Here is a 131,445-nt window from a genome sequence, read left to right on the forward strand (position 1 = left end):
TAACCCAGTGTGGATCAAAAGGGACAAACTCAACCCAGTTGGGTTGTAATTTAACCTATGCCGAGTTTTAACCCATTGTTGTGTCAAATATAAGCATTTTCTGGGTTATTTTAACCCAACGGCTGGGTTTCTCTTTCTTTGGCGGTTTTGGTTAAAAAGAATACATCGATGACCACATCTCGCAAGATGTTGGGTTTAGGGTTAGGATTAGTATAAACAGCGGTTCTGGCTAGATAGGATACATCTACTGCCTAAATCTTGTGAAATTTTGAGTGTAGGGTTAGATTTGGGGGTGGGATTGGGAGAAAAACAGCGAGATTTCAGGGGATTTTGGGCGTAGCTGTATCCCTTCTAGCTATAACCCTCTTTGACCCAACGCTGGTATAAAAATAATTGAGCCTTTTTGTGGAGTTTACCCAAACGTGGGTAGAAGCAACCTAACTTTTTTAATGTTGATGTATAATTTGAATGTTTGGAAGAATTGTTGTTTTGCATATAGATTTGGAGGAATCCACCTCAACTGGTGGTACGGTCACTAGACAACCATCAGCCCAGCGTGAGCCCTCACCTTGATGAGGCTGCCAGTCAGAGTTGTCAGGTTCTCACCTGCCCTTGACCACGAGTCGAGACACCACAGAGAGATAGAGATGAAGAGAGAGTTAAAGCGAGAACAGCAGCGAGGGTGACAAGGTGAAGAGCAAATGATGCCATTAAAGGCAGCAGCTGTTTGCTGAAGCAGAGGCTAGACTGGTCAACCCTGCCGCCCATAATGATAACAAGGTCAGCAGGGTCACGCTGCTCAGCATCGTGCCACCTCGTGCCCCCCATTCATCAGCTTCCCCGCCTCTAATTATGCAGCAGGCTTCTAACCAAGCATGAGATATTATTACACAGAGACGAAGCCCCCCTTCACTCGATGCATAATGAACACTGAGCCGACAGCCAAACCCAGGATAGTTGCAATACCTCTGCATTACAACGTCCCATTTCTATGCTTGGAAATCCACCATGAGCACGTGAAGACGTATAGGTTCCCATGGTAGGATGAATCGATGTCTCAGTGTTTGTGTTTGAGAGGTTTAATTTGTTGTCATGAAACCCGAAAGATATTTTGCATTTTTGAGCTATGGGTTCACATTTCTAATAGCCTTTTAATGAAGATGATATGTTTAGATGTTCAAACCAGCCGTTACTTAGCCAGAACAGCAAAAATTTCTACACCCTTGTGAGGAGTGAGACATCTGAATTTGTATGAGGAATACCAGACTGTATTAAACATTAAATCATGCTCATATTCCTCCCCTGGTTCCTGAGGGGCTTTAGAAAATAAAATCATAATTGCCACAATCAACTGGTGAACCTGGGTTACCTCCGTGCCCACAGCCCTGCCTGTTCACTGGTAGAGACCCATGTTTAATCTTAATGAGCGTGAGATGCAGGCAGACACACTGTAGGGTGCAGAGTCCTGCTGAGCACCGGGTATTAGCAGAAAGCGAGAGCAAAAAATGCATGTAGAAATATGAAAATATGACAGCGGATGGTAAGAGTGCAGCATGATGCAAGATTTTAAATGTTCAAGGGCTTAGTACAAAAAGCGATTTAGTCGATTTAGAAATTTGACCCACTATTTAGGGCACAAATTCAACTGAAAGCAGATAAAATGGAGAGAATTCAAATATATATATTTTTTAATTTGGGTATTCAAACTGCAATCTTCACATGTATATTCATTATAGTGGAGAAAGATACAAAAAGTTATGTAGTGCATGCATACCAAAGAAAACACCTGAATGGGGGAAAAAACTATTAATAATGGGTCATGATTGCTTGATTTTTTTAGTACAAACATTAGGGCTTTCAGTGTTGTAAGACATTTTAAAGGGTGCTGGCCCAGTTATAGCTTGGGACCATTTTTTCTGACAGTGTATTACACTCTAAAAGTGCTTGGTTATTTTAAACCCAGTGTTGGGTCAAAATGGGACAAACCCTGGCTTTGGGTTAAAATAACACAGAATATGTTTATATTTGACCCAACAATATGTTAAAACTTTAAGATTGTGTGCATTTTGTGTTAAATCAACCTAGAATATGTTAAATTACAATGTAATGGGTTGGGTTCATTCCTTTTTGACTCAACATTGGGTTGTAAATAACCCAGCATTTTTGGCAAATCATCCATTCCGCCAGGAGCACGTTTTCAAAGATCGCGCCGATGATGCTGGTTATGCGGCTGTCCAAGGAAAGTTCTGTCATTGTCTGTCCTCTTACAGATTTCACATCGGTGTGCCGTGACGCGTTTTGTTTTTGGCTGATAATTTAATGTCAAACCACTTAATTATTTCTAGAAGTGTTCTCATACGGGTCATTCTACAGAAAAGGTGGATTTCGGGTGATGGAAATCTGCTTAACTAAACTTCTTTCAACATACCCAAAACTTCTTTAATAGCATTAATTACTTGTCAAATCTATAAATCCGCAAAACAGGGAGCTTAATCTAGGTAAATAGATTTTAATAAAGAATCCATGACATTGTATCTTCAAAACCTGACAAAATGAGAATATAATAAAAGATAATGAATATGATAAAACTTATAAACTTAAACATTTTTCCATCTTGTTTTGTTTTTAATTCTTTTGTGTTGGTCAGTTAAAGGAATAGTGGTTAGGAAGTACTCATTAAAGAAGTAACACCAATGACGGTAACACCAATGACGATAGCACCAATGACAATTTACAGAAAAAAACTAACATTTTAACAAAATGGCTGCCATTAGCCATGTGCTTTTTTATCAGAGATGTAACAATCACATACTTATTCGGTATAATGTATTTTTATGTAAAGATCTTAACACTCCCAGCTATAAAAAAAGAGTAACACTAATGACATCCAAAAAATCTTATCTCAAAATTCTTGGATATATCATGATATTTTGGAGAAATAAGGGAAAAAGACATCTCAAAAACCTTTTGCCTTCATTCACTGCACTTCTTTCACTGACCTCTTGACCCAGGAAAAACTTCAAAGAGTTGATGCATTGTTTCAAAATTAAAGTGCTTCGGGTAGTGTAACACCAATTACATAAATTTGGGGGGCAAATATTTATTTGATAATATTCATAGTAATAGTGTATTTTTACCATTTCAGTGTTGTAGTAAATTCATACAGGGTTAAAGGTAAATGTAAATTAGATTTGTTTAAAAAAAAACATGGTTTTAAATAATAGGTACACAGTTCAACTTCCATGTGATCAAAGGGACAGGGCAATTTTCAGGACCAGACATTTAAAAAAAGTTTTAAAAAAAGGAAAAAAATAAAATTACATAAATAAACTCTCTCATGATTTTAAGGACAGTCTATGTTTATTAAATATATATCATTATGGGGTTATTGGGTCAAATTAAATGATTAAGGGGTCTTGAAAAGCAAGGGACAAGCATTTCCACCTTTTTTATAGAATGACCCATACCCAGCGGAATTAAACTGGTAACATGTTCCCATGCAGATTTGTTTTCTTTTGTTAGTCATTCCTTCCTCACTAAGTGAACCAAAAATGATGTGTTATTATGATTTAACCTCATCCACCAGTAACTCAATTTCTGTGTCTGTAAAATAAAGCAATAAGCCCCAAGAAGCAGTGGGTTACCAGTGCATTTTATAACGGCTAAGGGGCGTTGTTAGGCACGACGCGAAGCGGAGTGCCTAAAACCCCCTTAGCCGCTACAAAATGCACTGGTAACCCACTGCTTCGCGGGGCTTATTGCGTTTATAAAACGGTTGCTTCAAATTATGTATAGCAGGATTTCATATAATAAAACACAGCAAATAAGTTGTAATTATATTAGTACAGATATTAGTCTTCCGCCAAACAAAGTAGTTCCTCAGACTCAAGTGTGTCTGCAACAGAGCGGTTCCCAAGCAAAACAGACGGAGCAAAGACACAATGAAAATATGATTCATTAAGACTGTGGTGTTTATTTTCATAAATTAACATTCATCTAATTTATACATTAACATTTATACCGTGCAACTGTTGACGTGTGGATATGCTTGGAAGCATGTGCTTGTGTTAAGCATGCTTAACACTTCCCTGCCAGCGTTTTTTAAAAGAGTTGCCACCCAGCTTTAGTTAAACATTAATGCCTTCCAGAAAAATGTTCTTCTTTAGATATATAAACATACAATATATCAAATGAAAGAACAGACCCTCTGCTTTCAAACAACAAAATAAAAACGTTTCACCCTACCTTCAATTGTTCTTTTATCCTCTCAAATTTTGAGCAAAATGTTGGGATAATTCCATTTCTGTGAATGACTTTTGTTAGAAATCCGATTCAGATCGCTGATCAAAAAATACACTTGAGTTTTAAAGTGTTGAGTGAAAGCATCAGTGTTTGTGTAAGATCGCCACCCAGTGGATAATATACGGTACAACTACTCCTCACGGAAGCATTAATGATTAATCAACAAGAAAACTCAACAATATTTATTGACACTTATCTGGATATCGCCATTAATTGTTCAATTGTTGAGGATTATAATTAATACAATATAATATAATTAGCCCACCCAATAAATCAAAATTGACAACAAAATCCGACATTTTGACAGTTATTTTCTACAGTACACAACAACAGTGGCGCAGTGATACAAGCTATGTAATACGGTTTGAGCCGTGGGTTTACCGGTGAGTTTTATCACAGCTGAGAACGCGTTTCAACCAATCAGAATGAAGAACCAGAACTGGCCGTTTTATAATTCCTCTTTTACGCTCTCCTTGCCATTATTGCGATGAGGGAAAAAGCACAACCACGTGACTTATAACAGGAGGTGTTGTCACCATATATGGTTCATTGGAGGCGTTTCGGAATGCAAATGACCATGAACGTGTACGATGCTTAAGAACACATGGGATTTATCATTAAGGATTACTTACTGATGTGCGTACGAACCACGTGCGCACGTTTGATAAATCCCATTTTTTTGTACTTACACACATAATAAATTTTATTCGTAGGTAAAAATATAGAAAATTTTCTATGCAATGTTGATAAATGAGGCCCCTGGTTTTTATGTTATCTAACATTTGATACATTTCATAATATTGTCATCTAGATCTGTTTATTTTAGGCTTCATTATTCCTCTGATTCTTGTAAAAATCAAGGTGCTGGACAGGGGTCTTCACAGCAAAGAACCATTTTTGGTTACCCAAAAGAACCTTTCAGTGTAAAGGTTTATTTCTTTATTATTTTTAATAGTCTATATTCTTTTATCACTACGAAGAACCTTTAGGCAACAGAAAGGTTCTGTGGATGTTTCTAGTTCTTTGTGGAACCATACAGCCGAACCTTTAAGAAGCCTTTATTTTTAGTAGTGTAGGTGTCAAGATTTTGATATTCAAATTGTTAGGCTATTGAATGAGTGATACAACTGAATTGCTGTATTATTTAATGTTAAATCAATTGATTCTTTATTGTGGTTTGATTACTTATCCGATTAATAAAATGCAATATCTTTACGTCCAAATCATTATATATTAAGCAATGTTATTAATTAGTCAATTAATCTGCAGACCACCTGGAATCTTTCACCAGCAGTCCACACTGATATAGATGAATAAAAAAGAAAAATCCAGCAGCTGGCAGGAGTAAACGGCAAGCAGGATTCAGGTGATTAAACAGGGATTTTTGGACTGAAATTTTAAAAAGCCAGCAATTTGAGATCACATGATCAGTGACGCCTTTTAAATGTTTAAAATTTGCCTGATTGACAGCGCTTTTGAAAACAACAGGCAGTCTGGGTGCCGCTGAGAACAGCTTGATATGAAGGGAAAATGAGATGAGGTAGAGTGCTCTAGCCTAGCATACACAAGCTTTTCCGCTCTATCATCATCATTTTTCACATTTCCTCTTCTCTAGTATGGAAGTGAAAAGGACAAGAACTTTTTCTCTTGTATTGCTAAAATTACAGTATAATACATTTTTAAAACTAGAATCCAACTTGTTGACCTCTTTCAATTGAACGGATCTTTAAAATAAAATCAGGTGATTGTTCAGGTTCTGAAGACCTTTGTGTAACACCTCATGGCAATAAGTACCTTTTAATTTTACAAGGTGGCTAATTAATATGAAGTAGTGCAATCTTATTTAAACTTAGTGGCAGCCGGTAACGCAAGCAACACACATGACACCCCGAACACTTATTTTGAATTTGCGCCCCGCGGATGAGCAGTCACGAGCCGCCACTGTTTATACTGTAAGTTTAAGTGATATAAGTTTTGCCCCATGACATTGGGGTTAGGGGTGGGGTTTTATTTGTCATTTTTTTTCCTGATAATTGTATGTTTTGTACTTTTTACATTGTACAAATTCATATTTGTTTTCCCATGATATCACGTTGGCATGTGCACCATCCGATGTGTCAGGGTTTGGCTGGTTAGCATATTATCCAGTTAGCTGCTACATATATCGTAACGTGGTTGCAAAAACATCTGTCTATTGACAGCCATTACAACATATCAGCTATGCATTTCTGAAGGACAGATGATATCTTATTATAGATCAGTATGCTGAATGGGTCTGGTCAGAAAGCATCATAGACTACTCAATGGCGCCCCCTGTCCACCATTAGACCAGCTCTACGACTAATTCATCCATCTCACTCTCTCGCTTTCTGCTCCCTCTCCTCCTAATCTTCCTCTACTAGCCAGTTATGCATAAACGACAGGCGGTAATCTACTGACAGGCAGAACTAAACTATATGAAGACAGTGCTGTAGATAATACAGGCAGGTTATGAGAACTCAGACGCTGGCTAGTTTGAGTCTCTGCAGCTCATCGGCAGACAGCAGGGCCTGCCTTCAACTTAATTAGCTTCCCCTGAGATCTTCCTCCGACGGCATCAGGCTGAATGAACAAACGTGTGCATTCGTGTGCATGTGGGTGTGTGGGAGAGAGAGAGAGAGAGTGAGAGAGAAAGAGATGGAGCGTGCCGACCATGTCTGGTCAAGTGAACGGAAGGAGGGACACCATTATCAGTCCATCAGATGTGAAGGAATGTCTTTCCCTGCTGTGGACGGGGTCTCCGAGCGGTCCGGACACGGAGGGAGGGCGAGAGAGGCGGATCTTGGACCGCATCTAGAAGTGCAGCAGGAGGGAGGGATGGAAGATTTTCTCTGTTTCTTCTGTGAGATGAGTCAGAGAGTTTGTTGTCTTGCTGAAGCATAGGCTTCTGCAGATAAGGTGCACAGGCATGAAGGCAAACAGAGACACACGGTACACAGTAGCACCATAAAACAAAGTGCCAAAGCACCACCACGTATGTGAGCTGTTGTTTTCAAAAACTTCATTGTGCAAAACATGCTTGTGGATCACACACACGTTGTGTACAAACACAAACTTTTACTGTTTGCATTTCTGTGTTTAGGTACAAACCTGAATAATCATACTGGAATTGTTGAAAAATGGACTAAACTATGTGATTCACTATTATAATTTATTTAATTTATTTTAAAATGTAAAAAAAGATTTTTGTCATTTGTAGTTGTGGAAACATTCAGAGAAGTCATGCAATACTACAACATGAAGGATACAAAGGCACTGTTCCACCTCCCAATGCCCTTTTATAATGTTTACTGATAAACGGCACAGAGAGAGAGAGAGAAAGAGAGAGAGAGAGTAATGCAAAGTTGCACTGAGTCGTGCCATCTGCTCTACTTGGCAGCTTAACATTATATATGGGTGGCTTGCCCCTCTCTCTTTCTCTAATGATCAATCAGTGTCTGCGGTCACCACAAAGTTATCCATGGGGTCACAGCAGGCACAGCAGGTACAACAGACTCTGTGGGCACTGGCAGACCAGCGGGGCAGAGCATTCAATAGAGAGTGAGAGTGCAGGACTGCGCAGAACTGTTTATTAAAGGGATAGTTCACCCTAAAATGAAAATTCTGTTCACATCCTCATGTTGTTCTAGACCTGTATGTAGCTGGTGACCATACAACCTCTTTTTCCCATACATGTCTACTTTTTGGATCTTTTTTCTAAATCGCCTAAAAAGTCTGGGATTTGGCTTTTGCTTTCTACAGTCGCCATTCGTTGTGTGCGTTTTGCATTGATTTGACCTTTCTCTTTAGCTCCCGCCTTCTCACAGGCCATGCTCTGTAATGTACGCAAACATCGGTCAAACTGCATCTCTCAGTCATTACCCTCAGCAGCACGACATATGAAAACAGTGACGGGTTTGGGCACGCCCCGCCTTTTAGTCTGCGTTATAGCGCCTTTTTTCAAGCTCTTTCAGATTCCCCAGACGTGGCGCAGAGCAACATCAAAGTACAAGGTGTGTCAACTGATAGATGACATCAGTGTAGTACTTTAAAGGGATGTTTTTTGAAAACATGCTTATTTTACAGCTCCCCTAGAGTTACACATTTGATTTTTTGGGTCTGGCAGTCCCACTTTTAGCATAGCTTAGCATAATCCATTGAATCTGATTGGACCATTAGCATTGCGCTAAAAAATAACCAAAGAGTTTCGATATTTTTCCTATTTAAACTTGACTCTTCTGTAGTGACATTGTGTACTAAGACAGACAGAAAATTTAAAGTTGTGATTTTCTAGGCAGACATGGCTAGGAACTATACTCTCATTCTGGCGTAATAATCAAGGACTTTGCTGCCATAACATGGCTGCAGGAGGCGCAATGATATTATGCAGTACCCGAAAATAGTCCCCTGCTATTGAAAGTTACCAAGGGGACTATTTTCAGGCAGTGTGCGTACTATCATTGCTCCTCCTGCAGCCATGTTACGGCAGCAAAGTCCTGATAGATTACAATTTGAATATCAAAAACCGTTTACATGTGATGCAGGAGCAATCCCATCCACTTCTTTAAAGGAACAGTATGTAAGAAATGTATATCAATTAATCATAAAATGGCCCTGATATGTCACTAGACATTAAGAAATAATTTTCATTTCAAATACTTTTATCACTGACAACAGTGGTCTGGCCAGGATATTGTCATTTAAAAAGTGGAGTTGCAGCCCTCAACTGATGTTTATGTTGTCATTTTGTGTATTGGCCACCAGTTGTGTGATTGCAGTACCAGTTTTAGCCACAAGTTTTGTGATTGCAATATCAGTTTTGGCCACAATCCTACATACTGTTCCTTTAACACCCATTAAGGCTTTAAAAACCACATCATGTTTGGTCATATTTTTTAAATGTTTTTATTTATTGAAAACGTTGTGGATGCACATTGATGTAAATGTAGTCATGCACAAAATATATTTTCATTTCGTTTTATTTTAAATATGGTGACTTTTTATTTGAAATATATGACATGTTTTGTTATATGACACCACTTAAAGGAAAACACCACTGTTTTTTAAAATATTTTACTGTGTTTTTACCTCAACTTAGACAAATTACATATCTATCCTATTTCAATGTGTGCACTTTTAATCTTTGTACAGCGCCTCGTGAATGTGTTGGCATTTAGCCTAGCCCCATTCATTCCTATGGCTCCAAACAGGGATTCATTTTGAAGCCACCAAACACTTCCATGTTTTCCCTATTTAAAGACTGTTACATGAGTAGTTACACAAGTAAGTATGGTGGCACAAAATACTTTAATACACAAAATAACTTTTGTTTGGAGTCATAGGAATAAATGGAGCTAGGCTAAATGCTAACACATTCAAGAAGCGCTGTACAAAGATTAAAAGTGCACGCATTAAAAAAGATAGGTATGTATTAATTCTTCAAAGTTGAGGTAAGAACATAGTAAAACATTGAAAAACCTTTAAGTATGTGGAAACGTTTGGTGGAGAAGTAGTGTTAACCAGTTTTTAAAATCAAGGTTTCACATACATTTCCACTCTGCACTGTGAACATTTACACCATGTGTTGTGATCACTGAAGACATGAAAATTTGACATTGTTTGTGTGTTATTTGCTTGGTCGGGCTGTGTTTGTTGTGGATGTTTAATTAAACAGCTAGACCTAACACAGTCTGATTAGGCAAGCAGTGCACAATGTTTCGGTTTTGCCGCTGCTAGAAAAGCAAGTTTAAAGGAACGTCCCAGTTGTACATGACTTTGTTTTTTATCTAAACAGAGATGTCGAATTGCCTTGGTTTGTGTGTGTGTCTCGTAACTAGTTATCAAATGTGTGTTTGTCACAAGAACCAATGAGATTCAACGTTATCGGTGTCGCCATAGTTGAACTATACCACACTGATCTGGATGTTTCCATGGATACACAATCTATCGATTGCCAAAAAAGCTCTCACAAATGCATTGTTTTACTTCAGAAGGCACGTATTTACCCATTGGAGTAATTTGGATTTGTTTAAAGATGGATGTATTTGCTTTTTGGAGCTTTGCCATATTGGTTAAAAAATAATAATGACGAAATTTTAACAGAAAATTATTCGCTTGTCATACATTGTACATCTGGGATGCCAAGAGGGTGGATAAATGCTGAGAGAATTTTTCATATTTGAGTAAACTATTCCTTTAAATTAGTGCTACTTTATTTTACATTTTTAGTTTCTGCATATGCAGCTATTTACAGTTTTTGATTAACCAGGCACCATAATGCTGCTGGAACTGCCATATTCCTATGCTGATCAGAATTACGTGTTGATGACTGCCGACGCCGCCAGGCTTGTGTAAGCATCTGTGCTCACTTCTAGCCCTGGCATGCAGAAAAGTGGCTGGCAGAAATGAAGCGTAGTAGAAGGTGAGCGCTGCAGGTTGGGTCGGACTGGAGAGGAGCTGAGCGGTATGGGTAGCATGAGGTCACTCAACCGCTGCACATTCATCAGCCTGTGCCACCAAGCCCCATAGCTGCTCTGTCACCTTGACAACACAGCCCACAGCAACCTGCCCTGCATGAAACCAAGCTATTGATTTCTTTTGCTCGTTCTAGCTCTATGTTCAGTCATTCATTATTTCTCTCTCTCTTTCTCCTCTCCTTATCACAATGTCGCTTTTTGTGTTTCTCGCTCTTTATACCACCAGCACAAAGGTTTTCGTTGTTGATTTGGGATCAGTTTAAATTAACAACAGGCAGTGGAGGCGATATACAGATTTGGACAAACTCACTCTTTTTCTCATTCCCCTCCTTTGGTTTGACTCCAGGTCTGAACTCAGTTTGACATGACAGACAGGAGAGCACTAAGAAGTGGCAGTACCATCTGAGGGCACTGCGGCATTTCAGATGGAAAGCCACTAAGGGAGGAAAAGGGGGAGGCCAATATTGGAAAGAGTCTACTAATGGAATGGGATACACTCTCATTACTCGCAGCAGTACACACACACACACACACACACTTTGACTGCTATTTGTAAGAATATTATGTAAACCATAAATATATTTTGACGCTAAACCACCCGCTGGTCGTACCTGGAACTCACATATACGTTCAGGCAAATAAATAAATAGGCGTTGTCTTTATTAAAGGAATAGTCTACTCATTTTCAATATTAAAATATGTTATTACCTTAACTAAGAATTGTTGATACATCCCTCTATCATCTGTGTGCGTGCACGTAAGCACTGGAGCGCGCTGCGATGCTTCGATAGCATTAAGCTACCAAACACATCAACGTTTTTCCTATTTAAGACGAGTAGTTATACGAGCAAGCTTGGTGGTAAAAAATAAAACGTAGCGCTTTTCTAAGCGGATTTAAAAGAGGAACTATATTTTATGGCGTAATAGCACTTTTGGGAGTACTTCGACTCGGCGCAGTAACACCCTCCCTCTCCCATTATGAGAGGGAGAAGGGGGGCGGACTTTTCAAGCGCGCTCCAGCGTTTACGTGCACGCACACAGATGATAGAGGGATGTATCAACAATTCTTAATTAAGGTAATAACATATTTTAATATTGAAAATGAGTAGACTATTCCTTTAATCGATTGCAGATTTAACATTATACACATATATTAAGAGTTTCGTTGCAAAACAAGATAAATCCGTTTTTAACATTTTTGGCAAAACATGTTTATTATTATGTTATCATGTTATTATTTTGTTTTTTGGTGCTACTTAGCTCTATTTGTTAAGTTACAGTATGAAGGTTTAGATCAAAACAAACCAACTGGCTGCCGTAACATGGCTGCAAGAGGCGCAATGATATTACGCAGTGCCCAAAAATAGTCCCCTGCTATTGAAAGTTTCCAAGGGGACTATTTTCAGGCGCTGCATAATATCATTGCGCCATGTTACGGCAGCAAAGTCCTTATTACGCTGGAATGAGAGTATAGTTCCTAGCCATATCTGACTAGACAATCGCAACTTTTAATTTTCTGTCGGTCTTAGTACACAATTTAACTACAGAAGAGTCAAGTTTTAATTAGGCAAAATACTGGAACTCTTTGGTTATTTTTGAGCCTGATGCTAATGGTCTAATCAGATTCAATGGATTATGCTAAGCCATGCCAAAAGTGGTACCGCCAGACCCGTAGATCAGCTGAATGGACTCCAAAACGGTAAAAATCCAATGTCTACCTCCAGGGGAGCTGGAAAATGAGTATAATTTCAAAAAAGTGGAGTGTCCATTTAAAAAAAAATTTTGTGACTCAGAAACAGGAATATTTAGAAACTGCTATTATGTCCATTGAGTTGGCTGACGCGATTTCAATTGGAGAGCTTCAGAAAAGGTCACATGATTTCCGATAAGGGAACATAAGCATCGATGCTCCTTGAATTTTGCATTGCATTATAGGAATTTTTAGGGATGAACATTCCAGTGCACTGGAAAGATATCCCTTAAAATGGCTGACTTCCTGATCAGTGCCCTGACTATTGAACAAGGGAGCAGATTGATACGCAACCAGGGTCATACAGTATACTGTGAATATTATGTAAATTATGTACATTTATTATCATGAGACACCTACTCATACTCTGTATACCTTTTACTATAGCAGGAACACTAACTGCTATCTGTGTCTTGCTTTATTTCAGATTAAAATCGATACATTTGTCAAGGTCCTTAAAACAATAAATATGTATTGTAAAAGGACAAGTGTTGCAGTCTTTTCAACTTTATTCCTTGATTTTACAGGCGCTAACACCTGATGTATTCATCTGCATGGAGCTGAAGGTTACGGCTGGTCACATGACTGTATCGGCATTGTGGGTGTACAAATCAATATTCGACATGTCGGCAGCCGGCGTCCTTGGCGTAGCGTGTCGAGCTCGAAGTGCTATAGGTTAATGTACATTTGCTTTTCTCGCAGCGGCATTGATTCACATCAGTGTAACATGAGAAATGTACTGTAACTGTTGCTGAAATGCAACAGCAGACGGTTGTCCTGCTCCAGGGACGGACAGAGCCTGTGTAGGCGAGACTGTCAAAGGCGAGGGTGTGAGGCCGTGCCCTTGCATTACGACCTTTTACTTTTTTGTTTGTATCGAGTGCCCATCTTACCTTCACCTCAGCACCAGTCGTCTGGGCTGCCCACTGCTCCACTGTCATACAGTCTGGATCATGGATCTTTATTAAATGTTAATCAGGCATATCAACCTACAAGGTTTTTGTTCTCTGCTTCTGTCTTCTGGTTGTTTTCTATATAGTGCTCAATCTTCTACAGTCTATTTGAGAGCGTTGAAAGTATTATGTGTTGTTTTTTCGCTTGTTATATAAATAAACTACATTTAAAGAACTTTATTGTTATTTATTCTTAGCGGAGTTTACCGGAAGTTCATGCGGACCGCGATAGCCGCTTGTTTATGTTGTTACTGCTGAAACGGTCTATAGGTTAAAATGAGTAACACATGTGAAATGAAATGTAATGTAATGTAAATGAATGAAAATGGTTGTTTAATGTGCTTCTATTAATGAATTTTAGTAGAACTAGACGGAGACCATTTTGGGAACCTTTATTTGTACGAGAGCATCTTTCTCGATCAACCTCTATTAAAAAGTTGCTGTGTATTTTGTAAACATTTATTTAGCAAATACTGAATTATATTACAGATGTTATGGCAGTGACTGTTTTTGATGGGCTTTTTTAAAGGAGCATGAACTTAATTTCCCTGTCTGCTGCCTCTTACATCACAGCTCAGGAGCGTCACCACTGAATGGCTGTGTGTGCTCTCCAGCACATCAGCAACCAAAACACATGCTGGTGAGTGCAGCTATGCTGATATTTTCATCAGGAAAGTTACAGCTTTTACTAACGCTCTACCACCAACCACCTTCGAATAAAAATACCATTTACGTCACCATCAGTCTTTTGTGGCTTTGTGCTCTACAGCCCCCTCTCAGTAACTTTAATTCCTGGTGTATTTCGAAACACCTCCAAGCGCGGCGTTGTTTCGTTCGACCAGATGACCGAGTGAGTTATTTCAGGATATGCGTACACCCACTCACCATCAGCGCTATCCTCTGCTAATGATTCTTTGCTAATGGTTTTGATTACACTGGCTAAGATCTTGATTATTCAACAAGTGATTTTGTCATTTACGTCGTGTGATAATTTTGCAAGGCTAGTTTTTCATATCGCTTCCATTGTATTAATATACTGTATAGCAGTTGTGTTATCCTAAAGATGTCTGTGTCTTTAAATGTTACAGAGAGAAAGAGAGAACATGAGGGTGAGAGAAAGGGATCAGGGATGGTGTCGCCGCAGGGCTCCAGGGATTGATTGATGGCAGCCGTATTTACGCCATCAGGTTCCCTGTGTGGAGCCAAAATGGCTGCCTGTTCCCACCGTGAGTACAGGCACCCCCCGCTGCCACAGCGGGCTAAAAAGCACACTGACGTAGAAATATAATGAAAAAGAAGTATAAGAAAAACGCACATTTCACAGATTAAGATGAGAAGATTTTGTGCAGTTTGTGGTGGGTACCTGGAAATGCTGGAATAATGAAAGTCTTGACTTTGGAGACTGCAGGTTTACACTGAAGTCTGCCGGGGTTCAGTAATGTATTTATTCTGGCTCTTGAGTTCCATCACATGCACTGATATATTTAAAATGAAGACATAAAGTGTAGCTCCAGTGCCCATAAAGCGGTTCTTCAGTGCCCAGATGTGAATGTTATTGCTTAGAGGTATGTTTTCATTGCGCAGTAGAATAAATGGTCTAAAGGTCTGATGTATGTTTAATTAATGTGTCAGAGTAATTCTCATATGTTTTAAACTTTCTTTAAAAAAAACAAATGCGTCAATTGTTGACCTACCAAAGACGTGTAGAGGTGTAAACTTAATGTGAATGGCATAGCTGTTGTAATTTGGTCTTTGGGGAATTTGTTATTATCTGATTTTAGTGGCAGTTTGGGACGTTGCTGAGATATATTCTAAAACTCAACAGGAGACACATGAAATATTACTTAAGTGTTATTTTCTGACAACCAAAAGAATTTAACAAAAGTCTCCATTTAATTGAATTTCAGAGTAGGAGGAAGAACATGTGAGATATAACCAGACCACATCTGTGATTTTTCTGTGGGGTATACAGTTTCATTTTTTTCATTTTTAAAAGTTCATCCAATCCTAAAATGCTCCAACAACACTTATAGAAATAACTCAATAGTTATCCTATGAAAAAAATGTCTTCTCATCCATTATTGCGAGCAACCCTTACATAAAGCGTTCTTCGTAACGATGACATAAATAATCTTTTTGGTTCCTCAAAGAACCTTTTTTTTTAAAACCTTTTTTTTTTAAACAACCACTTCTTAATTACCTTTTAACATTCTAAAACATTCTTTAGACCAGATGTCTTCAATTTCTTTCTAGCCAAGGACCCCTTAAATGAGGGGTGGGGAACCCTGGGTCCTGGAGGGGCACTGTCCTGCAAAGTTTAGTTCCAACCCTAATCAAACACACCTGCATTTCATTTCCAAGTAATCCTGAAGACTGGCTGCACCCGAAAGCTCTAAAATGCTGCCTTCGGAGCCCTTCGGAAGGTATCAAGGCAAGTCTGAATCCAGTGTTAGGTTTAATTCCTGTCTCCTGAAATATCTTCATTGTCCTGTCACACAATTCTATGCGTGGGCATGCACAGGGAATGTGATTGGTCGAGCCTACTCAAGTAAAAAAAATGGCGAACGAAAAGCAGCTGGGGCACAAATTTTGTGTAAATAAAGTTATATTTTCACTTTTTACACCTTTTATTGCATTTCTAGCAAGAAATTAGTATTGTAGTTTTCAAATATGGGATTGGTTATCACAAAGGTGTTTATATTTCAGAAACAGAATTCCATTAGGTAGCCTATTAAGTCTGTCCGAATGCATATCTCAGTGCTGCCTTCAAGCCTCTAAAGTAATTGCCTCATGAGATAGCAATGCAACAAGTCAGCTGCCTAAGCTTTCGGATGCAGCCTTTGATTTGATTTTTCAGGTGTTTAATTAAAGGGACAATAAGTAGGATTTACCCCCATCTAGTGGTGAAATTGTATTTTGCATTTAAACGAACAGTGCTCTCTAGCGCCTCGTCTTTCCAAATGCGTGTTGCAACTACGGTAGCCGTTATGTACTCACTGATCTCCTTGTCCGTTTCAGCTGGTTTAAGTGTTCTGAACAAAAACGCGTTGTGGAACTACATTGCTAGGCTAGTGCTTTTTGTCCCTCTTTATTATAGTTTATCAGTATGGCGGAATGACATGGAAGCCTCCTTGGACTTACCCGTTCAATGTAAGTAAAGAGAAGAAATTCTAAGCTTACAAAGAAAAGTCAGATTACTGGCAGAGCTCATTTGACACCAGCAAGGACATATTTATTAATTAAGACATTGATTTTGATTGACACTTAAAATCCTACTCACAGTCTCTTTAAGGTTGGAACTAAACTCTGCAGGACAGTGGCCCTCTAGGACCAGGATTCCCCACCCCTGCCTTAAATGGATAGAGACGAGAAGCCGGAACCACCAGTACATGTAACAAATTAGGACTGGATTTACATAATTTTATGATGGTTAAGTTACAAAGGTATTAACTCTTTCCCTGCCAGCGTTTTTTTTTTAGTTGCCAGCCAGCACCAGCTTTTTTATGATTTGCACAAAAATGTAATGCCTCCCAGAAAATGTTCTTCTGTAAATATATAAACATACAATATATCAAATGAAATAACAGACCCTCTGCTTTCAAACAAAAAAAATTTCATCCCATTCCCTTTGCAGGCCTATCACCTCTCAAATATGAGTAGGTTTCTTTAAAAACACCAAATTTGGAGCAAAAAGCTGAGATCAGATTCAGAGCGATCCTCAAAACATACACGAACATACAGCTATTTGCCATAGGGCAATACTTCTGGGTTTTATAAGTTGCAGGAGAGCGCCACCTGGTGGATAATAGCGGTATTATGGATTGCCGGAAATACTTGTCATTGGTAGGGAAGTGTTTTGTCATGATCCTTCCAGCCTGTCATAGTAATTCATAGTTCATGTGGCAGGATTGTGGCAGTACCCATGTTTTGTGTTGTAGCACATGGCCTTTGTTTGGTCTGTGTGCTGCTGTGTCTCGTTTATGTCCGCACCCTCTTGTCATCTTGTTAATTATTTATTATTGGTTAACTCCCCTCACCGGACCTTCCCTCGTTATCTTGTTTAGTTTTCCCTATTTAAGGCCCCAGTGTGTTCTGTCCTGTGCTGGATCATTTTGGTTTGTTTGCTATTTTTGAGTGTTTTGATTGTAGCAATACTAATAGTAATAGTCACAGTAATAGTCCTAGTCGAGTCTAGTCTAGTCCTGTATTGTTTGGTCTAGTGTCTGGTCTTAGTCTTCTTAGTCACTGTAAATGTTTTGTCTTTTGCCCCCACCGTGGGCTTTTCTTTTGTTAATAAACCCTGTTTGAGTTTACCGTTACCTTGCACTTGGGTCCCATTCCTCAGAAATCATGAAACGTTTTCTCTTAATTGACGAGTTAACTCGTCAATGGCGGGGAAAGAGTTAAAAGAATCATTTTTGGCATATAGACCCCTTCAAAGTTTGTAAACATTGAATGACTATCGGGTGCGCGCGCAGCATGGGGTCAAACTGTTCATACCATCCAGGCTTTATAATTTAATCTAATAGTGCTGAAAAATGATGACTTACCTCAAATGAAGTGAGCACTACAAACACAAGCCTCTTGATCTTTGCATTGTCCCAGTCTGCACGTTAATTGCTTGCAGACGCAGATGTTGTATTTTTTTTGTTTTTGAGATCAATGCTTAGACTATTAAAAGCTAAGAAAGAAATAATAATTTTCAAACCTTTGACTGAAAGGCTCTTTGGAAAACCAAAATGTTTCTTCTCTGGCATTGCTGAAGAACTGTTTTTAGCACCTTTATTTTTTAAAAGTGAATCTTTTTCACTATAAACGACCTTTTGTGCAACCGAAAGGTTCTGTGGATGTTAAAGGTGGTTAATGTACCCATTAAGCCCAAAGACGTTTTAAGCATCTTGACCCACTCGACACAGCAACATTGGACCAACCAATCTTATCTTTCGCATTGCGTTTGGTAACTTTGGCAACACTGGTGGTGCAGAAATAACAATTCAGCTTTAACAGTTAAGCTAAAGCTGTGTTCCACCATTCCAAACTGAAGGAAACTGAAAGTGCAGCAGTCTCGAGGAGAGTTTCCTGTCATCAGTATTCCTCCTGTGGGGCTTCCTAGCTGCAGTTCTATGGTTATGCTGCAGTCTCTCTATCTCTCTCTCTTTCTCTCTCCGTGACTGTCGGTTTGGGGGTGGGAGAGAAGGAAGTGACCTACATAGCACCATTCCCTCGCCTCGGCTGTCTTTTGCATTTCAAGGGATAATGAATAATTTACAGCTCCTCTCCCTCCCGTGAAAACGTGACAGCCTTCAATACAATTAACGAATTTAACAAGCCCCTGTGACAATCAGTGCACTGCCACTCAAAAGACCCGGATACAGGCTTTGGATCCATGAGCCTGAGGCGCAGCACTGAAAAAATTGAAAATACGAGTGCCACAGGTGAGACTTTATTGGGAGCAGCTCAGAGGAAGCTCAGCGGGGCTGTGCGGCACACAAACATCTGAGAGGTTTTTACAATTCAACACAACACCAGCTATAGAGCAGTGAACTCTTTATAGCGCAGCTGCCGTAGAATGTGTAGTCTGGTTTTCCGAGCAAGCCCTGTTTCTATGCACGCATTTCATTGGGGCCCGTGAGAACTCTTGGTTCCAGCCACGAGGAACGAAGGATATAAATTTAAACATGCTTTAGACCCAGCGTTCATGCAAAGTCAAGGATCTGTGCTGGTGTCACTACGGCCCACTGCCTCTCTGGGCTCCAATTATGCCGTGGAGGTTGAAGTACAGTTTCGGATTCTGAAACAAACACACGCTCATATTGTGAGGCATGTGCACACACCGGATCGCTGAGGGAGTGTGTAATAGTTTTATCAGGGTGAGCGCAGGCACACGAGTGCACTCCAGCCTGCAGCTATGGCTGGGATCTATGGGAGAAAGTCAATTACGGCAGGATGAGCCAGCCCGGGGTGAACATATGGGAGAAAGATAACGCAGGCAAGATGGCTGCCACACACTACCAGTAGTCCCCGGTGCCCAAGTGTCGCGTGCCGCTCTATGTCCTCTTTCTTATTTACACCAAACAAAAAATTATCAGCAAAGTGTTGAACACATGCACGTTCATACCAAATATTGTATTTTATTTACCCTTACAGATTAATTTATGCATCTTGGCATGTGCTTTTATCTAAAGCGAATCACAGTGCATTCAATACATACATTTATTTAGCAGAATGTGTGTTTCTTGGGGTTCAAACCCATGACCTTTGCGCTGGTAATCCAATGCTTAAGCTTTCAGTGAGATACAGGAGCACTGTTTGTTTTAATAAAACAAAAATTAAAAGATGAAGGTGATATGCAAATCCGATTTGTTTGTTATCCCATAGAAAACCGAAATCCCATATGAAATTACTTTAACATCTCTATCCTCTTGTTAAGTTTGACGTCATGCACCGCTTCTGGGTCCAACCGATCTCAAATGCCAATGGGAAATAACAAAAAAATCATGCTTATATACACTCATATCATAATGCAAAACTACCAAAACACCCAATCTTCCTTTTTTATCTCCATAACTAAATCGGAGATGACCAGACATGGACTCATGGACATAGATTTTTATTAATTAATATATTGCTGTCACAGTGTACACTGCTGTTTATACATTTTTCACATAAATGTGTAATATGAATAAATAGTGATAACATTCTCTATTGAAATGAGTGGAGGCTTGGATCCAGAAACAGTATTCCTTATCTCATGACTTAACAAGTTGATTAAGCAGTGGCGGCCGGTGACTTCTTTTTTTCGAGGGCGCTCGATGCGAAGTTCATCACAACATGTATGTAGCCCGTCATGTGTGTTGTTTGTAATTATGTGCATCACGTGTCTTGTCAAGGTAGGTGCCTGCTGCAGACGCGTCTAAAGGGTTTATGATAAAAGAGACGCTCGCGTTTGCCAGATACTCGCATAATCTCATGCGTAATCAGAGTTTACTGTTAAGGAAGTGTCTTGCGTGTATTTTGTGAACGTGAGCGTCTCTTTTATCATAAACGGGTTTGACGTTTGTGCAGTAGGCACTTATTTTGACAATACACATGATGCACATGGTTCACACGATGCAACAAACACATATTTTGAAAGTACAAGGAACACACATGACACTCCAAACACTTATTTTGAATTTGCACCCCTTGGATGAGCAGTCACGAGCCGCCACTGAGATTAAGATCTATTAAAAGTGAGATTGCTGTAAGTACACTTTCAGATAAAAGGGTACAAAAGCTGTTACCCTTTCAAAAAGTACACTTTTGTACCTAAAGAATGCATAGTACCTCAGAGGTACATACACTCACCTAAAGGATTATTAGGAACACCTGTTCAATTTCTCATTAATGCAATAATCTAATCAACCAATCACATGGCAGTTGCTTCAATGCATTTAAGGGTGTGGTCCTGGTCAAGACAATCTCCTGAACTCCAAACTGAATGTCAGAATGGGAAAGAAATGTGATTTAAGCAATTTTGAGCGCGGCATGGTTGTTGGTGCCTGACGGGCCGGTCTGAGTATTTCACAATCATGCACAACCATTTATAGGGTTTACAAAGAATGGGTGAAAAGGGAATGCAGCAGTCCTGTGGGCGAAAATGCTTTGTTGATGCTAGAGGTCAGAGGAGAATGGGCCGACTGATTCAAGCTGATAGAAGAGCAAATTTGACTGAAATATGAATGACTCGTTACAACCGAGGTATGCACCAAAGCATTTGTGAAGCCACAACACGCACAACCTTGAGGCGGATGGGCTACAACACCAGAAGACCACACCGGGTACCACTCATCTCCACTATAAATAGGAAAAAGAGGCTAACCAAAATTGGACAGTTCAAGACTGAAAAAATGTTGCCTGGTCTGATGAGTCTTGATTTCTGTTGAGACATTCAGAAGGTAGAGTCAGAATTTGTCGTAAACAGAATGAGAACATGGATCCATCATGCCTTGTTACCACTGTGCAGGCAGCTGGTGGTGGTGTAATAGTTTGGGGGATGTTTTTTTGGTACACTTTAGGTCCCTTAGTGCCAATTGGGCATCATTTAAATGCCACGGCCTACCTGAGCATTGTTTCTGACCATGTCGATCCCTTTATGACGACCATGTACCCATCCTCTGATGGCTACTTCCAGCAGGATAATACACCATGTCACAAAGCTCAAATCATTTCAAATTAGTTTCTTGAACATGACAATGAGTTCACTGTACTAAAATGGCCCCCACAGTTACCAGATCTCAACACAATAGAGCATCTTTGGGATGTGGTGGAACGGGAGCTTTGTTACAGTGTACCTACTAAATGGTACATATAATGACCTTTATAAAGGATACCGTCCCAGTGACAGCTTTTGTACCTTTTATTAAGAGTGTAGAGTACGTAATGTCTCTTGCTTGTCGTTTCCATGCTCAGATTTTCCAAAATCTGAGATTTTCTAATTTCTTCATATTATCTGAGCTAAGCAATCCACAATGATCTCACATGTGTCGATTTTGTTTTACTTGAGCACTTTTAGCAAAAACTGTGACAAAGTTGCATGAATATACATTATGTCTTGTGAGCTATGAAACAACAACCTTTGAAAAAAACATCCATTGAAAAAATCTGTGCCTAAATGCTGGGATGCTCAGCAGATTCTTAACAGTTTCCCTCTATAATGGGTTTTGAAACAATAAATCTGTATTGTCTAGAGGAGAACCCCTTTGTTCTTTTCTCTTTCTTGTTTGTTTGTGGGTGATAGACTTGCGAGTTGCGATGCACTGCAGGTCTCATCATAGCCAGAGAGAGAGAGAGAGAGAGAGAGAGAGAGAGAGAGAGAGAGAGAGAGAGAGAGAAAGGTAGAGTAAGATTCTCTCTTTCTGTCTCTCATGCACACTAAATCATTTCAATCCACACTTATTCATGTTAAATGGACACAGAGAGCTGCTTGTTGGCACGGTGAACAAAGTGGCGACCGGCTAGACAGAAATACCCTCTTCTGCAAAACCGTAAGTTCTTCGCTGCTCAGATTAGACATCCTCCGTTTCATACTGTGCCTGATGTAGATTGTTCCTAAAACAGAAAGCAGGACGAGAGGGGGAGAGAGAGGAAAGCAAAGCGGCGCGTCTGAGCCGGAGTCTGTCAAAAAGCAATCAGCAGTTGAGTGCTTCGCCTCCTGCAGACCACTGATTATGGCATTAGACTGAGCCCAATTCTTCCCCTTATGAGGCAAATCATTCCGCCTGCAATAAAGAACTCTGAGACAAAGGAGAAGTAAATTTAGATTAATTAACTTTTTTTAATGTCGCCGGCGCACTAAAATCTAAAAGCGCGCGTGGCCAGAGGCGTTTGCGAGTATATTGCCTTACCTTTATGTTGTTCTCACTCTCTGCGCCTTTGTTTTTTCCCAGTTATCTGCATTTGGTTTATTAGGCGATAAAAAATACTCTCAAGGACATGTAAATAGTTAAAATATACCTGGCTACAAATCTGTTTTGCCCTATTCGTTCGGATATCTGTTTCTTCGTATTCATAATGTAGAAATGTTCCTCCACGGGGTGTAATGTGTGAGCATCCTCAATGCTTTAAATGAAGCCCACAGCACTCTAAAAGCAGTTAAGGAAAGGCAAATGAGACCCTCCAGTGTTTCGACCGTCTCGTGCTCTCTTTTCCCGTGGTCAGCTGAGAGCTGTTTTAGTATTTAATCTGGAATACTGTCGGATTTCTAAAGTTGTTTTCAAGCTCAAGATGTGTAGCAAACAATTTTTGACCTACACTGTAAAAAATTTGCTGTAGTTATGCAGCTGTTTGCCAGTAACTTACTGTAGATTTGAATGTATGTTATTTACTGGCAACAGTTTGTTTAAAGTTAAATGTACATTAAACATGAACAGAATAAACAGAATAAAAAAAAACAACCCCATACAAAGCATTCGGAGAACCAAAAATTCTTAGCAAACTTTTTCATTTTTTTTTCTTCAGTTTTTGTTCCCAGAATGCTTTGCATAATGCTGTTACTTTAATTTTATAAGATAAAGACTTGTTAATGTTTAATTTTCATTTAACTTGTTGTCAGTAAATAACATAAATTTAAATCTACAGTAAGTTACCGGCAAACAGCTGCCAGTAATACTGTAATTCTACAGTAATTTTTAACAGTGTAGTCTGAGGTGCATGTACAGTGTGTGTGTGTGTGTGTGTGTGTGTGTGTGTGTGTGTGTGTGTGTGCGTGTGTGTGAGTGAGTGAGTGAGTTACCGTAGGCTACTCAACTGCTAATGCATTGTGTTATTGTACTCAATTGGTAGAGCAATGAGTTAGCAGTCCAAAGTTTGTGGGTTTGATTCCTAGGGAAAACAAATACTGATCAAATGTACATTAAATGCAATGTAAATTGCTTTGTATAAAATTGTCTGCAATGTCTAAATTGTATGTAATGTGTCTGTGTGCGTGCACTGTAAATAGTTTTTCAGTATTTTTCAGTATCAGTATTTATTAAGTTGTTTTCGAAAAATATATGAAAAGTTTGGTTCCAAAACGAGATAACTTTGTTTTAATTTTTTTGGTCAAAACATGTTTATTATCATGTTATCATTTTTTTATTGTGTTTTATTGTGCTACTTATCTGTATTTTTTTAGTTATGAAGGCTAAAAAAGCACCAATGGTCCGATTCACGGATTCATGCAGAAGGTACAAACCCCAAAGTGAACAATGACGTGAGTTATCGTCTCCAACGTAAATCTCTTTTCTTGGACTACAACAAACACACGGATTGTAGGCATCAGTTTACTTCCTGGACTTGGTGATGTAGACAATACCGACATTTTCATAATTCCTCCCGCTTCAGCCTGTAAGTTAACTCCTGTCAGCATTGCATGATGTGCGCGAATCTTTCAAACATGGTAAGGAGGGTCACATTTCCGGCTGATGTCAGAGGTATTCAGGCCAATCACAACGTACAGATTAGCTGCTTCGGACTCAGAGCGTGTAAATTTAATCCTATTAGCATTACATTGTGCGCGAATCTTTCAAACATGGTAAGGAGCGTCACATTTCCGGTTGACGTCAGAGGTAATCAGGCCAATCACAACGTACAGATTAGCTGGCTTCAGGCCAATCACAAAGTACAGATTAGCTGGCTTCAGGCCAATCACAGCGTACAGATTAGCCACTTCGGACTCACAGCCTGTAAATTAAATCCTATTAGCATTGCATTGTGCGCGAATCTTTTAAACATGGTAAGGAGCGTCACATTTCCGGCTGACGCCAGAGGTAATCAGGCCAATTACAACGTACAGAGTAGCTGGCTTCAGGCCAATCACAACGTACAGATTAGCCGTTTCAGACTCATGGCCTGTAAGATAACTCCTTTTAGCATTGCGCAGGAATTTTTCAAACATGGTAAAGAGCGTTACATTTCCAGTTTACGTCAAAGGTAATCAGGCCAATCACAACATACAGATTAGCTGGCTTCAGGCCAATCACAACGTACAGATTAGCTGGCTTCCAGCCAATCACAACGTACAGATTAGCCGCTTCGAACTCATGGCCCGTAAAATAACTCCTATTAGCATTGCACTGTGTGTGAATCTTTCAAACATGGTAAGGAGGGTCACATTTCCGGTTGACGTCAGAGGTAATCAGGCCAATCACAATGGACAGATTAGCTGGCTTCAGGCCAATCACAACGTACAGATTAGCCACTTCAGACTCACAGCTGTAAGTTAACTCCTATTAGCATTGCATTGTGTGCGAATCTTTCAAACAAATGGGAAGAAGCGTCACATTTCCGGCTGACGTCAGAGGTAATCAGGCCAATCACAATGTACAGATTAGCTGGCTTCAGGCCAATCACAACGCACAGATTAGCTGGCTTCAGGCCAATCACAACGTACAGATTAGCTGGCTTCAGGCCAATCACAACGTACAGATTAGCCACTTCGGACTCACAGCTTGTAAGTTAACTCCTATTAGCATTGCATTGTATTATAAACGGTTTCAGAAGTAACAACATAAACAACTTTCGTGGTCAACATTGTTTTTAGCAATGAAATAGGTGCTCTTTAAAACAAAACAAACCAAATGCAGCTTCAGTGATATTAAATGGAATGCACAAAAAACAAGATTTTTGAAAAATTTTAAAACTGAGTTATCTCGTTTTGGAACCAAACTCTTCATATATAGCTATCTACTTAGCTAAATAGTTTAAAGTAGAATTTATCAATTTTGTTTCAAGCATAAATGTCCACATTTGTTACACTCTAAAAATGCTCTATTACTTTTAACCCAGCGTTGGGACAAAAACGGATGAACCCAGCCGTTGGGTAAAATTAACCCATAAAATGTTTATATTTCACCCAACAATGGGTTAAAACAAGCCAGTATAGGTTAAATTGTTTGGATATGCAATCCAATTCTCTAATACCCTTAATATCATTTAATTATGGCACAGTTATTTGCCTGTTTATTTTGTCAGCCACAGTTATTCGACAATCCGGTAAACATGAAAACAGAGAAAGCTGAGCTCTGTGATGTTATACTTGTTTCATCTATTACCATCCACACATTAGGACCCCTGATAACAGTTTCCCAATGTTTACTTGCCGCCGTGCTCATCTAGCAGTTCTCAGCCCAACTGACTGTCCAAGATGTGAACAGTCTGCTGAGAAAAGAGAGAAGGCTTGCGAGTTATCTGGCGTTTCAGAAATCTCTCCTTAATGGCTTCCCATCATTCAGTGTCAGCCAACAGGAATAGGAAAATTCTATGGATGGTGTATTATTTTCCCACAGCGATTTTGCTTGCGCTATTGTTTGATAATTTCCCTGTTCCAGTACAGTGCCAATGAGCGGAAGAGAGAAAAGAGAGAAAGTAAGGGAGCGTGATGTGTGTGTGTGTTCATGCCTGTAGGGGGCTGGGACAGCCGCTGCACCCCGTGTGCCTGCTCCTGCTTTACATTCTGCCCGTGTAGGCTGAGTCTCACACAGCAGTAGCAGCAGCCAGCCAGCCATCCACATCCCTCATTCAGCCTGGCTTCTCATTTATCAGCTCAGTCAACCAGTTCTGCATCTCTCCCTCTTTTTCCCCAAATATCCCTTTCGCATTGTTCGAACCCTCCACATGCATTGCAGTGTGTGCCTGTGCATATTTTCATGCATGAATATGCAAGCCTCTTAGTCGATGTCTATCTTACAGAAGGAATTTTAACATTACTGCCCCCTTGAGGACAGACAAAGCAATTACCGTCTTTCTTTTTCATTAAACATTCTTCCATTCTTTCTCAGCAGAGCACAGTCTTATCCAGCCCTTTGCTGCAGGCGGCTCTGTCCCAAACCTCAGCCCTATCTTGAACGAACATCACACAGCCGAGATGAAAAAGAGGGAAATCGATGCAGGGGAGAGCGCGCCGTGTAGAGAGCCTGGCTTTGCTTTGATCGAAGGTTGACTGACAAGACCTCAGCCCTCTGATCTGCTACATGATGAAGGACTGGAGCCATGGTGGCATGACAACATTTATTTATTTTACTGTGCTTATGTATTTGTTCAAAAACATTGTGAGCTACCTACGGTGGCAGCATTTTTTGGCAGTATATGGAGGCATGTATCTTTAATGAGGCAATCCCAGAATGCATTGCACCGAGCTCAGTAAAAAAATCAAGATGGTGAACATGAGAAATAATAATACTGAAAAGTGTCTAAAATAGCCTACTGTTATATTTTTCCCATGGTATTTGGAGTAATATTTTCCTATGCAGAGCACTACGTGTGTGGTGCGCATTCCTAAATGATCCTGCACGAGGTTAGGATGCTGTCTTAGAAATAAAGATGAAGGCAGCAGATAGCAAGGCAGCTTACTAGGTTTTAAAACACAGCTATTGTGTAAACATTATACAGTAATACACACACATACGCACAACTGACACAGTACGGCCAGGCTGGTTAGGGCAAGCCTCTCGCCCCTTCCTCTTTCCTTCTCAGATAAATACAGAGGGGGTGTGAGACAGAGGGCTCTGTCTATATCTAAAGCCTGCTGGGAAGGGCTGCACTCTCGTCTCCCACGCAGCAGAATGCATATGCACCAAAATCCTCTTCACTTTAAAACAACCTTCCCTTTCAGCTTCCTCCCGTACTCTCCACGGGGGAGGTAGTCAAGTTTACGGTCGGATGAAGCGTGTCCTCTGGTCTACCTTTGTTGGGGACGGTGACCTCCGCTGATGTTTCGAGAGATCCAGAGCTTTGTGGGTACTTTAAGACTGAGTGACACACGGCATCCGAGCACCGGCAAGGAGCTTTACGGAAGCATGTGATCCATGACACAGCCTTATATCAAGCTACACAAATATATATTTACATTCAATTTATGAATGTGGCAGAAACCTTTTACCAAAGTGACTTACGGTGCATTTAAGATATACATTTTATTAATATTAGTGTTCCATAACCCTGCAATGCTCTAACATTACCATGCACTGCAGTTTATCGTACTAAAGTTAAACTAAAGGCTCTAAAATAACACTGAAAGAGTATTAGGGATGCATTTTAAACAAGATTTACATCTGCAGCTATCTATCGCTAACTACTATGAGCAATAGCATGAAAAACAGAAAGCAACATGAAAAAATGTCACTGGCACAAAATGTGTACAGTCAATAGCCAGTAATAGAGAAAGATGCTTTTTGGGTCTATGGTGTAGTAACAGTATTTACCAGCAGGGGCTTACTGGACCGTACTAACCAGCCTTTCCTCAAACCAACAAAAATACTTCCACATTTATGTATGTAGTCAACATACAACCTATTTATTTTTGTCTCTGCACATTATAATGAAATGTGAGAAGCATAATATAACACAGAAAAACTAATTATTCATGTACTCTGAGACATTTTTCTGAATTTCCGCCTGGATGTGGCATGCCCAAATTTAAAAGCCCCTCATAACCACATACAGTGGAGTAAACGTTACATTTTTATGTCATTTTTCAGGAAACCCCTCCAAATTTTATAAAACACTGTTGAAAATGCTGAACATGGTTGTATGTGTTGTCAGTCCTCTAAAAAACACAAAAATAAATAGGTGCTTTTTGATTTTTTTGAAAGTGTGTAACTCTGGCCCTGAGTGGTCCCGAAACCTGCAGAGAGTTTTGTTTGATTCCAGCTAATGTCAGTTTGTAGAAAAAAAAAGTATTTTATCTCTATCATAAAACTATTCCAACTCAAGTGAGGAATAATAAAATTTTTGTATTCACTTTCCGCCTAAAACATTTGAAGTTTACAAAAGACGATTTTTTTTTTACCTCATTTTTCAGTCGACGATTGTTGGATATGTGATGACAATAGAACAAAAATAACAATGCAACCTTATACCTGGAAGTGAGAGCTTTCATTTGATATAAGACTTGCCCATGTTAGTCATATTTGAAAAATATGAAATATGTGAATATTAAATAATATTAAAAAAAATTGGGGCGGGGGTGATAGTGTAAATTAAGTGTAAATTACTTTCTTACAGTAAAACATATGTCAAAGTGATGCATATCTTTCAAACAGTATCTCATATGGGGTACTGGGTCCATGACAGACCATTATAAATTAAAGGAATATTTTATATTAAAGGGGAGATATTATGAAAATCTGACTTTTTTCATGTTTAAGTGCTATAATTGGGTCCCCAGTGCTTCTATCAACCTAGAAAATGTCAAAAAGATCCAAGTAACTTAGTTTTGGTAAACTATTCTCTGCAAGCATGTGAAAAAATAGTTAATTAAAATTTGGCTCCCCCTGTGATGTCAGAAGGGGATAAAACACCCCTTAATTTGCACTATCCAACCACACCCATTTAGTGCAGAGATCAGCTCATTTGCAATTTAAAGGACACACCCAAAACAGCACATTTTGCTCACCTCTACAAAGTGGCAATTTTAACATGTTATAATAAATTATCTATATGGTATTTTGAGCTAAAACTTCACATATGTACTCTGGGGACACCAAAGATTTATTTGACATCTTAAAAAAGTCTTGTGATATGTCTCCTTTAAGTCATTTTGGACCCTGCACAGGGTCCGCAGAGTTAAAGATGTATTTATATATACTATGAATTACTGCTTTTAGTCTGTCTACTGTATGTGTGTCATGATCATCATCTTCATCATCAGCAGCGCCATCATTTACAAAACACAAGCCCTTAGCACTCTGGTCTCTGGCGGATGATGTGGGTCATTTAAAACTCATTAGCCTTGTATAGACGTCTCTCAACACCACAACACCGTGGTCCAGCATCTTACAGTCTCACACACAATCAACAGACTGACTCAGTGGCATTACTGCAATTATCCAATTAGCAACCGTATGTATTAGTCACTGTGCACCTACATCTCTTGCGCACATATGGCTGCTGATTGAATCTCCATGGTGCTCCGTAATCCTTTCTCACACATAGCAGATAGACACAGGAAGGGGGCATGAGAGATTAGGGTTAAATTAAATATACGCTCCAGGTTTTATGCAAAACAGGCTCCTTTTCGAAAAATCAAATAGCTTGTCCCATGCAAAAAATTAAGCATTGTTTAATTTTTTTGAAGAAAAACGGAATTACAACAAATCTACCATGGTCTCACTATATGATTTTTGTAGTTAAAGTCACCATGAAATGGAAGTAGCGATTATTGTCGTCTTTTCTGTATTGTGACGTATATCTGTGTAAAACGGCTTTTGAAGTGAAAGAAAAATATGGGGCGGGAATTTATTTTGTCTATTGAGATCTGATTGGATCGTTGGAAGTTGGGCCATGTTCCGAATTGGTAATCGCCAAGATCTTTTACTGGGCACAAGTCTAAGATAGTCCAGTCCTCGTGACAGGAAGTGAGGAGAAGTCGTTTTGATTAAAGATTATGCACATGAATAAAAAAAATAATAATGATGAAGCACACAGATAAGTCATTTATAAACACTAAACTGTAAAAATAAAAAGTTGGTTCAAACTAGGAGTAGGTTACCTGGTTTCCATGAGATTTTTAGTTAATTCAACTTAACACAACTCTTTTTAGTTACCTAATATTTAAAGTTGAATTAACTCAAAGATTCAGGGCAACCATGTAACTTACGTTTTTTAAGTTGAACTAACAAATCTTTTTTACAGACCCCCCCCCCCCAAAAAAAAGGTAACGTTTTTAATTTCAATTTCATGGTGACTTTATAATTCAAATTTTACTAAGGGATGTACAATACTAAGTAAATTTCAAATTAAGTGCTATAAAAACAAATTAGAAAATGTAACATTTTAAAATATTTTAAGTCTGAATGTAATTAACATAAAATGAAATAAAATCTAGTGAGGCTTATAATCTTTTTAATGTGTTTTAAATATAGGCTACGTGTATTTCATGACAAAAATACTAAAAAAGTTACATCTTTGCAATTTTGCATCTTTTATTTTCAATCTGTAACTTATGACTAAATATTGCCATCTCTGTTTGAAACATAAAATTGCAGGTTACTTTACTTGTGACATAGCTAATAAAAGCTGTTGAAGTCCACCTCAAATAACCTTTTGTGAAACAGAGATGTTCTTCAGATGTTAAAGGTCCTGTTTTTCCTGTGTTTTCAAAGGTTTGATTGTATTTACGTTGCGCAATATAACATGTGTTCATGTTTCATGTGTAAAAAAAACACAGTATTTTTCACACAATTTACTTATCTCTATACCACGCTTTTTTCACGGTCCTAAAAACGGGCTGATGTCTACCTTGTTCTATAAAGTCCCTTATTCAGAAATACGTAACAGGTTCTGTTTGTGTAGCTGGTTTAAGGGCCGTTCACATTATAACCCTAACTTTAAAAAATATAGTTTATAATAATATAGTTATAATAATATCTAAAACGTTTTATATTAAAGACAATAGCGGAGTTCACACCAGAACTATTTTGGGATCACTTTCTAGACGATTTTTTCACACCTAATGAACAATAAACCATTGCTGTGAAATTCACAACTTAATCCTTACCTACCACATTGACTACACCAAAAGGTAAGATATTAGATTACACAAACTACTACATTCACTGTTTAGAGTTATGCGAAACGCAGGGTGTTAAGGACATCTGCTGGTTACCCGCTGTGTAAATGCAACAAGAACAGCATATTTACATTTTCAGTGACATGTGAACAATTGCAAAAGTTTTTATTACAAGAAATATGCAATATCAGTTAATGCCATTAAAGACAAGTGATATGCGGGAGTGCCGCGCACACGAGCGAATTAACATAACGAAACATTAACACGGGGCGTTAACACTTCTCATTTACTTGACGTCATGCGTTGCCCAACTGAATTGTGGATCCGTCAACGTTGCTTGTTGTGGGTGTTGCTTGAGACAGATGTTGAACATTTCTTAACTTTTTAAGTCCCAATGCGTGCATCAGCCAATCAGAACGCCTTATGCAAATAACCTAGTGCAAGCCAGCCAATTACGTTTACGCAAGACCAGAGCATGTGTTGCGGCCACTGTGATTGGCTGTTGGCCACGCTTCAGATAAGCCTTCCGTGGAGCGTTAACGCTTTTGTCCCATGTGAATGTACTGTAAAGTTATCATTATCGTCCTGTGATGTGGACGCTAATGCTGCGTTCACACCATCCGTGGTAGAGGCGTCAAGCTCGAGTGATTTCATTGTTAAGTCAACGTGAAGACGTATTGATGCGCGTCTGGAGGTCTCGTGGCGCGAATGAGGCATTTAGCTCGGGCGGTAAATGCGATTCCGCCCATTCGCGCGTCGTTCGCGCAAATGGCGCGGTACGCGCAAATAGTGTTTTTTGTGCATTTTGCGTTTGACGCGAATTTTCGGCTGACGCCCGAGTTGAAAAATTTGAACTTTGCCGGATTTTCTGCACGTCTACTTCGCTCTAGACGCGCAAATGCATTCAAAATGTTCAAGCGGCAAACTAGACATGGTAGACGTGATTTTGATGCCTTAAACGCGGCTGATGTGAACCCACGGTAATAGTTATCGTTATAGTTACTGTTGTGTGAACAGCCCTTTAGTGTGTTGTGATTCGACAGCAGCTTAGCTTTGCTGGCAACTGGCATATTCCTGTGGGTGGAGATTAGTCAAAAACTCTGTAGTCCTTGAAAAGCAAATTCTGGTAAAGAAAATATATTGCTTGGCATTGAACTTTGAACTTTATAATTATGCAGGGATTATTTATGCTATAACAGCAACCTAAAGTTTGAAAAAAGGATCACGAAAAACGGCTGCTTTAAAGGTTCTTTATGGAACTACACAGCCAAAAAACATTCCCTATATGGTATCTTTTAGCCAATTTATTTTTAAATGTCTGGCATCCCTGTCGGTTCTGAAAACAGATTTTGCCATGCACTTTCTCAATAACTGATTTTTGTTTATTATAAACCAAAAAAATGACAGATGCAATTTTAAGTAAATTTGTTGCAGTAAACCAGAACAGGAGGTGACTGGAGGATGGTTTGGTTTCACACTCATGTCTGTCTGAGCTCCACCTCTGACAAGGGTATCGAGTTCTCAAAGGTGAGGAGGTGTTGGATAAAGCGGCATCTGTGTGGAGGCTCACGAGCCGTCTGCTTCTCCTCCCTCCTTTCGAGCTAAGCGGCTGCAGACTGTTAAAGACCTCGGCTTTCTTCTTAAATCCGAACCCTTTCTATACTCCTAAATACTCTCTCACTCCCTCCAGTTTTGATTTTAACTTCACACTGATGATGAAAACTGTTTGTTGACACTGAGGCGTATCGACAGAAATGTGTGAATGACAAACCGTAATGTGGGTTTCTCTGCCTTTCTACCTCTCTCTCGCCCGCTCTCTCACTCACTCACTCTCTCCGTCTCTCTGAGATACATTATTCAAGCCCAGCAGTTAAAGTAGGTCACATCGCCATAGCCTTCAAACACGCCTGGATCGGGAAGGTAACGGAGGCGTGTGCGTGCACGCACGCAAATACACACGCGCGACACGTTCTGTTTCACGCGCAGAGGTGCTGTCTTCACTTGCTCCCTTGTTCTGAATCCCCAAACAGCTGATTGATGTGTGAAGTTCAATGGCACAAAAACAGGGCAATGGTACAGGCATGAGCAGGGCGTGCATTTGTGCATCTCCATTCGATGTACAGTAAAAAGCGGAGGTTAATTTGACTACAGGGAGGCATGCGGGAAATCACGAAGAGGATCTCTTTCTCTGTCTGTCTCTCTCTTTATTGATGTGTCTATCTATCCGTCTTTCCACCTACCATTTGCTCTGCTATCCTCGGGAGACATTTGTTCGCTTCCATTCTGTCAGTGTGCATACATATGCATTATATATATATATACTGTATACGTGTGTGGACATGTATATAACAAATATGTGGGTGAGAATTCGTTTTACATTCCATGCATGCATTTGCTTTAAGAAAAACGCTCGTCTCCGAAGTGCATTCAAGGTATACATTGTATCACTATGTTTGTTCCCTGGGAGTCAATTCTATGACCTTTGCACTGCTAACCAATTGTGCTACAAGAACACAAAGAGGAACATACAAAAAGATTATTATATCGAGCTTATATGGTGAGTATAAGTATGCATGCACGTTTGCTCCATTTTAAGAAGATAACATGATGGCATTTTAATATAAAATGACTAATTTGTGTTTAACTGAAGAAAGTAAATCAAAGACAATAATTTGTTCCCATACACAGCCTACACGTTCTGTTTACGAAGCATCATATGCTTTCTCCAATACCATTCACAGCTGAACTGAGCCAAGCTCTATAATCATAAGAAAGATGCAATATGGTGAATGAAACCGACATAGGAAGACACATATGCGCACACACATACTAAGTAATGCTATGGCCGGCACCTGCCACTGTCACATGCTACCTAAACCCAAATCTGATCATGGCAGTTCGGTGAATGGATCCGAGCCTCCATGCTTCAGCCATCCCTTCACACCTCTGATACACTCTACCCTTTCTCTCCACCTCTCTGCAGCAAATGAGTGTGAGAAACGCTCCCTCCTCTCTCCTCCATCATCATCTCTACAGCAGGCCATCTGTCAGCGCTAATGAATGCACACTCATTTGCATGGCTGATGAGCGCTCCTAGTTTGGCGCAGCCTGAACGGAAGGTCGCGTTCTGTCGCTTCTGCAACGGCAAATTTTGGCAGACAGAAAGAGAGAGAGAGCAGCAAAGACCAACGAAGAGATTAATGATGAAAAAGATTGCGAAAAATATTAAAAGGGTCTAAATATTTGTCTTAAAATGGTTATTTTAATTATGTACTGCAAACATGCATCTACAATTTTATATTCATTATGCAAGTATTGCTTCTTTTTTTGCCTACTGTATAAAGAGTACATAGAGTACTGTGGGTCTTTAAAGTTTTATTCTTTGTTTCTATTACTAAATTTATTATCGGCATCATAATACTATGAGTGAAATGTTGCGTTACAGTATTGCTTAATGGCATCATGCATCTGAGCTTGTATGAATGCTGCAAAGTAATTTCAACATGTATTGAGATCCATGGAGTGTCTCAAATTCATCTGACCTGTTGTTTAAAATAGCTTATTTGAGTATTGACATCCTAATTTCCTAATCGCATTGTTCTTCATATTTTTAAACACTTTTTGTTTATTTCCTTACATCAACCAAGACGCTCACAAATTTTTCTGTGTACGTGCGAATACGTGTGTTTATGTAAGTGTGAGCAAGCCAACGCGTGCATTGTGTATGTGTGTGTCTGTGCTTGATTGTGTCACAGCCCTACACACCGTCTGTGGAAATAAATCAGCTCCTATGAGGCTTCCCAGCCTATCACGCTGCATTTGTCTCTTCCACCAGGGAAGACATATCTGCACCCCTCCACTCCTCTCCCTCGCTGCCTCAGCTCTTTCCCTTAGCATGTGTGTATGTGTGTACATGTCTCCTCCAGTCTCCTCGCCTCCCCTGCCTTTCTCCTTTAATTACCGCTCTTTCCTCCCTCCACACAATCCCCCCACCCCGACACCCCCCCAAATCCCCTGCTCTCTATGGCAGAGGCTGCTCTCATTCCCCCTGCCTCTTTCTGCCTGTTTCACTTCTCACCACATTTCTGCTGGTCCTAGAGCAGGGGTTTCATTTTCTCCGGTTATGATTAAGATTTCGCTTCTGGGCAGGTGGCTGATCTAAGACCAGCCCTCGACGGCTCTTGTTTATCTCCAGCAGAACGGCGAGTTCTGTTGTGAGCCGGGCAAATCAGAGGGTCCAGACACGCTTGCATTCGGCATTGATGCTGCGGCTGGGAGAAAGCCTTGTTATTGGTGTGATTCGAATGTGTGTGCGCACACGACTGCATTCAAAGTCTATCGATCGGTCTGTTTTCCAAGGCAGACACCAGGCACAGGCCATTCGAAGAAACTCACTATAGATGGCAAGTGCACAACGAAAGACACGTCGCATGTTCCCCCACACACAAGTTTGCTTTCAGAGAAAGCCAGCGAGATGCATTCATGCCGAGCTAGAGACTCACAATGGTTAGCCTTGCTCGTGAATACTGAAAGCACAACCACAGACATCATTTCTGGGATATCAGCCAAGTACATATGCATTCCGTCTAATGGGAGTCTGCTCTCGTGTGCGTAATTGCCAAGGGGTTGTGTTTCACAGTGTCCCCACTCGAGCGATGCCCGTGAGGTACGGCACCCTTCACGACTGTCCCCGGCACTAGCTTTTTAGACGCTCTCCCTTTTCATTAATTAGCTTCTCCATTTTCTGTTGGCCACTCTGACATTTTCCTGCTGCTAATTCACTGATTAAACCTATTAACGTGATTAGGGAGGCATTTCCAAGACAGCTGCCATTATATGCACCACACTGTCGAGAGGCAACCAGACGGTTTCGTTTTTGCATGGTTTACTTGCAGAGCTAGAGAGAAGACGAGAGATGTTTGTGCATTCTGAACGGCTGTATTTGGCCGCCCGTCTCTCAAGGCAGCTCTGTCCACACAGTTCAGTTCAGCACCGGGAGCTGTCCAGCACTTTCCCATTAAAGCACCAAGACCTGTCTGCGGTTTTCCCTGTTTCAGCACCAGGAGCTGTCCAGTTGTGTTGTAGCCTTCCAGTTTGAATTTGTAACTTTTTACGATGTAGCTAATTTGTATGAGTTCATCTAAAATGAATCATTTTAAAATGCAAGGCTATTAGAAAAAAGCAATAAATGATTCAAAAATGTAAGATTGTTAGATAAAAAGCAATAACGAAGCCCCACCCCAAACTCCTCTCTTAAACCCAACCGTTACTGATGCGAAAGCAGATTATACCTATACTTAAACCTTGTAAACTGTAATTTTTTTGTAATTTTGGAAAAAGTACCTTTAAATGAAAGGAAGGCTTGTTTAGAACAGGCATTTCAGGCTTTCACTATTTAAAAATGATGCATTGCATAGTCTGGGGTTTAATTAAAATAAGACACTAAAGCAATTGAGATTACTGAAGTTGTGCCATAGTTCGTAAATGAAACTATTGTCAGCTGGGATTTAAAGCACCTAGACCTGTCCGGTGTTTTCCCTGTTTCAGCACCAGTAGCTGTCCAGTTGTGTTGTAGCCCTTCCAGTTTAAATTTGTAACTTTTTTACGAGGTAGCTATTTCGTATGAATTTGTCCGAAATGAATCATTTTAAAATGCAAGGTTATCACAAAAAAACAATAAATGATTCAAAAATGTAAGATTGTTAGATAAAAGCAATAACGAAGCCCCACCCCAAACTTACCTCTTAAAGGTGCAGTGTGTAATTTTTAGAAAGATCCTCTGACAGAAATGCAAAATAATATACAAAACCACACTATCAGTGGTGTATAAAGACCTTTTATAATGAACTGTTATGTTGTCATTACCTTAGAATGAAACTTTTTTATCTACATACACCAAGGGTCCCCTTACATGGAAGTCGCCATTTTGTGCCACCATGTTTCTACAGAAGCTCTTAACAGACAAACTTTTTTATTAAGTTGACATGTTTGTCCTGTGTCGGCTACCGTAGCTTCTCTATGCATTTCAAAAGCAAGGGGTGAGCTGTGAACTGAGCTGTTGGTTGCAATTTGCAACCTCACCACTAGATGCCGCTAAAATTTACACACTGTACCTTTAAACCCAACCATTACTGTCACGAAATCAGATCATACTAAAATGCACAAATGAAAACCTTGTAAACTGTGAATATTTTTTAGTAATTTTGAAAAAGCACTTTTTAAGTTTGTGTTGTAGCCCTTCCGGTTTGAATTTGTAACTTTTTTACGAGGTAGCTAATTTGTATGAATTTGTCTAAATTAATCATTTGAAAATGCAAGGTTATCAGTAAAAACCAATAAATGATAAAAAAAATGTAAGATTGTTAGATAAAATCAATAATAACCTATTGTCAGCTGGGATTTAAAGCACCAAGACCTGTCCGGGTTTTTCCCTGTTTCAGCACCAGGAGCTGTCCAGTTGTGTTGTATGTAGTTTGAACTTAAACTTGTAACTTTTTTAAAAGGTAGCTTATTTGTATGAATTCGTCTAAAATTAATCATTTGAAAATGCAAGGCTAGAAAAAAGCAAAAATGTATTAAAAAAAGTTTGATTGTTAGATAAAATCAATAATGAAGCCCCACCCCAAACTCCCCTGGCATAGTCACGGAATTTTGTGCTCATTTTTCCGTGGCACTCCCACGGATCTCCGCATTTTTCCGTGGCCCTGCTACGGACTGTCTTTTTTCGTGGCATTCTCACGGATTGGTTACTCAACAGTTTTGTCCTATTTTCTTACCATTTTCGCTTCGGTTTAGGGTTAGATTTACATGAATTGACATCCCTACCCAAACCCAACTCTAACCCCAACGCCAGGCGACAATTGTTTAAAGTTTAGAAAATATAAAAGAATAAATCAGAAAATTTTTTATAAACCAATAGTTAAAGTGACATACTAACGCAAACACCAAATCTAACCCTAAACTGAAGCGAAAATGGTTTGAAAATAGGAAAAAGCAGTTGACTAACCAATCTGTGAGAATGCCACGGAAAAAGACAGTCCGTAGCAGGGCCACGGAAAAATGCGGAGATCCGTGAGAATGCCACGGAAAAATGAGCACAAAATTCCGTGACTATCCCACGGAACTTTGTGAGATCATGTTGCTTAAACCCAACCATTATTGTCGCGTAAGCAGATCATACTAAAACGCATAATTGAAAACCTTGTAAACTGAATATTTTTTAGTAATTTTGGAAAAAGCACCTTTAAAATTCAGGCTTTCACTATTTAAAAATGATGCATTGCATAGTCTGGGGTTTAATTAAAAAAAAGACACTAAAGCAATTCCGATATAACTGAAGTTGTGCCATAGTTCGTAAATAAAACTATTGTCAGCTGGGATTTAAAGCACCAAGACCTGTCCGTTTTTTTCCCTGTTTAAGCACCAGGAGCTGTTGAGTTGTGTTGTAGCCCTTCCGGTTTGAATTTGTAACTTTTTTACGAGGTAGCTAATTTGTATGAATTTGTCTAAATTAATCATTTGAAAATGCAAGGTTATCAGTAAAAGCCAATAAATGATAAAAAACTGTAAGATTGTTAGATAAAATCAATAATAACCTATTGTCAGCTGGGATTTAAAGCACCAAGACCTGTCTGGTGTTTTCCCTGTTTCAGCACCAGGAGCTGTCCAGTTGTGTTGTATGTAGTTTGAACTTAAACTTGTAACTTTTTTAAAAGGTAGCTAATTTGTATCAATTTGTCTGAAATTAATCATTTGAAAATGCAAGGCTTTTAGAAAAAAGCAAAAATGTATTCAAAAATGTATGATTGTTAGATAAAAGCAATAACAAAGCCCCACCCCAAACTCCCCTCTTAAACCCAACCATTAGTGTCGCGTAAGCAGATCATACTAAAACCTTGAAAACCTTGTAAACTGAATATTTTTTTGTAATTTTGGAAAAAGCACCTTTAAAATTCAGGCTTTCACTATTTAAAAATGATGCATTGCATAGTCTGGGGTTTAATTAAAAAAAGACACTAAAGCAATTGCGATATTACTGAAGTTGTGCCATAGTTCGTAAATGAAACTATTGTCAGCTGGGATTTAAAGCACACACGGCATTGTTTACCATAGTGTTTGCTTAATTTTCAATGAGGCACATTTTACGGGCACATAATTCATATTCCATATCAAATATGGACACCCACACATACACACATTGCTGTGCGTGGTACTGCACTCATATGGCTTTGTAGACTCTATAATCTTTGGGGACAGCAGAGCAGGGAGTGACTTGAATCAGACATTCAGTTGAATTAATATAGGAGAGATGATACATTTCCGGGGTGCCTTTTGTTCTTCATGCCGACTGAAAAGCCATAAGTTTATTTTGTGATAAAATCGCCCTACATTTTTATTTTTTTGGCACGACAGCTAGGGTGTCTCCTAAGCTGCCAGGTCCTCAATGTCTGTCTGTCTGTCTGTCAGCAGTTAGGTGAAGTGGGTAAGTCTGGCTCTGCATGCTCCACACTTGGTAGTGCTGCAGTGTCGTGTCGCTTCTGGAGACTGGCTCACGCGCTTCTCTCTACCGCCTCACACATTCTGCTCACAGCTCCCTCCCTCTGCTCCGGCTCTCTCTCACTCCCCTCCTCCCTGTCTGTCTGTGTCTCTCCCTCCCTTCCTCTCTCTCTCTCTCTCACTCCCGCTCTTTCTACTGCCTCTCCAGAGCGGCTGCAGTTTCATGCTCCTACACTCTCTCTCCCTCCATCTCTCCAAGTGCTGTAGGAATACCGAGCTCAGACAAAGAAAGCTCCAGAGAACAGAGGAGAGGAAGTAAAACAGTGTGCGTTGAGGGACAGAAAAAGCGTTTTAAAGAAACAAGACGGGTGCAGACTTTCAGACCACGGTGTGTGAAGAGACTGAGAGAGAGAGAGAGAAACACAGTGTCGCCATTTCAGTAGGTTTCACTTTGTTTACCTCTTGTTCTTCTTTTGCCACGCTGGCATGATGTGGCCTCATAATCTATATTCATTTGCAGACCATTAGCATGCATGCTTGCCTGTGCACATGGACGCATGTGAGAGAGGAAGACGCTATAATGCATTCATTAAGCCATCACTTTTTGCATTCCAACACATAGGGCTGCAGAGTAGCTGTCTGACAGAGTGAGCTCTGCTACCTCTTTGGCTTTGCTAGTTATTCGACAGACTAGTGGTTGTTTCCAACTACATATACGCATGACACTCAATAATTAGCGATCAGAAAATTGATTTCTCACCAAAGCTTGACAGCAGATTCTCATGCAGGACTTGCAATCACCATTTTGTGGTTTCTCGTGCATTTGGGGTCAAATTTGCACGTTTTTGCTCCTCGGGAATTTGGCAGCGTGACTTTGAAAGTTGAGCCATTTGAAAGTTGCGGCTGAGGTTTTCTGTTGTAGATTTACCTGTGGAACAAAGTGAGGAGGCTCAATAAACAGCCACTGATAATGCAGCCATAGGTGTGAATATAATGTACAGAAGTGTTATAATGTCAACTAGGGACATGCCATAGAGCAATGTGATTTTATATACTATACGTTGGATCTCCAGTACAGTGATTTCAAATTTTCTGATTTAAATGACTGAATTTAATGACATAATTGTACTTTTTAAACATTTTAATAAAACTATAATTAAAAAGCAAACGGACTATCTAGTGTACGAATCTCACAAACAATAAACGCTTGTGCATGCTTACATCAGTGCTGAACTATAGTTTTGCATAGGACTTATTTATGCAATAAAATGGGTGATACTGTTGACTGACAATGTTGCTAATGTTGCCCTTTTCTGCTGATCTGAAACCAGCCATAACTTTTCATAATAATAGCTCAGGAGAGACTTAAGACAGGATCAGCAAGTAAGGTGTCTCAGAGCAATCTCAGCATGACAGAAGTGAGATGTCATATGCTCATGAATACTGTATGCGATCTCATACAGTTCCTGTATAGGACCTTATTACTCTTACCTGTAGAAATTATTATCAGTTTAGTTTAATCTTACCATAGAAACATTCTTATATTTTATGACAGATATGAACTTTACACTATGATGAATATATTATGCTTCTGCTTCTTATTTCCAATAATGTACATATTGTTTAAAACGGCCTCCTTTGATTTTTTTTGTCAGCAAAGTATTGCATTTAAGATCAAAAGCTGAACAGGCTGAGTATAAGCTTGGTATTGAGGTGGAGAATTAGTCCTCGGGAGAAGATATGATTTGTCTGGCTAGAAGCTCCATGACCCCAGAGGGCTCCAGAGCCATTTATACGAGAACACGCTGAGGAAGAGAAACACAGTCGGAAAGAGAGAGAGAGAGACAGAGAGAGAAACATTGCCCATTTCACATCTTACTGGTTTAATGAGTTGCCAACCCCCACCACCCCTTACCCACATCCCCACCTCACACACACACAAACACTTACCACTCTGTCTGATGTGTGGCAATGGCTCAGATAAAAATAGCACCGACAATGAAGGCAGCTTGGGAAAGAGCAAAATTAGATAGATTTCATTTATGTGCACATTATGCATATAATATGACCACATTTATTTATGGCTTGTTGTGTTTTATCTATATTCCTGTAGCTTTTTTCTTGAGTGTGTTTGTATTGATAAATGCGTATTATATATATATCATACAGTACTGTGCAAAAGTCTTAGATCACCATGCCAGCTTTAGATTTGTTGTTTTTGCAAATGTATAGTGATCATATATACGGTATAAAAATGTATGTGTCAAATTTTTCCACTTGAGGAATAGCAGGAAACTGCAGGATCTCTTAACCTAAATGAAATTAAATCCTAATTTCTAATTTTAAATAAACTAGTATTTTTACTTCATTCTGCTCAAAAACGCTCAAGATGTGTTTAGTGCAAACAGAGGTCACTAAACACTGACGATGCCTAGAGAAGACATTTAGTCCTGAACATTTATTTTTTGTACATATTTCCTGTTTTTTCTGTTTGTATCTTAATAAAATAGATAGAAAAATAAATATGGATGGACATTAAAACTTCTAAAACAACAAGTCTGGCGGTGGTGGCCTAAGACTTTTGCACAGTACTGTATATAAAACAGCAATACCTAAATATAAGCTCTTTTTGGTATGTTCATTGAAATGTCAACGCTATCCGTCCAGCAATGCTCACATGACATGCCACGCTAACACTTTACAATAAGGTTGTATGTTGTTAACATGAAGTAACAATAAACAATATAGGTTAGCATAATTTATTAATCTTTGTTAATGCCAATACAGTTATTCATGTTAGTTTATAGTGCATTATGTTAACTTATACCACGGGTCTGTTGAATGCTGCATTCTGATTGGCTGAGAAATGGGTGTTGATTATTTTTCTGTAAACCGCACACCTAATTTTTCAAATGTCTTAAAAATAGGCACCAGAGCAATGTTTGTGGTAACCGTGGTATAAGCGGAATAATTGACTCCGGTCCTTTGAATTATTTGAAAATAATGCACACCTGCGCTTCGCGTCGTGCCGCATTACCACCTTGGTGTGCATTATTTTCTTATAATTCAATGGCCCGTCTTCAATTATTCCTTACAAATACAATGTATTAGTAAATGCTGAAATTAACATGAACTAAGATTAATAAATGCTGTAGAAGTATTGTTCACTGTTCATGTACGCTAGTGCATTAACTAATGTTAACAAATACAACCTTATTGTAATGTAAAGTACAGACAGACAGTACACAATGTTCTACCGTAGTAGGGCAAAAACAGTCATGTTGCTAATGCTATTAAAGGAATAGTTCAACCAAAAATACTCATTCACATAGAAGTCAAGACTTTCTCCACAGAACTAATGGTGAAATTTTAAATATTTAAACTATTTATCCTATATACCCATTCTCACCAAGATGCGTACAAATGACGCGCAGTGTGATTATCGTGCAATAGATACACTGTAAAAAAAATCCGTAGAAATTGCATCTGGCTTGCCGGTAATTCACAGTAGATTTACAATTATGTTATTTACTGGCAAGAGTTTGTTCAAAGTTAAATGAACATTAAACATTTACAAGTCTTTGTCTTTACAGAGTAAAACTAAAAAAAAACAGCATCAAGCAAAACATTCTGGGAAACAAAATCTGAAGCAAAAACAGAAAAAGGTTGATGATGATTTCTGATTCCCAGAATGATTTGCATGAGGCTGTTATTGTATAGTTTTATTCTGTAAAGATAAAGACTTGTTAATATTTAAAATTTATTTAACTTTGAATAAACTCTTGCCAGTAAATAACATAAATGTAAATCTACGGTAAATTACCGGCAACCCAGCTGCAATAACACTGAAATTTCTACGGAATTTTTTTACAGTGTACGCAATATTCCGATTTTGCGTGCATATGATACGCCAGTCCTTCCCATTCACTTATATGGCAAATCGTTTCGTGTCATTTTATTTATTGTTTTCTCATTTGTTTTCTGTTTTTTAAACCATGTTTAAAAACCTGTGGGTTTAGGGTTAGATTTCACATTTGTTTTAGCAGGTTATTTAATAAACAGCTTTCTCCATGTTTTTGTCTATATTTAAGCCATGGTCGCTTGGAGTTGGGGTTAGAGATGGGGTTTGGGTTAAGATGTCATTTTTATATAACAAAAAGTTGTTCTAACCCTAAACCCAAGCGACAATGGTAAAAAAACAAATGAGAAAACAATAAATAAAACGACACGAAACGATTCGCCATATAAGTGAATAGGAAGGACTGGCGTATCATATGCACGCAAAATCGGAATTTGGCGTATCTATTGCACGATAATCACACTGCGTGTCATTTGTACGCTTTTTGGTGAGAATGGGTTCATCCCATACACTCCTTAAGCTCCAAAAGGAACAAACATTCTCAAAAAATTATGCATTATATTCAAAATAGCTTAGTTAAATAGAAGAAAGTTTATGGATGAAATGAAATCCATACAGGAGGTTAAAGGTGACATAGAATGATTGAACGGGTATTTATCCTTGTTCTGTGATGTGACATGTAGACAAACATTTTTTTGTTTGGGTCTGTAATGCCTTAGAAGCTTCCTAAAAACCTCTCTCAGATAGTTCTATTAGGGTGGGAGATTTTAAACAAGTGGTTTTGCACCTATTTGGCTCCCCCTACTGGCTTAACTTGCAATCTCATTACTGATTGGCTGACTTTGCTGCCACTCAAAAAATGTAGCCAATTATTTTAAAGTGGAGGGGCAGGGAAATGCCTGTGATGTCATAAGCATCAGTTTTTCAGTTTGGGCCGCTTTCTGGCTGACATTTCTAAAAGAGGAATTTCTATGAGACTGAGATGTTTAACATGTCTAGAACTTTTTGTATGTTTGTGAATGCGGGTAGACTACCATTATTCAACAAAGACAAGGTAAAAATGGTTTATCATTCTCTGTCCCCTTTAAGTAAATTAGAAATTTTCGTTTTTGTTTTTGAACTATTAGGCAAAGTTTGTCAGTGCTTATGTAAATCAAAGCAAGTGAGAAAGTTGTTCCTTTCTAACCAACCTGCTGTATCAAATTTACACAACTCTGTCAAACTCCCAACCAATTCCCCTCTGTTTCCCTCCAGCAGATGTTTTCTCAAGCAGTACTGAGAATTTGGGCTCATTGCCTCTAGTGTGGCACTAAACAAACTATGGAACTTTTTATTAATATATTCATGATTGATTACGTAAGTTGAGGAAAGACAGGTTTAATTCTGCAATCTACTGTGCGCTCGGTCCCAAGAAGTCTTCTAGATAAGTACAGTAAGTAGCTCTGGTGGTATTAATGCTGCTGGGTTTTGCTGAATCATGTGATTCTATAGGAATGTTGTCAGGCTGACAGACAGACGTTCATTGGCTCTGATGAGAAAAGGTCCGTGAAGACATTCAATGCTCACACCATCCACACCACAATGTATCAACAGCTTTATGCAATAGATGAATGCTAATATGGGATTTTTCTCGGCTGAATTAATAAAAAGTTTGATATAAGGCTACATGGCAAATAGTTGGTGATGCCGATGACTTAAAGGGACATTCCACTTTTTTTGGAAATAAGCTAATTTTCCAGCTCCCCTAGAGTTAAACATTTCATTCTTACCGTTTTGGAATCCATTCAGCTGATATCCAGGTCTGGCGCTACCACTTTTAGCATAGCTTAGCGCAATCTATTGAATCTGATTAGACCATTAGCATTGCACTAAAAAAAAACAAAGAATTAAAATATTTTTCCTATTTAAAACTTGACTCTTCTGCAGTTACATCGTGTACTAAGACCGACAGGAAATTAAAAGTTGTGATTTTCTAGGCAGATATGGTTAGGAACTATACTCTCAAACTGGTGTAATAATCAAAGATTTTTGCTGATGTAACATGGCTGCAGCAGGCGTAGTGATATTACGCACTGCCTGAAAATAGTCCCCTGCCATTGAAAGTAACCAAGGGGACTATTTTCGGGCAGTGCGTAATATCACTACGCCTACTGCAGCCATGTTACATCAGCAAAGTCACTGATTATTGGTCATTACTGATGCTAATGGTCTAATCAGATTAAATAGATTGTGCTAAGCTATGCTAAAAGTGTTAACCCTGAATGGATTTAAAAACGGTAAGAATCAAATGTTTAACTCTAGGCGAGTTGGAAAAAGAGGATGACATGAGGATGACTCTTTTGTGTGATATTTTTATTTGACACTAAATTCTCATAAACAAATTTTGAGATTAGGAGCATCAAATGCAAAGAATACACTACAAAAAAAATTATAAATACATAAAAAACCTTTACTTTACAAAAATGTAAAAACTTTAGTGTGGTTAAAACTAATTCATATATTCATGTGTATTTTCTTTTCCTATTGGCAATTTCATTTTACTTTATGCATAACCTTACTTACTTATTTTTTTTCTTACACCTGCTGTCTGCAAACTATAGAAACCGTATCGTTTTGAAAACACTTTTATTAACAGTGCCTCTCTACTTAAAATCTTTTTTACTTTGTGATCCAAGCCTACTTGTGCGTTTCTTTAAAAGCAGACGCGTGGTCCAATGTAAGCATTCAGAAAGACTAGCCTTGAGTCAATAACGCTTGGTGCACAGAGGTGAGATGTTTTATAGATGTGGGTCATGGAGAGACATTGAGATTTCTTAGTTCTCTGCACAAACCAGCACTCTATAAATTTAAACAGCTCGTTGTATATGAAGGCTACACGCTTTCAGATAATGTTGCCATTTCCATGGGAAGCCCTGATCTACATTAGGTTCTGCTGTGACCTAGTTGAGCAGAAAGAGGGAGAAAGAAGCCAAAGAATGAAAGTGTGAGCGAATGAGAGATTTGTATGAGGAGGGGATAAAACATTCGGGGTTAGATCCCAGGATGCAGGATCAGCAGGCATGCGGTGTAAACAAACCCATCCTAGCCTCTCACCCCAAGTAAACATCTGCAACCCAGCAGTGTCTGGGCCTAAATTAGGAGCATGCTCAGTTTAAATGGCAAAACATACAGTAGCTTAATAATCTAATTTAGTCTGAACGAATACCACTTGTACTGCATACTAATTCAGCTATCCGTGAATGAATCACTATTTATTTAGCCTCATGTCTCTCCAGAAACAACAATGAGTAAAAGGGAGTAAATGGCTGAGTTTTCATTTTCGGGTGAACTAACGCCCTTTAACAGTACTTGCATATAAGCAAAACAAATAGAGGATATATGTTACAGTGCTGCTCCCCTTATAAATCCAAGCCAGCCATATCTTCCCCAACCATACCCACGAGTCCATCAATCACCGAATTCAATCCAGCAAGTGCATCTGATCACCTTATCAGAAAATCGTAAGACTCCCTGCATCAGTACACAACACACGAGCCCTGATACATAACCTCGCATCCCTACAGACTGCATAGACGCTCTAAATCAGTAGTGACCTGATTTGCCCATATATGCACAGTGAAAAGCTATTGAGCCTGTGTGTTGAAAGCACAAACCGTACACACGGCTATTCGATAATGGTGATGATTCACTCCAATCTCTGAGAGCATCTCACACTATGGGCTGGAGCCACATATGGAGGCCTATTTCCTGTTGCATTTGCAGATTCGTGGAAGGGAGGGGTGAATAAATGGTGGGTCCTTATCATCTTGCTTTTGAATTTGAAAAGGATTCCTTTTGCATATGTTTATTCAGCAGGGCATTTTCCTTAATGCGAGTTGAGCTCTTAAAGGGATAGTTCGCCTAAAAATGCTTTACTCACCCTTACGTTGTTCTAAACCTGTATGAGTTTCTTTACTCTGCTGAATACAAACAAAGACATTTTGATGATAAATGATGGTAAGCACACAGTTGACGGTAGCCAATGACTTCCATAGTATTTGTTTATACATCTATGAAAGTCAAAGGGCTCTATCATACACCCGGCGCAAATGTAGCGCAATACGCGACGCAAGTGTCATTTGCTAGTTTCAACCCGGCGCAATGATCATTTTCACATTTAGCACTACGTTGTTTAAATAGCAAATGCATTTGCGCCCAATCTTGCGCTCATGGACATTCTGGTCTGAAAACGAGGTGTGTTCAGGCACATTGTTGGCGCGTTGCTATTTTGAGGCAACTAAAATAGACTACGCCATTGACCAACTAAAACCTGGTCTAAAGTCTAAAGTCAATGGCGCAATACTGATTTTGTTATTTAATGAGCAAGTTAGTAATACGCGCCTATAAACGTGACGACCACGCGGGTTTGCTTATCACATACATAGATGCGCAGCAGCACAAAAACGCTTTAAAATCTGAAAAATTAGAATTAAAATGAAAAAGATTATTATTGAGTCTCTTGGACATAAATGAGGACCGCTTATGAGACATTAGAAGGCGTAAAGAGCAGCTTCATCTGTAGCCTGGTAAGTAAATAAATGCTTTGCTTTAAACAAATGCATCTGTATTTGTTTTTAAAATGCTACCCTACGGATTTATTGTATATGATGACTCTGTACCTGTGGATATGGTGAGATGAGAAACATTTTTAAGTAATGCTTTTTAAAAAAAAAAACATGGCGCTGTCTGAGTGCTGAAACGATTCTCCGCAGGTTTGTAAATTCTTTATCTCTTGTTTGTATTTTTAGAGTACAAACCTTTTTTGCAAATTATTTTATGAGATTACAATGATTATGTAGGATATCAATACATTTACGGCAATTAAAAGCCTGCTTTTTTACTCCTATGACTCAAGAAAACAGCTTTTAAAGGTTTTAATCCAAAAAATAATAATTTCGATACAAATATATAAACAACAAAATTTTTTAACATTATTCCTAAACTGATGGTCTTCTTCCTCCGCTTAGTTTTTTAGTCTCCAAATTCTGCTTTCTAAATAGGGAATCGGCATGGCGACAGATGCAACTTGCTTTTAAAGGGGATGAGAGCTTAGACTCTCATCGGCTTATTGCACGTTATGCCGAAAACACCCATTATTCATTACGAAAATAGGAACAACCCTTTAAGGCCGTGCGCTTGGCGCATAAACCATTTTTCCTGTCCTTAAATTAGCAAAAGTGGGTTCGGACACGCCGTTTAGACCATGCGCTTTAGACAATTCGCTTAGATCGTTAAAATAGGGCCCAAAGGGTACTATCAAATGTGAGGTTACATCATTTATCAAACTATAGACGGTTTCAGCAGTAACAACATAAACAAGCGGCTGTCGCGGTCCGCAGTAACTTCCGGTAAACTCCGCTAATAATAAATAACAACAAAGTACTTTAAGCGTAGTTTATTTATATAACAAGCAAAAAAACAACACATAGATTACCTAGGAAACCAAAACATTTGTTATTTTTGACGAGGCATTTGTTCAAGAGATCAGTTTAGCAACTAGTTAGACCATTAAAAAAACGAAACCGGAAGTAAGGTTCGGATCCAGACGTGTATCATGTGCGTCCGATGAAACCGTCTATATATAGTAAAGAAACTCATCCAGGTTTAAAACAACATGAGGTTCTTATTGTTGCTTTGGTGTCGGATAAGGATACAGCCCTTGAATTTCCAGATGACAGAAGGATATAGTTTTTTTATGGAAGTACTGTCTTAATTGCTTTTTAATGTTTATATAATCAGTCACGCTTCATATTGTGTACAAGGCGGTATGCGATTTGTATAGCCTCCGGAGAAGGGGGTTATATTAGGAAAAAAGAAAGCTCCTCCTGGTAAAAATAAAACAAGAAACGTATAATCTGAAATTCTGATATGATAATACAAATATTGTTTTAAGTTAAAAAAAAACATTGCAGCACCAGCCCCAAGATTATTGATTTGAATCCTATAAAACGCGTCCACATATACAATCAGAAATAAAGGTAGAAAAAGTACAGCTTTGTACCTAAAAAGTGCACATTAGTACCCCAGAGGTACACATTGGCACCTGAAAGGTACAGTACATATGTGGACCAAAATGGTATATATTAGGAACCCTTTCAAGGGGTACCGTCCCAGACTATGTGTTTACTATGTTGTCAAGGTTTTTGTGACATGCACATGACAATGCTGTTTTCTATTCATAATTGTTCATTTGTAATGGGGTCAGAAATTTTAGATTTGAACAGTATTGCTAACCTGATGAGAGATTTTTTTTGCTCTCCGTTGTAGCTCAGACGACTTAATTCAGTTATGTATTAACTGCAGATGTTTTTTTAATATTCAGTAATAAAAATAGACCAAAATTGTTGACATACAGTAAAAAGTTATGTGGAGATCTTGGCTGAGATAATTTGGCTTTGGAAGAATGTGATGAGATATATACATTGAAATCTCTTACTTTTGGCTATTAATTTCATGTATGTTGGCAAGTTTGAGCACAGTATGAGACATTGCAGAGATCTCAAAAGTAAATGAAACCAAAAACCATGTTATCACTGTTGATTTTGCTTGCATGATGGAATATCGTACATCTCGCAAATTATTTAGGCAAAAAACGTCATTTAAATGGGACATATAATGAAAATCTGACTTTTTCCATGTTTAAGTGCTATGATTGGGTCCCCAGTGCTTCTATCAATCTAGAAAATGTGAAAAAGATCAACCCAGTAACTTAGTTTTGGCATAACATTCTCTGCAAGAATGTGAAAAAATAGGTAATTGAAATTTGGCTCCCCCTGTGATGTCAGAAGGGGATAATTCCGCCTTTTAATCTGCACTATCCAACCACAACACTACCATTAAGTGCAGAGATCAACTCATTTGCATTTAAAAGGATACACCCAAAAACTACACATTTTTGCTCACACCTACAAAGTGGCAATTTTAACATGCTATAATAAATTATCTATATGGTATTTTGAGCTAAAACTTCACATTGGTACTCTGGAGACACCAAATATTTATTTGAAATCTTAAAAAAGTCTTGTGAAATGTCCCCTTTAACAAACCAAATGCACGTTTTTTGGTTAGAAGTGAGTTACTCATAGCCGGACTTTATCGGGGTCAATAGACGTCTATAGATGGCTACTGCTTGATGGGTAGAGATGCATGAAAGATTACAGGAATGTTTTTCCAAGGAGACAAATGTGTGAAGCATGAAACTTCTCATCAGCATCTGCGACAAACATTCAAGACATTAAAGACGTCTCGTTCGTGATTTTTCTTTCCTATGGGAGTCTATGCCAGAGCTGGTCCGGTCTCTAGTCTGACTAAATCATACACGCACTGGTGGCATCTGTGTTCCATCTGCTGTTCTCACCTTCGGTTGTCATTGCAGACCAGCACTGTGAAAAGTTACATAACAACATCATATAACGCGGTTGGCATAGACAGCAGAGCATCACATCATGCCCATACCAATTAGCCATTGAGATATTTATATACAGTATAAGGCACAACGCACACATACGCCGAGATGTTAAGGGATGACCAGTCAGTAAATTAAAGAGTTGGCTGTATGGATTGCATTCCAGACAAACTGTTTGGGAGTGTCGGACACAAAGCTAAGAGAATGAGTCATGAAGTGGGAGAGCTGTTATTTTTAACACGCACGCACACGCTTGCACACACACACACACTGCTATGCAATTGGCTCACTGGGGACAGTCCTGTGATGGAAGACGTGAGGTAACACCTCCATTAGAGTCCGGTGCGGGCCCTCCGGCACAATGACTCAGCTAAAACACACTGCTAATTATTCATTAGGGCCAAATGTGCCTACAGTACACAGCCTGCGCAGGGCTCCGAGCGCACGGCACAACATCCTATTCCCTTATCCCACATACACACTGCGGTAGATATGGGTTTTTAACAAGATGAGTAATTTTTGTCATCCTTTGGCGAAGGAGAGCGACATGAAATGGCTCATTATTGCAATTATTGTGATTATTCATTTTAGAGAAGAGAAAGAAAGAAAGAGAGAAATAGAAAGAGAGAGATAGAGAGGCTTGGCTGGTGGTAATTAAAGCACGTCCTTCTCGATAGGACGCAGCGGAGGTCTGGCTGATTGCTCCATGGTTTCTCCGTCTCCGAATGTGTTGTGAATGAGACAGACAGGAGAACGGGCGCTGCATGCTGATTAAAATCATATTTCCCCTCCATCTCAGTTCAATCCGCACTGATTTGATTCACTGATTAGAATTTGCTGGCGACAAAGCTGAAGATAGAGCCCTATGCAATGTACGTCTAACTAATCACATTGCACCGACACACAGACCTCGAAAGATGGGAGCGAATATGCATTTGGGCTGCATTTGTGCACTAAAACAATAGTAAAGCTGGAAAGACCGATCGGGTTTGGACGTCCAGTAGGTCGGTTGGTTGTGAAAAGTATTGTGGACTGTTGCTGTATTGACAGTTTTTGGAAGCATTCCTTTTTTAGCAGATATGATTAGCCAGGCTTTCTGTGCACGGGTCCCTGTGTGGAGCACACCTGTCTGTGTGTAAATCCGGCCGAGTTCCACGCTATCCCCAACACATGCGGGTACACACTCGCTCACCAGCTGCAGAGGTAAGGCGTGGTGTGCCCAGCGGGCTGCTGTATTGTAGAGGAGGAGATGTAATTAGCAGGTATGGTGTGAAAGCGGTCAGATCAGGCTGCAAGGTGCCCCGCATTGTGAACAAGCTAAGCGCTGCAAAAGTTCATCATGACATTTTCACCTCCATTAGGTGTCATGGGATGGCATTTATGCTGTATTTAATGGAGATTTGTGTGCAATTATTTAGAAAAATGCTTGGGCTAGTACTTATTTGGGTTTCCTTTTATTATCATTATTATTTAGTTTAGCTTGGTTTTGTTTTGAATAGCATTTTATTTTTTAGTTAAATAAAACAGATGCCAGGGGTCTCATTTATAACACTGTGCGTAAGTCTTACTAAAAGTCTATGTACGCACAAAAGCCAAAAAATATTAAGACTTTCAAAACAAAGCAATGTTCCCTTTATAAATCAAAGATCACCTGCAAGTATGCGTACATGAATCATATTCAGAAACCACATTGCAAGCCCATTTTCCCGTCAAGTTTGTTTTTTTATAGATCACAACCTTTTCATGGAAACTGGCATATGCACGCTTTATAAATGAGACACCAGGAAATCAGGGTGAAATTAGGATAAAGTGTGTTTACCCCTAATTCTTTTTTTTATTAAAATTAAAATTAAAATGTACCAATTTATAGGGCTGACACAATGATTAAATAATCGCCTCATTGCGATTGTTTGACCTCATCGCGATGATTTCAGATCACTGCAATGATTGCACATCTCTCCAAAAAACACAAGGGGGAGCTGCAGCGCCTGTATAAATGAGACATTATCAAATTATTTTAAAATATGTGTAATGTGTATTAATATTTACTGTCAGGTAAATGTTGCAAAATATTTAATTTAAATAATCACAACAAGGTGTGAAAATTATTTCATAAACAAACATAAAAGTATGAGAATTAAATGTTAAAGCAATAAAACAGACGATTAATCGTCATAATCGTCAATGCACTAAAACAGGCAATTGATCGTCATAATCGCCACAATTTATTAGACAATTAACTATCAATTAAAATTAAAATGTAACAATTTATAGGGCTGTCACAATGATTACATAATCGCCTTATTGCAATTGTTTGACCTCATCGCGATGATTTCAGATCACTGCAATGATTGCACATCTCTCCAAAAAACACAAGGGGGAGCTGCAGCGCCTGTATAAATGAGACATTATCAGATTATTTTAAAATATGTGTTATGTGAATTAATATTTACTTCCAGGTAAACGTTGCTAAAGATTTAATGTAAATAATCACAACAAGGTGTGAAAATTATTTCATAAACAAACAAAAAAGTATGAGAATTAAATGTTAAAGCAATAAAACAGACAATTAATCGTCATAATCGTCAATGCACTAAAACAGGCAATTGATCGTCATAATCGCCACAATTTATTAGACAATTAACCGTCAGCCAAATTTCATATCCGTAACAGCCCTACCAATTTAAAAAAATTCTGGACAATAGACAAAAATACTGATGACTTTGCACTTAGATTTGTCCAATTAATGGTTCATCAAACCTATAACTGATGAAATTTGCTGTTTAGTAAAAATGGGACTTGTCCATTGATGTTTTGCCCAAATGTTTCCAATACAAAATATATTAACGAAAAAATGGAGAAAGAGTGAACCATAAAAAAATAAAATACTGTGTCTGTCAAATAAATTCACAAGTTTTTTGAAGACTAATAATGAGTGCATTTTCCACACATTCTAAAAAAGTGTTAAATATTAGAAAAACTATAAACCGAACACAAAGAAAAGCCATTAATTGCTGTCAGCGTGTCATTGCTGGTGTACTCTGATGGGTACCATGATGTCTTTCTGTCAGACATTTCTGACAGTCTGGGTGCCCACGTCTCCTCCGGGCCTGGCACCAACCTAGGTTGTCGATTGAGGGGCCAAAAGCTATTTTCCGCTGAACTGCTCCGCTCTCTCCGAGGACGTGAAGTCTCAGGAAGCCTTCAGCCTTTCCCGTCGCTCGGAAAGAGGACTTCTGGCACCTCCGTTGCCATTGACGACGTGTTGGTTGGATCCCACGCGGTTGCCAGGCATCATTAAGACCCGATGGCACGGGTTTCTCTCTCCATAAGCAAGCCTTGAGAAAGGCAGGGGCAATTAAAGCTCTTCTCTGCCTGATAGCATAGAATGAGGCCCCTGGAGAGAGAGAGAGAGTGAGAGAGGTAAAGAGATGGAGGCATTGTTCTTCAGCTTTACCTTTGATGATGATGCGATAGAGTGCATTGGGGTGGAAGAGTGGCTCGCATCATTGTTTAGCACAAGAGTATATTCGTGGACTGCATCCATGCCGTGCACTATATGGGTTGAGTCAGACTCCGAGCTCTGAGAGCCCTCAACGTGGAGCCATTTGTAGATTAGCTGCATCTGGCATATCAAGACCACTTCCATTAGTACTTAAATTAGGAAACTTACAAGAAATGTCCTCAGAGCACTGGTGCCATCCCAAAGATGGGAGATGTGCCAGCGTATATTTTGAAGGAGGAGTTATTCTCAAAATAGCCTCCATTACGGCTAATGTAGTTGAGGATTCAGACCGATCTACTTTTTCTTCCTCGCATTCTGCTTATAACCTATGGCTTCACGGCTAGTCATGTAGCTAATAATGAAGAGCTCCAGCGTGTGTGTGCTTGGATTCTAAATGAGGACTGGAAAATGCAAGCAGCCCACACTCTCGGCTCTGTGTGGTGATTGGAATTCTGGCTAGACTTTATGCAGGCATCTGCATTACATGCGCGCACACACGCAAAGACAAATTTGCATTACCGTTGCAATCATGCTGAGTGAGTCACGCCAACTGATAAGCTAGAGCAGAAGTCTAGACTCTTTCAAGCTCTTAACAGTATTGTGCGGCCCAGCGAATAACAGGATAACGGACCGCAGGTGTCCGCCCATCCTTCATTTTTTAAATGCGAGAGAATGTGAAATGAATAATGTCTCGTGACGTGATTGTTTCAGGGCTCTTGTAGACATGATGCCATCTGAATTTAGGCCAGGCAACAACCAGCCAAGCAAATCTGACCAGTCACACCACATAAATCCAGACCAATCTCAAGGCCACTGACACTGGTACAGTGACACAAAGTGCAGATTCGAAATTTGTATGTGCTGTGCTTTTGTGGCTGTCCGGTAGCGTGATGTTGGGGTGGGTGGAGGGAAAATTAGCTCTGGCGATTGCATGCCAAGCCTGGAGGGTTGCAGGGTCATGTCTCTTTGACTGGGTCACTCTGTTCCTGATGATTGGACGTGATGCACGATCACACAAACACACATGCACGCTCTTTTGTGGGGGAGGAGAGGCTCACAGTGGTACTGTGCAGCTGGAGCGATGTTTAGATGAATGGGATGTGACAACAGCCCTGCCAGACGAATGCCCACGTGAGGATTTTTGGGGGGTAGGAGGCGGCTGAAGGAAGAAGGATGATTAGGCCTGATGGTAGAGCTGATGCTATCTTCAGCTAGACCTCATATGTAGCCATTCGAACACTGTCCTGTTTGTTTGACTTGAAATAATCAACATTTCAATAATTTACTGTAATGAACTGTGAGCTCAAGTGAACTTGAAGCTGTCTGTTGCAGGATCCACATGGGGACACTGTGCGTTTCAGATGGGATTGCAGTCTTGCTGGTAGCGCCAGTACTTCTTTATTTAACAGAGAGGGAAGGAATGAGATAGAAAGTAAAGGAGTGAGTGAATGAGTGAGTGAGTGAGGAAAACAGAAAGAGAGGATGAGGTAGACACAGTGAGATAGAGAGAGCGAGAGAGAATTAGATTTTCAAGCAGTATGTCCCACTTTATATGAGACAGAAGGGTGTTGGGCATGAATACTAAATAGTGTTTTCCCCAATTACAAGCCAAGCTGGGCCAGCTCGCTGCCACTGGGGGACAGCTGGAGCTCATATGCTTTGATTTGACCAAGTGAAGTTCGGATGAGAGCTTCCCATATTGTTCCAGTGTGAGCGTTAGAGCGATTTATCAACGAAAAAGGGGCAACGTTAGGGGAGTGGAGCGCATGCGTGCAAAGCAAACATGAGAAGGTGTTAAGCACAAAGCGGTCTTTTTAAGGAAATAGGTTCAAGCCTGAATTTCTGCCATTGAAAGACTTTCAATGCACGGCTCTAGGATTTGGAGAGCATCGTTTGTGTTGCTGGCCTTGGTGCTGAAATACACTTGTGCGTCTGCAAGCACACACACACACACACACACACACACACACACACACACACAAACAAAGAGAGAAATGCACAAGTGCACTATAGCAGCACACACATCAACAGGATTTGAAAGAATATGAGAAAAAGTGTTAGCTTGCTGAAAGAGAGAATAGTGAAGTATTCAATTGTGTCTTGTTTCTGAACGCAAAGACATAGTTTTTTTAAGTATTCTGTATGACCTGTTAAACATTCAAGTCTGAACATTTAATAGCTAAACTTTTATTGCTTTTAAAGGATCAAGTGCCTGCACTTCATTATTTTATAGGGTTCAAAAAACTCCCCAGTGATTCCCCTTTTTATAACATTCCTTCTAAAGGCATTCATGATTCTCTCGAAATCTCTAAAAAAATGGCAGATTTTATTCCTTACGAACGTAACATGTTTCTAAACTTTAAAGGCAGCACCTGTCACTTATTATATTTTTAAATAAATGAATACTGACAGTTTTTGTTTTTTACCCCCGGATCTGACACGGTGATAATGGAGGCACGCAATGGCTTCAGACATCTGTATGTCTCTCAGAATAAATGCGCTGTACATCAGTCTGCAGGTTTCACTTAACTGCAATTTATGACAAATGACGGTGAAAAGCATTTCTCTTCTCTAACAGAAAATGAGTTTTGAGGAACAGTTTTGAGGGACACGCTGCGGAAGATTCAGTCTAATCGCACCACACAGGAGGAGCTCCTCGGAAAATACACCTGTCCCACCATCAACCAGTGAATCAGGTAATGCACTTTACACGATTCGTTCATTAGGGCTGCTAATTTAATGCGCTAATTCAGTATAATTAATTGCAAAAAATTGCAATTAAAAAAAACATTCATGCCCCCGACCCGTACCTAAACTTCATAATAAGACATTTTTACAACCATTAGAGCAATTTAAGCTTACAGTGCATTACAACCTTCATGTTTTAGTAAGTGTTGTGTGTGGTCCGTGTAGCACAAACTACCCCTAAAGGTAACACGGCAAACTGCCTTCACTGTCATCTGTGAAAGGACCCACAGTCTGCCTCAAACAAACTCACATGATTGTAAACTGAATTTCTCTAGACCTGTCGAGACAGACCTGTCCATCAGAGGAGAGGAGGAAAGGAAAGATGAGCCTCCTTAAAATATATCCCGAATAAATTCAACTAAAGTGATTCAACAAGAATTTGACCTACAGTATAATGTGATTAACTCAGTTACTAAACTGACCAATCAGAAAATCGCAATTCAAATGACACAACGTCATTTACTTAAAGGAATGGTTCACTCAAAAATGAAAATAAAGTCATAAATTACTCACCCTCATGTCGTTCATAAATCTTCGGAACACAGTTTTAGATTTAGTCCAAGAGCTTTCTGACCCTCCATTGAAAATCTATGTACGGTTTACTGTTCATGTCTAGAAAGGTAATAAAAACATCATCAAAGTAGTCCATGTGACATCAGTGGGTCTGTTAGAATGTGTTGAAGCATCAAAAATACATTTTGGTCCAAAAATAACAAAAATTATGACTTTATTCAGCATTGTCTTCTCTTCCGGTTCTGTTGTGAACCGCGTGCACGAGACTAAAGTCACGTGACTGCAGTGACGTGGCTGACGTGTTATCCTCAGACATGTTTGCAAAGTTTTTTTTTCAAACTGTAAACGAAGCTCGGGCGCATAAAAAAGAAACAGCTGGGGTGCACCAGATAATACGTTGGCCTCGTCATACATCAGCCACGTGCATGCAGTTCACAACAGAACCGGAAGAGAAGACAGTGCTGAATAAAGTCGTAATTTTTGTTATTTTTGGATCAAAATTTATTTTCAATGCTTCAACACATTCTAACTGACCCACTGATGTCACATGGACTAATTTGATGATGTTTTTATTACCTTTCTGGACATGGACAATACATAGATTTTCAATGGAGGGTCAGAAAGCTCTCGAACTAAATCTAAAAAATCTTGAACTGTGTTCTAAGATAAACGGAGGTCTTCTGAATTTGGAACGACATGAGGGTGAGTCATTAATGACATTATTTTCATTTTTGGGTGAACTATCACTTTAAGTGAATTTTCTTTCTCTGTGACTAAAAAAACAAAAAGAAAGGCAAAATAATAAATGAACCCATGCATTTTAAGCCATTGAAAGGCTTCCAATAAAATAGAAATAAAACAATAAATTGACTATATCCACTTTTTGTAATGACTTATGTTTTGTGGGCAATTACATATATAAACTTAATTCAATTAAAGATTGTTGTGAATTGACAGCCTTAATTGTTATTAGGGCTGTGCAAAAATATCGATACAGCTAACTATCACGATACCTAATAGTGTATCAATATTTCAATCTCTACTATCGGTATTTTAAAAACCATCAAATCCCCCTGTGTGTGTCAAACGACCTCATCCACCGTTGCTGTAGTTGTCACTGTCCATTTGTCTGCCATATACATCCATTCGGCCAATGTCTCAGAAGTTAGCGGGAGTGAGAAAATTCGGTGTTCAGCTCTATTTTTTTACATTTTTAATAAAAAAAGAAAAAGTATTGCAATGTATCGCAACATGCAACGTATTGTATTGTACCGTGATACATTCTATCATGACTCATGTATTGTGATACGTATCGTATCGGGAGGCCTTTGCCAATACCCAGCCCTAATTGTTATACAACACCCTGCATTTTTGCTTTTTTGTTTCCTGAACACATGAAGAACATGAGACATGTACTGTCAAATTCATAATAGGACAAAAACACTAAATCTTCAAACAATATGAACTAGTAAAGCATTGCAGCCACGATGTACCACGTGACATGATCAATGTGTGGCATTGTCTAAGGTTACCCAGTTGGTAGTTTTTATAATAAACATATTCTTTATTATTTATGAGCCTTCTATTATGCAGCTCAATTTTTTCCATAACCATTCATGCTGCAGACATCATTGCCCTTTTACAATACCGTAAGAAGCACCGGGCATACCGTGGCTTTTACGGTAGCTTAGATAGTAGACAGGAGGTCAGACTAATTGCTGATTCTTTTCCCCAGATGGAGGTGGATGCGGCCGAGAAACGCCATCGAACACGATCTAAAGGTGCGCGAGGTATTACGCACTCAAACGGTTTTAGCTAAAGTCTCTCACAGTTAAATCCATTTTCCCCACTTTCAATACAAATTTTACATAGACTTTTTATTCCCTTTCACTAATTTTCATTGACGTCAGTAATGATAACTGCAGGCTATTGATTGTATTGGTCCAGCATGAATCCTTTGAGCCTGGACAATCGGTCTGCTCATTTGGTAAAGTCTTTATGATGCTGGTGTTATCTCACTAATTGTTATCAATGTGATTTTTTTCAGTTGCCGTGGAGGCCGCACAGGAACTGTTCAGGTAAGTCTGCATGCAGTGCTGTAATGTGATTCATTATTGAGCAAGACTGGAATTTTCGATAAAACTAATTATAAGAGAGATTTTTTAACCACTGGAAATAACTTAATAGGTGGTTAAAAGGGAGATCTTGGTAACATCAGCCAGTCAGATGCAGCAAGTCATTACATTTTGATGATCGATTATGAAGAAAATTGATTTTTTAATAACACCAGGAAAGAATTTAAAGAGACACTTTACTTTTTTTGAAAATATGCTAATTTTTCAGTTCCCCTAGAGATAAACATTTGATTTTTACTGTTTTGGAAGCCATTCAGACGATTTCCGGGTCTGCCGGTACCACTTTTAGCAAAGCTTACAGCATAATCCATTGAATCTGATTAGACCATTAGCATTGCGCCCAAAAATGACAAAAGAGTTTCAATATTTTTCCTATTTAAAACTTGATTCTTCTGTAGTTACATCGTGCACCAAGACCGACAGAAAATGAAAAGTTGAGATCTTCTAGGCAGATACGGCTATAGGAACTATACTCTCATTCTGGCGTAATAATCAAGGACTTTGCTGTCGTAACAGTGCCGAAAATAGTCCTCTGCTATTGAAGTTACCAAGGGGACAATTTTCGGGCACTGCATAATATCATTGTGCCTCCTGCAGCCATGTTACAGCAACGAAACCTTGATTATTATGCCAGAATGAGAGTATAGTTCCTAGTCATATTGGCCTAGTAAATTTCAACTTTTAATTTTCTTTGGTTTTAGAACACGATGTCACTACAGAAGAGTCAAGTTTTAAATAGGAAAAATATCGGAACTCTTTGGTCATTTTTGGGCGCGATGCTGATGGTCTAATTAGATTCAATGGTTTATGCTAAGCTATGCTAAAAGTGCTAGCGCCAGACCTGGAGATCAGCTGAATGGATTCCAAAACGGTAAAATAATCAAATGTTTAACTCTAGTGGAGCTGGAAAATTAGCATTTTTTCACAAAAAGTGGAGTGTCCCTTTAAGAACTGCATTCGAAGTTGCACAAATATACTTAAAAAATTAACAAACTGTACTTGCTTGAAGCAGTTTGGTCACAGATGCAATCTCGCCTTACACTTTCTATCTTTAAGACGAAAACAGCTGTATGACTCAATATACATTTCCGTTTAAGATGGCATCAAGCCTAATTTTGCTAATTGATATTATTCGATGTGATTTATCCAATATGGCACGTACTACAGGCAAAGCCTATTAATAGACCTTTCAATGTAATTGCTCTCAGTGAGAACATATGATTCTCCCAATTAGTATTAGTAAATATCCCTGCGCTCCTAATGAAATCATGCGTCACGATGGTCTGGTTTTCTTCAGAGTGGCGATTTGTTTTACTCATTCTGTTCCCTTCACTTTTCCCCTTCCCCTTCATTTTTCCCTTACGCAAGCCTTGTAAATGGCAGTATTTTTCTCATTAAGGATGGTTTAATGCATACGCTGCTGTTATAAAAGGTGCTTTTGTATTGTGTGGCTATGTGGCCAATTACAATGACAGCGGTAAGGACGCTTGGGGTGTGTGGCTGTGGTAAGACCAGGTTTACCACGGGCAGCTCTCTATCGTGTTGTCTTTATTATGGTATTGGCCCGAATAGATCATTTAGATTCCCTGTTCTTTCTCTCTCTCTCTCTCTCTCCTTCCCAATAATCAGGGCAATCTGCTTTATCAGCAGGTCCATGCCTGTAGCTACAGCCATCATGAACACCAGTTGCACTCACTGATGGGTCACTAGCTTGATCAGACACCAAAAGATCCCTAGCCAACATCATCTAGGGAAAATGCAACTCTTGAGCTAGTTTTTAAACAAAATTTTAAAATTAGCTTGATGCTTATATACACTGTTGACTATACTTACAATAGTATTAACTTAAATATAAAATACTATTTAGAATCAAGAAAGGAACAATTCATCCAGAATTAACCCTTCTTGGTGAACCCCCCCCCCCAAAGTTTTCCTTCGTGGCTATTACGAAGAGAATGATATCCAATATGAAATATGGAGCCTGGTGAGTCATAGGCCTGGAGGATGCTGTCTAAATCTGTAATACAGGCTGATGTGCCACAGTTGAAACATAGTCAGCAAGAACGAGTATGTGTCTATTTGCGTGTCTGTCTGCATATGTGCTTGCGTCTGTGTGACGTCAGCCTTGTATTAATTATTCCTCTTGTCTGCAGCTGTCCCACACCAGGGTGTGATGGCAGTGGACATGTCAGTGGCAAATACGCCAGACACAGGAGGTAAGAAATGACCTCTCATGTCTCCCTCATACACTGAGCAGAAATGAAATCTGTGCCCACTCATCTGGAAGTTCTTTTTTTGCTAGTCTTGCTAAATGTCTGCTATCACAAAACAGGAATGAACATTAAGTAAATTGAATTTGCATTAGGCGTAAGTCCTTTTACCAGCCAAAAACTGTAAGACAGCTGTTAAAAGATGTGAAAATACAACATACTGACGCTAGAGTTAACTATAATGAAACGTGATGTTTTTTGGAGTGCAGCAACAATTTTGATTCAAAAAAGCCTGGATGTTTAAACCAAGAGCTCCGCTGAGTACCTTGTAGCAGTCCTTCTCTCAGCATTAGCATCTTTACTCTTTTGAAAGTATCAGTTTTGACTTAAAACTGGCAATAATTTTGTTGCGAAGCTGGAACATTGGCATACGCCAGGATGTGGAAGGCTATCTGATAGGTGCGGCATCATTAATATTGTAACCAGCTTGCCAGACAACTTACTAAGAGAGTGCTGTTTGTTCTCTCTTTGAAGAAAAAGAATTTTTGAGGACAAAAGGAATACAAATGGTACCATTCGACTTGCAGGCAACCTAAGATCAGTATTGTTTATACTTTAACACAGAGATAAGTTGAAGCTTATTTTCTAAAGAGAAGTAGGTTAAGTGTTTTTTAATATATCTAGGGGTTTGACACCAATTGCTACGAAAGTAGCAGTCTCCGATTTGACAACTGTTGTCAAATGCGCTCTCTTAGCCTGTTCCACTTATACGACACGCCTCTTCTCTTTATGCTGTTTACTGTACCTCAGAAGAAAGAGAAGCAGAACAGAAAAGATTGATGGATACGTCTGCTGTGTCACCCCATCAGCCAAGCCTTTGAACCACCAACCAGAATTGCATTTTTGCTACAGACAAATGGTACCTCCAACAGACCTCTCAGTGAAAAGGCAAAGAATGGGCGAGAGAGTGATGAATTACCCCAAAATGAGAGGATGGGGAGCGAACGGTGTTCCGACTGTGCTTTCAGAGCATACTAGCATTTAGGGGGCATTGTGGGAACGGCAGGGTTATAATGAGGACACTGCGTTACCTGTGCAGGCTATGCAGCATCTGCCACCCCTTACCACTCCATTAAAAAGTAATGATGACAAAACAATAACAGCGCTTGTCTCCTGCGGCAAAGACTGGGTATATATCTCGGCAGAGGTTCACGCCCATAATGTATAGCCGTTATGATGGGGTTGTGAACTAATGTAACGTATACATTGTGCATACATTTATGAAGATGGGCTCCCAGGGCAAGACATTACTGAAAATCGTGTACATTAGAGTTTTTCACTCAGGTGAGTCTAGTTTCATCTTGTAGGTCTGCACCCCTCTGGTGAGGCTTCACTTTATAGACTGAACTTACTTTTTATGACTGTTCGACAACTATATGAAGTAATGTTATACTATTCGTTTGTAAAAATATTCAACATGATTATAAATAATCATACACTTTCAGATAAAGGTATAAAAAAAGCTGTCACTGGGACGGTACCCTTTTAAAAGGTAATAATAATGTACCATTTAGGTACTAATATGTATGCATTTGGTAATATTATGTACATTTGAGGTAGTAATATGGCCTCTTTAGGTACAAATCTGACAGTGTTGTACCTTTTTTTGTGATAGTGTAGGCTACATATGTCCACAAAAAGATGCAATTATAAGATGTAATTGTTATGTGATAACAATCAAAGTATAATTATAAAATATAGCACAATGATAAAAATTGCTCTCTAATTTATTGGGTAATCCTTTACTTGAATGGATGTTCATAAGACTGACATGACACCTTTATGACGTGTCATGAACATGAAAAAGATTTTATGCACATTTATGACAACAAAATGCAATAGACATGTCAAAAGATTATACTTAACTTGACTTATGTGCACAATACATAACAAACTGACAACTAACAGAACTTGTTCTTCCTCACACAGAGGGTTCTAAAATTGTCTGACAAAAAATAACAAAACATTTAATTAATTTAATGTAATTAACTGTTTTGCAGTGATATGGACCCAACACCTCATGGCTTAACCCATTATTGTAAGGTTTTCATTTAATTTTAGGTGAATCGGTCTCCAAATGCAATAAAATACAATTTTATCAATTTCAATTATTATTATTATTATTGGATTATTGATTTTTACACATTTCTTAAACACATGGAGGAAACTAAAAAAACTAAACATTATGATCTGAAGAATATTGATGACGCCGTTATAAAACTATTTGACAGAGTATTAACACTTAATGACATTTAAATGACAAATTATATTTTTACCACTTTAGTTGAGGTCAAGAAAAATATTCATGACGATGTATACAAATATATGACAGAGTATCAACACTTAATGACATTTAAATGATAGATGATATTTTTACCACTGTAGTTGAGGTCAAGAAAAATATTCATGACGCTGTTATACAAATATATAACAGAGTAACACTTAATGACAGATTATATTTTTACCACTGTAGTTGAGGTCAAGAAAAATATTAATGACGCTGTTATACAAATATATGACAGAGTATCAACACTTAATAACATTTAAATGATAGATGATATTTTTACCACTGTAGTTGAGGTCAAGAAAAATATTCATGACGCTGTTATACAAATATATAACAGAATAACACTTAATGACATTTTAATGACAGATTATATTTTTACCACTGTAGTTGAGGTCAAGAAAAATATTAATGACGCTGTTATACAAATATATTACAGAATATTACCACTTAATAACATTTTAATGACAGATTATATTTTTACCACTAGTTGAGGTCAAGAAAAATATTTATGACGCTGTTATACAAATATATGACAGAGTATCAACACTTAATGACATTTAAATGACAGATTATATTTTTACCACTTTAGTTGAGGTCATGAAAAATATTTATGACGCTGTTATACAAATATATGACAGAGTATCAACACTTAATGACATTTAAATGACAGATTATATTTTTACCACTTTAGTTGAGGTTAAGAAAAATATTCATGATGCCGTTATAAAACTATTTGACAGAGTATTAACACTTAATGACATTTAAATGACAGATTATATTTTTACCACTTAGTTGAGGTCAAGAAAAATATTTATGACGCTGTTATACAAATATATGACAGAGTATCAACACCTAATGACATTTAATGACAGATTATATTTTACCACTTTAGTTGAGTTCAAGAAAAATATTCATGATGCCGTTATAAAACTATTTGACAGAGTATTAACACTTATTAACAGTCATGTCATGATTATGAAAATGTCATGTCAGTCTTATGAACACCCCTTCAAGTAAAGTGTAACCATGTAAGTAAAATACAGACAATCTCATACAAACTCAAAGCCATTGGTTCAGCCAGTGTTTATGTGTCGGGCTGGTCGAGAAGCTCAAAGAAACAAACCAATGTTTTGACAGCACCACAGAGCCAGTGTTTAAACTTTTCAGGAAAAGTGAAGAAAGTGTTTAAACATTAAAAAATATGCACATTCCCTTTTAACTGACAATAAAATCTTTACACACACAATGGGTAAACGGTGCTGCATTCATGCAAGCCTGCTGTGCATCCTCTGCATGTAAAATGTTAGAAAGAGCACGTGTACAGCGAAGTATCCTTTAATGTGCCATTTTCTTCCATCTGAAAAATCCAGCTTTACTCCCTCTGTAATACCTACTCTACCTGAAAACATGGTGTCTGCTCATTCAGTTTTTTAATGAAGCCATATGAGCGAATGCTGAGCCTTTTAACAAGAGGATGTGTCAATGCAGGTGTGACTTCTATGATTTTAACAGGGTTTGGTAATTGCATTCATGTTTAGTACCCTTTCTTTCTCTTTCTTTCTTCCTCCTCTCCATCCGTGCCTCTCTCTCTCTCTCTCGTTCCACTTTCCTATTTTCGATTTCTCTCCCAGCTCCTCCTCCTTGTTCTCTTCCTCACATCCTGGCTCTTTGTTCCTCTACCTTTCCGCTTCTGCGGTTCTTTTTCCATCCCTCTCTCATTCCCCTTTTCTCCTCCATCCAGCCTCCCTTCTCCTCCTCCCTTTCTGATGGATGACTCACGTAGACTGAAGCCCAGGGCTGTATAATTCAGGGCTTGACAGGTAGCACTCACTAAAAGAATGGGAACCGAGCCAAGAGCTGGTGGCAGGGGCCAGAAAATAGTGTAGTCGCATACTCGCTCGCTCTCTCTATTTTTCTCTCTTCCTTTTTTCTCAATATAGCACCTTGCCTTCGTTTCTGCTCTACGAGCGTCTGGCCTCTCCTCCTTTGTGATAGCCACGGTGCACAGGTTTTATGCCAGACTCTTTCATTCACCATTGTATTATCTCCCACAAGAAAAACAAAGACACAATGCGGATGTTGAATTCCAAGTGTTCTGTGAAAGAATATGTCAAGTGTAAAAAGACCAAAACATGGCCAAAGAAGGAAAAAAGCTTGTGGTAGAGACCATAAAGAATTAACATCTACAGCAATTTATAAATGCTAATGAAGAACAAGCATATATTTTTAATAATGAGCATAATTCTTTAATTTCCAAGGCTTGGCTTGACAAGCGAGGGCATTCTTTCTTAATAATGAGCTGAGATGAAAAGTTATTTAGCTATACGGTTTGAATCAGAGGCCAGGACAGATATAGCTTAAGTGGGATACTGGCCAGGGCACACAGCCTAATAGTTTATTTCTTTAAACCAACGCATTGTTTGTGTTAAGAAACAGCACGAATGACTATAAAAAACTCATTTATATTTTAGTGAGTCGTCTTACTGCAAAAAAGGAAAATTTTTTAGAGAGGTACGCCATTTGTCTTTGCTCTCAAACATCTGTTCGGTTCTGCCACAAAACGGCATTCATAAAAATGACGTTCATTCATTAAATAACATATAACACGCAGAAGAGTTGCGACTGACTGACTGCCTGACTGATTCTCAAATTTAGCATTATTCTGATGAAATAGAGCCACTTTTAAAACGTGCAGAAACTATTTTTCTAAGTTAAAAAAAAATATGGGTCCGTTCATCGGTTATTTAGAAGCCAAGCCACTGACGTCTAATATGCAATTTATTCTAATGGAGTGCTTTATCGACATTCACGTCTTTGGGGCTGAATGAAAGTCAATGCGAATATGACCACAGACGTTCCATTGTTGAAACGAGGCTGATGATGTATTCTACTTTCTCAGGAGTTTACTGATATTTACCATGATGGATGCCTATAGACGGCATTCGTTTATACCCGTAGGCCATAATTTACTCTACACCTTAATTCTATGTAGCAGGGAGAAATTATATTTGTGCGCCGGTAACTCACCATCAGCATGCAAACAGATGGGTTCTGGACTGTGTGGGTGGCAAATGCAGTTCTCACTCTCGGTTTTTGGTGGGGGGGTTCAGTCTGCAGTCTTTCGGATACGCAAGTCAATTTAAATGATCTTTGCTATATGCTAAGGGCCTGTTTGTTATCTAGAAGTGGCTATGAGTGAGATATTTTCATCTTTCCATTACTGTAGTCAGACGGTGCTAAACCCTATTCAAGCTGAATCCTAGTGAATTATGTATCCGTGTGTCTGCGTGATTTTAACCCATCTTGGAACCACTGGAAAATTAAAGGGTTTTCCCTTTGGATGAGTCCCGTAGACCACAGACCTCCAGCTTAAAGCGGCGACCGGAGTAAAGCTTCCGCTCTGTCAGTTCGTCACGTTCAGCCATACGATCCAAACCTGCGTGAATGGCAGTCGTATCTTATGCCTCCAAAGACCACGCTGAGATTTAAAACCCTCTTCCAGGGTCAAACTGTACAAGTCTCTGCGGTAAATTGAACCGCCAAGGACATAATCGCCACAAACAGCCTGACTGTGCGCGCGTGTGGTGGTGTGATTGTATACAGTGTTTTGAGGCAGAGGGGGACCGGGCTCCGCAGTGACAGAGAAGAGCAGTGAGCTGCAGAGACAGACAGAGCCCTGCAGAATGCACAACACCAGCACCTCCTTTGTTCTGCTTTTTGGGAGGTTGCAGAATGAAGGGAGGGTAGAGGGGAGATGTCTGTCAGGCTCAGAATCACTGATATCTCTCTCTCTTTCTCTCTCTCTCTTTCTCTCTCTCTCGCTCTGTCTGTCTGCTCAAATGGCAAATCCCACTCCTGAGGGGGAGATCACCATGGTGACAGCGCCTTGCCACGCATGCCTGTGGATGCTGCAGTGTAGGAGCACAGAGGAGCCGTGTGCTCCTATGGCAACTCAAACACGAACAGCCAGCTGTAGCTTCTGAATTTGGCCCTATAGTGATACATTCTGTAAGAATGCCCTTGGTATTCAGGCCAATTAAAACTAAAGAGGAAACACTTTTGTTGCATAATCTGAGGTCTCTCATTGTAATTGAATGGCTATCTGAAGACGTTTAATTAAAAATGATTTGGTGGCTTCCGAAACATACACAAAAATAATGTTTTCAGTCAGTCATCATTTCACCACTACGAGGGTAATATTTACACTAAATTACTGTATCAAACGGAATAGACCAAAGCTAATATTTTGGAAATTTCTAGTATTAGTTAAGTCCATCAGAGGATTTGTCCACCAGGAGATGTCTGACTGAAGTCATTATTTTTCCCGGCAGTTCTGAAAGGCTCGCAGATCTTTCTCTCTCTCTCTCACGGCCGTAATTACCTTAGTCCCACTCAAAGCCTGCCTCCACCGCTCCCATATTCAAATGTGGTTTAATTACCTGTGGAATTTTAATTGGCGTGGCCTGCCAGTGGGAAACGCGAAGGTGTCCAAGGTCATTTCGAGTCATTCGCGAACGCTCTCACCCACACAGACGATGCTGGCTGGCTGCCTGCCCGCACAACACACAAGCACATAGCGCAGTCTCTATATCCAGCACCTGCTTTAAACAAATAAAACGATAAAGAGAAGAATAGGCACCTATTAGACGAGTTTAAGATATTTTAGGAAACAGTTGCCAAAATATCATAGTTACAACACTTATTGTCAGTAGCCAAAAATGATACATATTTTTAATAGGTATACATATTTGTATGCTTATTCTTCTCCGTCATGATATAATATAGCCTACTCATATCCAGTCACAAAACAAGTACTACTTACACGTGACCCGTTAATATACACAATGACAAACCTTTGCATGGTTTGAAACAGAATAGCTACTCCTTTTCAATCCACACCAAGGAAAGGAACCCGTAACTTTTGTGCTGCTGACAGAATGCTCTTCCAAATGAGCTTAACAAATGAGTAACATGCAGTTTATCTTGAATAATACAGTAGAGTAAAACGCAGTCAGACCGCTACTTCTGCTTTCCACACGCATGACGTATGCAGTCTGCAGTCTTCCGATTGGAGAAACGGTCAGTATCGAAAGGCTTGTTCGACCTCATGCGGCGCCGCAAGAACCGACAGCCGGACGACGTCAAAGCACCGCGAGAGCGATTCGCGCAATCATACGGAGGAGTTTGCTTTAAATCGCTCTCGCGGAACTATGACGTCATCCGGCTGTCGGTTCTTGAAACATCGCATAAAGTCGAACAAGCCTAACGTCAAGCCTCTCATTAATTCCCGCGATAACTCAACTGTAAATAACACCTGTAACTACCGCGACAGAAGAAAACATCAACGAGTTCGCGAGTTCATCAACAGTGTCTGTTAGCAGAATTACGAGATTATCTCCTCAGGATGATACACCTCCGTCTCTGTGAGTTACTGAAAATGCGACACACTGAAAAGTAGCGCTTGCGTTATATCACGTGACATGGCACTAGTCCATTCACACACGTTTACCTATTTTATGGGTTTTGGAGTCTTGCTCCTAAAAATGTGAGTACGCTGTGCTGTATTAATGGTGCTTTTGAGACATGGAAACAATATCATATTTACAATTACAGGTTGAGCGCACATGAATGCCACCACAAAGATGATGCTAAAGAGTGGGAAACTCTGGATTTTCTCTAAAGGGGAAATTTCTTAGTTTTAAAGATGTCAAATACATCTTTGATGTCCCCAGAGTATGTATGTGAAGTTCTAGCTCAAAATACCATATAGATAATTTATTATAGCATGTTTTTTTTTTTTGTTATAGCATGTTAAAATTGCCACTTTGTAGGTGTGAGCAAAAATGTGCCGTTTTTGGATGTGTCCTTTTAAATGCAAATGAGCTGATCTCTGCACTAAATAGCAGTGCCGTGGTTGGATAGGGCAGATTTAGGGGAGGTATTACCCCCTTCTGACATCACAAGGGGAGCCAAATTTCAATTACCTATTTTTACAGGCTTGCAGAGAATGGTTTACCAAAACTGAGAAATGTTCTGGGTATGCATTCATTTCTGTAAACCGCACACCTAACTTGTCAAATGTGTTAAAAATAGGCACCAGAGCAATGTTTGTGGTAACTGTGATATCAGAGTAATAATTGACTACGGTCCTTTGAATTATTTGAAAATAATGCACACCCGCGGTGTAACATTGCATTGCACCTTGGGTGTGCATTATTTTCTTATAATTCAATGGCCCGTCATCAGTTTTTCCTTACGTAACGGATAACTGACAACAAAAGTGATCTGAATCTCTAGACCATCTAAAAGTTTCACAGTCCAGTGAGCCCTGACCAAGCGTGAGAACTGTGAGACCAGGATATAAAAACACAGCACACATAGCATGTTAGTTTTTTACCAGGATTTTAATGCTCTTTTATCATTCAAGATGTGTGTGTAACAAGCTTTTTCAGATTCTAGACAAACCAGTTAATTTCTAAATTTTATACTATAAATCTCCCAGTAGGAAAAAGGTCTGAGGTTGTGGCTTAAGGGGAGCTTGAGGATAGGGTTAATTAATAAAAGAATTAATCAGGCAACAGTTTTGAAGTAGACCTTCTTTGTTTTTCGTCTATAAAAAATCGGAATGTTATTGTTTTAAACTGCAATTCATTGTACGTGACACGGACAGCTGCATTATTTTTTTCATTTTTTTGCTTCAGTAATTCAATAATAATTGCACCCAGGAGCTAAATAATATTCACCATTACCATGTTAACAGCACTTTCCCTTTTTTCACATATTTCACATCATCAAAGATCACCACATCATTGAATTAGTCAAAAGTTTTGTGCCCAAAGAAATAAAAATGTATTCTCCCTTTGCCTGAGGTCAATCCTCCCCACACCAGAACTAAATAAACCTTTTTGTTTAAAAATTGAATAATTCAATAGATGCCACATTCAAATTACTTACAATTTCACATGCTGTTTTAGTGCAATTAAAGTGGAATTTCTCAACAGCTAATGATTATTATGGGATTTGTGTAATTGAGGGCTAGGGCTGGAATGAGCTTTGCCTTGTTTATATTTTGGAAGATGTGTCTCATAAATGAGCTTGGGCGGTTTAGGAAACGCACTGTCTTATGGGACTGGAGTTCAAGCAGCACATTCATTTATATGAATAAATGTGCCAGTGGTTATTAATGCTTTGTTATGTCTTAAACAATTCGAATACTTTCTATCTCTGAGGGCTGAGCTTTGGCTCAGACACTCCTCAGACATTGAAGGTAATTTTTCAAAACCGTTGAGTGTAATTCTCTTGGTTTTTGTTTTCCTTTGTATATTTCTTTGCAGTGTTTACGGATGCCCATTGGCTAAGAAAAGAAAAACCCAAGAGAAACCTCCACAGGAGCCGGCTTCCAAACGGCGTCCATTTCTAACCATGACTGATGGAGAGCCCTCTATGTACGAAAGCTATGAGCCAGAGGTCATGGAGGAAGGAGAAGAGAGGGAACAGGAAGAAATAGAGGAAGTGGAAGAAGAGGAAGAAGAGGGGGATGACGAAGAAGAGGAGTGCTCGGATGACAATGAGGAACAAGATGAGGAAGAGGAGGATGGGGAAGTGGAAAGAGAAGAGGTAGAGCAGATGGAGGAAGAGGTAGAAGAGGACGAGGAGGTGGTGGAGGAGGATGACGAAGAGCAGGATGAAGACGAGGAGCAGGAAGAGGAAGAAGATGAAGATGAGCATGAGGAAGACGACTACTATGAAAATCAAAGTCATCAGCAAGGTAAGGTATATTCTCCAAGTTATTGCATAATAAGCGCTGGACACTTGATCTGCTCTTGAAACATTGAAACCTAATTTTTATTTATCATTTACGCAGAAATGGATTTTCAAAGAGAGAGGTCAACAGAATGTTATGAACAAAAAAAAAAACGTTTGGTTGCATACAGAATGCTTTATGAAAAAAGGAATCAAGGGCAGCTTATTGTAGGTCAACAGTATAATTGAAATCCAGTTCAAGAATAGAATATGCGATCATTAGTCACTATTATTACATCTGATGCATTTCTTAAATTGCCCATTTTAGTTTCAAGTCATTAATGTGCTTGCTGAATCACAATGGAATCTGCATAAAGTACATTCCTGTAGAGAAACTTCAACCCTCAGCATTCTAATTAATGTAGATTTTACTGCAAGGAACGATCCAGCTCCCCGTTCAAATCTGAGCGAAAGCAGATGTGACTGCTTCCTTAGTATGCGTCTCAACCCCATTCTCTGGTGTCCTCAATCGCTTGTGACAGTGCTCCCGGAGTAATGGAGAGAAGAAGCTCTCTGAGTTATTAACTTTGGCCCCCCTCCGCACATGCACACCGCCGTTCCAGGAGGTGTCAAATACACTCGCTCCCCCAACCCCGCCTCTTCCCTAGTGGAATGGTCTCCTCTTGAGGATATTTCTGGCTCCAGAAACAGAGCATCTCATCCTCTGCTTATCCCAGCAGTCTCATCCGCCTCTGTCCCAAATACTAGCAACACTTAAATTTCTTCCATATTGAAAAAATTGGCACAGCCTGTGCTGCTTACATGTAACGGAGCATTGAATGGAGTCTTGTGAATCCTAAATAATGCTGTGCAGTGATTTATGTGTTGTTTACAGTATATCTGTATATATTTCACTGGCAAATTTATTTATATTCACTAGCATTTACCGTCTTGCTATAATGCATATGATGTTTTTGAAAAAATTCTTACCTGTGTCTTCAAGCTGTACATGAAACCATAGCATGGCATTTGTTGTAGATTTGCTGCATCAGTGCTATCATTCATGAGACATTACATTTTCATAATAATAGTGTTCAAGCTGATTCAGATTACAGAGGCCTGACATTTCGTTTGAGAATTTATTGTGGCACATTGTTAGACGGGCACCTTGTTTTTATAGGCTGACAGGCCTAAGTGTGCCACATCTTCAAGGAAGTTTTTTAAGCTGTTGGTTTTAGAAGCTGTCTAGAAATTTGCTTAAATTTTTTCTTTTTCCACAGAAGACAATTATACAAGTGGTGGACAATCAAAATCCAATCAAATCATTGAGAAGGACAATAACAACAACGTGAACAATGAGGAGTATGAGAATTACGATGAGCTAGTGGCCAAGTCTCTGCTGAACCTGGGCAAAATAGCAGAGGATGCCGCCTATCAGGCCATGACCGAGTCGGAGATGAACAGCAACTCCTCCAACAGTGCAGGTGAGGATGATGACGAAGACGATGATGATGGGAGTGAACACGGAGGTCACAAAGGAGAGCTGAGCGTCGACCTGGATAGCGATGTGGTGCGTGAGACAGTGGACTCCCTGAAACTCCTGGCTCAGGGCCATGGGGCGGTGCTGCCTGATGAGACGTACCCAGACGCCTCATCGGTGGACGCCGGTCTGGCTAGCCACACTAATGGCCGAGGCCAGGCGGAGGAGAGCGAGGAGGAGGTGTGCCTAAGCAGCCTGGAGTGTCTGCGCAACCAATGCTTCGATTTGGCCCGCAAACTCAGCGAAAGCCAACCGTCTGAGCGAACCATGATGGAGCACCAAATGCAGCACCACAACGAACATCATCAGCATCAACCTCAGCATCCGCTGCATCACATGCCCAGGTATGAAAGCTGCCAGTTGGAGCAACAAAGACCCCTCGAGAGGAACTACTCGGATATGGTCAACCTGATGAAGCTTGAGGAGCAACTCAGCCCATCTTCCAGGGGCTACCCCTCCAGCTGCGCCCAGGAAGGGGATGAGGACACTACGTCGGTGGCCTCTGAACGTTCGGATGAAGCTTTCGACATGACTAAAGGCAACTTGTCCCTGCTGGAAAAGGCCATTGCTCTCGAATCGGAGCGTGCCAAGGTTATGCGAGACAGAATGGCATCGGAACAGATGGTGGCTCGAAGGGACAATCAGCGCCTTCATGGAGAGCACAGCCCGAGGCAGAGCAGTAGTGCAGAAGAACGCAAGGCCCGACTCCATCACGATGGTGCTAAAAGAGCATATTACCCTAAAGGTAAAAATAAAACAGCTAATGAGATGTTATTTTTTCAGCAAAGATTCCAGTGTATAATTTCCCTTCATTTTTGGGTTTGAAGAAAGTACGTCCATGAAGAGAGATCCTTCGAAAATGAATATTATTTTCTAGAAGGTACCACACTAAAATATATTGCAGCGTTAAGGTTAATTAATACTTGCTGGGTGAACAGACTTATTTTAGTTAAAAAAAATATGATGAAATGCTCTGATCACTTGGTGATATTTCCTCTGTTTAAAAGAGGAAGTTAAAGTTAATGATTAGTTAAACCTTATCATGGATACCTAAGCTATGTACCACATAACCTGTAAGCTTTGCTCTTACTGTGGGTTTACACCAGACCTGAGTTCAACGATTTGCGCGAGAAGATTACATACAAAGTCAATGCAAAGACGCGATCAGACGTGTCCTCACGTGGGGCAATGCAAGTGACGCGATATGGGCGGCGCGTTTGGCGCGAAAACATTCGCTATTCGCCTCAAACATGTCTTCACCCAAGTTGGAAATATTCAACTCGAGCGAAAAATTCGCATGAGACGAAGTTTAATCCCGCGAGTAATCTAGAGCGAGTAACGCGATGCCCCGCGTTTGGTGTGTACCTAGCATTATGTGGCGTTTACACCAGATGCGGTAGAGGTGGCAAAAACGTGCTATTCACACGTAATTGAACGCTTGAACATTTCGAATTTACTAACTTCATTCGTGCGTAAAGCCGCACATGAAATTCTAGTCATTCGAGATATTCACAGGGAAATTCGAGTCATGGGAGGGACTCATGCGACTTTGCTCGCTCCCTGTAATCACGTCACTACTAGAACAAGTTCCTGATTGGTTAACGCATCATGAATATCCGCCAAAGTTTCGTTTTTTTATCTTGCATGTTTCTCGCAGCAACGCTCAAATCGCGCAGAACGCGCCATCCGCGCTGCACCTTGTAAGCTTTGTTTATACTTGCGTTTTGGTCCGCAACGCGAACCTCCACTGATCGCTGTTGCATTCTTTGAAATGCCAGGGGGCAACGCGAGCAATCATGTGCAAAAACAAACACAAAGTTTAGACTTTAGTTTTTCCATTGGTCCACTCAATTCTTCATGTACATTGCTCTATGACATTATTTACTATGGTATCACTGTGCTTAACCCTCAAGTGATGTTGAGGACAAATCTGGGCAAAATGATTTTGTTTTTTAAATAACTTCTCTTACTCTGATCGGTACAAAACTACTTTTCCTAAGTTCGCCACTTGAACACAAAAAAAGTTAGACTTCATTTAACAATGTTAAGTTAATGAAAATAAAAAACTCCTTAATGTGCTTTTTGTTCCCATTTTTGGGCCTTTATGGAAAACAAATGGAAAATTACTAAAATTCTGAGCAAATCTATTTATTTGTTCAATAACCACCAATAAATCCAACACAATGCAGATAATACACATAAATGAGGGGTGAGCCGATACAAAATCCTCAATGTGACCAACATTTACACAAACGCACCTAGACACAAAGAGGTACTCACACATACATAAACAAAAAAATGATTAAGACAATAACTGAGCAATTTTTTAAATATCTTGTCAACCAGCTGTGCGGAACACACACATTTACACACACACACTTCAAAGAGAGATCGAAATCCCACTGCAAGATTTGATGATCCTTCCAGATAAAACATTATTCATTATATTATACTTAGGTTTACTACTGTAGCAGAGACCATGGATCTCATACTTGAAATTTAATGTTTGTTGCTGCAAATACTGTAAGCGATTTCTTTCTCCTACTTTGTATTTTCCTTATAACATGGTCAGATTTGTCTGTAAGCATAGCATGGCATCTTTGCACAGTCGTACCCATCAATTTTTTTTAATTCAACAATTTTAACTTAAGACGTTAGGTTTGTTACAACATTGGTTTATATATTTCAGCCTGTGCAATCAGTGAGTAGTACAGTCATTGCAATTACATGGAAATGCTATTTTGATTCCAGATGTCACACAAAAAAACAAAGGTGGGACATATTTGGGGGGGGGGGCTTCACTTTGTTTTAATTAGTGGAATGAAGTTTTAATCAAAATCATGTTTTTGCTAGAATTTTGGGTGAAAACATAAAAAGTGCTTATTTCACATTTAAATAAATGGAGTAATTGAGGTAATTAAACAAAAAATCACCAAATAAATGCTTACCTTGAAAGTTTTAACCTTTATTAAAATAAAGATGACATTTCTGTAAAATATAAAGGAAATCACAAAGTGCCCAAATTTGTCCACTAACAGCAGATTAGTGCAGTTCTAATTAACAGCACTTGAGGGTTAAAGAGGAAAATTTTGGGGTCTTCTTGTAATCACTCGGGTCACACTGGTAGCACCTTCCATAGTGACAACAGCTTATGTCACTAAAATAGGCTGGCATTGTAACATCAGAGCCTTACCTTGTCAGGCATGAATAATGGCGATCTGCATGGCCCGTTAGGAAAGCAAATCTCATCCCTTGGATCCTATACATGGCTTATTTGCTCAAATCCTTCCCAATCCACACCTACTACCTTTGGGAGTGAGCCATCTTCTCTGATACATGTTATTACCCATCAGAAAGTACAACAGCGTATCCGTATCACATTTAACAAACAGTGGCGATGGCATTGGTTATCCTTAGATCACCCTTAGTTACACAACCATACCACACTCTTTGGCTTGTACTGCTTTAAATAGTTCATCAGTTTTTTTCAGTGTTGTTTTGTATGTTTCATTTCCTTCCATTTCCTCCATAACTTCCATTTGCACTACATTTTCCATTTGAGAGAGCACCTCTTGTGCTGTCCATCGTAGAGCTGTTTTCTGTTATTTTCAGTGCAAAACCACAGCAAGTCCTGGAACGCTCAAAGGGTTGAGTAATTATAAAATTACACTAGATTTCACACCTTGTCTCCAGAAACTTTTCTTGGTGATAATTATCGGAGCGTAGCTATTAAACATGTCAAGTGATCTCCGTGTTGTGATTGACAGGAAACATTATTTGTTGGAGTTTAACAGCAGTTAGTTTTGGTTATTAAAGAAGGGAAGGTTATTAGCAATGTGTTCTTGTACAGTAGCTGGAGAGGTAGATGATGATAATAGCAACGCAAGGTCATGGCAGGTTCAATTTCTAGGGACTGCATTTCCAGAACAGCCTGTGGGTGCTTTAGGATGGCTTTTTACATTCATGTGCTGGCTTCCCTTACTGATTTTATTAAAAATAATTGTAGAAGCTAAATAAAGCATTTTTCCAGAATCTTTTGAAGTAGATAAGCTCAGGTGCTGTTGTTTGTTGTCTTTTTACAGGAAGAAAATTGTACAGTTTAGAAGAGGATATTTAAATTAAAATAACCAAAGACATATTACATTTTATGTGTATTATATTGTGTATATTTGAAATTATTTATTAATTATTAGCAAAAGGATGAACCTCTGGGATGGAAGACTTTTAATGTGTAAAGATTATATTTTAGTTAATTTAATTTTAGAGAGCAGTTTTGCATATGTCAATGCCAATGCTTGTCTTGTAAAGATATGCTACAGTAGTTTTTCTTGCCATGTTAATGCAAACTTTACAAAACAGCAAACCTTCAATTGGGCCATAGAAGTGGGTGAACTACAGCAGGTTCCTGTATGTGTTAAAAATTTTAGTTAATGGTTTTAAAGTAGTAAATGGTTTAAGTATTGTCTGTAAAAATCAGATAACCTTAAAAAAAAACAGTGATAACATCTGATTTAACTTTTTTTTCAAATAAAAATATGAATTATAAAAATATTAAATTATTTTAATTATCATTCTTTTTATTAAATATTATGACTAGATTACCACACACTGCAAGAAGAAATGGTCAAAAAACAGCTGTATCTGTGGCAGTTCCCTTTTAAAGCATACACATTTGCACCTAAACAGTTCATATTAGTACCTCAGACGTACCAAAAAGGTGCATATTATTTCCTCAAAGGTACATACTGGTATCAAATGTATACATATCTATAGCCAAATTGGGATTTTTCTTAAAGAATACTGTCCCAGTGACAGCTTCAGACCATGTTTGACTATTTTTTCTGAGAGTGCATATTAGGTAACACCAACAAAACTAATTTAGATGAGTAGAAACAGATCTTTAGGATACTAGCATGTTACCACTCACAGAAAACTTCATATGGCCATCTTAACACAAATAATTCTGCATTATCTTTTTCTGTGTAAGCATTTTAAATTAATTGCGTTGCATCACAACGAATTCCCCAAATTATCCAAAGGCACAGAATTCCATACTTAGTTGATAAGCCAGATTTACAAGGCACACATCTTATTCATCACTGTCCCCGCAAGTGTCACTGGGGTATTTTCCTAATCCTGTGTGAAATTTCAAAGCAACCACCACAGTTTGAAAATAGCTATGATATGCCAATATCGTTTTTTGTTTGCAGAATCAAGAGGAGAGAAAAAAGAAAGCAAGTGTCCAACCCCAGGTTGTGACGGCACAGGTCATGTCACTGGACTGTATCCCCACCATCGAAGTTTGTCTGGTTGCCCTCACAAAGACCGCGTTCCACCAGAAAGTAAGCTCGAGTCATTTGCATCCAGTGTATGTTGTGAGATACTGTATATGTTTTGCCTGCTTCGTGCTGACAGTGCTGTGGGCATGGTTCACTACTATCTAACTCTACAGTATGTGAATGTGTATACATGTATTTCCTCATCCACCCACAAGGTCGGCGCTCTTTTTCATACAATAAACCTTTGCTTGTCTGGATGTGCTAATTGGTGTTTATGCGCATTAGCCTCTTTCACATTTACATGTACATCATTTTAGAGGTCTATATTCTGACTAAGCCTTTATTTCAATAAAGCAAATTAGATGCTGTAAAGTTTTAAATATTCTATACTTTATATTTAAAAAAAATGATATAAAATCAACATATATTTTTATAAGTGGCGGCCGTGACTTATTTTTTTTCGAGGGCGCACGATGAGAAGTTCGTCACAACCTGTATGTATCCCGTCATGTGTGTGGTTCGTAATTTCAAAACATGTGTTCCGCGCGTCGAGGAAACCACGTGTTTTGTCAAAATGGGTGCCTGCTGCAGATGCGTCTAAAGGGTTTATGATAAAGGAGACGCTCATGTTTGCCAGATACTCGCATACTATTATGCGTAATCAGAGTTTACTGTTAAGGTAGTGTCTTGCGTGTATTTTGTGAACATGAGTGTCTCTGTTGTCATGAACGGTTTTGACGCGTGTGCAGCGGGCACTTATTTTGACAAAACACGTGATGCACATGGTTCACATGATGCAACAAACGCATATTTTGAAAACAAAAGCAACCCACATGATACTCCGAATACACATTTTGAAATTGCGCCCCTCGGAAGAGCAGTCGCAAGCCACCACTGATTTTTATGTTACTTAAACTTAACAAATTAAGTTAAACAATTTCAACTTGTTTTTATAAGTTATATTATGACATACAACAACTCAAAAACAAAAAGCTAAATATGTCACATGTCTTTGGAAAGCTGAGATTCTTGTAAACCCTTTAAAGATACAATTAACATAACAGGTACAATTAATGTCCTTTTTAGGCATTTTTTAGCATTTTTCAGGAATGCTAATGCTGCATTCACCAGTCCCTCCAGAAAACCGTGATTGTGCGATCGCGCGATATATTGCATAATCAGTCAAAGTCCGCATATTTATGCGGGGCTGCATTTTTTCCAAATACGACGCACTTTCGCCGCATTAATTACATATTTCCGCGCACAAAATATGCGGGGCTTGCATGATTTCATAATCTCCGCATTTTCGTAGCAAAAAGTCACATATATATTAGCAGAAAGTTGACAAATGTTGAATTTACTTCCCAAAAGCGCAACCGTGTACTCTATTGCCATGGGAACATTATGAAGTGACGTGATTATGTGACGTGAACATCATTGCAGCTTTTGCAAGTTTCCGCAATTTTCGCAAATTCCCGCAATTCCATCTCATATTTGTATAAATATCCCGCATATTCCATCGCATTTTTTAGAAAACGTGCCGCAAAATCGAGGATTTTTGCCCGCAACAATAAAAAAAAAACTCAACGTTTTTCTGGAAGGACTGATTCACACCAGCCGCGGTAGAGGCGTCAAGCGCGAGTGATTTGATTACAGGAATGTGAGCGAATTCGCAGAAGCCCCTCTCATGACGCGAATTTTCGCGTGAATGTCTCGATGACTAGAATTTCACGCACAACTTTCATGCGCGAATGAAGCGAGTAAACTCAAAATGTTCAAGCGGCAAACTATGACGCCTCAAATGCGGCTGGTGTAAACCCACAGTAAGGGGTTAAGTGATGCAATCTTTATCAAAATTGAATCACTTAATTCAATCTCGAACATTTACCAATTTAATTTTTTAATATTCTTTATTTTAATATATATTTTTATCTACTTCGATCTCTCAGACGTAAATCAGCTTTTCTTTCCTATTTCCGTCACACCTCTAATTGGATGAAGAGCATGTCACAGGCGGGTTCTGATGAGTCAGTTTACTGCAGGCCCAGAGACATAGCACTGCAGGATGTGTCATAGACAATCTGATGACTAGACTCATTTAATTCACCAAAAATATCTCTGTTATTATTGAAAAGAGGTTTCTTTTCCTCGTACGCCAATGCTTTCACACAACATGCATGCCATTAACGCACCGCATGCCTGGATTCTTCTTTCACTATATGGTTTGGTCGTGAATACCTTTGAGTAACTGATTTGACAGGGGACATTTCTTAGATGCATGTGCATGCTGTCCGTTCAGCCTAATGGAACACGTGGCTTTCATACTCACTCTGGATTCTCCTAACCTTCTCTCGCCTTTCCTCTCTGTTTGTCCAAGTTCTTGCAATGTATGAGAATGTTCTAAAGTGCCCCACGCCTGGCTGCTCGGGACGCGGCCATGTAAATAGCAACAGGAACTCCCACCGCAGGTGAGTGGCTGGCGGGACGCAGAGAGAAGGAACTGGAGACACTCTGGTGTCTGACGTTTCAGTCTTTATACACAATTTATAGGGGGAATATGAAGTATGTATGGATTTAGATGGAGGCTTGTTTTAAAGAGAATATTGGCTGATTTGTTTGGGCTGTGTTGAGCTCTGTGGAAACACATAGCTCCAGGCTCAAATATCTAGTTTTGACTTACAGACTAGAGATTTAGGGTTCGATTCCCACCTGGAGCAAAACAGCATTGCGCTCTTTGATACCTGTAAGCTCAGATTAGATATTGAACTTGAAAAAACTCTAAACATAAATTAAAAAACAATATGTTAGAAGCTTTTTTGTACTGGATAACACGATGGTGCCAAAACAGAAAATGTAGCATCACAAAAATATGAATGAGAATAAAGCTTCACACACTTACACTTATACAGTACTGTATATTAAAGATGTGTCTCCATGCGCATATGGTGGTGTACATTCAGACAGATGCAGCAGACTTCATCCGACGTCGCTGCAGGCCATGTTATATGGAACAGCTCCTATGGGAGCACACACACATACCATCAGAACGGCTGTACAGAAGAAAACAAAATGTATATTAGCTAAATCTAACTCACTTGTACAATGACTATACTGTATGTATATGATGTCTACATATCCCTCATTGCATGGTTGTCATGGCAACAGCATAGCGACAAGAGTCCGTCTGTCTGTCTGTCTGGTACTTTTTGTGTCTAGATAAACGAGAGCTATTTGCGCTTATACATTTGATGTGTTTCTGAAATTGCAGTCTGCGTTTTCACCGAAAATGTGTGCTTTCGTCTCATTGTATTTGTTTGTTTTTTATTTCTGGTGGAAACCCGAATGCTTAGCGTATTACGAAGACAATGCGAAAATTGCAGATGATTAGAAGAGTGTTTCCAGGCAAAGCATACAAAGAGAAAGAGAGAGAGAGAGAAGTCAGAAAAGTGGGACAAATGAGACAGAAACAAGGGGAAGGATAAACAAACGGAGAGGGAGATATAGGAGAGTAATGAGAGGTAGAAACAGTGCGAGAGAGAACAGAGGAACAGGAGCAAGGGAGCGTAGCTGGATGTTCTCAAGCTCAGTTTGCTCTAGTGTGTCTCTCTGAAATGACTGCGGTATCTCGCTGTGAGGAGCTTTCTGAAGCCAGCCAGCCAGAAATGCCCAGCAGATATCTGCAAAGCTTTGCCTTCATACTATAGAAGTAGGCCACACGAAATGCATTATTCATACATAAATATCCCCATGTACCACACGCACGCATACTAGGATTTTGCAAACACGATGGAAGCCCGCATTGAGAGAATGTCATATTAAGCAGACTATATTCTCTGACAGACTCGTCTCCATATGCTGTTATTATGCATTCCCTCATATCTCACTTTGTTCCTCAAGTTCTGCTGTCTGCCAGGGCATGTGCGCGTGTTTGAGAGAGCGCGTGCCCTTTACATGCTGCTCCAAACGAATTGTTAACACTACACAAATTGCTTTGCCGCTGTTGCAGTCTCTCGGGATGTCCCATAGCTGCCGCTGAGAAGATGGCAAAAGTTCAGGAGAAACATCTTCCGTGCGACAGCTCCAAGTCCAACCAGGCGTCAGATCGCGTTTTGAGGTATGGCATGACCCTCCGTGCCACGTAAATTTAATTATTTTATTTATATGGGGTAACACATTTTATAATGATTTGTTGCAAGGCAGCTTTAAATAAAACATTTTAATAAAGAAAATATGTAGCAAAATGAGATTAAACATGAATAATATTTTATAATCATTTCTATATAATTATATTAATAATGTTGCTGTTGTTGTTGTTGTTAAATTTACACTGTTGGATTTTTTTTTAAATTAAGGTCATATAGCTGTCACTGAGGCCAATATGTATCTTTGAGGTAATATTATAAACTTCGGAGCTATTAAAGGGACACTTTTTTTAAAAATATGCTAATTTTCCAGCTCCCCTAGAGTTAAACATTTGATTTTTACCGTTTACCGAATCCATTCAGCCGATCTCCGGGTCTGGCGATACCACTTTTAGCATAGCTTAGCATAATTCATTGAATCTGATTAGACCATTAGCATTGCGTTCAAAAATAACCAAAGAGTTTCGATATTTTTCCTATTTAAAACTTGCCTCTTCTACATCTTACTTAGACAGACGAAAAATAATAAGTTGCGATTTTCTAGGCCAATATGGCTAGGAACTATACTCTCATTCTGGCGTAATAATCAAGGACTTTGCTGCCGTAACATGGCTTGCAGCAGGCGCAATGATATTACGCAGCACCTGAAAATAGTCCCCTTGGTAACTTTCAATGGCAGCCGACTATTTTCGGACACTGTGTATAATATCATTGCGCCTCTTGCAGCCATGTTACAGCAGCAAAGTCCTTGATTATTATGCCAGAATGAGAGTATAGTTCCCAGCCATGGGATGCTAAATGGTCCAATCAGACCCAATGGACTATGCCAAGCCATGCCAAAAGTGGTACCGCCAGACCCGTAGATCGGCTGAATGGATTCCAAAACGGTAACAATCTAATATTTCACTCCAGGGGAGCTGGAAAATGAGCATATTTTCAAAAAAATGGAGTGTCCCTTTAAAATGAACTTTTTAGGTGCAAAGGTTACTGCCCTAGTGACAGATAAGGACCCCTTTCTGACAGTGTAGAAAACGGAAAATTAAATCACAGAGAAAAAAATAGAAATAAGTAATAAATAAGAAATCAAGACTTATTGCCATTCAATTCACATTAAAATGTATTTCTGTAGCACGTCTCACCATTGCTGCAATGCCAATTGTTCAAAAGAAGCTTTAAAACAAGAATACAACAGTGCCTCATAAACCTTTCTGTGTTTGTTTACCCTTCTAGTGTTGTAAGCTTGATCTATCGGGTACAGTATATATCCAGTCCAGTGTTACTCACTTTCGGATCCTCTGCCTGTCGATTTTCTTTGTCTTGCAGGCCTATGTGCTTCGTGAAACAACTGGAGATCCCACAGTATGGGTACAAAAATAACGTTCCCACCAGCACTCCACGATCCAACCTGGCCAAGGAGCTAGAGAAGTACTCCAAGACCAGCTTCGACTACAGCAGCAATTACGACAACCAGGCCTACGGCAAGAGGTCCCTCAACCCCAAGAACCACGGGCGAGACACATCACCCAAAGGATATGACGCCAAGCTTGCCTTCATTATTCTTTCCTCTGGCATACAAGTTGAAAAGGTATAAAGAGTCAGAGTTGATCAACTGATCTCGCTCTGAAAGATCCGATGGAAATAAGATTAGAATCATCTTGTACCGCCAGACATGCTTGCAGTATTTTCCATTAAAAAGAGATGATTTTCGGATTTCTATTTTGAAGTGAATCCCTTGTCTTAATAAAAGCTTTAGTTTGAATTTATCACAGCCCGTCGTAGGGTTCAGACTTTTATTAGAAATCTTACTCTACTTATTGGCTTCTGCAGTGATTAATAACCAGGGTATGCAGGCCCAACAAAGAGATTTGTAATTTAAATGTCGCTTCTTTATTTTAATAATGGTTGGATAGTTTTTGACCACCAAAAGCACAGCTATGTATGCTGTGTTAACCCTTATAAGTCCCTTGGGGTCAATCTTACCCCCAAGCCACTTTTCTTTAATTAAAAAACATGGTCCCCTTTATCTTAGTGGAATAAGATTTTGTGACTTTCTAGACTATCTGTCAATATTCATATAAAAAACTGGGCTTGATTCGGTCGTTCTAAAGATGTGTTAAAAAATTACCAAAAAAGGCCCTTTAAAGGGTAAAAATGACCCCAATTGAAAAAGAATGGGAAGTGCAAAAATATATTTTTTTCTTTTTATTTGTCAAAATAAAATCAATGCATTTAGAATAAACTGAAAATTTCAGGTATGCCACAGAGAGCATTTTTTACAGAATTTGACAAAAAAAAAAAAACAGCCACAGATGCAAAACAAAGATGTAAATTGTTGGGCTCTAATGCTCACACAGGTGCGTGCACACACAGACACACACTTACATTCATTAAAATTTCTGTGGTATTTTGTGAAAACATTTTAAAATGCATGAAAAACTACAAAAAAATTCTACTATTTGAAATTATATTAATTTTTAATGTCCTTTCTAATGTTTATATATACAAAAATTCACTAAATGTATCACTAAAGTAGTGATTTGTGCAGTTGGCCGCATCCAGTGAAATGAATTAGTCTCTATGGGCCTTTATTTTCTAAACTGTAATGCTTTTATGTTTTTTTTCCTAAACACCTGATTGTCGCATTTCAACACATAACATCTGGATCAATATATAAAAACAATTTAAATCAAAATTAGATCATAATTTATGTGAATTTTTCACAAAAAATTGATATTTTACAGGCAATCTAATGGCGTAGTTGAGGAATTTAGTGTTAAACAGGTACAAAAGTACTTCATATCACCCAAAACACAGCATTAATGTATAGATGGGAAGTAAACAAAAAAATATATATTATTGGTATCATTAAAAATGTGTACATTTTTTGTAATCACTTTTAATTTCTGGGGTCATTGTTACCTCCACGGAACTCTAACGTATACAGGAAAATAGTGTCTTATTAGGGTTAAAGAAGCATTTAAACTAGCTATAATAATTTATTAAACCATTTGTCATCATTTAAAATATAAAATGTGCATGCAATGCTGTGTACATATTGCAGCTTAATGCATGGTTGTGTGTTTGACGTTATTGTTTTGCACTTGACGGAAGTTTAATTTTTGGGAAAATTTTGATAATGCGCAGCATTGTAGTTCCCAACTGCGATTGCAGGTCTTGATAAATGAGCGCACTTAGATTTGTGAAGGATTCAAATTAACTGGAACGATTTTGTTCAAAATGGTAGCAGTTGATTTCACGCCCATGCTAGAAATCGTACAGATTTCCTGTCAACAGAATTCGGTGGGATATTTTTGGTACGGTTTCATTAGCTGTGCTGAAAATAACTCATTTTCATTATAACTCATGGTTATTACATCAGGACAGTCTTGATTGCCCATAAGGAGCATTACAGCATGCCCTGCAGTGATAATGTAGACGGTGTTATTGAAATCAGAACACATACCACATCTTTGAAATTAAGAGGCGTTCTTGCAAGTGGATGTTCCTTGCCTGTATACTTGATCAAAGAAATGTCGTTTTTGATAAACAAGACAAATGAAGAAAATTAATAAAATAAATGAATGAGAATAACATTTAATTAATGTTAGAAATTACTCATACTTCGTTTAGTCTCAGCTGGCAACGCCAATTAGTTACACCCAGTTTAGTTGTAATGACAGCGTTGCTGTTTGTCGTAACAGAAAATGAAAAATACGATCAAATGAAAGATTAGTATAAATCTTAGGCAAACATTACTATAGCAGCTATAGTTCATCATCCTCCACTATTGGGAAATCCATCATCAATACTACTAAATGCTAAACAGATTAATAATGCAGTTTGTCTATGAACATGGAGTTCAGAAAAGAAAGGCTTTTAGTGCACGTCTACGATTTCCTGTTAACAATGTGTAACCAGCTGCTTGAAACCTAGATACGCTGTCACACCATTTTCTCCTCCCATTCCTGCTCTTCTCCATCCTCTCTCACTCGCACTCAATTCCTCCTTGCATTCATCATGGAACGGCAGATCATCTAATAAACCATCTATCTACTGTACCCACGTCCATCTGTCTCTCATTGTTTGTCTCCATATGTATAAATTTATTCGTATATAATAATATGTCCGAGGACACTGTCATTGAGGGTTACTAAAGCATCTGATCTGGCGTACATGCATATATGTTTCCTCAGCCAAGCGCTACTGTAAGACCTCGAGCCCGGCCAGCAGCACCACAAGCAGCTACGCTCCCAGCAGCAGTAGCCTCAGCTGTGGAGGTGGAAGAGGGGGAGGAGGAAGCAGCGCCAGCAGCACATGCAGCAAGAGCAGCTTCGACTATACGCACGACATGGAAGCCGCCCACATGGCCGCCACGGCCATCCTCAACCTGTCCACGCGCTGCAGAGAGATGCCCCAGAGCCTGAGCGGGAAAGGCCCCGAGCTCCTGTCGCAGGTGAGGGTTACTCTCTTTTTCTTTGCGTTTCGGTGTGACCAGCTCTACCAGAATGACACGTACCAATTTAGAGTCATTCCGGGCTGTTAAAGTAACACCGAGCTCATTTGCAAAGGGGTGCGGCATTGCATATTCTCCAAGTCGTGATCCTCTGTGCTCGTTGTTTGAGCCTAATGGTCTGATTGCTTTAGTGGCACATATAATTTAAGGCTGTAATCTGTACCCTGATAATGGGAGCATAGGGATGGACAGGTCCAGGGAAAGCTGGCAGCTGCAGGCACACATGGGGGGACTGTGCCCCTACCCACTGAGACAGGTAGAATTAATGTTGATTTCAATTGTGGTCCAGGTCTGGTCTGTTCTCCCAGCATCCCTCTGGGTACATAGAAAGACAATGACCTCTCTTTAAGGACAGTGAGGCGGCAGCAGGCTGGAGCGAGTGAGAATGAGAGAGAGAGAGAGAGGTAGTGAGGATCTGCAGGACTCACTAATAAGCAGCTGTGTGTGGAGATGTAGGACGGTGAACGCAAGATGCTCTCTCTCTCTCTTTTGTCTTTCATCACTCACCTTTTTTACTCCTCCTATATGAACCATGGACCGGTGTAGTGTGGTGGACTTTTAAAAAATGAAATCTTTCTTCATTTAGGTTGATTTAATGTTAATTTGTGTTTAATTAGCCAGGAAACTTAAGCTTAAAACACAGAAAATGGCATATGGAACAGCACTTTATACTGTCTTGTACTATTAATAAGCAACCAATGCTACAATGTTTTCTTAATATGCTGTTCATTAAACTTAATTGACAGCAGACTCGTCACATTTACAGTATGTGTTTTCAAACTACACTAAAGACACTGCAGTGTCATGTGACAGTAACTGGTGGTTTTAGACCATCAAATTTTCAACTCATCTAACAAGCTGAGTGCTCACTAAAAATTGGCTTTCTCACAGATCATTGTTTCAAGTCGTTTCAAGGTTATATCGATTTGGATGTGAGCTAAGATGGTGGTGTTTGAGTGATTTTTTTGTGATAAGTCCATCCATGTCCGCCATGGCTATTTTGCAGAATGGGCATGATAGGTGGGCATTATCCCATTGCCAGGGTAATCAGCCAATCACAGGCATTCATTCATTAATTTTGTTTGTTTCTCTCAGATCTCGCATCACGCTTAGTGCACAGTGTGCCTCCCTCTAAAACTATCTGCTGGTGCTGCTGTTAGATTTAAATACTATTCGTAATTCATATTTGGGTGATTCTCACGAAATCCAGACTTAAAAGGCGTCCAGCATCAGATTTTTTTAAAAAGCCATTGAAGCCAATTTTTTTTGCACATATAAGATTAAGGTCTGAACTTACTATAACCCTTATTTTTAGAGGATTTAAAAAATATTTCCTATAGAATTATTTACATTTTTTAGATTATCATTATTAAAAATTATCATTACCGCAACATGACATTACATTAAAGGTCCCGTTCTTTCTGTGCTTTTGAAGCTTTGATTGTGTTTACAGTGCGCAATATAACATGTGTTCATGTTTCACGTATAAAAAAACGTGGCATTTTTGACACAATTTACTTATCTGTAAACCGCTGTTTTCACTGTCCTCAAAACGAGCTGCATGATGTCTTCCTTGTTCTGTAAAGTCCCTCCTTCAGAAATACATATCGAGTTCTGATTGTTTTATAGCTTGCCGTTAGCTTAGCTGGCGACTGACATATTCATGTGAGCGGAGTTTAGTCAAAAGACTAGTGAAGTCATTAAGCAGGAAGTAGAGGGTTGTAGTCCAAACCGGTCGATCGCTGTAGGCTTTCAAAGGGGAATTCCGTTAAAGAAAATATATCGCCTGGCAGTGAACTATGAGCTTTATAATTTTACAGGTATTATTTATGCTATTATAGCAACATTACACACTAACTAGGGTTTAAAAAATGGGATCAGAAAAAACGTGACCTTTAAATATGCATTTACAAACTCATGTTTCGGTAATGAGAACTAAAAAGTTGTCTAAATTTCAACTTTTATCTGGAGAGAAAAAATAAGAACTGCTTACCTGGTATCCATCTTGAGTCACAGTCAATTATGTCCCTTCCAACAATTTTTTTTTAATGTTAAACAATGATTGAAAATTGTTGCGGAGGATGAGAAAAAAATTTTGGACACATTTATATTCCTTATTATTGTCTGTACATTTACCAATGATCACCAAATACCTCATGTTTCTTTACTGTAAATGTTTATAGTATAACATGCACTGAAGCTTTTTATTTTTTAGATTTTTTTTATTATAAATATTTCCATGTCAGAGAACCAAAATCCAGTCATGGACACGTTGCGGTAATGAAAATGTATCCCTTAAATGTGGAAAAAAACTAAATTGGTTTGTATGATGTAATTTGAAATCATGTGCAAAATAGTACACAAAGAGATGTTTGTAACTGCTTCTTATTTTGATACTCTTACTTTGCAGTTACTTTTTTTATCAAAATGTTTCATGACACCTCATAAGTCTAATTGCGCGCGATTCACCCATTTGTCTAAATTTAAATTTTTGAGGCATAGACAGAACAGTGGAATATAGACAGGACACAATGGAGAAGATTTGAAAGACAATAAAATTCATAGGAAGACTGGGTTGCCTGTATCGCTACTGCACCATATACCCGAAAACTATGGCTCTAATCATGATATTTGTTCTGTGTATGATCTCTTTAATTCTCCCATATCGTCACCATTCACGGCAGAGCCCTGGCGATCGTGATGGTGATGAGAACGGGACCCTGGATCTGAGTCGGGCTGGAGGGTTGGGGGAGGGCAGTGGGGGCACAGTGCTGACCCCCTTGCAGCCCATGTCCCCCCAGCGACAGGCATTGCTTAACAGCCACTGCTACCAGATGAGCACAGCAGACTGCTGGGACCTGCCTGTGGACTATACCAAGATCAAAAGGCTGGACGAGGACCACAAGGAGGTACAAGCCCCCAACAGCCAACGATCTGCAGCATTTTGACTAAAGTGTATTTATATTACCACCTTTTTGGGTTGTCAAAGTAAATGAGTAAATAATTAGCGTTTTCTATTATTATGTACATTACGGGTAAACCCAGGAGTGTTACGAACAAAAGTAGATGGATGCACATTATAAATCTCATCAGGCTCTCTAAAGCACATTAACAATATGCTTGCAACGAATACACTAATATGAGAAATCATTTAAAAAAAGTTTTAAAGCAAAACTTTTCAGAAACATCAACCACTCTTGCATGCCTGTCATATAATAATTAGAATCGGGTTATTGTTGTGACAAGTACAGTAAGTATAAAGATAAAAATGCATAATTTTATCAAAGACCAATTTCCTCCTTCCTCCTGGTTAACTATGCTACTTATTTTGGTCATGATTATTATTACGTTATGTGAAGAAGGTAGAACCGTCATGGCATGACCATGTACTGTACACATTTACTCCAAAGGGTCTGCTCGGTCTTTAACTCATTTCTTGCAACCAGACAATTTTCCCCTTCATCCTGCACAAGCAAAATAAACCTCTTTAAAATATAATGACTACTCCCAAAAGATGGGTCTGGTTATAATGACTGCTAAGCCAATGTGTGAACCTTCTGGGGAAAATTCCTAGTTGGGCAAGCTGGATTTTTTATAATGATGCGAAGGAGGGTGGGCTGCTCCATTTAAAGCACTAAAGGGCCATCTAGTTTACACTGCTGGTACTGCATGCTTTTACTTTGCTGGAGATTACGGTTTAAAGAGGATTTCTCTTTTGTTGTTAATTATTCATGCACTAATTAACCAAAGTAAAACTAATATTATTATTATTTCAGGATAAATTGTTAGGACACTTTATGATTGCTAATTTGGCAGTTTTTATATTCACTGTTCATTGCTTCTTATACATACTATAGCTGCTATTCTACTTCTGGACATACATAGAAATATTTCTGAAAGTTTTTCTGTCTGTCCTCATTTCCAGGATGACCTAGACCCTTTTCAAGATCTGCTAGAGGACCAGCAGTATTCAGGAGATGTGTCTCTACCCAGCCCCAAACACAAATACGCCGCATGCAAGGAGAGCAAGAAAGAGCTCCTCACGTAAGCGTAGCACCCGCATTAAACAAGGAGCATTGCTGCCTTTAAAATGGTTTCGTAGCATTGCAATACTGTGTACTTTGTTTTGTATTTTTACATTAAGGGAGTAGTTCATCTAAATATGAAAATGTATTTTTATTTATTTATGATTTCCTTTATTCATTTAAACACAAAATAATAATTTTATGTTAAATTAAGTGAGCTTACTATATTGGCAAACGTCCAAAAAGCACATATAGTATTGCATATATTAATATATACATAAAATATTATACATACATTATTATCCATTATACCCTGGAGTTGTTGAATGCTTTACTCTGAGAAATGTTCACAATATCTTAGCAATAAGCTGAACAATTGACTTTGGTCCGTGGTGTAACATTGGGTGTGCATTATTTTTGAACAATTCAACGGCCTGTCGTCAATTATTCCTTACTTATTAAAGTAAATTAAAGGGGATATTTCACAAGACATTTTTAAGATGTAAAATAAATCTTTGGTGTTTTCAGAGTACGTATGTGAAGTTCTAGCTCAAAATACCATACAGATAATTTATTAAAGCATGATAAAATTGCCACTTTGTAGGTGTGAGCACTAAATGGCAGTGTCGTGGTTGGATTGTGCAGAGTAAGGGGTGGTATTATCCCCTTCTGACATCACAGGGGGAGCCAAATTTCAATGACCTATTTTGTCACATGCTTGCAGAGAATGGTTTAACAAAGCTAAGTTACTAGGTTGTTCTTTTTAACATTTTCTAGGTTGATAGAATCACTGGGGACCAAATTTTAGCACCTAAACATGGAAAAAGTCAGATTTTCATGATATGTCCCCTTTAAATGTAAGCTATTTTCATTGGTTAAGTGTGCGCCATGTTTAAATGTACTGCCCTGATCTGAATTTTTTTATATTTGGGTGAACTATTCCTTTATTTGATTAAGACAAGCAGTAAAATAGTCCAATTTAAAGTAAAGACAATGTGAAAATGTTCAAAGAGCGACAATTTCTTGGGTGTGTTAAAGGAATATTACATTTTCTTAAAAGAAAAATCCAAATAATTTACTCACCACCATGTCATCCAAAATGTTATTGTCTTTCTTTGTTCAGTCGAGAAGAAATTATGTTTTTTGAGGAAAACATTGCAGGATTTTTCTCATTTTAATGGACTTTAATAGAGCCCAACATTTAATACTTAACTCAACACTTAAACAGTTTCAAAGGACTATAAACGATCCCAAACGAGGCATAAGGGTCTTATCTAGCGAAACGATTGTCATTTTTGACAAGAAAAATTAAAAATATCCACTTTTAAACCACAACTTCTCGTCTAGATCCGGTCGTGATGCCACGTGACCGTGACCCCACGCAATACGTCAAGAGGTCACAGAGGACGAACGCGAAACTCCGCCCCAGTGTTTAAAAAGTGTTGAGAAAGAGGACCGTTCCGACGTTGTTGTATGTCAAATGATACTAATTAATGTCTTTGTGTCAGTTTATTGTTTACAATGGTCAACAAATGTGCATTTTATATTTGTAACACGTGACCTCCCTACGTCACAATGCATTTACGTTAGGTCGCGCTGGACCGGACCTAGCCGAAAAGTTGTGGTTTAAAAGAGCATTTTTTTTCTTATCAAAAATGACAATCGTTTCGCCTCGTTTGGGATCGTTTATAGTCATTTGAAACTCCGTTGAAAAAAACCGCCAAGTGTTGAGCCAAGCATCAAATGTTGGGCTCTATTAAAGTCCATTAAAATGAGAAAAATCCTGCAATGTTTTCCTCAAAAAACATAACTCGACCGAACAAAGAAAGACATCAACATTTTGGATGACATGGTGGTGAGTAAATTATCTGGATTTTTCTTTTAAGAAAATGGAATATTCCTTTAATGTATTTCCTAGTACAGCAGTAAGTTTAGCCAAATGCACCTGTCAAACAATCTTTTATAGCCAACAGACTTAAATTGTTTATTGCCATAAATCATGTTTGCTAGTCAGTTAAAGATGGTATTTGGGGGAGGAACCTTGTCATTTTACAACCTATGGACCCCAAAACTATAATTTTGATTTCACAGTGGATTTTGAAGTGTTTAAGTAAAAGTAAAAGCTACAGTAGAATCTCTAAATGCTAAAATGCTCTCTTAAGGCTATCAAGCTGCCAACTTGCTGACAAGGGCATGCGTGGGATGATGACATCTAACTCCCAGGATCTGAAGTAAGTGCACACTCTATTTACCTTTAAAGGGATAGTTCATCCACAAATGAAAATGTTGTCATCCTTTACTCACCCTCATAATGACAAAATTTTCATTTTTGGGTGAACTATCCCTTTAACTTGACCTTCACACGGGTCTGTATGAAGTTCAACAAATCTCTATCATGTGCTTCTTCGCTTGCAGGTGTCCCACTCCCGGCTGTGACGGCTCTGGGCATATCACAGGCAACTACGCCTCTCACAGAAGGTGAAGACTCACAAATACGCGTGCATCTTAAAAATCTTTATTATTACTTAACATACTATTTTGCCCAACAGTGTAGAACAGTGCTATGAGGAGCCCTTGGCCTGTTTTGGTAAATCTGTTTCTTGCTCTGAAAGTCTGTCAGGTTGTCCCCGGGCTAAGAAGAGTGGTATTAAAATAATGCACAGTAAGGAGGACAAGGATGACCAGGAGCCAATCAGGTACATTTAGTATCATGTTGTATCAACGTCGTATTGGGTCTGTGCACTTATGGCAGCATTATTATTGTAAAATAAAATATATACAGTACTGTGCAAAAGTCTTAGGCCACCACCACCAGACTTGTTGTTTTAGAAGTTTTAATGTCCATCCATATTCATTTTTCAATCTATTTTATTAAGATACAAAAAATAAATAATAAAATTTTCAGGACTAAATGTCTTCTTTAGGCATCGTCTGTGTTTAGTGTGACCTCTCTTGGCACTAAATACATCTTGATCGTTTTTGAGCAGAATTAAGTAAAAAGACTAATTTCTTTAAAGGTGCAGTGTGTAATTTTTAGAACAATCTCTTGACAGAAATGCAATATAATATACAAAACTACATTATCATGGGCGTATAAAGACCTTTTTATAATGACTCGTGTTGTTTTTATTACCTTTGAATTAGATGTTTTTATCTACATGCACGAGGGTCCCCTTATGTGGAAGTCACCATTTTGTGCCACCACCTTTCTACAGAAGCCCTGAACAGCCAAACTTTTTTGTCTCCGACGATGACATGTTTTTTTCCGGTGGCAGCTACTGTAGCTTCTCTATGCATTTCAAAAGCGAGGGTTGAACAGTGGACTAAGCCATTGGTTGCAATTCGCAACCTCTCCACTAGATGCCGCTAAAATTTACACACTGCACCTTTAAAATTAGAAATTAAGATTAAATTTTATTTAGGTTTAAGAGATCCTGCAGTTTCCTGTTATTGCTCAAGTGAAAGGGGAGTTTAGCCTAAATACTTGACACATCAGTTTACATTTGTATACATTCTTAATACTATATACACATTTCCTGTATTTTCTGGATGTATTTTATTAAAGAGACTGAGAAACAATTATATATGATCACTATAACAAAAACAACAAATCTTATTGTGGCATGGTGGCCTAACACTTTTGCACAGTACTGTATATTTTAAAGATATATTATGTATAAAATGTATATGTATATATATTAGATTGACGTGTGACCAGCAGTTTAGCGTGAGCACTATGAGTGCCCTTATTGTGGGTTTTGCACTCTCAATAATACTCCTATTATAATCAAAAACACATTACATTGCATTGCAGTGCACTACATACTAAATAATTTATTTATACTGTGTCTATGCCCTGTTAATTATAATGGGAGTGTTTTATTTTGTTGTATAGCTTGCTTGCATCATGTAAGTGCAGTACGAACAAAATGTAGTGGGTCTAAAAGTGGGTATTTTTTCGACGAACTGTGTCCACATCTCTGGTTTCCTCTGGCTTGCAATAACTAACCAGTGGACTCCAGTCAAATTTGACCAGCTGCTCAAATTGTTTATACAGCAGACCAGGCAGTGACAAAGAACTTTGTGTGTGTGTGTGTGTGTGTGTGTGTCTCCTCGTGCTTTTCTATGTGAACTCATCCCCACTGTGCCCAATGTCCGTAGGTGTCCAGTGCCAGGCTGTGATGGCCAGGGCCATGTGACAGGGAAGTACGCATCCCACCGCAGCGCATCCGGCTGCCCGCTGGCTGCCAAACGTCAGAAAGACGGTTATGTGAACGGAGCGCCTTTCTCTTGGAAGTCTGGCAAGACAGACGGCATGACCTGCCCCACCCCAGGCTGCGATGGCTCGGGCCACGTCAGTGGCAGCTTTCTCACACACCGGAGGTATGTGAGCGTCTCGTACAGCACAAGCATTTGTCCTTTGATGTGGTTACAAACATTTGTATTTTCCTTTGTGTAAGCATTCTTGAATGCTGCAGGCAAGCTAATATGCAAGACATTGTCTACATACAAACCAAATCTGATTTAAAAAAGTTTTGATTGCTTAAGGAAAAAATTATTGGTCAATAAAAAAGCAAATATTGCAAAATATTGTTGCGGCACTTTAAAATATATTGCATTTTACAGCAGGCATTTAAATGGGAGAATTTATCTATTTCATGTTTTGAATTTGTATTCTGTAGTTTGTCTGGCTGTCCCCGTGCCACCTCTGCTATGAAGAAGGCAAGGATGACAGGGGTTGAAATGCTCACAATCAAACAGCGAGCAAGCAAAGGTGCATACATTTTCGCAATTTACATTACATTACATTTATGCATTTGGCAGATGTTTTTATTCAAAGCGACATACTGTGCATTACAAGGTATCCATTTTATCAGTACTGTTGAAGCCATTACCTTTTTGCTGCTAATGATAATAAATACAGGTACTTATCTGTAATTAGTTTTGAATTAAAGGACAAGTTCGGTATTTTACACTTAAAGCCCTGTTTTCAGATTGTTTATGATGAAATAGAACGGTTTTGACTGAAATTTGGACATATGATGCTGTCCCGAGAATTTCGCCTCCCACCTCTGCAGTGGGTGTGTAGGTGCACTGGAACAGTGGTCAGGGGTGTTCACTGATATGCTCACACAAAAATCGCTGCAAAAAATGCTTTCCAACAAGTTTTATCGTAGTTTTGTCCAACTCCATTGACTTGTATCAGATGTGCTGTGAGGTACGGTATTACTCTATTACTCTCAAACTTTGTTTGTATTCTTGCAATTGGCAAAAGTGGATTATCGCCACCAACTGCGCTGGAGTGTCTATTATTCAAGCTCTCAACGATACGGGTGTGAGGCGTTTGGAAAAATAGGTCCACAAGTTTACAACGAATGCTAAAACAGCTGTTGGAAAGCATCTTTTGCAGCGATTTTTGTGTGAGCATATCAGTGAACACCCCTGACCACTCGGTGAGTTTAACGTCTTTGTAAACGAAAGTTTAATGCATTTTAGGAAGGATTGTTCCAGTGCACCTATACACCCATTGTAGAGGTGGGAGGTGATAGAACAAACACCCGAAAAATTCTCGGGACAGCATCATATGTCCAAATTTCAGTCAAAACCGTTCTATTTCATCATAAACAATCTGAAAAAAGTGTAAAATACAGAACTTGTCCTTTAAAGTAGTTTTATATAATATTAGTAGTGTGCAGAAATTCCCCTGCATAGTGAAAATTGATAAATAATGAAACATTTTCAATATTTCTCTGTTTTTCCCATCTAGGCATAGAAAATGACGAGGAGATCAAACAACTAGACGAAGAAATCAAAGACCTGAACGAATCAAACAATCAAGTAGAATCAGACATGATCAAATTAAGGACACAAGTAAGAACAGTTGGCATCTATTTGGCCTTGTGTTCAGTCATAAAGATGCTTGCTTAAATTGCTATTTTTTATCTAATGCCAGATCACCACCATGGAAACCAACCTGAAGTCCATCGAGGAGGAAAACAAGGCCATAGAGCAGCAGAACGACTCGCTGCTACATGAGCTCGCCAACCTCAGCCAGTCGCTCATCAACAGTCTGGCCAACATCCAGCTTCCTCACATGGTAAGTGCCAACGAGTGGCATGTACCCACAGACACCTGCTTCCCTATAGAGGTAAAAAAAAATCAGTGATCAATATTTTATGTTTAACAACGTAAGGATTTAAATGTTTAAAAATACAGGGACGGATAATATGTATAATATGTAACATCTCCCCCGGGGTTGGTGTTTACATGCATAGTATAGTCTTTAAAGCATATAGACTGACTCTGGGTGTTTTAAATGAACCGGGCACAACGTTAGACTAAGCTCGCAGATTGGATTCACCAGTAGGGATGAAATTCTGATTTCTATTGTTTCTCCCATCTGCTTCTTTATGTCTGTTGTTGAGTTCTCCGCAGTTCCATATGCTTCTGTGCTGAGGTCACTTCCCTTTACTGACCATTCTAGAAAAACAACCTCCACACCAACTGTTTTTCAGTTGAGTAACAACATGGCCGCTGTGGATCAGATGCTCCGACATTATCTAATCACAGTGCCTTCATTCACATTGAGACAGGGGACAATTGGGATCCGCCCTGTTCGAATGTGGCAGCCATGTTAGTAAACAACTGAAACATGTCTTCTTGAATATGGCTCCTGAGTTCTTCACCCCCACCTCTGGATGTTATTTAGGGTGCTCACGAGGGGAGAAGTGCACTAACATCAGACGACTGTTGCTTATTCATGTGTCATTTCAAGACCGCTCAACCATCGAATGTTCAATCCAAACTTGGTTTTATGTACTACGCTTTTGTAAAGTTAACTTCACACTGTAAAAATTGAATGATTTTGGCGGTTTCTTAGATGCCACACTTGTAGAACCTTTAAATGTACTATTTATACATTTTTTCTCTTTAAAAACATTTTGTTGATGGTTTATGCACAACCTGAAAGTATGTTTCCCATGTGTCTGGAGGTTCTTCACCAGTGTAACATCTAAGGAACCCCAAACAGTACCTCATTAATCTTTTCATTTTTACAGTGGTTAAATAACATCTGTCAATTTTGTAATGTGTAGAGGCCTGTCACTAAGAACACTGACTTCTGGCGTTTCGCCAGGCTAATAGTCTTTTCTCTACACCTCTCCCTCCTGTAGAAACCGATGCCACTGAAAGATGCCCCCGTTAAAAATTACTGCTGTTTACAGATGCCCCAAAGAGTAAGAGATTTATTTTCCATAGTCTAACTTTATCCTTTTCCTCACTATCATTTCCCTCCCTTAGTCCTCCCCTATTTGTAACACACAGTATGATGTGCAGTGTATGCATCACAAAGGTCCATATTATCTCAATCATAATTATCAGTAAGCGTGAATTTGTATCAGTGCTGATCATAATCCACTTAAGGCTATTACAATAAAAAACCTGGGGTCACAATCTGAGCCATATTTATTTGGTAGTAAACTCATGTTATTTTAAAAACACATTATTTACCAGGCAGAGCTTGTGCACATTGATATCTGTCTGCTATTCATGGCGATCTGTTTGGTATCACATGTGAATGCCAGTATTACCAACATACTCATAAGCATGAATCTCACACCAGTGCATGCATACATAATGTATGTGCATTAATTTTTTGTTATCCATCAGATATATATTATTAGAAACACTAAGAGTAGTCTTATTTTTGATTTAGCCCTCAAACGGTCCTTGGGGTCTATATGACCCCAAACGACATTTCATTAGTTAAAAAAAAGAGGTTCCCTTCATCTCACAGATATAAAACTTTGTGACTTTTACTAAATAATCTGTCTTTACTTACACAAAAAACTGGGCTTGATTCGGTTGTTCTAAAGGTATGTAAAAAAAATTTTTTATCAATTTGTCCCTCGGGGTCAATATGACCCCAATTGAAAGTGAATGGGAAATGCAAATAAATTCCATTTGTCAAAAAATAAATATCAATAAATTCAGCATAAATCTGAAAATTTTGACACAGAAATGAAGGCCTGGTACTTGTGCACAAATGCAATGTAGAAAACACATGCTCACACAAACACATACAGGTATGACTGCCACAGAAAGCATTTTGGCAAATAAAATCAGCCACAAATGCAAAAAAAAGAAATAAAGGGGTGTGACCTAATGCACGCACATGTATACTCACAAACACACGCACACACACACACGCATGCTCTTTCTCTCTCCTTCTCACACACACACACATACAAACACACACACACACACACACACAGACAGCCAAAAACTATAAAAAAAATACTATTTGAAATAATATTTATTTTTAATATCCTTTCTAATGTTTATATAAATATAAATTTACAAAATGTATCACTAAAGTAGTGATGTGAGCAGTTGTCCATATCCAGTAAAATGAATGGGTCTCTATGGGCATCTGCTGGTCGAAATTATTTAATTCCTAAACTGTATTTCTTTTGTTTGTTTTTTTCTAAAAACTGATGGCTGAATTCAACACATAACATCTAGATCAATATCTAAAAACAATTTAGATCATAATTTATGTAAATTTTCATTAAAAAATTATATTTTACATGCAAGCCAATGGTGTTGTTGAGGAATTTAGTGGTAAACAGGTACAAAAGTACTTCAAATCTCTCAAAACACAGCTTTATTGTATAGATGAGAAGTAAACAAAGAAAATTATATATTATTTGTATTATTGAAAATGTATATTTTTTCTTACAATTATGCTTTCAATTTTGGGGTCACATAGACCCCAAGGGCCAGAAGTGTAAACAGAAAACGAGGAGCGTTTGAGGGTTAATAACCATGTTAGTATAATTGGTCAAGTCAGAATGCTTATCAAGCAGGTAGCCTACTTTGCAGTACTTTCCTAGCTTAACTATTTAGATTGTAATTTTAAAGGATGCTTTGTGGGTTCATTCCTCCCTTTAAATATCCTTTCCCCTTCCTTTTCTGCCATAAGCCTTAATTGTGTGTTAAATTGATGTATTACACATTTATGTTCGACCTGCAATGATCCCGATCTGTTTCGCAGGAGCCGATGAACGAGCAAAACTTTGACACATATGTGAGCACTTTGACAGATATGTATACTCACCAGGACCAGTACCAGAGCCCGGAGAACAAGGCCCTCCTGGAAAACATAAAGCAGGCGGTTCAAGGCATCCAAGTGTAGCCTGCTGCAAACAAGCGTTAGCCAAGAAAAGGGGGCTTGAGCGGAGAATGAAATCGATAAGAATAAAAAAACACACATCATGTATAAATTATGGATAACTAGTATGATTTTTTTGCTGCTGTAATTTATTGTATTATTTGGCATTATTTATTATTCTGTTATGCTTTGGAAAAATACATAACTTATTTGTTGCCTTGCTTTAGGATGACGATTGCCAATGGCAAATGTTTTGAGGAACATTCATGTTTTGTACATTTTTCATATGACCTGACATAATGTGATGTACTGTTTATAGCTGCTAATGTATGCACATTTTAGTGTATATGTATTTATTAATTGTAAACAAAAACCATCCATTATTTTAAATCTGAAAAAATGGTGCAGAGGGGGGTACACTGAGGGAATGTAAGGGCAATCAGCTTCTTTTTACGGAACTAATAGGAGCTACGTGCTGCGTAGGCTGTTTAATGGATGTACAGTGATACATTTTTGTGGTTCGATTTTGGCTACATTTTGTAAAACTATTAAGAAACGTTGTCTTTCGGTTATGAAATCATATTTATAGTGGTCAGTGTGGGCACTCTAATGCAGTATGTGAATTGTTTCTGTTTTGCTTGTTTTTTTTTTTAAGTTTGGTTGTTTTATCTTTTATTTCCCAAAATAGATGGAAAAAAAAACAGAAAAAACAACAATTTTGTGAACGCAAACATCATGACACGGAAACTTACTGGTGTAAATCCCAAGACAGCGAGAGAAATATTTCATAACTTTACGAGTATTTTCAAAATCCATTCTCTAAAAGCCCGGCCGGGTCAAGCCAATATGGAAAAAAATCTGAAGGAGACAATCCAACATGAATTATTAATGTATTGATGATCATAAAATGTTAGTGGTAGTATGATAGAATATCAGCAATATATGATAACGAATCAATCATTTATTTAGATATGGGATGCAAACGTTTGGGTATATGCAATTTCTTATTCTTACCATAGTAGAAAGCTGATGAATCTTTTTACTAAATGTAAAGTATTAAGTTTTATATAAATCTTTTAATACAGTCATGTTTAGGGTTTAAACATGGGTGATCAAGTCTAAAAGAATGAATGCATTATGGTTTAACATTTCACATGTTCAATTTTGCACAGGGACACCTTTGTTTCCATGTTTTGGTGTTTTTATTTGTTCGAGGAGACCAAGGAGGTGCCCAGAAGTTTGAATTGTGGGAAGTTTTTTGAAGAAAGTAAATCTGTGTGTGAATGTTAGTTTTATCAGTGTGCTGGATATACAGGGTTAATGTCACCATCCATACGTCATTGTGTCATACAGTAGTAATGCAGCACTCGTCTTGTAGATTTTGTCCAAACAATCATGTAGAGATCCATCTGGTCACAACAATGACAAGTATGTCACCAATGCAAACTCATCATATTACATGGCTATGACAGTGGATTCCAATTATATACAGTATTAAGAGAGGTCAGCTTGCCACCTGTGGTAAACTGCAACTCAGTTTCATTGCTTTTTTAGGTTTATGAGAAATCAGTGGCACTTTAAGCTCTAAGAATCATGGAAATAACAAATTACAGAAACTTTTGATATAAACAATGACGCAGTGTGGTACGGGTCTAGGTTACATTAGTGTGTGGGCTATTACCGTCAATAAGAGGGTGGTTCACTTACACGAATAATTCATTTTACGTCATAATATATATATATAGGACATGTACAGTTATAGTCCGAGAACCCCACGTTCATTTCCGTTTACTCAGAGCCCTTTTGAAGCATCAAGCATAGTCATATACAGGGCTGATTTTCAGTGGTGGATTTTAAAGTTCCTTGTGTTTACCGAGCATGAGTCGCAGTGATTTTTAGTGTGAAATGACTCTGGTTGATGCTGAGGCTTTGTTTCTAATTTATGTATTATTAAGGCTAGCATTGTGTTTCCAGAGAGCTCATGCAAATGGTGCTAGTCACTCTTATTTATTGTTTTGTAATATCCAGACATCTGCTCCCCCCATGACGCCACATTTATCTCTCCAGAAGCTTTGTGTATGCAGCTTATTTCCGAGATAGCAATGCTTTTAACACTGGTAGGAAAATACAATATCCTCTCATCCACTATCGTAACCGATTAGACAGGAAAAGGGATTTTAAGCACAATTCTGCTGCTCATTTTCAGTTGGCACATATTATACTATCTACTTCAAAAGGTTATCTGTGACTATTTAAATAGAAAACTATCTATGGTGTCACATGCTTGAATGCAAAATACTTTTCTTATTATTAATAATTGTGAAATCATCAGGTTACGAGTTTCCATTTCGAATGGATTTTAATTAACCATTTTAAACCAGGATTTTTTCTATTAAAAAGAAAGAAAGAAACACGGCTTTCTTAATGTCTCTTGCTCTCTTCCTCTCTATCCAGCTCTTTAGCAATCTTTTGCTCAGTTTTATTTTCCAACCACATGGCATGGTTTTTGTTAATATGATACTTCTTTTTGCTCTAAGTGTTTAAGATCACAAGTTGCAGTGATATTTCATTTTGAAATTGTGAACTTTGTACAATTTTTATCATGCTGGTGTTAACATCTCTTACTCAATAAAACTTGTGTTGCCACATTAAAAGTCTCTTTTATTCTACGTGAGCACATTGAATAACTACATTAAATTATTTCTTAGAGAATGAAATATCACAGTTGAATAAAATTTAGTAAAATACAAGCAATCGACTCATAACAACTTACTTGCATCCCATGTAGACACAAAGAAACCATGACTCAGACAACTTCAAATATTCTCACGTTTTGACATCTGTCATATCGTTGTTTAGGGACATCCCAGGCTTTGTCATAATCGCCCCTTATAGACTTTCATTCACTATTCCCTATGTTTCTTCACCAGTATGCAGTCTAAAAAAACAAGTGGTAATTCAGACACTGGGGCATTGTAAGGTGTGGAAATTCCCACATGCACAAAACACTTGTAAGAGAGTTATTGTAGGAGGAGATTATGTAGTATAAATATCTTAGTATTTCACTGTAAAAATTTGCTGTAATTATGCAGCTGGTTGCCAGTAACTTACTGTAAAAGATAAAGATTGAAAATGTTTTATGGTCATTTACCTTTTGTCAGTAAATAACATAAATGTAAAATCTCCAGTAAGTAACTGGCAGCTAGTTGCCAGTAATACTGTAATTTCTAAAGACATTTTTAAAGTGCAAATTCCTAGATTCTATAGTGTTTTTAACCGTACCAACAGACCGTAATAGTACTAGTTTACCATATTATTATTATTACCATAATAGTAATAGTTTAATACTACATAATACTAATATTAATACTTGAGAATAGTAGAGAACACTGTAAAACATGATAGCCTCATGAAGTTATATTATGTACTACTTCTTGTAAGTTGTAGATATAAAACTCATGTTTGTAAGTTTCCAAAAAGTTAGACTTAACGTTACACATGGTCTCAACTACTTCATATCTTCAAGTTTTTAGGGCAGCATGGTGAACTTTCATTTCTTTGACTTTAGTTTAACTAGCTTGGAATGTTATAGATTGTGTATAGAAGTGTACTTTTATATATACAGTATACTTTCATTTATACTTCGACTTCAGTATTTTAATGTTACATGTTAATTCCCTCACAGTAGATAGCAGCCGCTAGCTGTGAATGTATAGGCCTACATCAGTTGTATTCTAGTTTTTGTTGTGCACTTGATAATGTATTTTTTCCCACATGAAAAAGTAGCCTACTGTAGTATACTTTAGTATTTAGGTATTTTGAGTATGTCAGTGCGTTTTAGTTTCAGTACTTGAGGTTCTTGGTTCTTTAAGCAGTTATTTTTTATAAATAAATTAGCCTTATGTTAGAGCTTGACATCAGCCTGACCATTGGGTTCTAATGTCAATTGTACAGTGTATTCTGACATCAATCAGACGTTGGGTTTTGACGTCAAACTGACAGGTTCTGGCATTGGGGACTGACGTCAATCAAACATTGGGATTTGACGTCAGACTGATGTTGAGTTCTGATGTCAATCAGACATTGGGTTTTGACGTCAGACTGACGTTTGGTTCTGATGTCAATCAGACATTGGGTTCTGACGTCAGACTGACGTTGGGTTCTGACGTCAAACAGACGTTGGGTTCTGACGTCAGGCAGACGTTGGGTTCTGACATCATGCAGACGTTGGGTTCTGACGTCATGCAGACGTTGGGTTCTGACGTCAGGCAGACGTTGGGCTCTGACATCAATCAGACGTTGGGTTCTGATGTCAGGCAGACGTTGGGTTCTGATGTCAGACTGACGCTGGGTTCTGACATAAATCAGACGTTGGGTTCTGAAATAAATCAGACGTTTGCTTCTGATGTCAATCAGAAGTTGGGTTCTGACATCAATCAGATGTTGGGTTCTGACGTCAATCAGACGTTGGGTTCTGACGTCATACAGACGTTGGGTTCTGACGTGATGCAGACGTTGGGTTCTGACATCAGGCAGACGTTGGGTTCTCTCGTCAATCAGACGTTGGGTTCTGATGTCAGACTGATGTTGGGTTCTCTCGTCAATCAGACGTTGGGTTCTGATGTCAGACTGATGTTGGGTTCTGACGTCAATGAGACATTGGCTTCTGACGTCAGACTGACGTTGGGTTCTGACATAAATCAGACGTTGGCTTCTGACATCAATTAAAAGTTGGGTTCTGACGTCAATCAGACGTTGGGTTCTGACGTCAATCAGACGTTGGGTTCTGATGTCAATCAGACATTGGGTTCTGACGTCAGAATGACGCTGGGTTCTGACATAAATCAGATGTTGGGTTCTGACATAAATCAGACGTTGGCTTCTGACGTCAATCAGAAGTTGGGTTCTGACATCAATCAGACGTTGGCTTCTGCTGTCAATCAGAAGTTGGGTTCTGACATCAATCAGATGTTGGGTTCTGACGTCAATCAGACGTTGGGTTCTGACGTCATACAGACGTTGGGTTCTGACGTGATGCGACGTTGGGTTCTGACATCAGGCAGACGTTGGGTTCTCTCGTCAATCAGACGTCGGGTTCTGATGTCAGACTGATGTTGGGTTCTGACATAAATCAGACGTTGGCTTCTGACGTCAATCAGAAGTTGGGTTCTGACATAAATCAGATGTTGGCTTCTGACGTCAATCAGAAGTTGGGTTCTGACATCAATCAGATGTTGGGTTCTGACGTCAATCAGAAGTTTGGGTTCTGACGTCATACAGACGTTGGGTTCTGACGTGATGCAGACGTTGGGTTCTGACATCAGGCAGATGTTGGGTTCTCTCGTCAATCAGACGTTGGATTCTGATGTCAGACTGATGTTGGGTTCTGACGTCAATGAGACATTGGCCTCTGACGTCAATCAGACGTTTGCTTCTGACGTCAATCAGACGTTGGCTTCTGACATAAATTAAAAGTTGGGTTCTGACGTCAATCAGACGTTGGGTTCTGACGTCAGACCGACGTTGGGTTCTGACATAAATCAGACGTTGGGTTCTGACGTCAATCAGACATTGGGTTCTGACGTCAATCAGAAGTTGGGTTCTGACGTCAGCAGACGTTGGGTTCTGACGTCAGACCGACGTTGGGTTCTGACATAAATCAGACGTTGGGTTCTGACGTCAATCAGACGTTGGGTTCTGAAGTCAGGTCTTTTTCACCTCATCCACTGAAACACAGACAGTTCTGCTCGTCCACATTCTTGAAGCACCGATCTGCACGCCCACACTTTTTAAAATGCTGAAATTTCTTGGCTTTCTCAGCTGTACCTGTCTTTAACTTGTGCTGGCATCATTAAGTTCATAATGCTTTATAAAACTCATCATGTATAATAAATTATAACTTGTGGCCCTTTAAGGTTAAAAAAAACACTAAACTATCTAGGAATTTTACATTTTTTTACAGTAATAAATACTTTTTATGTAGGGTTATCTCCAAAGGAAAGACTTTTGTCTCATTGCTCTTTATTTTTTAGGACAAATCTTTTCCAAAGTAAAACACACTCACACACATACAAGAATAACTTTTTAGTATCAGCAAGATAGCAAGTATGCACTGTATTGGAACCGATTGAACTTACCTGTCATCTTCAGCCAGCACTTCAGCCTTATGTTGACACGAAACGAACAACGAATAAGACAATACAACACAATACGAAGCAATCGCTTAAGTAAACTTGACTGGCCCAAAACAAAGAAACGCAAAATGTCGTTGTAATTTGTCTGGCGAACGTCAGGTGGCGTTAGTTTGCGCGCCTGTGTGGTCACATGACACACACACTGAAGATGTCTGCTACAGAGGAAGACACGGAACTCAGAGATCTACTGATCCAAAACTTGGAGAACAGCGGTGTTTTGAATAAAATTAAGGTATTTTCCCTTATAGTGTCCTAGCATGACTTAAGTCTACTTAGTGTGAAAACTGTCCGCTCTCAAATGGGGCATTTTTTGTCTTCTTAGCGTGCTCTGTTTGTTAGCATAGCATAATGATGCTAAAGTTGTTATGGGCAACAAATACACAGCCACTGGTGTGACACATTCTCGAAAGAGTCGTTTTATAATATTTGTTATTCCTCTTTAACAAGACTAAACCTTTAACTTTTCCCACAATAGTTCCTCTTAGACTTGATCAGTGTAATTGTTAAAACAGTTGTATTAAGGTTATGCGGATATTGGCAACTAGCCAGTTAGGCTTTGTTTATTTAACTAGCCAGTTTGTAAAGTCTTGATTTTCTTTATCTCAAATGTGTTGGTGACAATATATAACTTAGTTATCTAGAATGTCAAAACCAGTGATATATTCCTACGTGAAAACTGTAGTAAACTGTATAACAGTAAATGTCACATTTTAATTTACATTGTAGTGTTCTGTAGTTTTAACTAACTAGTATTCTTTAAGACTTAAGTCTTACTATGGTAATTCAAAGACACTTTATCTAGGAATTTTATTACTACATTTTACCATAGTAAATACTGGGGATGCACTAATATACTGTATCTATGAATGAGTGGGTGAGATTATGAATGACAGTGGATTTCTCTTGTTTACAGGCAGAGTTACGTGCAGCTGTTTTTCTTGCATTGGAGGAGCAGGACAAAGTTGAGGTTGTTATAAATGCTTTAATATTTTACATATGAAAAATATGTGTTAAAATTATGTGTGTGTGAGTTCTTGTACTTCTTTTTATCATTAAAGCTGTTATGTTTTTAATAGAATAAAACTCCTCTTGTGAATGAAAACCTGAAAAAGTCGCTTAATACGAAGGATGGTAAGACACCGCAATGTCTCATTTTTTATGCTGCCTGATTTATCATTGTGGTATTTCTTGCAATAATGTTTTGCTTGCACTTGAGAGTAGTGGTGGGCAACTTTTAATCGCAATTAGAGATGCATAACAATTAATCACGATTAATCTATAGCAGAATAAAAGTTTTTGTTTGCATCATATGTGTGTGTGTGTGTGTGTGTGTGTGTGTCTGTGTGTGTGTGTGTGTGTGTGTGTGTGTGTGTGTGTGTGTGTGTGTGTGTGTGAACTGTGTATAATAACTTTGTATAGGTAAATGAGCACACATGCATGTATATATTTAAGAAATGTTTACCTGTGTAAATACATCTGTAAATTATGTATTAATATTATATGTGAACATAAATACTTAATATTTAAATACATATTTTTTCTTAAATCTATACATGCATGTGTGCATATTTAAATATACATAATTATCATACACACAGTTCACACATATGATATAAACAAAAACATTTATTCTGCTATAGATTAATCACGATTAATCATTATGCATCCCTAATCACGATTAATCGCATACAAAATAAAAGTGAATTTTTCAAAATGTTTGCTGTGGGTAATTATTATGTATATATAAATACACACACACATTCATGTACCACATTTTCCGGACTATAAGTTGCTTCGGAGTAAAAGTCACATCAGTCAAAAATGCATTTTAAAAAGGAAAAAAAATATTATTCGCACTGGACTATAAGTCACACTGGACTATACGTCACGTTTATGTCACGGCTTTACTGATGAAACACCCATGAGAATCGTAGGCTATTTTTTTTAACAGCCCTAGGCTGAATAGATGTATGTACATGTTAAAGTAACATAAATGGTTATTTACACAGTCAAGGTCCCGAAGTCATTCCCCATCACTTAATCCATTGAATTTTCTCTTGGGTTATATGAAATAATTTTGACGTATAAGTCGCACCTGACTATAAGTTCCAGGACCCACCAAACTATGAAAAAAGTGTGACTTATAGTCTGGAAAATACGGTATGTATTTAAGAAACATGAACATATGTATATGTATTTATTTATATATTTATATATATTTGTATATGTTCCATATAAATTACATTATATTTGTATTTGTGAAATGTATTGTGTTTAAATATCACACACACATATATATATTATTTAAAAACTCTTATTTTCTATGGGATTAATCGCCATTAATCGTTGCCCACCACTACGTTTTTTTTCTTTGTTAAATTATGCATGATAAATGATGTAATTATTTATCATTTTACTAGGTCGTCTAGTAGCAGGTCTCATCACTGACTTCCTGCAAGTCTTTAATTTAGACTTCACTCTTGCTGTGTTTCAACCAGAAATCAACACTGTGTGTATTTTATTAAGATTAACGGCCAAAAAAAAATCATGTGTTTGAACCTTCTACTTTGTTTGCATCTCTTTCGTCTTAACTTAAATCCTAAGTAAACGTTCACTACATGTGTTCAGCTGAATGGGCTAGACACTCGAGAAAGTCTGTCTAAGGAGCTCGGCATATCTGAGTCAGAGGTGAATCGAAACACCCCCATCCTGCAGGAGCTGGTCAAGAGGGTCCGGCAAAAGGACAAAACCTCCATTTTCGCAGAGGTGACATTCGATGCTCTGCATTTCTGCCAAATGAGACATTTCTAAGCCATACTTCTCATACAATCTACTTCTCTATTTTCAGGGAGACAGAGCGACCGAGAGAACTTTTCCCAAGGTACTTTACCTCCGCTGGCTTGCAGGCATATTATATCTCTTTAGATCTGCGTGTAACCTGTTTTTCGCACCCACACGTACAGTAATCACAGGTGGGGTTTGCTTGCTCTCAGGAGCAGATCCAGTCACAGACTAGTAATAATGCTAACCCATTTATTTCACTTGTGGTTAAGAGTGCATGTTCTGGGTTGATTCTTATCTCTGGTTTACCCACACATCACAAACCCCAGTTGATTTATTCAGGTCACACGAGGGAAGAGTGATGTAAATGAACATCATCAAGTGGTGTTGCAAAAGAAAAGGTTTCCTGTTAAGATACTTGTGCAAAACAAGCTTGTCCTAGTTCTAGACATTTTTTTCTTCCTTTGTGGCCACCATGCGTGTGTTTGCTTAATTACTCCACTAGCAATGTATGGGTGTTATGTCAGACAAGTGTTGTGGTTGTACTTATTGATATCCTGCCTTCTTTTGAGTGCTCAACTTAAAAGTATAATGAAATTAGTATGATTTTATTATGTATGTAGTAGAAACTGATATCATAAAATCATGTTTGTTTAGGAATTGTCGTCCCGTCAAATCACTGATGCTCGTAAAAAATTTGACTCTTATGACAAGGTACTTTTTTTATTTGCAATAATTATAACGAAAGTATTGTGTGAGTATAAATTTACAATTTTGTTTTTGATTTTACAGAACCGAAGCGGTACAATAAACAGAGATGCAATCACAGCAATTTTCTCAGATCTGTTCCCTCAGTTCAGCAGGTATAGTTAAACACTGTGGACACAGAATGCCACGAACTCTAGGAAATATATGCCCTTACTGGTACTGAAACACTTCTTTATGTAATGACTGAAAGTGTTGACATCCTCCCACAATCTATGCCTGCGGCTTATTGTGGTCATGGCCTTTCTCATGACTCAAGGAACATAGTGCATTTCTGTACACAAACCAGAACAAAAGCTGGAAATTGTTTTTATAAAATTGTTACAAAAATAGTTTTTAAATGGTTATAAAAGAATAATTAAAGTGATAACTTTTTGATGCTATTATGATGTCAACCTGCAAATATCACCAAATAAATTCCTTTTTTATTTCTTATATTCAAATCAATAAGAAACGTGCTGGAAAGTTTTGTCAATGAGGAACTTGGAGACAAAAGCAAGGAGACAAGCACTAGTGAGTATCCATGTTCTTCCTTAATTCACTTTTTGCAAATTTGTGACATACACTCACCTAAAGGATTCTTAGGAACACCATACTAATACGCTTTTCACCTTCAGAACTGCCTTAATGCTAGTGGCATTGATTCAACAAGGTGCTGAAAGCATTCTTTAGAAATGTTGGCCCATATTGATAGGATAGCATTTTGGAGTTGATGGAGATTTGTGGGATGCACATCCAGGGCACGAAGCTCCCGTTCCACCACATCCCAAAGATGCTCTATTGGGTTGAGATCTGGTGACTGGCCATGACTGGGCCATTTTAGTACAGTAAACTCATTGTCATGTTAAAGAAACCAATTTGAAATGATTCGCGCTTTGTGACATGGTGCATTATCCTGCTGGAAGTAGCCATCAGAGGATGGGTACATGGTGGTCATGGACATGGTCAGAAACAATGCTCAGGTAGGCCGTGGCATTTAAACGATTCCCAATTGGCACTAAGGGGCCTAAAGTGTGCCAAGAAAACATCCCCCAAACCATTACACCACCACCAGCAGCCTGCACAGTGGTAACAAGGCATGATGGATCCATGTTCTCATTCTGTTTACACCAAATTCTGACTCTACCATCTGAATGTCTCAACAGAAATCGTGACTCATCAGACCAAATTTTTTCAGTCTTCAACTGTCCAATTTTGGTGAGCTTGTGGAAATTGTAGCCTCTTTTTCCTATTTGTAGTGGAGATGAGTGGTACCCGGTGGGGTCTTCTACTGTTGTAGCCCATTCGCCTCAAGGATGTGCGTGTTGTGTCTTCACAAATGCTTTGCTGCATACCTCGGTTGTAACGAGAGGTTATTTCAGTCAAAGTGGATCTTCTATCAGCTTAAATCAGTCGGACCATTCTCCTCTGACCTCTAGCATCAACAAGGCATTTTCGCCCACAGTACTGTCGCATACTGGATGTTTTTCCCTTTTCACTCCATTCTTTTTAAACCCTAGAAATTGTTGTGCATGAAAATCCCAGTAACTGAGCAGATTGTAAACCGGCCCGTCTGGCACCAACAACCATGCCACGCTCAAAATTGCTTAAATCACCTTTCTTTCCCATTCTGACATTCAGTTTGGAGTTCAGGAGATTGTCTTGACCAGGACCACACCCCTAAATGCATTGAAGCAACTGCCATGTGATTGGTTGATTAGATTATTGCACTAATGAGAAATTGAATAGGTGTTCCTAATAATCCTTTAGGTGAGTGTATGTCTGAAAATCTGGCGTTTGTTTTTCAAATAAACTGAAATGATTTACATGCCTTTTCATTCCATGCTTTTATTCCTGCCTTTCTCTAATTTCTGTTCTCTATAACCTCAGCTATAGACTTTCAGGACTTCCTAGGAATGTACAAATCCTTTTTCACACAGTGCAGAAGCGTGGTTAGTTACCTTAAACAAACAGATATTTCTTATAATACTTTTTTTTGTTTTGTGTGTGTGTGGTAAATAAATGCAATTATATCTCACATAGGTAACAAATGAAAGCAGTGATGCACTTTACCCCTCAAGTAAAAATATTGAGGATAGAATCATGTCGTCTTTCGGCAGCAAGGTAAGCTCACTTCCTGTCTTACCTACTTTTTCAAGTTCAAGTTTGTTTGTTTATAGAGCACTGACCAAAGTGCTGTACAAAGATAAAAAGTATGACTTTAAAGAGGTTTTAAAAACAGTTAATGATGGAGCCATTCTAATGTGGATGGACTAGCTCACAGACAGAGAGGTGCTTGGATATTTAAGGATTTCTAAACATAAAGCTGAAGTTGATATGGTAGTTTACAGGAAGCCAATGCAATGATCATAAAATGGGGGTGACCAGATCAAATCTGAGCTCTCCTTTAAGGAATTTAGCGGCAGCATTCTGAACCTGAAAGGTCTTGAGCAACCTCTAAATATGAATTTAAATATAAAAAAAGTTGCCAAATTTTTTATTTATTTATTCAAACATATTGGTGGGGTGAGAGCATGAACACTTAAAAGTTGAAAAATAAGGACCACCCTACTGAAGACGTACAACAAATTTTGTTAAAATGTCACAGCAAAGGGAATTGCAGTAATTTAAGTGAGATGTAATAAAAGCATGTATGCAACCTCCAGTGTTTTCTCTGAAAGAAATGGTTTAATCTTAGTAAAGAGGCATAGCTGAGAAAAGCTAGAGCTTACCACAGCATTGACCTGTCTCAAACTAAGTTTGTTATCGAGTAGCACGGCCAAATTTTTAACACATAGGGGCGGTTTCCCGGACCAGGATTAGCTTAATACAGAACTAGGACTTAGTTTAATTCGGAAATATAAATAGTATTAACAAACATGCCATTATAAAAAATTACCTTTGTGCATTTTGAGGTTAAACAAAGGGCACTGATGTATTTTAAGATATGCAAGTGCAAGTTGTTTTCAGTTTGGAGAGCTCTTAAAAGTGTTTAAGTCTAGGACTAGTCTAATCCCTGTCCGGGAAACCGCCCATAATATGATAAAGTCAGAGAGACAGTTGAGATCAAAGTTGCCATTGTTTCAATTATTCCTGCATTCTAAAAATGATAAGTTTTTTTACCCATAATGGGTAAATATTGGACAGAACACCCCGCTGGGTTAAAATTGACCCAATGCTGGGTTGTTTATACCCCAAGGTTACAGTGTGGGGGCCATTTTAGTACAGTAAACTCATTGTCATGTTAAAGAAACCAATTTGAAATGATTCAAGCTTTGTGACATGGTGCATTATCCTGCTGGAAGTAGCCAGGATGGGTACATGGTGGTCATGGACATGATCAGAAACAATGCTCAGGTAGTCCATGGCATTTAAACGATGCCCAATTGGCACAAAGGGGCCTAAAGTGTGCCAAGAAAACATCCCCCAAACCGTGACACCACCACCAGCAGCAGCAGCCTGCACAGTGGTGACAAGGCATGATGGATCCATGTTCTCATTCTAGGTTTTTTTTTACCCATAATGGGTAAATATTGGACAGAACACACCGCTGGGTTAAAATTGACCCAGTTCTGGGTTGTTTATACCCCAAGGTTACATAACATTTTTAACCCAGCATCATTCCAATATTTATCCATTATGGATCAAAAATAACCCAGACAATTTTAGAATGTGGAAACAAACATAATAACTTCAGTTTTACAGCAAAAAGAGACTTTAAAGCAGTATGGTCATTGCATTTTAATGGCAGGTAGATCTGTGTATCGTCTACATAACAGTGAAATGAAACCAAATGCTTACTACAGATAGAGCCTAGTATATACAATAAAAAAGAACAGGTACAAGAATGGACCCCTAAGGCACACCACATGACAGGTGCGATAAACAGGAAGATACAATCGGACACAGAATCGTCTATTTGTCAAGTACAAATGAGCACGTGTCCCTGTAATCCCACACAGTGTTGTAATCTAGACAGGAAATGTTATGATCAATGGTATCAAATGCAGAGGAAAGATAGTTGCTATTAGTATACTTATCTTTCTTTCACACACTTTCTCTCAGATGCGCACTAGATTGTAATCGCTAGTTACGTTGTTGTCACTTCCAGTATTTTGGCTTGCACCCAATATATACAAAACAGTTATAAATAATCCATATTTGGATGGCGTTATTGGCTGGATTAGACAATAACTTTGCCAAGTGTGTTTCAAATATTTTCCAAATTTTGTTTTACGTATATCACACACACAATTTCCATACAATTTAGTAATATGTGTAGCGATGTGCATTTTTGTTCTTTGTCTGGATATCTCAGACCATCTTTGATAGTTGGTGATGTATAATATTGAGCACATACTGCCTTTTGAAGTTTGAGTCACAAAGGCAAAAGGGGTTTTACCAGAGTACAGACATGTGTCACCACATAATGGAGTTGTAGCACAAAAAAAGTTGCCTTTTATAAAAAAAAACATTTAATTCATAAATATCAATTTAAATAATTTTAAATTGATATTATGATTTTATTTAATTTAATGAAAATTGCCCATATTTCGGTAAAATCTCTCATGGATCATACAGTATAAACCTCTTATTGTTTCTATTCATGTTAATATTCCTGCAGCAATGCATCATTTTATTTTCTGACTTCATCCACATGTAGTGATGTTAGTAAGGGTAGCATGTCAGAATTGTATAATGAGAGAAGCTGATGGTTGTGTTCTGGTACTCAGATACCCAGGTATAAAGGATTTAAACACGGTTCAGCGCAGGAACTGAACTCTGACCCAAAGGTAAAGCACATGTGCGTCAACTCTGATACAGGAGCTCTTACGATCAGCTCAACCATGTGGCTTCCTTCGGTCTCATGCATCATATACACAGATGGTATATGACCACATTTGGCTGTTAATACAGGGTCGATGCCAAAATGTCCTACTTTCATCTTTTCAATGTAAAATTTGACTTTTTGTTTTATTTCTCAGCTTGAAATAACAAATCTGACTTTCTTTTTAAGAACAAAATGGCTACTTTGTTTTAAATAGTTATTTGGATATTTCAAACTGGTGCTTATGTGAGTAATGGTGCTACTAGCCCATGGTTGAATTGGGCCTGTCTTCTTGATGTAGTACAAATAAGCTAATACGCAATTCAAATCTAAGCTTTTAGTGGCAAATCCACTGATCAGGCTTCTACTAACCACCTAATACAATTACTTTCAACTAACAATCTGTAACCTGTGGCTGATTACTCGATTGATTTAGCTTGTGTTATCTTTTAATCACTTTTTTTGGATAGTTGTACACTAACAATGAAACATTTCATCTCAAGTAAAACCTTTTCAATTGGCCGAAGTAAGGCAGTTCCCACGCTTGATTCACGAGTGGGTTGAATGACAACATTTTATCAGTATATGCGATCTTTAAGAAATTACCAAAGGCAAGTTTTAGAAATGGCTTTTTAACAACCCACTGTTCTTGTAACTTATGCTATTTATCTTTTCATCATCCATTCACAGGAAGTCTCCAATCAAAGGCAGTTTTACTTGAGAATGTCGTGTTTTTAAAACCACTCGGGCCGATAGTGAACTCACTATATTCTTTGATGACTGTCTTCACACTTATTTTGACACATTCAGCTTCAAAGCCCAACTTGATACGAGTTTGAGGATTGCTGGTTCAAATCCAATTTATATTACGTAACCGGCAATAATGCAACGTGTGTTCATGCTGCTAACATCAGATAAAATCTGTACCTTGTGATATTGTAATGCATTTGAAGTCAGTGTCTAATGGTGCTGTCGTAACTTTCCTGTAGGCTGGCGACAGAAGACACGATGAAGCACTTGGGTCTCTAAAAAACGTAGGGTCCGTTCAGGTGTCTGATGTGGGGCTTGGTGATGGGTTGAATGCTCCCACCCCGCTGAGAAGTACAGTGGATTTTGGACTGGAGGTTGAGGATGATGGAGAAGACTCATTTTTTGATGATCCTCTTCCCAAACCTCAGAAGACCTATGGCTGGTAAGAAAGAAGCACTGGTGTTACTTGTACAAGCATGTATTCGTAATTGTCGAATACCGGTTATGGGTAATGGTTGTCGACTTTTATGAGGCATTCAAAATGAAAGCTGGTTTCTGTGCCCACATGTTCCACTGAGACTGATAACAAAATAATCTAAACCACCAGCAGCACATTTGATTGTAATTTCGGAAACGTGATCTGGATTCATATCTTTGTGTTTTCATAGTACATAACTGTACTTCAATGCCATTTATAAACTGACATTTATAAACCCTATACAACAAAAGTCCAAAATAACAGATTTTAGATAAGATAAACAGAAGTATGTAGTATTTTTACTATTTGTATCTTCTCTTTTCATTGTTTCTTAATACTGCACGTGAGAACAGCAGTTCAGCAGATAAGCCTTATTCAGGACAGAGGCTTTCTGAAAAAATCTATAGTCAAAAAGAGTAAGTACGTTCTTTTCCATTGCACACTTAAAGTACGCAAATTTCATTATGATTCAGGTTTGAATGTTTCTATAGACGCACGTTACGGGAATATCTTGCCTTGTCTGAATGGAGCTCTGTCGTATGTTGCACCTTCCTTTATTTTATTTCCACTCTTCCCTTTCTGTCTCTTTCTGCCACTGTGTTTTTGGTCTGTCTGTGTTTTCCCCCTCGTGAGAAGTCAACTCTGGCAGAGAGAAGGAAGCCTGCCAAGGCGATCCTTTTCCCAAATGAGGAGGGGCACTAGCCTCAATGAGTGAGTGTGCATGGAGTGATCACACTGCCATTCAGTCCCACTGCAGTGCAGCCATGGGTGACAGATCAGGCTGTTTGGCTCTTTGCAACCGTTAGTAGACTCATTGTTACTGTATTCATGCCATTATCCAGGGGGATTTCAACGGGGGTCCACCAGTTGAATCCGGTACTAGATTTATAAATATGCTCAAAACAGAAACACATTAAAGGGATAGTTCACCCAAAGGTTAGAATGGTGTCATTGGTGACGCACCTTCATGTCGTTCCAGACTCGTGGGACCTCCGTTTGTCTTCGGAGAACAGTTTGGATGTTTTGTATTTAGAGAGCTTGTTGACCCTTCATTGAAAATCAACGTACAGTATACTGTCCATGTCCAGAAAGGTAGTGAAAACATCGTCAAAGTAGTCCATCAGTTAGAATGTGTTGAGGCATCGAGAGTGCATTTTGGTCCAAAAATGACAAAAATTGTGACTTTGTTCGGCATTGTCTTCTCTTGTGAAGCGCATGCGCGTGACTGGAGTCACGTGACTGCAGTGACGCGGATGACGTGTTATCCTCAGAAATGTTTGCAACATGTTTGAAATGTTTTTTTTTTCAAACTTACAGCGTGTGTCTCCCTCATGCTGCGTTTACACCACCTGCATTTGAGGCATCAAAATCGCGTCTACCGCACCTGGTTTGCAGCTTGAACAGTTTGAATGCCTTCACACGTCTAGAGCGAAGTAGACGCACGAAAAAAGCAAGCATTTGACGCGCGTCAGAGGCAAAATCCGCTTCTTGTGGGAGGGGCAAGTGCTATGCGGTTGTCTGTTTGCAAGATGACTGATGTTGATTGTGCATTTATCGAGAGAGTTACCGGTTTGTATTTGGTCACCTTACTATAGGGTGGAAATAAACAGCACGGGTCGATAAACGTCACATGACTCAAAAGTGAAGTGTGTATTACAACTTACCAGCTTGCCCAAACTTCTCACTGACACTTTTCCAAGCAAGGTTATTTTTATTCCTGTCTCTATAGAAATATGAACTTGTGTCGTATAGCTCCGGGTGACTGCTTTTAGACAATATCAAGCTATCATTCATGATGAATGAGTGACTCTGGGCGGGGCTGGCGTCCACAGCACCGAGCAGGCTCCTGATTGGTTAACGCGGCGCAGAATTCCGCCATTTTTCCCACATTTTTCAACTAGGCGTCAGCCGCAAATTCGTGTCAAACCCGAAATGAACAAAAGCACCATTCCCGCGTACCGCACCAGACACTCAATTCGCGCGAAAGAGGCGGAATTGCGTCTACCACGGCAAACGCCTCATTTGCGCCGCGAGACCTCCAGACGCGCGTCAACGCGTCTTCACATTGACTTAACATTGAAATCACTTCCGCTTAACTGCTCTACCATGGCTGGTGTAAACGCAGCATCAGACTGTAAATGAAGCCCAGGCGCACAAAAAACAAAACAAAAACAGCTGGGGCGCACCAGATGGCGCGTCATTCGTGTCGGTGCAGTCACGTGACTTTAGTCTCGCTTCACAACAGACGTGGAAGAGAGGACAATGCTGAATAGAGTCGTAATTTTTGGACCGGGGTGTGTTTTCGATGCTTCAACACATTCTTACTGACCCACTGATGTCACATGACCTACTTTGATGATGTTTTTGTTGCCTTTCTGGACGTGGACAGTGTGCCGTGCGTGGATTTTCAATGAAGTGTCAACAGGCTCTCGGGCTAAATGTGGAACATCTTGGGCTGTGTTCCGGAGATGAACGGAGGTCTTGCGAGTTTGGAGCGACGTGGGGGTGGGTCATTGATGACATTATTTTCATTTTTATGATGAAATATCCCTTTAAGTATACTTCATCCTGAATTAAGTTCAATTAAGTATATACCAAGAATTTTATGATGCTTACATGGCATTAAGTAAGTAAAAATTGGTTTGAAGACCCTTGCCATGAACTGATACTTTCAGAAAAAATCCAGCAACTAGTCAAAATGGGAAAGATTAGCGCAGTACTTGTCATCATGTCTTTTTATCTTATGTTTTCCTTCCTTTCCTTCTTTCCATGTTTTACATGTGAGACATTGTTCTTCTCTATGTGTTTGTGTGTATGTATGTATGAACATGCTTTTGCTCTGTCTGCTCTCAGCCTGTCTGCTATAGGCAGTGATAAAGAGGGAGATGGAGAGGACATGCTTTCAGACTGTGACTTTGAACCCAGGTGAGCTGGGCCCGTTTCCTGTCTGTACCCCGCAGTCACTTCCCCTTCCTCAACTTTTTGCTTTGTGGTTGGCAGCTTGCTTCACAAAAGTGCATTCAGTCACATTTAGAGTCTCGTATTTTGTGTTTCCCAGGAGAGGCGCCTCGGGCAGCATTTCAGGAAAAGCATTCTCCACGGATGCACTTTTAAGGAGCACGGGAGGATCCATCTCTGGCGAAAGCAGCAGGATAGATCCTGCATCCGACAAGAATGGTACATCTCCACTTTAGGGATGCAGCTAACTGTTAGTGGCTGATCTAACAGTGTATATGTGAAATATCCAGTTATGAATAATGCTTGGATAGAATGTCTTGACTTATTTTTGTTGTTGCTAAGTTATTTATTCATTAATTATTTATTTACAGTACTGTGCAAAAATCTTAAGCCACCATTAGATTTGTTGTTTTTTGTCTCTGTCTCTATTGGAATACAACCAGAAAATACAGGAAATGTGTATGCAATATTAAAAATATATATGAATAAATGTATATGCTAAAGTGTGATGCATTTAATGTGACCTCTCCTTACACTTGAGCAATAGCAGGAACCTGCAGGCTCTCTTAAACCTAAATGAAATTAAAGCCTATTTCTAATCTAATGACTTGAATTTCCTCAAAAGAGTTTAAGATGTTCTTTGTGCCATGTGAGGTCACACTAAATACTCACTTATGGCTGAAGAATACATTTTGTTTTAAAAAATTAAATTTTTGTTTTTATTTTGGATAAATTTTACCTGCATTTTGCTTTTGTATCTTAAAATAGGAGTAAAATAAATATGCCATTAAAACGGTAAAACGGCAAAGCTGATGGTGACCTTTTGCCCAATACTGTATTTTGTTCATTTCAGTTTAAAATTTCATAAAATAAACAAATAATCAAATAAATGCATTGATAAAACAATTTAAATGCTAAATAATGTATTTGCTCTGAAATGCTTATTTAAGGTACTTCTAAAGATAAAGGTGCCAAAGATTTTCAAGCACTAAATGAAAATACTGCGTCTCCTTTGCCAGGTATGACATTTTTTCTCTCTCACGTTACATAATAAACCAAACAGGTTTTTTTCCAGTGACCTAAACCATGTAAACAAGCTTTCATTCCTTCTGCATTTCTTATGTCTCCTTTTCAAAATGCTGCGTGCACAGATGACGTTGACTATGATGATGACTTCAACAGGTAAACAATGTGCTGTTTTATTGGGCCTCTGTTATTTCACTCAACCTGAATCCTTATTAGGTGCTTAAATGTGTTTTTATCTCTCTTATTTCACAGTCATCGCACTGAAAACTCGAAGAGTGAAGTCAGCATCGATGAGGAGATTGAGGAAGTCTCAATAGAGGGGCCTGACATTAGTGATAAGGTATAAATATATCAATGAAAATGAAGAAGAGAGTTCAGAAAAATCGTGACACATCTTATTTACCTGAATTCACACGGCATTGTTTTATATAAGTTATTTTTATGAATGCTTTATAAATGTATAATACTGATATAATATAATAATACGTATACATAATAATAATAAAGCAATATTGTTGTGATTATCATTAATGTCAATTTGGACTAACTTCACATTTAACTGTGTGATGAGGGACAATTCCTTATGGGTTGTTGAGGCCATTTTTGGCCTTTTTTGTTTTTTTATGTCTTAATTTGGCCACAACTTTCTCTGTGTTTCAACCAATGGAATGATTTTTGGTGACATCTTATATTTACACATATTTTAAGACAATGCCACTAAATTAAACGGCTGTAAAAATGTATCAATTAAAAAAATTCATAAATCTGTTAATCACCCTCAGTAATGATCAGAACTACCAAATGCTTGGAAATTTTTCAATGATTTTAACTCTTTAATTTCCAAGTTCATAAGTGGTAAAAACATTGGCTTTGATGCATTTTTAGTTTTTGTGCAGCATCAGTTTTTTTTCTCCCTAATTAGTTGTTCGTGGCTTTTTTTGCCCCATCGACTTTCATTATAACAACGTTTTTGATTGCAAAGCCATGTAAACTATATAATCATGCATTCTGGATTGTGGTTGGTTTTTCCTTTTGCTAAGAGGTAAAATTTGTCATTTTTACTGTTGATCACCATGTGGCACCATTAACCCCTTAGTAGGCCTGTGAAAAAACTCAACTCCATGTACAAGCCAGAAATTAAGCTGTTTTTGGCACAGGTCTACTAAAGGGTTAATGGTGCCACATGGCGATCAACAGTAAAAATGACAAATTTTTACCTTTTATCAAAATGAAAAATCGCCAACAATCAAGAATGCATGATTATATGGTGTCATGGCTTTGCAATCAAAAATGTTGTTATAATGGAATTCAATGGGGCAAAAACAGTAAATGAGGGAGGAAAAGAATAAAAATTGATGCTGCACAAAAACTAAAAATGCATCAAAGCCAATGTTTTTACCAATCTTTGGCATACCCAAGACTGTGAAAAAGGTTTAAAGTCCACAATCACTTTTTATATTTACATTTTATATATATAATTTTTTCCCACAAATCAGTGACACCACTTATGAACTTGGCAATTAAAGAGTTAAAATCATGGAAATGTTGTAAACATTTGGTAGGTTTGATCAGTACTGAGGTTGATTAACAGATTTTTTTGAAAAAAAATTAATCTGATACATTTTTACAGCCGTTTAATTCAGTGGCCTTTTTTGTACACTAACAACCTGAAAGGGTAGTGAATGGGAACAACCCGCAAGGGTTAAAGGAATATTCCATTTAAAGAGATCTGGATAATTTGCTTACCACCATGTCGTCCGGAATGTTGATGTCTTTCTTTGTTCGGTCGAGAGGAAGTTGTGTTTTTTGGGGAAAACATTGCAGGATTTTTCTCATTTTGATGGACTTTAATAGAGCCCAACATTTAATACTTAACTCAACACTTAACAGTTTTTTTCAACGGAGTTTCAAAGGACTATAAACGATCCCAAACGAGGCATAAGGGTCTTATCTAGCGAAACGATTGTCATTTTTGACAAGAAAAATAAAAAATATGCACTTTTAAACTACAACTTCTCGTCTAGATCCGGTTGTGATGCGCCAGCGTGACCCCACGCAATACATCATGACGTCAAGAGGTCACAGAGGACGAACGCGAAACTCCGCCCCAGTGTTTACAAGTGTGAAGAAAGAGGACCGTTCCGACGTTGTTGTATGTCGAATGATACTAATAATGTCTTTGTGTCAGTTTATTGTTTACAATGGTCCGCAAATGTGCGTTTTATATATGTAACACGTGACCTCCCTACGTCACTACGCATTTACGTTAGGTCACACAGGACAGGACCTAGCCAAGAAGTTGTGGTTTAAAAGTACATATTTTTTTATTTTTTTTGTCAAAAATGACAATCGTTTCACTAGATAAGACCCTAATGCCTCGTTTGGGATCGTTTATAGTCCTTTGAAACTCCGATGAAAAAAACTGTTAAGTGTTGAGGTAAGTATTAAATGTTGTGCTCTATTAAAGTCCATTAAAATTAGAAAAATCCTGCAATGTTTTCCTCAAAAAACATAATTTCCTCTCGACTGAACAAAGAAAGACATGACATGGTGGTGAGTAAATTATCTGGAAATGGACTAATCCTTTAAGGTGGCCTCATTGATTGTGTATTGTGTCAGAAGACAGAAGTAAAAATAGGACGTTACATTGATGTCATAGATGGGTATTTAAAGAAGGTCAAATTGCACAACAAGAAGAACTGAATGTTCCTATTATAACAGGCCTATTCAGCTCCGGTCCCGGAGGGTCAACATCTTACAGAGTTTAATTCCAACCAAAACCACCTGCCTGTTATTAACAAGTTATCCTGAAAACAAATGATTAATTTGTGCAGGAGTGTTGGATTATAATGCAAACAAAATTTTTTAGTAAGGCTGCATACCAACTAATCGCAACTTATTGAATTAAAGTTTTTGTTTACAACATATGTGTGTGTGTGTGTGTGTGTGTGTGTACTGTGTATAATAATTATGTATATATAAATACACACACATGCATGTATATACTTAAGAAATATTTACATGTGTGTATATACTTTTGGATATTTATATCTTTTATATATACATTACACTTTTTTTATTATACATGCATGTTTGTGTATTTATAAATACAAAATTATTATACACAATACACAAACATATATGATGTAAACAAAAACTTTTACTCTGCAAACAATTAGTTGCAATTAGTTGTTATGCAGTCCTACTTTCTAGGGCAGTGGCCCTGCAGGATCAATGTTTGCTTTGTAGTATAATACAAAAGTCATTATTCTGACTAGGTAAAATAGCATCATCAGTTAAGCTTAGATTTTTAGTTTGGTTTTCACCACAGAGAGAAATGTTATGAATCATACTGACTCTTATAGTCATTTCATTAGTTGTCACCTCTTTCTTTTTCAGCTTGATGAAAGCACTCAGGATGTAAGTGTCTCGCAGATAAGCTTGGGTGCCGACTACATGGAAGATGTTGCGTGACTTTTAACCCCTGACAGTCCTGTATTTTGTACCTTATGTATTTATGAATTTACTGGTGTTGACATAATAAATATTGATGTACCATATGATTGTTGAATAGCCTTCCTGTTTTTATTGTAACTATTGGAAAACGGAACAATAGCAGGACAAACCATTGTCATTGTGATCACAAAGAAATTATGTGTCAGGTGCTATAATGTCTCTTAGCCAGTTTTCCCAACCAGGGTGCCGGGGACCACAGAGTGGCCTCAGCAGATTTCCAAATGGGACGTCAAGATGACTTAAAATGATTACGAATGGGACAAAACAAGCATTAAAATAAGCTAAAACAAGCTAAAATCAAGATGTTTCTTTTTGGCCATTTTGGCCATGTTTTTTTTTTTTGTTTGGCCAAGCTCTAGTTAATTTTATATGGAAAATTTTGAGTGAGTGGGGGGCCTTCAAATATTGTTGTGGGTGGGCAAATAGGGGCCCTTGAAGGGGAAAAGATTGGGAACCACTGTCTCATATATATACCATTTTTTAAATTGTTCAGAAATCTTGTTTTTTGGTTGTGCATTCCAATTAATTTCAATTCAACTGCAGTTGGTTTGTTTTGATTTAAACCTTCATAACTTAAAAAATACAGCTAAGTAGCACCATAAAACAAAATAATAACATGACAACATAATAATAAACATGTTTTGACAAAAATGTTAAAAAATTGATTTATCTCGTTTTGCAACGAAACTCTTCATATATATATCATTACTAAAAGTTTGGACACACTCACTCGTTCTTAATTTATACATTATTCCATATACCATAATAATAATAAACTCATCCAAACTGTGGCATAACACAAATGCAACGTTGGAAATTATGTTGATGACTAAAAGCATTCAAAATAAACCAAAACTCTGTTATATTTTATTATTGGAAGTGCATTCACCCTTTGCCTAGAAATTGTTGAACCGTATGTGTGTCATTTTTTAAGAAGCTTCTTAAATTTTAAATTTAGAATGAATTTTAAAGAGTATAATTTTTAAGGTCATAGTTAACATTTTAGTCAAGTGTGTCCAAACTTTTGGCCTGTACTGTATATAACAGAACTGAAAATGATTGCATGTTGGCTGTCTTTGTTAGAGGTGCATCATCCTTTTTATTAAACCCTAATAAGTTTTCATGAAACTTTGATGGTTTCAGACACACCTACACTATGCTTTTTACCAGCCACATCTTTAGAGGTAGTGAAGCACCTCCTTGTTCTAAACAGTTACATGTTATTCTTATTGTGCGCCACCGCCCTGCCCACTTTATCCAAAGCTTTGCATTTCATAAAACGTTTCAGAACCGGTAAGTCGCTTCTTTTTTTCAACTATAAACTACATGACAGTTGTTTTATTTACATCAGTAAAATTAATGTTAAAATGTAAAGTTAAAATATTTGATCTTAAACCGCAGCAGAGCTTTAGGGAAAAATGTGTGTGTGTATATAAATATATATATATATATATATATATATATATATATATATATATATATATATATATATATATATATATATATATATATATATATATATATATAAGTGCGACTGTTAATTTACAAAAATAAAAAATGTAAATGTATATAAAAATTAAGACCAGGAAAGACAGTAAATAGACTTCATTATTATTCATATACTTACAAATAAAAAATGCTGAAAAGGGTTTTCCACAATAGAACAACAATTTCTTTCTTAATTTTTATAGTTCTATAAATGAAGAGTTTCGTTGCAAAATGAGATAAATCCATTTTTTAACATTTTTGTCAAAACATGTTTATTATTATGTTATCATGTTATTATTTTGTTTTATGGTGCATTGAAATTAATTGGAATGCACAACCAAAAAACTAGATTTCTGAACAATTAAAAAAACGGTGGTTATCTCGTTTTGCAACGAAACTCTTCAAATATACAAATTTATGTAGTTATATAAATATTCCTTTTGCAGAAGGGCTTTGTGGATGTCGAAGGTTTTTGAACCACATACCAGTTTTGACGCCTTTATTTTTAAGAGTGTAATTCTATAAAAACCTGTTGAAGTATTTAATTCTTTAGTTCCCCTATCATAGGGTGCTTTAATTTCGGAGTGCAATTTTAAAGGGATACTTCACCCAAAAATGATAATTCTATCATCATTTATTCACCCTCATGTTTTTCTAAACCTGATGACAGAATTTCATTTTTGTATAAAGTATCCCTTTAAGTTCAATATCTATGGTGATTTTGTTGTTTAGATGTTTTCCTTGCACCTATAAAACCAATGCATTGAAATGTACAAATTGTTTCAAGGTAATTTAATATGCAATGCTCTGTATAGGCATACATCCTCTTCAGGACTAATGCTTCGATAAATAGGTTGTTTGCTTTGAATTTGGTAGCACTTACAAAATGTGACCTAATTTTTTTGCAGATTTCCTCTTTTTGCAAAGCTATAAATGTCTACAAAGTACAAAGCAATTGTTGCACTGAAACCCAATCTATCCTGGTATTCACACACAATCCTGCAGCAATTAAATGTTAATAAATTTAGCAGAGTATTAAACAATGAAAAATGATTGCAGTATCACAAAATGACAACATTTTAATGCTTTGAAATTCTTTAGATTGAATACCGTTTATACATTTGGTTTAGATTTGAGTTTAGGTGTTTTACTGCTTTCAATTACTGTACAGTTATATCACCAGCTCTTTTCTTTTACCTTACAGTTTCAAGCTAAGAAAATGAATATTAATTTTTCTGACTACACTGATGAAGATTTACAATTACTATATGACAATTCTGCGGAACCATGTTCAGGGGAGAAGAAACGGCACGTAGAGCAGTACCTTCAGCTAATCATTCACCCCATCATTTGCTTTGTTGGTTTTGTCGGCAACAGCCTGGTGATTTTGACGTACGCCCTATACAAGCGAACCAAGTCCATGACAGATGTATACCTGCTGAATGTGGCACTCGCTGACATCCTGTTTGTGGTCGCTCTGCCTTTGATCATCTACAGTGAGCAGAGCAACTGGGCCATGGGGAACTGGTCTTGTAAGCTGCTGCGTGGTGTTTACAGTATAAACCTTTACAGTGGCATGTTACTCTTGGCTTGCATTAGCGGAGATCGCTACCTTGCCATCGTGCAGGCCCGCAGGTCTTTCCGGCTGCGCTCTAGAACATTGATTTACAGCCGATTGGTCTGTGTAGTGGTCTGGTTACTGGCCCTGATCCTGTCCCTTCCCACCTTCATATTTTATGAACGTTATCATCCTTCCCCTTCGGAATTCGTTAATGTATACGAAAATGAAACTTTTGATGCACCGACACAATATGTGTGCTTTTTCAGATTCGATTCCAATGAAACGGCGCGCTTAATAAAAACGGCAGTGCCCAGTTTTCAAGTGGGAGCTGGTTTCTTCCTACCCCTTCTGATCATGAGTATCTGTTATACCAGTGTCATCGTCACCCTCCTTCAGGCCAAGAACTTTCAAAGACACAAAGCAGTGCGTGTAGTTCTCACTGTGGTCCTTGTGTTTTTGGCTTGCCATATGCCTTACAATGTAGCGCTGTTATATTATACCATTACCATGTTTAGTCCTCAGGAATGCAGTCATGAAGAGGCCGTAGAGTTGACCATGATTATAACAGAAAGCCTGGCCTACCTGCACTCTTGTCTTAACCCCCTGCTGTATGCCTTTATCGGGGTGAATTTCAGAAACCATTTCCGTAAGATCCTCCAAGACATCTGGTGCTTGGGGAAGAACTACATGTCTGCACGGCGGACCTCACGTGTCACCTCTGAAATGTACATTTCCACACGGCGGTCTGTTGATGGCTCTAACAATGAATATGGCACTTCATTTACAATGTGATATGGCACTGTGCATGCAGAACATTTTGATATGTGGAATCATTTTTTATTTGTAAAAACAGCAGTGTGAAAAGTGTACTGTTTACTCTTCTTTATCTTTATTTTTTATTGTATTTAGTACTAATGTTAATTCCCTTTTTTTACTTCCCCCACCTATATGCATATTTTATCTCAATAAATCAGGCTAAATATTATGACAATATGCAAAATAGGGAAGATAATGTGTAATCGCATCTATGCAGTCTGTTGATGCTATTATATCATAGCAACATTTATTTTATCACCTGAAAGGTTTAAGCCTGTTTCTGTACACTGTAAAAATTTTGAGTTATTTCAATTAGTTAACTCAAAAAATAATTGTGTAAAATTTTAAATGTACATTTAAAGGCGCTATAGAAAATAAAGTTTATTATTATTATTATTATAACATGTTGTGTTAACTTAAATGTTAAATGTTGTGTTTATTTTTTTCAGTGCACAAACCAAAGCATTTTCCTGGCTTACTTAACAATTTATGTAAGTTTTACATGATTGACCTACACTGTAAAAAAAATCCGTAGAAATTACAATGGTACACTGTAAAAAAAATTCTGTAGAAATTACAGTATTACTGGGTATTACTGGCAACTAGCTGCAAGTAACTTACTGTAGATTTTACATTTATGTTATTTACTAGCAACAGTTTGTTCAATGTTAAATGAACATGAAACATTTTCAGTCTTAGCTGCATAATTACAGCAATTTTTGTATTGCAGCTGGGTTGCTGGTAAATTACCGTGGATTAAATTTATGTTATTTACTGACAAGAATTTGTTCAAAGTTAAATACATTTTAAATATTATCAAGTCTTTATCTTTACAGAATAAAACTATACAATAACAGCCTCATGCAAAGCATTCTGGGAATCAGAAATCATCATCAACCTTTTCCAGTTTTTTGCTTTAGATTTTGTTTCCCAGAATGTTTTGCTTGATGCTGTTTTTCTAGTTTTATTCTGTAAAGACAAAGGCTTGTTAATGTTTAATGTTCATTTAACTTTGAACAAAATGTTGCCAGTAAATAACATACATTTAAATCTATGGTAAATTACCGGCAACCCAGCTGCAAATTTCTACGGAATTTTTTACAGTGTAATTTTTCTACTGCCTGCTCCTGTGTGATTTTTCATTTAGTTAATGAAACAATCCCATATATCACTTTTTCTGCATTTCTACAATTTGATCATTGCTGCATTTTTTTAAATGATGATGTTTCTTCTGCACATTTAAATAGGTACAAAAATGGCCAAATTCCAAAAGTAATACAGTGGGATAAACAGTTGCACATTTTCCCTAGCATTGCATCAGTTGTATCTGTTTGCATCTGTCTTACAGAAAACTCACACAGTCCAGCATACAAATATTTAATTGACACACACCTATGTTTTAAAGGTGCTCTAAGCGAATTCATGCGTTTTAAACCATAAAACATTTTTTGTTACATACAGCAAACATCTCCTCACTCTCTGCTTGCTGCCTCTCCGCTGATCAAACTGTAAAAAACGCGACCTCTGTAGACAGCCTAGGCTCCACAAACTGCAATAAAAACAAAGTGGCCAAACCTACCATCAGAAATGATAACAAAGTGTTCCAGCCAATAAACGACAAGAAGGATTTGGGGGTGGGGGTCGGGCGCGTTTATGAAAGCACAGAAGGGAGGGGGAAGAGTTAGCTACGCCCAGGTTGTTTGAAAACAGTTCAAACATCAACAAAAAGTAATGTCACACAGATTCGCTTATAGCGCCTTTAACATGTAAAAGTTTATTGCTCAAGAATATATAGTCAACTTGAAATTTTAGATTTCCAATTTTTAAAAGTAAAAAAAAACTTGAAAGCATTCTTTCATTTCAAGAAAAAACTGTATCCTCCACAGTGATTCGTATATATTTTTGTTACATGCATGTTGTTGCGGATTTTTTACCTTGTTGAACACATTTACCTTGTTGAATAATTATAGTCAGAACCCAATACAGTTTGAAATTATTTTAATATCTTGCACAATTCAGACAAAAGTACAGAGAAAAGGCAAACTTCAAATTTGCATACACACTTTCACTTTTATTATGCTAGACATTTTCACATCCTGTTTATTCACAGTCTGTACACTCTGACCAAAGATTAAACCTATCCAGTAACCATATCACGTAGCTAACTAAACTTAAGGTCAAGACAAACAAATGTAGCTTAGTTAACTTATGCAGCTTATACCATAAAACTCTTAATAAACAGTAATAAATGCTCAAATCATAAAACAGTAGAAATAAGTAAAGATACAATTTTCAATGACAATTCTCTCTTTCTGTAGTAAGGCCAATGCAAAAGCTTTATTTCCTTTGCATCTGAGAATAACTTTGTTTGCCTGACCCCCTTGTTTCTCTCTTCCTCCAACCATGCATTTGCTTTCTGGCTCAGCTCATCTCTCATGTTTTCAAGAACAGTCTGTGACTGTTTGGTAGTAATATTTACACTCATTTCAATCATCCCTCATCACTTTCTCCTGTTGGGCTATACCTTTTAACTCCCCCTTCAAAAGTTTCTGTGTCTTTCTCTCTATAAGCTTACATCTGGTCCCATGTCTTTACAAAAATACATAGAATTTGACTTTGTAAACTGAAAAACTAAGCGGAGGAAGAAGATCCCCAGTTTAAGATTAAAGGTGACATAGAATGATTGAACGGGGTATTTATCCTTGTTCTGTGATGTGACATGTAGACAAAAATGTTTTTGTTTGGGTCTGTAATGCCTTAGAAGCTTCCTAAAAACCTCTCTCAGATAACTCTATTAGGGAGGGGGATTTTAAACAAGTGGTTTTGCACCTATTTGGCTCCCCCTACTGGCTTAACTTGCAATCTCATTACTGATGGGTTGACTTTGCCACTCTAAAAAGGTAGCCAATTATTTTAAAGTGAAGGGGCAGGGAGATGCCTGTTATGTCATAAGCATCAGTTTTTCAGATTGGGCTGTTTTCTGGCTGACATTTCTAAAAGAGGAATTTCTGTGAGACTGAGATATTTAGCATGTCTAGCACTTTTTGTATGTTCGTGAATGCGGGTAGAATACCATTATTCAACAAAGACAAGGTAAAAATGGTTTT

General features: G+C 38.4%; 3 protein-coding genes and 1 long non-coding RNA gene across 25 annotated transcripts; 3 read left to right on the forward strand and 1 right to left on the reverse strand.

The window, feature by feature from the left end:
• The first annotated feature begins 40,323 nt into the window (after positions 1-40,323).
• myt1la (myelin transcription factor 1-like, a) lies at positions 40,324-103,852 on the forward strand. 14 transcript variants are annotated; one of them, XM_073856091.1, is made up of 23 exons: positions 40,324-40,462; positions 57,410-57,527; positions 59,828-59,882; positions 60,140-60,170; positions 62,381-62,443; positions 72,119-72,552; positions 73,808-74,812; positions 79,278-79,409; positions 81,724-81,814; positions 83,353-83,460; positions 84,812-85,025; positions 87,681-87,941; positions 90,686-90,910; positions 91,927-92,045; positions 94,189-94,257; positions 94,442-94,504; positions 94,576-94,722; positions 96,188-96,409; positions 96,709-96,800; positions 97,794-97,897; positions 97,980-98,123; positions 99,199-99,261; positions 101,082-103,852. In XM_073856091.1, the coding sequence occupies exons 3-23, from the start codon at positions 59,828-59,830 to the stop codon at positions 101,220-101,222; spliced, it is 3,783 nt and encodes a 1,260-aa protein (XP_073712192.1). In that variant the 5' UTR covers positions 40,324-40,462; positions 57,410-57,527; the 3' UTR covers positions 101,223-103,852. The 14 variants fall into 14 exon arrangements, with proteins under 14 accessions (XP_073712192.1, XP_073712196.1, XP_073712194.1 ...); XM_073856095.1 differs by having other exon boundaries at positions 94,639-94,722; XM_073856093.1 differs by having other exon boundaries at positions 59,828-59,873.
• Positions 40,456-69,873, reverse strand: LOC129428931 (uncharacterized). Of its 2 annotated transcripts, XR_008639072.2 has the most exons (4): positions 69,638-69,873; positions 69,224-69,382; positions 41,974-42,031; positions 40,456-40,951 (listed from the first exon to the last, which is right to left on the reverse strand). It is a non-coding gene; the product is annotated as an uncharacterized lncRNA (long non-coding RNA). The 2 variants fall into 2 exon arrangements; XR_012358658.1 differs by lacking the exons at positions 40,456-40,951; positions 41,974-42,031 and adding an exon at positions 51,310-54,723 and having other exon boundaries at positions 69,638-69,868.
• Positions 103,853-107,465: 3,613 nt separating the features above from the next.
• On the forward strand, positions 107,466-124,517 carry cep43 (centrosomal protein 43). Of its 8 annotated transcripts, none has more exons than XM_055186244.2 (21): positions 107,466-107,624; positions 108,306-108,359; positions 108,469-108,523; positions 109,813-109,901; positions 110,021-110,158; positions 110,241-110,273; positions 110,831-110,887; positions 110,966-111,036; positions 111,390-111,451; positions 112,808-112,869; positions 112,961-113,041; positions 115,651-115,710; positions 116,735-116,937; positions 117,327-117,389; positions 117,607-117,684; positions 119,827-119,898; positions 120,032-120,150; positions 120,882-120,950; positions 121,083-121,113; positions 121,210-121,297; positions 124,357-124,517. In XM_055186244.2, exons 1-21 carry the CDS (start codon positions 107,523-107,525, stop codon positions 124,429-124,431), a joined length of 1,662 nt encoding a protein of 553 aa, XP_055042219.2. In that variant the 5' UTR covers positions 107,466-107,522; the 3' UTR covers positions 124,432-124,517. The 8 variants fall into 8 exon arrangements, with proteins under 8 accessions (XP_055042219.2, XP_055042221.2, XP_073712206.1 ...); XM_055186246.2 differs by having other exon boundaries at positions 117,610-117,684; XM_073856105.1 differs by lacking the exon at positions 120,882-120,950.
• A 438-nt stretch (positions 124,518-124,955) lies between these two features.
• ccr6a (chemokine (C-C motif) receptor 6a) lies at positions 124,956-129,074 on the forward strand. The gene is made up of 2 exons (XM_073856107.1): positions 124,956-125,766; positions 127,166-129,074. Exon 2 carries the CDS (start codon positions 127,181-127,183, stop codon positions 128,312-128,314), a length of 1,134 nt encoding a protein of 377 aa, XP_073712208.1. The 5' UTR covers positions 124,956-125,766; positions 127,166-127,180; the 3' UTR covers positions 128,315-129,074.
• Positions 129,075-131,445: the final 2,371 nt, after the last annotated feature.

This window comes from Misgurnus anguillicaudatus, chromosome 18 (genome assembly GCF_027580225.2).
Source record: "Misgurnus anguillicaudatus chromosome 18, ASM2758022v2, whole genome shotgun sequence".
Lineage (NCBI taxonomy): Eukaryota > Metazoa > Chordata > Actinopteri > Cypriniformes > Cobitidae > Misgurnus > Misgurnus anguillicaudatus.

Coding starts and splice junctions, on each gene's coding strand:
- myt1la (XM_073856091.1), top strand. CDS start 59,828: ATGGAGGTGGATGCGGCCGAGAAACGCCATCGAACACGATCTAAAGGT. Junction 60,171..62,380: donor GCCGCACAGGAACTGTTCAG/GTAAGTCTGCAT, acceptor TCTTGTCTGCAG/CTGTCCCACACCAGGGTGTG. Junction 97,898..97,979: donor TGATCAAATTAAGGACACAA/GTAAGAACAGTT, acceptor ATCTAATGCCAG/ATCACCACCATGGAAACCAA.
- cep43 (XM_055186244.2), top strand. CDS start 107,523: ATGACACACACACTGAAGATGTCTGCTACAGAGGAAGACACGGAACTC. Junction 108,524..109,812: donor GTCGCTTAATACGAAGGATG/GTAAGACACCGC, acceptor TCATTTTACTAG/GTCGTCTAGTAGCAGGTCTC. Junction 117,685..119,826: donor AGGGGCACTAGCCTCAATGA/GTGAGTGTGCAT, acceptor GTCTGCTCTCAG/CCTGTCTGCTATAGGCAGTG.
- ccr6a (XM_073856107.1), top strand. CDS start 127,181: ATGAATATTAATTTTTCTGACTACACTGATGAAGATTTACAATTACTA.